The sequence below is a fragment of the Hevea brasiliensis genome, chromosome 18 (genome assembly GCF_030052815.1).
Source record: "Hevea brasiliensis isolate MT/VB/25A 57/8 chromosome 18, ASM3005281v1, whole genome shotgun sequence".
NCBI classification, from domain to species: domain Eukaryota; kingdom Viridiplantae; phylum Streptophyta; class Magnoliopsida; order Malpighiales; family Euphorbiaceae; genus Hevea; species Hevea brasiliensis.
Window position 1 is genome coordinate 18,215,715 of NC_079510.1, and position 144,179 is coordinate 18,359,893.

Below are 144,179 nucleotides of genomic sequence, written 5' to 3' on the forward strand. Positions count from 1 at the left end.
AGAGATGATGGTCTACTACTACACCAGGGCAGAATGTGTATTCCTAATGATGTCGATTTGAGGCAAATCATTTTGAAGGAAACACATGAGTCTCCTTTTTCCATGCACCTTGGTGGCACAAAAATGTATAGAGGGCTAAAGGAGCAATACTGGTGGATGGGTATGAAAAGAGATGTGGCAGAGTTTGTATCCAAATGCCTAACTTGTCAGCAAGTGAAGGCAGAGCATCAAGTACCCGCTGGGTTGTTACATCCACTACCAGTACCAGAATGGAAATGGGAGAGAATAACGATGGATTTTGTGATGGGACTTACGAGGACACAGAAGAGTCATGATGCAGTATGGGTCATTGTTGACAGACTGACCAAGTCTGCTCATTTTCTGCCAGTTTGGATGGACTACAGTTTAGAAAGATTGGCCAAGTTGTACATTGATGAGATTGTGAGACTGCATGGAGTGCTAGTATCCATTGTATCAGACAGGGATCCTAGGTTCACTTCTAGATTCTGGGGTAGTCTTCAGAGAGCCCTAGGAACTAGATTAAACTTCAGTACTGCATTCCAGCCACAGATAAATGGCCAGTCTAAGAGGGTAATTCAGATCTTGGAGGATATGCTACGGGCTTGTGTGATTGAATTTGAGGACAATTGGGATACACACTTGCCTTTGATTGAGTTTGCTTACAACAACAGCTACCAATCAAGCATTGGGATGCCTCCATATGAAGCTTTGTATGGTAGAAAGTGTAGAACCCCGTTGTGTTGGGATGACGTGGGTGAAAGAAAGATGATTGGACCTGAAATTGTTCAGCAAACTGAAGAGAAAACCAGGGTGATCAGAGATCGACTTAAGACTGCATCAGACCGTCAGAAGTCTTACATTGTTTTGAAAAGAAGGGATATTGAGTATACAGTGGGTGAGAAAGTTTTCCTCAAGGTTTCCCCTTGGAAGAGAATTATGAGATTCGGCAGAAAGGGTAAACTGATTCCTTGTTTTATCGGACCATATGAGGTTCTGGAAAGAGTGGGTTCTTTGGCTTATCGTTTGGCACTACCTCTAGAGTTGGAGAAGATACATAATGTCTTCTATGTGTCTATGTTGAGGAGGTATCGATCAGACCCATCTCATGTACTACCAGTAGAGGAAATTGAAGTAAATCCAGACCTCACATATGAAGAAGAACCCATAGAGATTCTAGCTTATGACGTGAAGCAGCTACGGAACAAGCAAATACCGTTGGTAAAACTACTGTGGAACCATCATTTGGGCCAGGAGGCTACTTGGGAACGAAAGGAGAACATGAGGAGACAGCACCCACAGCTGTTCAGAGATTGATACCAGGTAAAATTTTGAGACGAAATTTATTTTAAGGGGAGGAGAATTGTAACACCCCTATTTGTATAGCCTGGTATATTTCACTGTTCCGATGATCGGTGTTGGTCCGGATAATTAAGGGGATTAGAACCACATTTAAGACAACTAGAGAAGCCATAAACACAAATAATTAGTAATTGCCAATTAGTTAAGTATAAATAAGAAAAACAGAACATAAGAAGTTAAACGAGCCGAGAGTCACAACGATGAGTGACCTTCTTGAGAACGACTGCGAAGTCTATTTAAACTCAAATTTCGAACCGTAAAATGTGACGCCGCGATCCTTAGGACCCTTACGAACACAGTGGAAAAGAGAAAATCATGAAAAAGAACTGTTAAGCCAGTCAAATAATTAGGTTAGGGAGCCAGAAGAAATATTGAATTAATTGCAAACCGGGATGAACCGGCAAGGGGCAATTTGGTCAATTGACCGAGACGACTCGCCTAATCACAAATAAAATCGGAGAAAAGAAAATTTCAGAATTGAGAATTAAATTAAAGAACTAATAGAAAAATAAATAGAAAAAAAAGAAAATGAAAAAGTTAAAAAGGTGATGACATCATGCAAGACATCATGCATGATGCCATAAAAATAATAATTAATATATTTAATTAATTGGAATTTATGGTCTTCCATAAGATAAAAAGAAAAGAAAAGAAAAGAAAAGAAAAGAAAAAGATAAAAAGTCTTCTTCCTTATCAAGTTGCCGCCCCACTCTCCTTCCCATCCCCATGAAAAGTCCTCCATTAAAGCTTGCTCTCAAGCTCACAATCCTTCATTAAACCTCAATAGCTCCCATAGAAACCTCATTAGAACTTGTTTTAGCCATTTAAGAAGAAGCTTGGTCATCAAAGAAAGAAGAAAAGAAGAGGAAATTTTGAGAATTCAAATTCAAGCGAGGTAAGCACATCAATTTGAAAGTTTGGGATTTAGTAGTTGTGTTTATAGTTTGATTAACTTGTAAATAAACATAAAATGAAAAGAAAAATTTGTAGAGGTACTAAGCTGAAATTCGGCCAGCATGAAGGGGAGGGTGATTTGCATGATTTGAATGGTTTGAATGGGTATAGGAACTTTAATTAGTTGAATGGTTAGGATTAAAGGCTTTGAAAGTAGCTAAATGCATGAGTTTGTGAATTAGGGTTTTGAACATTAGGGTTTAGAGACCAAAGATGTGAGGAAGTGGTAAATGATGTCTTTGACCAAATGTGAAGTGAAAAATGGTCAGTTGTGACCTAATGAAGAGTGTTAGAGGTGTTTGAATCAAAGCCAAATTCGGATGGAGTATGGTAATGCTGCTGGGAGTATGGTAATGCTGCATGACCAAATTTCCTTTGAGGGACGAAAAATGAAATTTTACAAGTCCAATTGGTACGAGACCAATTGGGAATGAAAATAGACACTAAATGACACAATTTTCATTTAGGAAGCATGCCCAAAAAGTGACCAAAACCTAATGAATAAATTAACCAAAATTAGAAAATTGCAGGCTGCCCTGTATAAACTGACCAAATAAACAGTGTTTGTTCATTTGGTCATAACTTGAGCTAGGAAGGTCTAAATGACCTGAAATTTTACCAGTGGTTAGATGAGATATAGACCTAAAACTTTCATGAAGAACACAAACCCAAATTATGCCATTAACCAAGTCATTTGGCCACCCCAATTTGGTGACCTAAATCTGCCTGAACAAAAAATTGCCCAGAAAATCTGGGTTATGTCTAATCCGGCAGCCATGGTTCAAATGGCTATAACTTGAGCTACAAAACTCTAATTGGAGTAATTCAAAAAGAAGAATAAACTTAAGACAATAGGGAACATTTTCCATGAAGAAAGTTTTGCCAAATTCTAACAGTAAAGTGACCAATGGAACAGTGCAACCTTAGACACCAAAACTGAAAATTTATCAAATTTGCCTAAAAGACTTAGAATTTGAATAAACAACAAAAACCAACAAATTTAGTGACCATAATGTGGTATGTGGGTGAAGTTGGAATTCCCATACCTATTAAGCCTTAGAAAGTCAATAATTTGACTTGAATAGTGTAGTAAATAGTAACTCGAAACACAAAAATTCAAGAACGTCGAGTTTAGCACATTAGAGCTAGGTAAAAGTGAAGTTAAATTTATTTTTGGATTTATGCTAAGTTATGGTACTGAAACACTGTAAAATTGTGTGTTTCAGTTGGAAAGAACACCGAAACTCTGGCAAAATTTTTATAAAATTTGTGAAAAAATAAAATGGACCAAAAATATTAACTAGTTTTAATTTCAATTAAATGTTTTAAATACCTATTAGAAAATGCTCACCACTTATCAAAAATAAGAAAATTGTTTTAAAATCCCTTGTAGGGTACTTAATGAGTTATCGGCAGGTGAAGTTCAGTAGTTCATTAGGTATTCTACGGGATCATGTTATGCCTTACAGAGGGGTAAGGTGCGACATTAATTTATATTAATTATAGTAATATTAAAAATTGAAATTGATAAGGGGTTTGGAGACGGAAATGTAGTCGCTAAAAGCTATTAGTGACGTGTTAGTATGTAGCAGTGGCATACTAATTGTCACTAAAAAGTCATTAACGACAAATTGTCACTAAAGATATTTTTAATTGTATTTTGTAAATAGCATAAAAATGGAGGGTGCTATGTGTCGAATGCACTAATTAAATATAATATTCTACTTAACTAAATAATTTATAGTAAGAGCAAGCAGAGATCGATCCCATAGAGAATGTTTAACTAATTAGCAATATGAATCTAAATGCTCACCTACAGCAATAAGAAAGAAAACAAGGAGAGGAGGGGGGGGGGTGTTTGATTTGATTAATTTTAAAGAAACTAAACTAAGCAAATTAAACTAAAAGTTAAAAGTATGCAAATCGCCAAAGATCAAAGTGATAAAAATGCAACTAAATACGAAAAACACTATAAGGAAATGGCTCAGTAGAGATACATGTATCCACTGTGGAAATTAACTATCAATCATAAACAATGATGCATAAATTCATTCACTAAATCAAATTGGTTCTACAAACCAAACAAGCGTTAATTTCTCTATCTTTCCTTGTTTATTAGATTAATCAAAGCAAACATCTAATTATCTCTTAACTAGTGGAACAACCTTAGTCAAGCGTAAGATTTAGCTCAGTGGTGGCTTTAACACACTAAAGAGACGTCACCAATTCTAGATAACAATTACACAATAAGAGGTACAATCATTTAACCTAGACTTTGAGTCTCTAAGCAATATAATGAATTCATACAATATTACCTTTGCTACTTATGTTAGGCAAATCAAGCAATTACGGACTTAATCATTCTAACTAGCATTAGGTCAACATGCATAATCAAGTAGTAGCGGCCCTAATCAATCATAAATGACATCTTTTCATGAATTACAAAAGATGCATAAATATTCAAGTGAAGAAAATACTAATTTATTTAATAGCTTAAAATAGTCTCATGATAAATATTCCATGATTTCAACAATCCTCTTTACTGAACAAGGACACACCCACTCATGATTAAAAAAAAAGAAAACACAATAAAAATAATAAGAACAAAGAAGAACATGTTGCCCTTTAATTGAGAGTGATGTACCACCAAGAAGCTTTAAGGACGTAAGCACAAGCCAAGAAGGAATGAAGCAAAGTTGTGCCACCAAGGGAAGAACACATTCATGCCAAACTAGCAGTACTTTCTCATGAACAATACACTTTAAATACACCAAAAACACTCTAAAAGATGATAGAAGATGATTGAGAAGTGATGCACCAAAGCAAGGCCTTGAAGAAGAGTTCCAAGCTGAGGAGATGAAATGGGTGTAGGCCAAAGAGCAAGGGAAGAAACAACACATCCAACCTCTTATATGCATGTATTTATAGTGTTTGAGGTGCAACAAGGCTGCCCAGATAAGTAAATACATCCATGTTGGTGGTGCCTAAAGTGTGCACCACTTTTCCCCTTTCCTAGGTAGGATTTACTTACAATTCTTTCTCTTTAGTGTTGACCAATCTTGAATAGGAATATCTCATATTAAATCTACCTATTCTGATCTCCCATACTCATTAGGAAAGAATTCTTTCTCATTAGGAAGAATAGAATCTCACATTAATTGCATATCTCCCATAATCTTGGAAAACTCAAATCTTAGTCTTCCAAAAAGAACAATAAATTCAAGCAACCAAACACTTCCATAAGATGCCACATATGCTTTGCAAAGTCAGCCTGCATGCCATCCATGTGGCTTCGATGTCATATGCCACATCATCAGTGGTCCCCACCAAAAATTGCATTTCTTTAATTTTACTCATTTTTGCTTCAAATCATTTCGATTCATTTTGAACACCTACAAAATATAAATTAAACATAATAAATACTAAAATAACTCTATAACAAGAATAATATACTAAATGTAAGCATGCAAATATATGACATTTTATGCACTTATCAAAGGGTATTTTGTTTATCCCAATGTTCCCACCCCTTCCCACTTTTATATATTATATAGATATGAGTTTGTCTCCTTAGTTACAGTCCATTAGGAAAAAATCTAAGGTTCTCTCTCCTATATTAAAGTCATGCTTTCTTCACCATTAGGGTCTTATTTTCTCCCCCTTAGTGGAATTTTGTTTAGACTTATTTCTTCGCATATTTGATGAGCTCTATGGTAATTTAAAGTACAACATGGATCATTGAATTCTTTTGGTTACATAGTTTAAATATTTAAGTTTGAGTAATGATTCTGTCAATGGAATCGGCAGTGTAGCCTATTCCTCCATTGATGTTTGGTGATTTAAACTATTCTACGAGTCACAAAAGTAGTAAGTTTAGACAATATTGCAAAAGGTTTCTTTAGTTATCCAAAGTTAAAATAAAAAAAAAAAAGACTAATTACTATAACTTTTATGAACAAATATTTTTCTCTTCCTAGATCATTTATGAACAAATATTTTTAGTTGTTTAAATTTGTATTTTTTTCCTCTTGCGAAAAGGTTATGATGTAAGTTTATTAATGAATTACCAAATTTCTATCTAAAAAATTATTTTTATATCTTCGATTATTTTTTGTTTATAATATAATTAGAATTAAATTTTAAATATTTATTATTGCTTGTCTTTTGATAGAACCCAATTCGTTCCTTTATATAACTAGTATCTTCCCGCATGTTGCGTGGTAACAATTTGAATATTTTATTTTTAATTTTTATTTAACCTAAATTTGCAAATTTCAATTGATTAAATTATTTATTTTGGCAAAAAATTTAGTTATTATATTAATTTATATACCACTAACTATTGATTTAGTAGTTTTTGGTTTAAACCAAAATAATTGGCCATATTAAAATAAAGATAGGAGAAAATTTGAAAACAAAGATTCTGAAAAGATAGTATTGTAATTTTTAGCTCAAAAGATAATTAGTAAAACATCTCTTAACATACCCGCAAGAATTAAATAATATGAATGCATGACGTAAAAAAAATGATTAAATATTGAATATCTCTAAAATAAAAATATATAATTTACTAACATATATAGACACCTATTTTTTAGCCCCTTGAATGCATTCATTGAAGAGTCAATAAGAAGCCCTATGATGAAAATACCACTGGATGATGAAGAATCTTGAAGCATTTTGGGGACTTGTGGAATGGTTAGAAAATTAATAGAATAAATCAATTTGTCATTTTGGGAAATTAATTGCATTGTTTTTTAAAATAAAAGGTTTTAAAGAGCTATAAGCTTATATTATTTAATTAGGCTTAATTTAATATTTTCCAAGATTATAAATGGACATAGAAAATATTTAATTTAGTTAAATTAAATAATAAAGTCCATTGAACTTTTAAAACTCAGCTCTAAATGAACGTGGGATTGAAAATTTTGAGCTTTATTGAAATAACTTTTTGTTAATTAATAAAATAAAAAAATTAAAAAAAAATAAAAAATAAAAAAATTTTTGGCCAAAATTACCTTTTATATTATTATTATTATTATTATTATTATTATTATTATTATTTAGAAAAAAATAAAAAAACTAAAAAAAATAAAAGATAAAAATTCATTTTTGCCGAGATTAGCATTAAAAAAAAAAGGATTAGCAACCGGCTAAATCGGTTGCTAATCCAATAAAATCAGTTACTAATTGATTTAGTAATCAATTCAATTAGTTGCAAGAGCCTGATCGCAAATAGCAATCGATAATCAAATCGGTTGCAAATAGCAACTGATAACTAAATCGGTTGCTAAATTAATTAAATATAAAAAAAATAAAACTTTTGGTAAAAAGCTATCGTTTGTTACTAGCAACCGTTTAGCAATCAAAATCAGTTACTAATAGCAATCAAAACATAATCAGTAGCAAAAAATTGATATATTTAATTTTATAATTTTGCAACCATTTTGCACATCAATTGCTATTTACAACTAATTTAGTAATAAAAAAGCTGGTTGCTAATTTTAAAAAAATTATAAAAAAAATTAAATTTTCAAATAAGAAATAAAAAAATTTAAATAAATAAAATTTTCAAAAATTACTAAAATAATAAATTATTAATGAAAATTAGTACTAAAAATCAATATAAAAATATTGTAAAAAATTATTAATAATAAATATTATAAAAAAATATTAACAAAAAATTAAACATAAAGAGTATTTATAAGACAAATTACTAAAAAAAATCACCATATATATTATAATAAAAAAAATTTACTAAAAATTAATACTACAAATAATTTACTAATAAAAAATATATTTGTATAAAAATTTTTATTTTATGTCAAAGAAAAATAAATAAAATAAAAAAGATGAGAAAGAAAAAGATGAAGAAGAAAATAGATAAGGAAAAAAATAATGAAGAAAATATATGAGAAAAAAAAATGAAGAAGAAAATATGTTAGAAAAGAAAAGATGATGAATAAAATAGATGAGAATGAAAAAGATGACAAAGAAAATAAATAAGAGAAGAAAGAGAGAAAAAATGAGCAGTGGGAAAAGAAAATAAGTAGTATTTTATATAAGCAAATTAGCAACCAATTTTAACAACTGATTGTCAGTTGTTAATTTCTTTTAAAAATTGGATAGAAATTTTTGGAGTGAAAATATTACAACCGATTCACAATTAGCTATAAAATCAATTACTAATAGCAACCGATTTCAATTGGTTGTAGAAATTAGTTGATATTAGCAATCAATTTGCACATTAACTGCAATTCAAAATTAAAAAAAAATGGACATGAATTTTTGGGGGTAAAAAATCGATTGCTAATAGTAATTAATTATTAGCAATCGATTTTAATCGATTTTAAAAATTAGTTACTATTTGCAATTGTTTCGCAAATTGGTTATAAAAAAAAAAACAAAACAAAAAATTAGATGAGAATTTTTGGAGAAAAAATCGATTCTAAAATTAGTTAAAAAAATCGATTGTTGTTAACAACTGATTCGCAAATCTGCTGCAAATTAAAAAAAAGAAAATAAAAAATTAGGTGGAAATTTTTTGGGGAGTAAAATTAGTTGTAAAATCAGTTACAAAAATCGGTTGCTGTTAGCGACCAATTTGTAAATCAGTTGCAAATCAAAAAGGAAGAAAAAAATTAAGCATGAATTTTTTAGAGAAAAAAAAATAGCAATTGATTTACAATTGGTTACAAAAATTAATTGTTTTTAGCAACCAACAAGGAATCGATTGCAAATAATAATCGATTTTAGTAACCGATTGTAAATCGGTTGCTAACTCTGGAGCCAATTAAAATAATTCTTTAATTTAGCAATCGATTCCTTAAATCGATTGTTGTTAGTAACCAATTTTAAAATCAATTGCTATTAGCAATAAATTTTAGTAACTGATTTCTTAATCGGTTGCTAATTGCGTATTTAAGATTTTTCTAATATTGATTAGCAATTGATTTAGCAAGCAATTATAAATTGGCTGCTACTAGCAACTAATTTTAGCTAGCAATTATAAATCGATTGTATTAGCAATCAATTTAGCAACCGATTCTTGAATCGATTGCTAATTTTTTTTTAAAATAACTATTTTGCTAAAAAAAATTGAAATCACAAATTGGTTACAAAATTAATTTCTAATAGCAATCAATTTCAGTCAGTTGCAATAATCAGTTGTAAAACTGATTGTTTTTTTTTTTTTGTAGTGTAGAGAGATAGGTTCCTTTTTTATTCTTTTATATTTTTTAAATTCATTTTAATTATTTTTATCTTTTAAAATTATGAACCTTACTAGATTATGTTAGTTTTATTCTATCACCTTCTCTATTATAAATATATAATTATGACTAGGGTTTAGGGGGGGATTCGAGGTGTCTGAAAATTAAAAAAATATTTGTTTTTTCTACTATATTTAAGTATGGAGAGAGCTACTTCATAGTAGTTTTCTTTTCATTCCAATTGAATTAGATCAATCTCCTTACACATCCACACAATTACATCTAGATTCACGTATTTTTAGGTTAATTTAATTTATCATTGTATTATTTTATTTTATTGAGTTTTTGATATTCCATAGCTTTCTAAAGAGTCAAGGGGGACTTCCAAATCCAAGGGATCCATTCCAATAAAAGATATTTTCTGAATGGACACTTATAACTCCATAGCTACAATTCTCGCCTATTTTCATTTTTCTACATTTTTAGAATACAAACATTATTTTTAGGTTTTAAAATATTTTTAATGAGTTTATTGGATCATTTCCACATGGAATAGCCTTTTGAATCACTTAAAAAAAATTGTTTTGTAGGTTTAGATATTAATTTTTGAAGTTATGACCTGATTATGGACAACTTTTATGTAACTTGAAATTGTAAAATTTATTCAAGGGTCAAATCTTGTTTATTTTCTGTCATTCTTTTTTCTGGTGATTGTTTAAGATGTCTAATTTATTTTCTTATTTTTATATTTTCAAAATCCTTGGTGGATTACTATGAATAATTTTTTCAAAATTATTGTGCAATTCTATTTAGATTTTGGTTTTGGTAAATTCAATTAATTTTCCTTATTTGAACTTGAATAGAATAATTATTTTCTTTTTACCATGTTTTATTAGGTAGCTTCTGGTAAATGTTTATGATTTTTCATAACATTTTATATTTTTCCTTGACTTTAAAAAGTTGCTGCCCAATTTTAAGATTTCTACATGCAGGTTAGTTTTAGTCAATTTTACATATTTCTTTTTGGTATCAAATTTGAGTGTTTTCATTTTTCCATGTTAAAATTTGGTATGTTTAGGACTTTAGGTATTATTTCTAGATTTTTTCTGATACGTCTTTTATTTTTTTTTATGGATTTTACAATATGTATGTACAAATTTGGAACTTTCCATATCTAACTTATTTTGGTTACAATTAAACTTTTTTGTTTTTTAATTATTTTTTACATTTTTATTAATTAATTGGTGATAATTATGCATATCAGATATTGAAAAATTGGGATTAAATTATTGGCTTGAGTTAGAAGATTTAAATGGTTAAAATTAATTCTAATCCTACTTTAGTTTAATTTAGATAATTAGGTTAATCTTATCTTTGATTTTCTTTATTTATTTTATGTTTATTTTAATTTAATTAATTTTTGTATTTTTTTATTTTAACTTAAATACTTACTTTTTTATATTTTTAAGTTATTTTCACATGTAAATTAATTAAATAAGCTAAAACCCACTAAAGAAGCCCAAAACTGAAATTGCAAAGGAGGAAGCACCATAAAAATTAAGCAGTTTTGCAATCGATTATTGTAACTGACTGAAATCGATTGCTATTAGCAACCAATTTTGTAATTGATTTGTGATTTTAAGTTTTTTAGTAAAATGGTTAATTTAAAAAAAAAAAATTTAACAACCGTTTCAAGAATCGGTTGCTAAATCGGTTATTATTAGCAACTAACTTATAATTAATTGCTAAAATCTGTCGCTAATAGCAACTGCTTTATAATTAGTTGTTAAATTGATTACTAATCGATATTAGAAAAGCTTTATATATACGATTAGTAACCGATTAAGAAATCGATTGCTAAAATCTATTACTAATAGCAATCGATTTTAAAATTGATTGCTAATGGCAATCGAATTAGGGAATTGGTTGCTTAATTAAAGAATTATTTTAATTTGCTCTAGAATTAGCAACCGATTTGCAATCGATTGAAAAAATTAGCAACCAATTTATAATCAATTGCTAAAATCAGTTGTTATTTGTAACTGATTCCTTGCTGGTTACTAATAGCAACTGATTTTTGCAACCAACTATAAAATCGGTTCCTAAATTTTTCCCTCCCAAAATTCCAGCCTACTTTTTTTTTTCTTTTTTCGATTTGCAACTAATTTGTAAAACTAATTTTTGCAACCGATTTTGCAATTAATTTTTTTCTCCAAAAATTTTTATCTAATTTTTTATTTTTTAGTTTTGATTTGCAACCAATTTGCTAATCGATTACTAACAGCAACAGATTTTTAATTTTACAACTAAATTTGTAATCAATTTTTTCCCTCCAAAAATTCCCACTCAACTTTTTTTTTTTATTTGCAACCGACTTGTGAATTGGTTGCTGTAGCAACCTGTGACACCCCTTACCCGTCTACAGTGTAGCCGAGCAAGTTATGCCACTCAGTGTGTCGGAACACCAATTCATGTTTCAACTTCAATTAATCCCTTTTTATTCATTTATTTATAATTTTTGATAAATCTAAATTTTTCGCAAATTTTATAGAAAATCCGGCAGAGTGCCGGCTATAAATTGAAAATGCTTCTTACGAACTGTTTAAAAACACTTCCAATATAATTATAATCTCAATCTCAGTCAACCACCAACATTTTTCAACAATTTCTCAAATCAATTCTATCTCAAAATTCACATTCATCTCATATCACACATAATTCAATGAGAAATACTCATATTTATTTCTGAACACAGCTCATAGGTAATTACAGCAAAAATATGATTACATGAGTTTATAATATACATAAAAAAAGTTTACAAATACAAAAGACTTAGGTAGCCCAATGTCCTACCAATGCACTGCAATTTGTGAGGTGACTTTGAACTCTGAGTGCAGATCTGAAAACTCACCCTGTATGAGGTCTGCTGGACTCCCCAGCTATGTCTCCAGTACCTGCGCGTGGCAAAAGCGACGCGCTAAACAATTCTACTTAGTGGTGACAATATAAAATAAAATAAAATAAAATAATAACATGTATGCAGAATGTATGTTTACATTTTTGGGTAGACTTAATTTCAAATATTTATTGGAATATTATTCAATTAAAGTTTGGTAAGATTTATTAATATTGCCCTAGTAACCTATACTAGTTGACTGGACTGGATAAACGGGTAAACTGGTATTGGGTACTAAGTACCTCAGACCGTCACACCATCGGTCACACTGTGTCTCCTTGGCAGGCAATGTAATGCCTAATAAGTGTAATAATTATCGGGATTAAACCCGAGTATAACAACACAATATCATAGCCAAAGGCTATTATGTCACGTAATGGCATGGAAAGCCATGAAATACAGAATGGCATGAAGCCATATGCGATCGCTAATGTAACCCTATTGGCATGCCAACCTATCCAAACCAATCACATTAGGCCTACTAGGGCATTTAACACTTTTCATTTATGTAATTCTTTGAAATTGAATTTTTATGATTACTATTCATTTCATTGGTCAACTAAAATGTTGACTTTTGCATTGGCAATAGGTAAATTTGTTTAAATATCATCAACATACCACATTTTCCATTTTAAACTTGTTGGTATTTGTTGCCAATACCATCTCTAAGCTTAATGTGAATTGGACAGAATTTTCAGTTTTCAAGCTTTGGGTTTACTATTCCATTAGTTACTGTTGCAGTGAAAATTTGGAAAAATGATCAACATGAAAGTTGTTCCTTATTTTCTCTAGTTGAATTTCTTTTTTTGAATCACTCCAATTGGAGTTTTGTAGCTCAAGTTATGGTCCAAAAACCACAACTGGCCGGATTGAAATTTTTCTGGACTGACCATATCTATAGTGCAGTGAACAGTGAATTCAAATCACTTGTTGGATAGGTTCTGGTCATAATTTAGGTTATGTTTCTTCATGAAAGTTGTTGGTCTATATCTTAGATTGTTGTGGGCAAAATTTCAGGTCAATTGGACTATTCTACACTGAGTTATGGCCAAATGACCAAATACTATTCATTTGGTCATTCTGCAGAAACAGACTGCAGGTCACCCGTATTGGGACAAGTTTTTGGTCCATTTGGTTTGGTCTTATGGGCATGGTTTCTTCACCAAAGTTGTGCCATTATGTGTCTAGTTTCATGTCCAATTGGCCAAACACTAATTGAACCTCTATAATTCAAGTTATGGCTACCCAAACCTGCTGGACTCATGTCCAATTCTGCAGGTCACCTAGGGCAGCCACACTAAACCTAAATCCTATCACTCAGCACACTTCATTTTTGGTTTAAATAGAACTAAATGGTCACTAATTGACCATTAATACCCATTTTCATCATCACATGGTCAAAGTCCCATTTCTCCACAACAAACCCTAACTCAAACATTACCATTCATGCATTTTCATTGCATTTCTTCAATCCACTTACAAAATGCACATTAAGGGCAGCCATAATAACTTTTTAACTTCATTAAATCATCACAAACAAACCCTAACCATGGCTGCCAAAAATATAGGGTTTACATACAATTGGTATTCAATAATTTTTCTTTGTAATTTACACTCATTTATACTTACTCAACATAAATTTGAAGAGAAATATAAGTTTAAGTCACTAACCTCTTTTAGCTCAAATCCAAGCCAACCAAAACTTTAATTTTTCTTCAAAATTTTGCTGCCCAAAGCTTCCTCAAGGTGTGGGGTGAATTTTTTGTGAAGACAACTAGGGCTTTTATGGTGTGGAAGCTAAGGAAAATCAAGCTTGAAAAAGCTTGTCCATGGAGGTTAGGGAAGGAATGGTTTACGGCAAGAAAATGAAGAAGGGATAGAATTCTGATTTTTCTTCCATTTCCAGCCCATTAAGTCTATTTTAAATAAAGTTATGCCATGTGTTCGTATGGGATAGGTTGAGAGAACTTTAATGACATCATTATGATGTCATAATGTCATTTTCTTTCCTTTTCTTACTATTTCTTGTCTAATTAATTTCAATTAAATTTTTAACAACATTTATTCATATTTTATATTATATAAATTATTTATTTAACTTTACAAGTTGGTCAAAAATCATCTCTGAAGACGAAATGACCAAAATGCCCTCCGTTTGGCTTAATGGGCCAAAATTGTCTGTACCGATTGAAAAATTTTTCTAAGTATTTTCTTGGCATTCTAATGCCATAAGAACCTCAATAACCCTTCTCTGAAGTCCCATAAATTATTTTATAATTTTTCCCCTGGGTTTAGAGCTCCTAGTTGCGAGAACCGCAACTTCTCACTAGGTTACCCATCGCTAGGGCACCGACTCATTTAACTTGGTTGTATTTTATTTCTAAAATTTTTGCCAAATTTTTCTTATTAATATTTGAGTTAATTATGGTTCCTCACTTTAGTTTAAATATTTTTTCGGACGTTCTAGCTGTCCGGACTGACACTGGTCACTAGAACAGTAAACTGTACGGACTAGCTAAAGTGAGGATGTTACAACTCTTCCCCTCTAATTTAAATTTCATCCTCGAAATTTACCTGATGCAAACAGTTGAGGAAACTGTTGCCTCATCGTCTCTTCACTTTCCCAAGTTACCTCCTCGGTGTTGTGGTGCCTCCAAAGCACTTTCACCAGTGGAATCTGCTTATTCCTCAACTCTTTCACTTCCCGAGCTAGGATCCGTATGGGTTCTTCTTCATATGTCAAATCCGGTTGTACTTCAATTTCTTCCATGGAGATGACATGTGAAGGATCTGAGCGGTATCTTCTTAGCATAGATACGTGGAACACATTGTGGATCTTGTCCAACTCTGGTGGTAAAGCTAGCCTATAGGCCACTGGACCCACACGTTCAATGACTTCATATGGGCCAATGAACCTAGGGCTTAACTTACCTTTTCTTTCAAATCTCAGTACCTTCTTCCACGGTGAGACTTTGAGAAACACTTTATCGCTAACCGAATATTCTATTTCTTTTCTCTTCAAGTCGGCATAGTTTTACCTTCTCCTCAGTCTGTTTCATCAGGTTTGACCCTACTAGTTTATCTTCGCCCAATTCAGTCCAGCACACTGGAGTTCTACATTTCCTCCCATACAATGCTTCATACGGGGCCATTTGGATACTAGCTTGGTAGCTATTATTGTATGCAAATTCTGCCAGTGGGAGGTATCTATCCCAACTTCCCTCCAACTCAATGACACAACTCCTCAGCATATCCTCAAGGACCTGACATATAATTCATATTATTATTATTATTATCATTTTAGTTCAATATTTGTATTAATTCAATTGGTTTCAATTGTTTACCTGGATTACTCTTTCTGATTGCCCATCCATTTGAGGATGGAAAGCCGTGCTGAAGTGGAGTTGTGTACCCAAGGATTCATGTAACTTCTTCCAAAATCTCGATGTAAACCTTGGGTCTCGATCAGATATGATGGAAAGTGGAATTCCATGCAGTCTAACTATCTCACTGATATACACCGCTAACTTCTCCAAAGGAGTAGTCACCCTAATCGGCAGAAAGTGTGTTGACTTCGTCAATCTATCTACTATCACCCATACTGCATCATGTTTCTTCTGGGTGAGAGGTAGACCACTTACAAAATCCATGGTGACCCGATCCCATTTCTATTCAGGTATGCGTATAGGCTGTAGCAAACCTGATGGAACTTGATGTTCTGCCTTAACTTGCTGACATGTCAAGCATTTAGTCACATAGTCAGCTATTTCCTTCTTCATACTAGGCCACCAATACTGAAGCTTCAGATCATGATACATTTTTGTACTTCCTGGGTGCATAGCATACACACTGGCATGTGCCTCTTTCAGAATACTGGCTTTCAATTCCCCATTATCTGGTACACATACTCTTCCTTTGTAGTACAGACACCCATCTGCTTTCACCTCATAGTCAGTTGCTTTTCCCTCTGAGATTTTGCTCATAATAGCCATTAACTTTTCATCTGCCTTTTGCCCATCTAAAATCTGCTGTAACAGGTTTGGCCTCACTTGCAACTCAGCCAAAATAGCTCCATCTCGAACCAAAGATAGACGGGCATTCAATGATCTCAAAGCTGTGATGGATTTTCTGCTCAAAGCATCAGTAACTACATTTGCCTTCCCAGGATGATAGTCAATTACACAATTATAGTCCTTCAAGAACTCAATCCATCGTCTCTGTCTAAGGTTGAGCTCCTTCTGAGTTGGCAAATATTTTAGACTTTTGTGGTCTGTGTAAATGTAGCACTTTTCACCATATAAGTAGTGCCTCCATATCTTCAGTGCGAAGTTAATTGCTGCAAGCTCTAGATCATGGGTAGGGTAATTCTATTCATGTGGCCTTAGCTGCCTGGAAACATAAGCGACCACCTTCCTCTCTTGCATCAATACACACCCTAACCCATTATGAGAGGCATCACTGTAGACTACAAAGTCCTTTCCTGACACTGGCTGTGTTAACACTGGTGCCTCTGTCAACATAGCCTTCAACTTCTCAAAACTAGTTTGACACTTGTCATTTCAGTCAAATATGACATTCTTGTGTAACAGCTTGGTCATTAGAGCAGCTATTAAGGAAAATCCCTTTACAAATCTTCTGTAATACCCAGCTAGCCCCAAGAAACTTCTGACCTTAGTTGTATTCTTGGGAGGCTTCCATTCCATCACTGCTTCTATTTTCTTGGGATCCACTCTAATCCCATCAGCTGACACTATGTGTCCAAGGAATGCAATCTCATTCAACCAGAAGTCACACTTGGACAACTTAGCATACAACTTCTTTTCTCTCAAGGTTTGCAAAACAATTCTCAAATGCTCATCATGTTCTTCTCTGGTCTTGGAATACACCAAAATATCATCAATAAAGACCACTACAAACCGATCTAGGTATGGATGGAAGATACGGTTCATAAGGTCCATGAATGCCGCTGGTGCATTTGTTAGGCCAAAGGGCATCACTAGGAACTCATAATGCCCATATCGGGTCCTGAATGCAGTCTTTGGCACATCTGCAACCTTCACCCTCAACTGATGATACCCTGATCTAAGATCAATCTTAGAAAACACTCCTGTTCCCTTCAACTAATTAAACAAATCATCAATTCTAGGCAACGGATACTTATTCTTCATTGTCACTTTATTCAACTGCCGGAAATCAATGCATAACCTCAAAGTCCCATCCTTCTTTTTCACAAACAGCACTAGAGCTCCCCATGGTGACACACTGGGGCGTATGAACCCCTTATCCAGCAACTCCTGTAACTGGATTTTCAGTTCCTTCAATTCTGTGGGTGCCATCCTATAAGGAGCAATAGAGATTGGTGCTATACCCGACAGTGTCTCAATAGCAAATTTAACTTCCCTTTCTGGTGGCAAACCAGGCAATTCTTTAGGGAACGCATCTAGGAAGTCTTTTACTGTGGGTATGTCACACAGATCTGGCTTGGCCTGCCTAGTATCCACCACATGTGCTAGGTAGGCTTCACAGCCTTTTCTCATCAGTTTTCTTGCAATTGTCACTGAGATGACATTGGACAGGAAATCTGTCCTTTCCCCCACAACTGTGATCTCATTACCCCCAAGAGTTTTCAAAGAAATCCTATTTAGTTTACAATCAACCATTGCCTGATGACGTGACAACCAGTCCATTCCCAAAATCACGTCAAACTCATGGAAAGGCAACTCAATCAAGTCTGCCAAGAATTCATACCCTTGAATCCTTAACGGGCAACCCTTGTACACTTTGTTCACCACTACAGTGTGGCCCAATGGATTAGTGACTAGAATGTCTTGGTCACTCTCTCCTACTAATATCCCCCTCTCTATGGGTAGGTTGATGCAGATGTATGAATGAGTGGATCCTGGATCCACCAATGCATGCACAGATGTATTGTAAAGGGAGAACGTACGCCTGATGACGTCCAGGGCATCTTGCTCCTCCTGAGCTCTCATGGCATAGGCTCTGGCAGGTGGTCTGCCCTCAGGCCTCTCTGTTGGCTCAGATGCAGGCCTCAGTGATGGTCCCACTGCGTCAGATTTGCTAGATTTCCTACCCCTTTGTGGTGCAGGAGTAGGTCTATCTGCTTGTGTTAGAGCAGCTGTAATAGTTCTGCATGGACAGTTTCTCAGCTGATGCTCTGTCGACCCACACCTTAAGCAGGCACCAGTCACTCTCCAACACTCCCCCTTATGCCATTTCAGACAATGTGGACATGCAGAAGATGCTGGGGCTGGTCCCCTGAACCCCATCCCTGGAGAGCTGCCCACTGATGGTGTGGACTGACCTCTCCTAGGGGTAAAGCGTGGCACAGGTCCTGGGGTGACCACGGCCTTGTGGTTGACCTGAACTCTATGTAGGTGGACCTTTGAACTTCTTCCCAGGAGCAGGAGATGAACTAGATTGACCCGGGCCCCTCTTTTGCTGTCTCTCTCTTCTGGTCTGCTCACTTATTCTAACCTTTTCAACTTTTATTACAGCTTCCACTAACTTGGTGAAGTCTGTGATTCCCAAGGCAGTAATCATGATCTTTATGTTGTCATTTAATCCCTCTTCAAATCTCTTACACCTTTCGGCCTCATTAGAGACTATCTCCCTTCTGTAGCGGCTTAATCTGACAAATTCCTTTTCATACTCTGCCACTGTCAGCTGTCTCTGCCTCAGGTTAATGAACTCTCTTCTTCTCTCTTCCAGGTATACACTAGCCACATATTTCTTCTTGAATTCTGAGAGGAAGAAGTCCCAAGTTATTACTTCTGGTTGCACTTTACTAGACACCGTATCCCACCATTCATATGCATCGTCTTGTAACAGAGATATGGCAGCTTCTAGGTTTTGTTCAGGAGTGCAGTGGAGTTGTTTTAAAACCCTTCCTGTTCTATTCAACCAATTTTCAGCTGCAACAGAATCATCTTCTCTCTTGCCAAAGAAATCCACTGCTCCAAATTTTCTTAGTCTTTCTAGATGTGATTTTGGTTGTGGAGGTGGTGGTGGTGGTGGCATTACCCAAGCCATTTGTTTGAAGAATTCGGTCATTTGCTGGAACACGGCCTATGGAGGTTGAGCAGGCTCTGATGGAGCTAGCGGAATAGGTTCTCCCCTACCCCTAGTCTCAGCTGGTGCAGGTGGAGCATGACTCTCCACTTCCTCCTCAACTGCTCTCTGTGATGTAGGGTCCATATCCTATTCAAAACAACAAAGACAAATAGATCTGCATTAGTGTCACCTCAACTCTTACAAATGCAATGCATAGTATAGACTCGATCTAGGCCCAGAAACGCCTAAACCGTGCTCTGATACCACTAAATGTGACACCCCTTACCCGTCTACAGTGTAGCCGAGCAAGTTATGCCACTCAGTGTGTCGGAACACCAATTCATGTTTCAATTTCAATTAATCCCTTTTTATTCATTTATTTATAATTTTTGATAAATCTAAATTTTTACAAATTTTATAGAAAATCGTGAGTCTGGCTATAAATTGGAAAACAGTTCTTCTGAACCTATTTAAAAACACTTCCAATATAATTATAATATCAATCTCAGTTAACCACCAACATTTTTCAACAATTTCTCAAATCAATTCAGTATCTCAAAATTCACATTCATCTCATATCACACCTAATTCAATGAGAAATACTCATATTTATTTCTGAACATAGCTCAAAGGTAATTACAGAAAAAATATGATTACATGAGTTTATAAAATACATAACAAAAGTTTACAAATACAAAAGACTTAGGTAGCCCAATGTCCTACCAATGCACTGCAATTTGTGAGGTGACTTTGAACTCTGAGTGCAGATTTGAAAACTCACCCTGTATGAGGTCTACTGGACTCCCCAGCTATGTCTCCAGTATCTGCGCATGGCAAAAGCGACGCGCTAAGCAATTCTGCTTAGTGGTGAAAATATAAAATAAAATAAAATAAAATAATAACATGTATGCAGAATGTATGTTTACATTTTTGGGTAGACTTAATTTCAAATATTTATTGGAATATTATTCAATTAAAGTTTGGTAAGATTTATTAATATTGCCCGAGTAACTTATACTAGTTGACTGGACTGGATAAACAAGTAAACTGGTACTGGGTACCAAGTACCTCAGACCGTCATACCATCGATCTCATTGTGTCTCCCAGTGTGCAACAGAATAATTAATAAGCTGTAATAATTATCGGGGATTAAACCCGAGTATAACAACTCAATATCATAGCCAAAGGCTATTATGTCACAGAATGGCATAGAAAGCCATGAAATACAGAATGGCATGAAGCCATATGTAGTACTGCTAACAGAACTCTATTAGCATGCCAACCTATCCAAACCAATCACATTAGGCCTGCTAGGGCATTTAACACTTTTCATTTATGTAATTCTTTGAAATTGAATTTTTATGATTACTATTCATTTCATTGGTCAACTAAAATGTTGACTTTTGCATTGGCAATAGGTAAATTTGTTTAAATATCATCAACATACCATATTTTGCATTTTAAACTTGTTGGTATTGGTTACCAATACCATCTCTAAGCTTAATGTGAATTGGACAGAATTTTTAGTTTTCAAGCTTTGGGTTTACTGTTCCTTTAGTTACTGTTGCAGTGGAAATTTGAAAAAATGATCAACATGAAAGTTGTTTCTTATTTTGTCTAGTTGAATTTATTTTTTTGAATCACTCCATTTGGAGTTTTGTAGCTCAAGTTATGGTCCAAAAACAACAACTGGCCGGATTGAAATTTTTCTGGACTGACCATATCTATAGTGTAGTGGACAGTGAATTCAACTCACTTGTTGGATAGGTTCTGGTCATAATTTGGGTTAGGTTTCTTCATGAAAGTTTTTGGTCTATATCTCAGCTTGTTGTGGGTAAAATTTCAGGTCAATTGGACTATTCTACACTGAGTTATGGCCAAATGACCAAATACTGTTCATTTGGTCATTCTGCAGAAACAGACTACAGGTCACCCGGATTGGGGCAAGTTTTTGGTCCACTTGGTTTGGTCTTATGGGCATGGTTTCTTCACCAAAGTTGTGCCATTATGTGTCTAGTTTCATGTCCAATTGGCCAAACACCAATTGAACCTCTACATTCAAGTTATGGCTGCCCAAACTTGCTGGACTCATGTCCAATTCTGCAGGTCACCTAGGGCAACCTCTTCATTCAAGTTATGGCTGCCCAAACTTGCTGGACTCATGTCCAATTCTGCAGGTCACCTAGGGCAGCCACACTAAACCTAAATCCCATCACTCAGCACATTCATTTTTGGTTTAAATAGAACTAAATGGTCACTAATTGACCAATAATACCCATTTTCATCATCACATGGTCAAAGTCCCATTTCTCCACCCCAAACCCTAACTCAAACATTACCATTCATGCATTTTCATTGCATTTCTTCAATCCACTTACAAAATGCACATTAAGGGCAGCCATAATAACCTTTTAACTTCATTAAATCATCACAAACAAACCCTAACCATGGCTGCCAAAAATATAGGGTTTACATACAATTGGTATTCAACAATTTTTCTTTGTAATTTACACTCATTTATACTTACTCAACATAAATTTGAAGAGAAACATAAGTTTAAGTCACTAACCTCTTTTAGCTCAAATCCAAGCCAACCAAAACTTTAATTTTTCTTCAAAATTTTGCTGCCCAAAGCTTCTTCAAGGTGTGGGGTGAATTTTTTGTGAAGACAACTAGGGCTTTTATGGTGTGGAAGCTAGGGAAAATCAAGCTTGAAAAAGCTTGTCCATGGAGGTTAAAGAAGGAATGGTTTACGGCAAGGAAATGAAGAAGGGATAGAATTCTGATTTTTCTTCCATTTCCAGCCCATTAAGTATATTTTAAATAAAGTTATGCCATGTGTTCATATGGGATAGGTTGAGAGAACTTTAATGACATCATTATGATGTCATAATGTCATTTTCTTTCCTTTTCTTACCATTTCTTGTCTAATTAATTTCAATTAAATTTTTAATAACATTTATTCATATTTTATGTTATATAAATTATTTATTTAACTGGAAAAGTTGGTCAAAAATCTTCTCTGAAGACGAAATGACCAAAATGCCCTCCGTTTGGCTTAGCGGGCCAAAATTGTCTGTACCGATTGAAAAATTTTTCTAAGTATTTTCTTGGCATTCTAATGCCATAAGAACCTCAATAACCCTTCTCTGGAGTCCCAGAAATTATTTTATAATTTTTACCCCCGGTCTAGGGCTCCTAGTTGCGAGAACCGTAACTTTTCACTAGGTTACCCATCACTAGGGCACCGGCTCATTTAACTTGGTTGTATTTTATTTCTAAAATTTTTGCCAAATTTTTCTTATTAATATTTGAGTTAATTATGGTTCATCACTTTAGTTTAAATATTTTTCCGAATATTCTAGCTGTCCAGACCGACACTAGTCACTGGAACAGTAAACTGTACGGACTAGCTAAAGTGAGGATGTTACACAACCAATTTTTGAAACAGATTAAAATCGATTGCTAAAAGTAATCGATTTTTTTCCCTCAAAAATTCCTACCCAATTTTTGTTTTTTATTTTGATTTGCAATTGTAACTGATTTCTGCTATCAATTGAAAGTGATTGCTATTAGTAACTGATTTTACAACTAATTATAAATCAGTTGTAAAATCGGTTACTAATAGCAACTGATTTCAATTATAAATCAGTTGTAAAATTTTTCTCCAAAAAATTTCTGCTCAATTTTTAAAAGAAATCAGCAATCGTTAATCGATTGCCAAAATCAATTGTTAATTTGCTTATATAAACTATTACTAATTTTCTTTCCTCACTACTTATTTTTTCTTTCTTTCTTCTATTTTCTCTCATTTTCTTTATCTTTTTTTTTTATTTGTATCTATTTTATTAATCATCTTTTCTTTTCTAACATATTTTCTTCATCATTTTTTCTTTCCTTGATCATTTTTTTTCTCCTCTATTTCCTTCTTTATTTTTTTTTCTCATATATTTTCTTCATCGTCTTTTTCTTTCTCATATATTTTCTGTTTCGTTACCTTTTTCTTTCCATGTATTTTTTTTTTCATCATCTTTTTCTTTATCATATATTTTCTTTATCATTTTCTTTCTCATCTATTTTTTTTATCATCTTTTGCTTTCTTATCTTTTTTCTTCTACATTTTCTTTTTCTTTCTCATCTTTTTTTATTGAATTTATTTTTCTTTGGTATAAAATAAAAAGTTTTGTAAAAATATATTTTTTTAGTAAATTATTTTTAGTGTTAATATATATATATATATATATATATATATATATATATATATATATATATATATATGGTAATTTTTTTTTGGTAATTTGCCTTTTGCATATGTTTTTATATTTAATTTTGTTAATATTTTTAGTTATTATTAGTAGTTTTTTCATAATATTTTTATGTTAATTTTTAGTACTAATTTTCTGTGACGCCCCTTACCCGTCTACAATGTAGCAGAGCAAGGTATGCCACATTCGGCGCTGGAGCACCCTATATTATCTTGTCATGTTCATTGTTAATTTTAAACCCCTTCTATTCATATTATCCATGTGTGAAATTTTTTTTTACAATTTATTTTATTGGAGACTTGGACAGAGTTTTCTCCGTTTTATTTGCATATGGCGGGTTTCACTATTCACCTATTAAAATAACTTATATCTATTTCACATTTTCATATGTCATCTCACGTCGTCTTTACTCATACAATCTTAAAGGAATCATATACATATTTCATTCATATAAAGATTCATTTACACAATAATTTACAATTTATTTAGAATCCAAAATGATATACAACATTCACTTATATACAGTAAACAAAATACAAAATCTAATTACATGGGCCCTACCAAAACAAAATACAGAGCTGACTCTCAGTTAATGGCAGATCTGGTCAAAACTCTATTAGAGCACTACTACTGCGGCTACTGCTGGTGGTCTCCAGTACTTACGCGATGAAAAACCAACGCGCTAAGCAAATTGCTTAGTGGTGCATAATTTAAAATAAAAGTAACAAAATAATCTAACATAATTAATCTATGTATAATTGCATAAATTTTGGGTCATTTATATATTTATTAGACTTTGGGAATAATTAGATTTATCAGTATCTTTTATATTTATTCCTCTCATATTCTGTCTAATTAAATTCATATCAATGCCCAATTAACCTATAACAGATTATAAAGGCTGGATACCCGGGAGTATACTAGTTAGACATCCGTATGTCTATCAAGTATGCATCAATCATGTCAGGCACAAGGCCAGCGGGCAGGCATAAAGCTAGAAATGATAATAGGCACTATGGCCAATGGGAAGGTATAAAGCCAGTAGAACAATCATCTCATACATATGTTGTCTGTCAATGATCATTCATGTGAGCAGTACTGCAATCTGTAGTCTCTATTTGGTATCCAAGCTATACACATAAGTCTGGGTATACTTTGGATAAATTAATATTATTAATTACTTTATAAATTTTATGTCAATTTGTAGTGGGAAGTAGGTCCCACATACATTTTCATGTAATTTATGCATTTGGTAATTCAAGTAGGTAATTTACATTTTATTTATTAAACAATTTCTTGAACCTTTCTTTAGGTCCAGATTTGGTGTACTGTCTTTACCTAGCAAATTGGTCAAGATGTGGCTACTATTTGGCCACACTTCCTTCATGGAAGTTGTCCCTCTATGTCTTATCTTTGTTTTTCTTTTAGAATCATGTCATTTGGAGTTTTAGAACTCAAGTTATGGTCAAATAACCATAACTGGTTCATTGTCTCTTTCTGGGTCCAAAATTAGGCAGGTTATGAAGTCAATCTTTGTCTAAATAATTAGACATGTTACAACCATTTTTAGGCCTAATATTCTTCATAGAAGTTGTTACCCTATATCTTAGGATCACTCAGATTTTTGAATTACAATTTATCAAGTTTTGTAGAATTAATTATAACAAACTAACTGGCCTGGACTCAGGTACCCTGTGTCTACAGGATTCCAGGTTCAGGTTAGTGGCTTTGACTCCCATTTTAGGGTTCTTACACTTACAATCTGAGGAAAGTTTCTAAACCAAAATTAGGGCTTCTAGCTGCGAAGGCCGCAACTTCCCACTGGGTTACCCATCGTTAGGGCATTGGCTCATTTAACTTGGTTGTATTTTATTTCTAAAATTTTTCCTAAATTTTTCTTATTAGTATTTGAGTTATTTATAACTCCTCCCTCTAGTCTAAATATTTTTTCCAGATATTCTAGCTATCCGAACCGACACCAGTCATCGGAACAGTAGAACGTACGAAATTGCTACAGTGAGGGTGTTACAACTCTTTCCCTCTAATTTAAATTTCATCCTCGAAATTTACCCGACTTGAGTAATCGAGAAGCTGCTACCTCCTTGCTTTTTCACTTCCTTGTGTTGCCTCATCAATGTCTGGGTTCAGCTCCTCTCTAGCTTCCATGGCATATACCCGTGGTGCCACCCTGATTTCGGGCCTTTCGACTATCTCAGAAACAACCTTCTGTGAAATATCAGTCATCTCAGCTCTACTAGGTCTTCTACCCCTTTGTATTATGGGGACAGATCTATTAGCTCATGATGAAACTTCTAAATCACTCCTCTGAGAGAAATCTCTTATGAAGTGATCCGTAGCCCCACACTTGAAACACTCTCCAGCCAACAGTCGACACTCTCCTCTGTGTCTCTTGCCACAGTGCATACATTCTGGCACTAGGGTTGATCCCCTCGTTACTGTGCCCGGGGAGCTAGCTATAGATATCCCAATTTGGCCTCTCTGGCCCTATGTCTGATCTTGTGAACTAGAACCCTTATGCTTCTTACTATCAGTCGGTATGCTTGATTACCCTGGTCCAAATTCCCTCTTACGCTACCTATCTTTCCTATTCTGTTCACTTCTCTGACCCTTTCCACTTTCAGTGCGGCTTCAACTAATTTTGTGAAGTCCGTAATCCCCAAGGTAGTGATCATTATTTTGATGTTGTCATTTAGCCCCTCTTCAAACCTTTTGCACCTCTCTGCTTCTATGGGGACTATCTCTCTTCTGTAATGGCTTAATCTGATAAACTCCTTCTCATACTCTGCTATTGATAGCTGCCTCTGCCTCAAACTAATAAACTCTCTTCTTCTGTCTTCTAGGTACACACTTTCCACATGCTTCTTCTTAAACTCAGTGAGGAAGAAATCCCAAGTTAACAACTCTAGCTAGACCTCACTAGATATTGTGTCCCACCACTGATAGGCATCGTCTTGGAGCAGGGACACAACACCTTCTAAGTTCTACTCTGGGGTGCAATGCAGTTGCTTCAATACCCTTATGGTGCGGTCTAGCCAATTCTCAACCACCATTGAGCCATCTTCTTTCTTACCCATGAAGTCTACAGCCCCAAATTTTCTGAGCTTTTCTAAATGTGACTTCTACTGTGGAGGTGGCGGCGGTGGCATAACTCCAGCCATTTGTCTGAAAAACTTGGCCATTTGCTGAAAAATGGCCTATGGAGGCTGTATAGGCACTTGTGGCGCTGGTGGAGCAGGTTCTCCCTTGCCTCTAGTCTCAGCTACAAGTAGAGCATGACTCTCTGCTTCCTCATCTACTGCTCTCTGTGACGTAGGGTCCATATCCGAATCAAAATAAGAAAAACAAACAGATCTGCATTAGTGTCACCTCGACTTTTACAAATGCAATGCATGGTATGGACTCTATCTAGACCCAGAAATGCACTAAACCGTGCTCTAATGCCACTAAATGTGACACCCCTCACCCATCTACAGTGTAGCCGAGCAAGGCATATCACATTCAGTGTCGGAACACCCTGTCTTATCTTATCTCAATTTATTACTTCTTAATTATCACATTCAATTTTCATTAAATTTTTATGGAGAAAGTGACGGAGTTTCCTCTCATTTCTTAATAATTTGACAATTTTCCACCTGTGTGAAAGAATTACAATTATCTTTATATATATTCTCAAATTCGTTTTCTCATTCAGAACATTAATAAGTTTCACTCATATAAATACATAAGAAATTCAAATCATTTTCAGACATACACAATTCAAATTTGAAATTTGAAACTATATTAATTTACATCATGTGCACATTTAATGTACAAAAATACATAATTTACATTACATATCCAAAATTTAATTACAATGATAAAAAATAAAATACAAGCTGGTGGACACTATCAAAATATACACTGCTGAGGAGGTGACACTCGAGACTCAAATGCAGATTAAAACTTCTAATCTCCCAGTCTATGGTTTATTGGGTCCTCTGGCCAAATATTCAGTACCTACGCATTGCAAAAGCGACGCGCTAAGTATAAAGCTTAGTGGTGCCAATAATACAAGAAAATATAATATGCAAATAAAAGTAAAAATTTCCTAGTTTATGAGTGTCGAATCCACTAGAAATTTAATAACTGAAATTACCAGTTGTGAAATATTTTCTACAGCAAGTGGTAAATCTAGGTCGAACCCTAGAGACTAAATTATTAAATTTCATGCACTTGTGTGTAATGGAAAACGAAAGAAACAAAGATTTGGGGGGGGGGGGGGGTTGTAGCACAAAATCAAAAAAAATCAGAAATTCAAAAACTAAATATGAAAATCTCAATTTAAACAAACTTCACTCCAAGGTAATTCGCATTCCAATGCATTGATTTGATCATAGAAAAAAGAAATACAGTTATCTCTTATTGAATACTTAATGTAGATTTACCAAACAGCGAGGTAAACCCCTGACTTCCCTATATTCATCAATTCGAGCCCAGCACTCTTACTGACTCTAATTATTAACTGAGTTGGTATTAAGCAATCCTCATCAAATTAATAACTGCTTTAAGAAAAGGAAGTAGTTAAGCTGAACAACAATTTATGAAGAATAAATCATTTAATCCACCCTATTGTTTCCTTAGGTTATTATCAAAAACTGAGATCATAATCAATAAAACCTAATTGCTACTCATGTTCAATCTTACACAACAATTACGGATTATGAAGATGAACTAGCAATTGATCAAATCAAACAATTAACTAATAGGCCTTTTTAGCAAATCATTCAACAGATAAAAAACAATTAAATCAGAAAATAATAGATATTCAAAAAGAAATAAATTAAATTAAGAACCTGGTCTCACAAATCACACATAAGAACTTGAATCCCTTGAACTGAATTAAAAACTTAGCCACTCATGTTCATGGCTTATAGAAAATTAAAGAAGAAATAAAGAAGAAATCTAGAATGTAAATGGAGAATGAAAGTCTGAATTGAGATGCTCTTAACTGCTTCCCAAAGATTTATTTATACTAAAAAAACCTGATCCCAAAGATACAAATCAAACTAAACTAGGAAATGTTTTGAAATTTAAGATGCAGATTTTCAACCTGCATTCACGTTTCTAGAATCAAGGCAGATTTTTAGTGACTTTCTTTCCGAATCTATCTCTGCCCTCTTCAAGAAAGTTGTAGCCCTATTTCTTAGCTTTCCAACGGGTACTCATGGACCTAAATCCGAGGTCTACAGCTCAAGTTATGGCCCAAAAACTGGGACTAGTTCAGTCAGATGGTCTAGCCCATTGTGACGACTTCATTACCATTTTTGACAATTAAAATGGCCTCATCTCTCGTCTAGCCCATCATAGAAGTTGTAGAGGTGGCTCTTCAAGTTCAATTGGCTTGGCCTTGCTTCATTTGGACATTTGAAACTCTAGATACAAAATAAATACTAAAACTGGTCGTGACCCATCGAGTTTAGGCTTTTGCAATAGATCCATAGCTAATTTTGTCAAACTTGGAGATTGATTTGGGCTTTGGTCCCTCTTTATCATTTGAAGTGATCTATCTTAGCTTTTCAATGGATTAAACAGCAATCAATCTGGAGACCCACAACTTTAGAAACACTTGAAAAATACAGCAAAGGTCAAATACTGAAAATTTCTATATCTAGTTTGACTAGAAATGGCTATGAATTTCAGTTCACTGATGATATTTGCAATATTTATTTTAGAAATAAATATATTGGTTCGGGTTATATGAATGATGGTCTTTATTATTTGGATAATAATGACAAACACAAATTGAATGCAAGTGATCTAAAAGAATGCAATGCCATGGTGAAAACCAACTCAAGTTCAAAATATATTTGGCACTTAAGGTTATGTCATATTGCAGAAGATAGGATTGCAAAACTGGAGAAAATGGGGATTCTATCCTCATTGGGCTCTGGGACTACTCCAACTTGTGAATCTTGCCTTCAGGGCAAAATGACTAGATCACCCTTTGTTGGACAGGGGCTAAGAGCTGAAAATATTTTGGAGCTAATACATAGTGATGTATGTGGTCCATTTAAAGAAATGGCTAGAGGGGGTTTTCATTATTTTATTACCTTTACTGATGATAAATCAAGGTTTGGGTATTTGTATTTGATGAAATACAAACTTGAATCTTTTGAAAAGTTCAAAGAATTTAAGTCTGAAGTAGAAAATCAAACAGGAAAGAATATTAAAGCTCTTCGATCAGATCGTGGAGGTGAATATTTGAGTACTGAATTTGATGAATACTTGAGAGAGCATGGCATTGTTTCTCAGCTGACTCCTCCAGGAACGCCACAGCTGAATGGTGTATCTGAAAGGAGAAATCGTACCCTATTGGATATGGTACGTAGTATGATGAGCTATACTGATATGCCAATCTTCTTTTGGGGATTTGCATTAGAATCAGCTTTGTATATTCTGAATAGGATTCCATCAAAATCAGTTTCTTCCACACCTTATGAGATATGGCATGGAAGAAAACCAAGTCTTAAGCATGTTAAGATTTGGGGTTGTCCAGCTTATATCAAAAAGCTGAACACTGATAAATTGGAGACCAGATCAGAAAAAGGTCGATTTGTTGGATATCCAAAAGATAGTTTTGGATATTATTTTTATTTGCCTACTTCACAAAAGGTTGTGATAAGTAGAGATACCACATCTCTTGAACAACAGTTTGTTCAAGAAGGAGGCAAAGGAAGGCAAATAGAGTTAGAATTGGAGAATTCTGACCAACCAACAGATCAGATGGATATAGATCCATCTAGTCAACCAATACCCGTTGATGAAACATCTACAGCTGTTCCTCGTAGAACAACCAGGGTATCTCATCCACCAGTGAGATATGGTTTTCTTCATGAAGAAGAACAAGAGTTGTCTACTCATGAAGAAGTAGATCATGGAGATGATCCACTTACCTATGAAGAAGCTATATCAGATATAGACTCTTCAAAATGGATTGATGCTATGAAATCCGAGATTGATTCCATGTATAAGAATCAAGTTTGGGATCTTGTTGACCACACCAAGGTATTATACCTATAGGGAACAAATGGGTTTTCAAGAAGAAAATTGGTTACGATGGAAAGGTAGAGACCTATAAGGCAAGGCTAGTAGCGAAAGGGTTTCGCCAAAGGCAAGGAATCGACTATGAGGAGACTTTCTACTTTGTTGCCATGCTTAAATCAATTAGGATTTTATTAGCAATAGCTGCGTACTATGATTATGAGATTTGGTAGATGGATGTCAAAACAGCTTTTCTCAATGGATACATTGAAGAAAACATTTTCATGGAACAACCTAAGGGATTTGAATCCAAGATGGTTCCAAGGTATGCAAGCTAAAGCGATCCATTTATGGGCTGAAACAAGCTTCGAGAAGTTGGAACATCCGTTTTGATGAAGCCATTAAATCCTTTGGTTTTATCAAAAATGAGGATGAGCCATGTGTATATAAGAAGGTTAGTGACAGTGCTATCACTTTCCTTGTCTTATATGTGGATGACATACTGTTGATGGGTAATGACACAGGTATGTTGACGACTATAAAGGTATGGTTGTCAAATACATTCTCCATGAAAAGACTTAGGGGAGGCAACCTATATTCTTGGGATTCGCATCTATAGAGATAGAGCGAAAAGAATAATTGGTTTATCCCAAAGTCTATACTTGGAAAAGGTGTTAAAGAGGTTTAACATGCTTGATTCCAAGGGAGGATTGTTACCAGTGAGACATGGTATCCATCTTTCTAAAGAGATGTCTCCAAAGACACCTGAAGAAAGAGATAAGATGGCTAGGATTCCATATGCTTCGGCTATTGGAAGTTTAATGTATGCAATGTTGTGTACTAGGCCGGATATCGCATATGCTGTTAGTTTGACTAGCAGGTATCAATCCAATCCAGGTTTGGAACACTGGATAGCTGTCAAGAATATCCTTAAGTACTTGAGAAGAACTAAGGATTTATTCTTGATTTATGGAGGTGGAGACTTGCAATTGGATGGTTATACTGATTCTGATTTCCAATCAGATATCGATGATAGAAAGTCTACCTCTGGATATGTGTTCATTTGTAATGGAGGTGCAGTCAGTTGGAAGAGTTCCAAACAGAGCACGACTGCAGATTCCACTACAGAAGCTGAGTATATTGCTGCGTGACAGAACTTACAGTAGTTCCTTCCATTGAGTCAGCAGTTCCACTACACTGTGACAATAATAGAGCAGTCATACAGGCTAAGGAATCAAGGTCTCACCAGAAATCCAAACACGTAGAAAGGCGCTACCACATTATCAGAGAAATAGTTGGGCGAGGCGATGTAGCCATGCAGAAAATAGCATCAGCTGAAAATCCAACTGATCCATTCACTAAGCCTATGTCACAGACTCAGTTAGACCGACATCTTGAGAAGATAGGTCTAAGATATTGTAATGAATGGCTCTAGTGCTAGTGGGAGATTGTTAGTAGTATGCCCTAGAGCATATCATTTAGTATGTATCTTGCACATATTTTTATTAATAAAAGGCATTTTCACTTTTCCGTTTACATAATATATTTATGTGTAATAGAAAAGGTCCATTGATATTTTGTTAAAAATATTATTCTTAAGTTGTTAAGAATATGAGTGACAATATTTCTAGCACGAAGTATCATAAATAGGTTCACAATCGAGGATACTTCATAATAAGGACATGACTTATCCAGAAAGATTGTATTCATGTTTGTTCCCAAGTTATTTATATGAGATATAAATAAGATGGAATGGTGAGTCTCATGCCATATAACAAACATGATAGGCACTTATAAATGATAAGTAGGCCGAACCAGTGACACTTATGACAAGCACATGGAGTTTATTTTTGTCAATGTTTTGTCATAAATCATATCAGTGCATATAATCTTTAGACCTGAGATAGCACAGTTATCTTGTATATAGGTAGTTTGAGTTTGATACTGCTTTCATACTTGTACTGTGTATGGGTATATGGGCATGTGTTGGCTCCTACTAGTTATATATGGAGGTAGGTGTTGATCAAGATGGAATCTGTTCCTCTAAGTAAATAGAGATAAAATCCTATGTTCATTTAATTGTTTTTGATGTTTCAAGTTCCTGGCCAGGACAGATAGATTTATTCGTAAAAGAGTTTACGATGAGAAAATCTTTTAATCAAGAACTGGAATTAAAAGAGGACATAATATTCATAGCAAATGGAGTTTGACATAAACCATGACTCGGCTTGAGTTGGGATTTTGTATGTGAGAGATTCTAGTGCATGGTAACATATGATTATAGGTTCATTTAAGGTAAACCTTATTACTAATTGGGTGGCCATGGCATGCTATGCTAGGTGTTAACCATGGTCTATGAGGTTCATAAAATGATTTAGAGAAATCATTTATGGTAAGAAAGAGTTCTGATGATATTAAGAGTTGATATCATGTCTCATTGCCAATTAGTGATGAGCCTAGTAAGTCACACACATACACAAGTTATCACCTAATTAAATATGATGTAATTAATTAATTAAAGAGTTTAAATTGATTAATTAAATAGGTTTGGTTTGCAATTAGATTGCAAAGTCCCTAGCATGACTTGAAACCAAATATAGATTATTGGATGTATAATATAAGTTAAATTTATATTTAAAGTGTTTAAATATGAATTTAATTAATGAGAAATTAATTAATAGAGATTAATTAATTAATTTATATTTGATATAAATTAATTAGAAGAAGAAAATAATTATTTTGGGTTAAGAACTCAAAATTAAGACACAGGGGCATTTTGGTCATTTTGCAGTGTGACACGTGGCACCATGAGATGGTGACACATGGCATAACATATAAGCTTGCCAAATGTTTTTTTAATCATGTAAGATGATTAAAATCAAGATTAAATATAGGTTTGACACTTGGCACAATGTGATTAGGTCACTTAAACCTAGAGCTAATCAAAGGGTGACATGTGGCAAGGGTTTAATGTGTTAACCTAGCTATTTAAGTGTTGTTATGAGAAAATAAAACACAACCAGCAGCCACACTCCTTTGTCACGCCACTTTGAGGGTTTTTATCTCTTCTTCTTCATCTCTTATCAATTCAAAGAGATTAGCCATCAATCTCTTGAATTAAGAACACTAGAAATTGTTTCTAGTGTCCTGTTTACATCTTTAATCTCTTAAAAGGCAGAACTTGATTTTCTAATTAATAGGAAAAGCTTTAGAAGCTATTCAAGAGCTGCCATAGGTGTTCTTGGTGTGGACAAGCTAGAGGGACAACATCTGGTGTCCTGAAGACGAATCTCAAAGGCGCAGACACGCGATTGCATCAAGAGGTTAGTGTAATCGTTCTTGATTTAATCTAGGGTTCTAAAATTAATCTAATTAATTTTAAAATCTTAAATGGCAAATACAGATCCAAAAACATATTAAAAGAGTTTTAATATGTTGTTTATCATTGAAATCAAATAGATAAAAATAAATCTTGCATGATGCATGTGACCCTAGGTGAAAATTTTTGAATTCAATGGTATAAACTTGTGTTTTTCACGCTTCCGTTCCTTCAAATTAAACATAAAAAAACACACTAAAAATGCTAAATGTGATGAGAGTAAAATTAATAAATTATGCACTTATCAAATTCCCCCACACTTATTCCATGTTTGTCCTCATGCATGACTTAAACTCTCAATCAACTCCACTTAGAAGTTCAACCTTTTATTTCTCCCAATTTATGCATCTACATATTATAAAGTGCCCTGATAGATTAAATAAAGTTCTTAAATATGCATGACACTAGTTTAAAGCACACATAACTAATCATTTCACCATTAAATCAATCCTAAATAATTTATGTAGAAAAAAAAATTGCTCTATGGTATGGAGAAGAGGGAAAATCCATCATTAAAGTTACTATTACCTTGCCTAAAATCTCAAAAATTCAATCTAAAATAGAAAAGTCATTTTAAGGAAAAAGCACTTCTCTTCGAGAGTTAATATAGAATCATGAATCAAGATTTTTTTTTTATTTTTTTTATTCAAAAAAAAAATTGCAGCAACACACTTTCTCCTCCCCCACACTTAAAACTTACATTGTTGCAATGCTCTCACTTTACGTGGTCTATACATTCGACTACTTCGGTGACCTAAAGTCAGTCCGAGCAAGTCAGGATGTCTGAAACTACACTCCAGTGATAGTAAATAGACATATAATGATGAAAGAAATAAAAAGAAAATACAAAAAAAAAAAGAAAAATAAAAGAGAGAAAGTGAAACTAAGTTAAACGAGCTGATACCGAAGCGATGGGTGACCACACCGAAAAGTTACGGCGCAAGCAATAGCTGACCCCGGGACCGCGAGGAACCCTCGAAATTAAGTTTCGAGACATAATTAAAGACTTATTGAAGTATAATTGATATTAGAAATGTCCAAGAAAATTAATGAATTAGCACAAAGAAAAAATGAAAAAATCGATAAATCGACAAAAATCGGTGTTACCGAAAAATTGGGAATACAACCCGAAGAGGGGCATTTTGGTCATTTGACACCTAGAGTTGGCTTTTAACTTAAATGTCCATTTAAAATAAGTAGAGTTGAATTTTGAAAATGCCATGAAAAATTGAAATTGGAATGAAGTGGAATTAGAGAGAAATTAAAGGGTGGACTTATAATTAATCAAAGTTAATTATTTAAATAATTAAATTCACATAAGTGGAGCACTAAAGGATATTTAAATACTCAAATGGCCATGTGTATTAGCCATTCAGCATCTTCTTCTTCATTTCCATTGTCACACCCTACTCCTCGTAAGATGTAACATGCTCCCGTAGTACACCTAATGAATTACCGTACTTCGCCTACCGGTAACCCATTAAATATACTACAAGGGATTTTAAAATAATTTTCGTTCATTTTTAAATTGGTGGGTAAAATTTTCTCTGATATTAAAAACCTTTATTTAAAGTCCAAACATAAATCAAATTTTTAGATAATTAAAATCTCTGCAATTTTTACAAAAATTTTGACAGAGTGCCGTTTGTATTTTGAGAAAAAAGTTCTTCAAAACCTGAAAATAAAAATACTCCTAATATTTTTCTCAATCACAACTCCATTATTCAATCTCATTTCACAAATCAACACAAGAACTCAATACACAGTTTAAATTAAATCAAACATTGAAACCTCTCATTAAGGTAACAAAAATAATATTTACATTCATGGGATCATAAAAAATTTAGTAGTGCAAAACTTTATAAATACATAAAATCTCAAGATAACCTTATAATAATTTGTATTTCATTACAATCCAAAAATATATTACAAAAGAGTTGGTACAACTGCTCAAAGTAAATTTCATACATACAATTATAGAATTACATCAAAATCTAAAGTACAAGGGTATACCTATGTATACCCAAAGATAGTCTCACTATGCCTTTTAGTAATCTCGCTCAGTTGCTTTATATTTTCTTTCACCTGCAACAGCATACAAAGCTATCGCTGAGTGGTGAACTTAGTGGTGCACAAACTAATAATTTAAAACTTAATACAAGCTATGCATGATAATTCATAACAAATAAAAATTTAAAATTTTTAAATTCTTCAAAATTCATAACATTCAAAAATCAATATTTTCGTTCATGCAAATTATTCATTTGAATAACATTTTGATCAATTAATAACTATTTATTTACATTTCTTTTAAATTCTGAAACAATACAAAAATATTTTGAATCACTAACAAATTATTTATTTCAATCACAATTTATCAAATTATGCATAATTTAAAGGGTGTTGCCAAAAATTCACACAGTTGAACCCATGACCCAAAATTCAAATAGATGACGTGTTGTACACCACGACATTTCACACTCTCCCAATAACCGAGGCTGTAACACCCCTATTTGCATAGCCTGGTATATTTTACTGTTTCGGCGATTGGAGTCGGTCCGGACAATTAAGGGGATTAGAACCATACTTAAGACAACTAGATAAATCATAAACACAAATAATTAGTAATTGTCAATTAGTTAAGTATAAATAAGAAAAACAGAACATAAGAAGTTAAACGAGCCGAGAGTCACAGCGATGGGTGACCTTCTCGGGAATGACTGCGAAGTCGATTTAAACTCAAATTTTGAACCATAAAATATGATGCCGCGGTCCTTAGGACCATTACAAACACAGTGAAAAAGAGAAAATCATGAAAAAGAATTGTTAAGCCAGTCAAATAATTAGGTCAGGAAGCCGAAAGAAATATTGGATTATTTGCAAACCGGGTTGAACCAGCGAGGGGCAATTTGGTCAGTTGACCTCGAGAGTTGACTCCTGACCTAACTTTCAAATAAAATCGGAGAAAAGAAAATTTCAAAATCGAGAATTAAATTGAAGAACTAATAGAAAAAAAAAGAAAGAAAATGAAAAAGTGAAGAGAGGTGACATCATGCATGACATCATGCATGATGCCATAAATAGTATAATTAATAAATTCAATTAATTAGTTATTTTGGTCTTCTTAAGAAAAAATACATAAAAGAAAAGAAAAGAAAAAAAAAAATTCATTTGGTCATCTTCCTTATCCCTTGCCGCCCTCACTCTCCCTCACTTCTCCAATGTTAGACCTCCATTAAAGCTTGCACTCAAGCTTACATTTCTTCATTAAACCTTGATAGCTTCCATAAACACCTCATTAGAGCTTGTTATCTCAACCTAAGAAGAAGATTGAAGGAGGAAAGAAGAACAAAAGATAGAGATTTGGAGGAGTTGAAGTTCTAAGAAAGGTTAGTAAGCAAACTTGATAATTTTAGTTTGATTCTTACATTTCTAACTTATTGAGCTTAGAAATAAACTTAAAATGGAATGAAAAATATGTGTGGAGGACCAAACTAAAATTTTGGCCAGCATGATGGGGAGTGTGATTTGCATGGTTTGATGGATTTGAATGAGTATATGAACCTCAATTAGTTGAGTGATTATAGTTAAAAGCATTGAATTGGTTAAATGCAATAATTAGTGTGAATTAGGGTTTTGGACATTAGGGTTTAGAGAAAAAAATATGAGAAACTTGTAAATGATGTCTTTGACCTAGTTTGAAGTGGGAAATGGTCAATTGTGACCAAATGGAATGTGTTAGGAGTGTTTGAATCAAAAGCAAATTCGAATTGAGTGTGGTCATGCTACTAGTAGCATGATCAAGTTACCTTTGAGGGACCAAAAATGAAAATTTACAAGTCCAATTAGTATGAGACTAATTGAGAATCAAAATAGACACTAAATGACATAATTTTCATTTAGAAAGCATGCTCAAAAAGTGACCAAAACCTAGTGAACAAATTGACCAAACTTGGAAAATCTCAGTCTGCCCTGTGTAAACTGACCAAATGAACAGTGTTTGTTCATTTGGCCATAACTTGAGCTAAGCAGATCTAAATGACCTGAAATTTTACCAGTGGACAGATGAGATATAGACCTAAAACTTTCATGCGGAACACAAACCCAAATTATTCCATTAACCAAGTCATTTGGCCACCCCAAATTGGTGACCTAAAACTGCCAGAACCAAAATTGCCCAGAAAATCTGGGTTGAGTCCAATCCGGCAGCCATGGTTCAAATGGCTATAACTTGAGCTACAAAACTCCAATTGGAGTGATTCAAAAAGGAGAATAAACTAAAGACAATAGTGAACATTTTCTATGAAGAAAGTTTTGCCAAATTCCAACAGTAAAATGACCAATGGAACAGTGCAACTCAAGACACCAAAACTGAAAATTTGCAAATTTACCTAAAAGACTTAGAATTTGAGTAAACAACCAAAACCAACAAATTTAGTGACCAAAATGTGATATGTGGGTGAAGTTGAAATTCCCATACCTATTAAGCCTTAGAAAGTCAACAAATTGACTTGAATAGTACCATGAATAGTAACTCCAAAATGAAAATTTCTAAGAATATTAGTTTAAGCATATTTGGTCTAGAATGAAGTATTTATGAATTAATTATTGGATTTATTGTGAAATAAGATACTGAAACACTATAAATTTTGTGTTTCAGGTGAAAAAGACCCGAAAGGTATAAGGGACTGAGTCAAGGCCTAAAGGCGACTCACGTCAGGTTTGTGCACAATAAACTTAAAATTCTTTGTTTCTACTTGAAAATTCTTGAAATAAATGTTGTGAATAATTTTGATTGTTATGGCTTTGAAAATATTATTTGAAAAATATTATGTTGCCTACTTTATAAATGAAATGTTTGAAATGAAATATGATTTGTGAATTGTATAAAATATTTGAATAACTTGATTTAAATTGTTTTTAATTCACACTTGGCATGACAATATTAATATGTTCCTCCTCCACTTGTGGGGTGAGTTTGATATTTGATCACTTTCCTCCCTCTCTGGCTTTCCAGTCTGAATGGCGAGTTTGGATGAGTACTCATTTGCTAGCTAGCCACCTCCCTCATTGATTTCGATTAGTGGGGTGAGTATGCCTCATCGTGATGTACACACGACATGTTCGAAAAAATTTTGTGTCATGGCCGAAGTTGTGTTATTGTTTGGCAACACTATGTTTATTAAATTGTTTGATCAAGTTGTGCTATATTAAGCTTTGTAAGTTATGATTTGTTATAAATGTGGTTTGAGAAAAAAATTATGAAATGCGATTATGAGATTTTTGAATGATGATTTGTTCATAAATGTTTTATATTATGCATTTTATGCTTTATTGTGCACCACTGAGTATTTATATACTCAGTGATAGCTTTAACTTGCTGTCGCAGATAGAGAAAAGGACATAGCAGCAGAGCGAGCTACTATAGTTAGAGAGGAACACAATTAAAGAATTTTTGTACGGGTATTTATCTATACCCTGGTAGTTTAGTTTGATGTAAATATGATAGGATGCATATATATCTTCGTAATTTGAGCAGTTATACAGATAAAATTGTAATAATATTATTTTTGAGATTTTGCATCTGTAAATTAACTTATGATTGTAAATTAATGATTTAAAATGCAATGTGCATGAGTTATGAAATGTTTTGAGATATTAATTCTTGATTTGAAATTTGAATTTTGAATTGAAGTGTTGCTATTGCTGTTGATTTGAAGTTTGGTGGTTGCAAATGGAGTTGTGATTGAGAAATATATTGGGAGTGTTTCTATTTTCAGGTTTTGAAGAACTGTTTTCTCAAAATATAGACGGCACTCTGTCAAAATTTTTATAAAATTTATGAAAAAATAAAATGGGACAAAAATCTTAACTAGTTTTCAAACTCAATTAAATGTTTTTAATTCCTACCAAAATGCTCACCACTTCCAAAATGAAAGAAAATGGTTTTAAAATCTCTTGTAGTATATTTAATGGGTTACCGGTAGGCGAAGTACGGTAAATCATTAGATGTACTACGGGATCATGTTACATCTTACTGAGGGGTGGGGTGTGACATGTTTAGTGGTATCAGAGCAAGGTTTTAAAATAAATTTTGAACTGTGAATTTGAAATATTTTATCGGTAAATACAACTGCTCAAATGTTTGATATATATATTACATATTTACATCATGAATATGCACTAACGGAGGTCAACCTCCTTGTGTTTGTTATCAGAGAGTAGAAAATTTCTAAAAAATGGAATGGAAGAGGGAGACCATTCCGTAGAGCAATCTATCGAGGCTGAGGCTTGAGGAGAAGCCCCAGCACTCCAGAATGTGAGTGGGTCATCCACTTTAGCCCCTCCTCAAGCACCGCAGTTCCCTGCTCAGTTTGCACAATAGATGGCTGCATTCTTTCAACAAATGGCGGGAAATGTGCCACCTCAAGCACAGACACAAGCACCTGCAGCACAACCACAGCCTTCGGCTCAGCAATATGAGAAATTAATGAAATTTGGGGCTACAAAATTCAAAGGAACAATGGATCCACTGGAAGTAGAACAGTGGTTAGAGAGGATGGAACGGGTTTTCAGAAAACTACAGTTTGTTGAAGAGTTGAAGTTCGAATATTCAATATCACTTCTGCAAGGGGATGCATATGAGTGGTGGAAGACCATCCCCTACAGCCTGGTAGAGCCACCAATCCTCACATGGGCAGACTTTTTAAGGGAATTTCGGCAAAAGTGGATCCCTGATACTTATGTAGACATGAAGCTGCAAGAGTTTTTAAGTTTGAAGCAAGGGGATAGAACTGTAGCAGAGTATGAGCGGGACTTTTCAAAGCCAAGCCATTATGCTGGAAGCTTAGTCACCAACCCCAGAGACCGGTGTAAAAGGTTTGAGGCTGGGTTGAGGCCTAGCTTGAGAATGCAAGTGGTAGGTTCCGACACCAGAATTTTTCTAAATTGATTTCACAAGCCTTGGAACTGGAAATGATAGAATCAGAATGGGCAGTGAAAAAGAGTACACAAGAGAAAGAGAAAACTGAAAAGGTTACTGGTCAAGCTACTGAGAGTGGCTCTGGGAAAAGAAAACATTTTGGAGGATCTAGCTCGCGTGAATCGGGTAGAGGTATATCTTCTAGACAGAAACCATCCCAATCCGATCAGCAAACTCAACAGAGATGCAAAAATACGCTATCGGATCGACTTTGTGAGACTTGTAGTAAACCACATAGTGGAGTATGTTATAGAGCTATAGGAGCATGTTTCAATTGTGGAGGGACTGGTCATTTTTCTAAGGATTGTATAAGTCTACGCCGTTATGGATCATTTACCACGGCAGAAGGATCAGCCCAAGTTGCTACCCTGAAGAGTTTACCAACAGTTGGTAGAGGCAGAGGCAGAGGTAGGGGTAGTACATCTGGAAATCAGAGTACTGTGAATCAACCAGGACAAGGTGATGCTCCAGTGAGAGTATACACTATGCGACAGAGGAACGAGGATGAGACTTCTGACATGGTTGCTGGTATTTTCTCGATTCTTAACTGAGATATGTATATGTATAAAAAAAAAAAATTTGATATGTTAGTGACTAGTCTTTTTAAAATTAATTTTGGAAGAGTTTGTCAGTGAAAAGTATTTGCTAGCACACAAGAATTTGTAAAATTAATTAGTAAGCCTAATTATGTAAGGAAAGAGAACCTAAAAGTAAGTTAGAGTAATATAGCTACCTTAGATGCGGGTAAGGGTATTATTGCTGATAGATGTCAATGGATATCATAATCAAAATAAGTTCAAGATATTAGTGAATTTAAAAGAAATAAGATATATGGAAGTTTATTCTATTGGGATGTATTGTAGTAACTATGCAATATTCTTGATGTTTGTGCTGTAAGCTACAGATTACAGTACTGACTTGGGATTTATTGTGTAGAGCTACGTACTACTCAATAGTACACAAGAATAAGAATAGTTGCAAATGGCATTTGTTTTGGTACAGTTATGATAAGATAAAGTTTTCTTATTGGAAAGGAGTTTGAAAATCCTAACTTGGGATTTAAAGCTCTAAAGTTAGAATATTGAAAGGTTATAGTTCAGTACAAAAGAAAATAATGACTACACATTAGTGCAAAATAAGCTATAGAATATTGATAGATAAAAATAAATAGAACAGTAAGAAATGAGAAAAATACTAGATGAGGAATTGCCACCAAGGCAAGCAATTTACTTAAGGTGCGTAATGATATTCCGAACTATTTTATCAAGAAAGAAATAAGTTAAACCAAAACAAACAAGATAGTGCAAAATGGCACATAGACCTTAGTCATAAATGGAGATGGTAAGATAATGGTTATGGACCTATGGCCAAGAAAGAAAAGACTACAAAAGAAAATAATTGCTAAAACAACAGCAAGAAAAGACTAAAATATTCTAAACTAAACTAAAGGTTATATCAAATAATTAAGAGATTTGATAAGAAAAAAGTAAAACTAAGTTCTCACCCATAGGATCACACGAGGTCCTAGAAAAGTGGATCCACTAGCACACAGATTTGCTTACCTCTAAAATTGAAATGAATTTGAATCTAACTTATGACAGAAGCTTATAAGAAACTTGGCACACAAGGTGAACAATCGATGAGTAAATAGTATTGGTTAAAGTGCTAAGGAACCATTATTCCGGCCAGGAAGCTACTTAGAAGCGTGAATAGGACATGAAGAGATAGCACCCACAACTATTCAGAGACTGATATCAGGTAAAATTTCGAGGACGAAATTTTTTAAGGGGGGGAGAATTGTAACACCCCTATTTGCATAGCCTGGTATATTTTACTGTTCCGATGACCGGAGTCGATCCGGACAATTAAGGGGATTAGAACCACAATTAAGACAACTAGATAAACCATAAACAAAAATAATTAGTAATTGTCTATTAGTTAAGTATAAATAAGAAAAATAGAACATAAGAAGTTAAACGAGCCGAGAGTCACAGCGATGGGTGACCTTCTCGGGAATTACTGCGAAGTCAATTTAAACTCAAATTTCGAACCATAAAATGTGACACCGTGGTCCTTAGGACCATTACAAACATAGTGGAAAAGAGAAAATCATGAAAAAGAATTGTTAAGCTAGTCAAATAATTAGGTTAGAGAGCCAGAAGAAATATTGGATTATTTGTAAACCGGGTTGAACCGGCGAGGGGCAATTTGGTCAATTGACCCCGAGAGTTGACTCCTGACCTAACTGTCAAATAAAATCAGAGAAAAGAAAATTCCGGAATCGAGAATTAAATTGAAGAACTAATAGAAAAAAAAAGAAAGAAAATGAAAAAGTGAAGAGAGGTGACATCATGCATGATGCCATAAATAGTATAATTAATAAATTCAATTAATTAGATATTTTGGTCTTCCAAAGAAAAAATACATAAAAGAAAAGAAAAGAAAAAAAAAATTCATTTGGTCTTCTTCCTTATCCCCTGCCGCCCTCACTCTCCCTCACTACTCCATTATTAGACCTCCATTAAAGCTTGCACTCAAGCTTACATTTCTTCATTAAACCTTGATAGCTTCCATAAACACCTCATTAGAGCTTGTTATCTCAACCTAAGAAGAAGATTGAAGGAGGAAAGAAGAACAAAAGATAGAGATTTGGAGGAGTTGAAGTTCTAAGAAAGGTTAGTAAGCAAACTTGACAATTTTAGTTTGATTCTTACATTTCTAACTTATTGAACTTAGAAATAAACTTAAAATGGAATGAAAAATATGTGTGGAGGACCAAACTGAAATTTTGGCCAGCATGATGGGGAGTGTGATTTGCATGGTTTGATGGATTTGAATGAGTATATGAACCTCAATTAGTTGAGTGATTATAGTTAAAAGCATTGAATTGGTTAAATGCAACAATTAGTGTGAATTAGGGTTTTGGACATTGGGGTTTAGAGACAAAAATATGAGAAACTTGTAAATGATGTCTTTGACCTAGTTTGAAGTGGGAAATGGTCAATTGTGACCAAATGGAATGTGTTAGGAGTGTTTGAATCAAAAGCAAATTCGGATTGAGTGTGGTCATGCTGCTGGCAGCATGACCAAGTTAACTTTGAGGGACCAAAAATGAAAATTTACAAGTCCAATTGGTATGAGACCAATTGGGAATGAAAATAGACACTAAATGACACAATTTTCATTGAGGAAGCATGCCCAAAAAGTGATCAAAACCTAGTGAACAAATTCACCAAACTTGAAAAATCTCAGTCTGTCCTGTACAAACTGACCAAATGAACAGTATTTGTTCATTTGGCCATAACTTGAGCTACGCATGTCTAAATGACCTGAAATTTTACCAGTAGACAGATGAGATATAGAACTAAAACTTTCATGAGGAACACAAATCCAAATTATGCCATTAACTAAGTCATTTGGCCACCCCAAGTTGGTGACCTAAAACTGCCAGAACCAAAATTGCCCAGAAAATCTGGGTTAAGTCTAATCCGGTAGCCATGGTTCAAATGGCTATAACTTGAGCTACAAAACTCCAATTGGAGTGATTCAAAAAGGAAAATAAACTAAAGACAATAGTGAACATTTTCTATGAAGAAAGTTTTACCAAATTCCAACAGTAAAATGACCAATGGAACAGTGCAACTCAAGACACCAAAACTGAAAATTTGCAAATTTACCTAAAAGACTTAGAATTTGAGTAAACAACCAAAACCAACAAATTTAGTGACCAAAATGTGGTATGTGGGTGAAGTTGAAATTCCCATACCTATTAAGCCTTAGAAAGTCAACAAATTAACTTTAATAGTACCATGAATAGTAACTCCAAAATGAAAATTTCCAAGAATATTAGTTTAAGCATATTTGGGCTAGAATGAAGTATTTATGAATTAATTATTGGATTTATTGCGAAATAAGATACTGAAACACTATAAATTTTGTGTTTCAGGTGAAAAAGACCCGAAAGGTATAAGGGACTGAGTCAAGGCCTAAAGGTGACTCACGTCAGGTTTGTGCACAATAAACTTAAAATTCTTTGTTTCTACTTGACAATTCTTAAAATAAATGTTGTGAATAATTTTGATTGTTATGGCTTTGAAAATATTATTTGAAAAATAGTGTGTTGCCTACTTTATAAATGAAAAGTTTAGAATGAAATATGATTTGTGAATTGTATAAAATATTTGAATAACTTGATTTAAATTGTTTTTAATTCACACTTGGCATGACAATATTAATATGTTCCTCCTCCACTTGTGGGGTGAGTTTGATATTTGATCACTTTCCTCTCTCTCTAGCTTTCCAGTCTGAGGGGCGAGTTTGGATGAGTACTCATTTGCTAGCTAGCCACCTCCCTCATTGATTTCGATTAGTGGGGTGAGTATGCCTTGTCGTGATGTACACACGACATGTTCAGAAAAATTTTGTGTCATGGCCAAAGTTGTGTTATTGTTTGGCAACACTATATTTATTAAATTGTTTGATCAAGTTGTACTATATTAAGCTTTGTAAGTTATGATTTGTTATAAATGTGGTTTGAGAAAAAAATTGTGAAATGCGATTATGAGATTTTTGAATGATGATTTGTTCATAAATGTTTTATATTATGCATTTTATGTTTTATTGTGCACCACTGAGTATTTATATACTCAGCGATAGCTTTAACTTGCTGTCGTAGATAGAGAAAAGGACATAGCAGCAGAGCGAGCTGTTACAGTTAGAGAGGAACACAATTGAAGAATTTTTGTACAGGTATTTGTCTATACCCTGGTAGTTTAGTTTGATGTAAATATGATAGGATGCATATATATCTCTGTAATTTGAGCAGTTATATAGATAAAATTGTAATAATATTATTTTTGAGATTTTGCATCTGTAAATTAACTTATGATTGTAAATTAATGATTTAAAATGCAATGTGCATGAGTTATGAAATGTTTTGAGATATTAATTCTTGATTTGAAATTTGAATTTTGAATTGAAGTGTTGCTATTGCTGTTGATTTGAAGTTTGGTGATTGCAAATGGAGTTGTGATTGAGAAATATATTGGGAGTGTTTCTATTTTTAGGTTTTGAAGAACTGTTTTCTCAAAATATCGACGGCACTTTGCCGAAATTTTTATAAAATTTACGGAAAAATAAAAAGGGACAAAAATCTTAACTAGTTTTCAAACTCAATTAAATGTTTTTAATTCCTACCAAAATGCTCACCACTTCCAAAATGAAAGAAAATGGTTTTAAAATCCCTTATAGTATACTTAATGGGTTATCGGTAGGCGAAGTACGGTAAATCATTAGATGTACTACGGGATCATGTTACATCTTACTGAGGGGTGGGGTGTGACAGAGGCTAAAAGGGAGAAACAAAGACTAGCTAGTATATATGAGTACTCATTCAAACTCTTCCCCAACTGGCAAGCCAGAGAGGAAGAAACTCGCCCCATCTAGTGGAGGAGATATCTCACTAGACAAGCTAATGAGAATTCACAACAAATTTTGCCATGTCATTTGTGGTTTCAAATCATATTCAAAATAATTTCTATTTACAAAGTGTTTACAAATCATCAACATATTTAATCATCATAAATTCATGCTCAAGGTTGGCAACACATCAAATTTAAAATTTACAATCCTCAAAACCATGCAATAAATCCTTAAATGCATAAGAAAATTTACATTTAATTTATACAATTTCATTCAACAAATTAAAATCCTCAACACAACAAAATTATAAATCATAAAATAAACTTGTTCAAATCAATTTAGAAGTGAAAAGTAACAAAATAGTTAGTTGTGCACAAACCTTAAGTGAGTCACCTCTTGGCCTTGACTCGATTCCTCAGGTTTCTTCTCGGTGTTCTTTTCAACTGAAACATGCAGTTTCACAGTGTTTCAGTATCATAACTCATCGTAAATCCAAAAATAAATTCAAATTCACTTATACCTAGCTTTAATATGCTAAACTTGGCGTTCTTTAAATTTTATATTTCGAGATTACTATTCACTATACTATTCAAGTCAATTTGTTGACTTTCTAAGGCTTAATAGGTATGGGAATTCCAACTTCACCCACATACTACATTTTGATCACTAAATTTGTTGGTTTTGGTTGTTTACTCAAATTCTAAGTCTTTTAGGCAAATTTGCAATTTTTCAGTTTTGGTGTCTTAAGTTACACTGTTCCATTGATCATTTTTCTGTTAGAATTTGGCAGAACTTCCTTCATAAAAAATGTTCCCTATTGTCTTAACTAAATTCTCCTTTTTGAATCACTCCATTTGGAGTTTTGTAAATCAAGTTATGGCCATTTGAACCATGGCTGCCAGATTGGATTTAACCCAGATTTTTGGGCAAATTCTGGTTCTGGCAATTTTAGGTCACCAACTTTGGGTGGCCAAATGACTTGGTTAATGGCATAATTTGGGTTTGTATTCTTCATAAAAGTTTTAGGTCTATATCTAAACTATCCACTGGTAAAATTTCAGGTCATTTAGACCTGCTTAGCTCAAGTTATGTCCAAATGAACAAACACTATTTATTTGGTCAGTTTGTGCAGGTCAGACTGAGAATTTTCGGATTTGGTCAATTTGTTCACTAGGTTTTGGTCACTTTTTGGGCATGATTCCTAAATGAAAATTGTGTCATTTTGTGTCTATTTTCATTCCCAATTGGTCTCATACCAATTGGACTTGTAAATTTTCAGTTTTAGTCCCTCAAAGGGACCTTGGTCCTACTGCCTGCAGCTTGACCATACTCAATTCGAATTTAACCTCAATTCAAACACTTCCAACACACTTCATTTGGTCACAAATGACCGTTTCTCACTTCAAACTAGGTTAAATACATCATTTCACCATTTCTCCAAATTTTTGCCTCGAAACCCTAGGTTTCCAAAACCCTAGTTCACTAATTCATTGCATTTAACTAATTCAAGGCATTTAATCATAATAATTCAACACCAATAAGCTCACATACACCTTTAAATTCACCAAGTTCATGCATACATATATCAAACCCTAGTTGACCAAAATTTAGGTTTGGTGGTCCAACAATTAATTTCATTTCATTTTAAGTTTATTTCTAAGTTAGTTAAGCTATAAACACAACAAATAAACTATAAATTCCAAATTTAGCTACTAATCTTAAATGAAGCTTTTCAATCTTCAATTCCCTCAACTTTTTCTTCTTTCTTTCTCCTTTAACCTTCTTTCCAAGATTTGCTTATAATTTTTTCTTCATGAAAATTAAAGGATTTATGGTGGAATTTAGTGTTTAGAAAGCTTAAAAATAAGCTTTCATGGAGGAAAATTTGAGAGAGAGAACTCGAGAGAGAAAGAGACGGCAATGGAAGATGAAGTCCCCTTTTTTTTTCTTTATTTCTTTTCTTTTATGAGTTAGTAAGACCACAAATTTAAATTAAATAAATTTTAATTATAATAATTAGGACATCATGCATGATGTCATGCATGATGTCATCTCTTTTCACCTTTTTCATTTTTTTTTTTTTTCATTTATTTTTCCATTAGTTCTTTAATTTAATTCTCGACTCCGAAATTTTCTTTTCTCTGATTTTATTTGACAGTTAGGTCAGGAGTCAGCTCTCGGGGTCAATTGACCAAATTGCCCCTCGCCGGTTCGACCCGGTTTGCAAATAATTCAATATTTCTTCCGGATCCCTAACCTAATTATTTGACTGGCCTAACAATTCTTTTTTTGAGATTTTCTCATTTCCATTGTGTTCGTAATAGTCCTAAGGACCACGGCGTCGCATTTTCTGGTTCGAAATTTGAGTTACGATTGACCTTGCAGTCATTTCCCGAGAAGGTCACCCATCGCTGTGACTTTTGGCTCATTTAACCTTTTATGTTCTGTTTTTCTTATTTTTACTTTTCTATCTGGTAATCACTATTTATTTTCAATCAGGGCTTTTCTAGGTGTCTTTGTAACACCCTCCCGGTAACCACTCCGTACATCCTACTGTTCCGGTGACCAGTGTCGGTCCGGACAGCTAGAATGTCCGGAAAAATATTTAAACAAAAGTCAGGAACCATAATTAACTCAAATATTAACAAGAAAAATTTAGTAAAATTTTTAGAAATAAAATACAATCAAGTTAAACGAGCCGGTGCCCTAGCGATGGGTAACCGGAGGGAAGTTGCGGTTCTCGCAACGAGGAGCCCTAGACCCGGGGGAAAAATTATAAAATAATTTTTGGGACTCCAGAGAAGGGTAATTGAGGTTCCCATAGCATTAGAATGCCAAGAAAATACCTAGAAAAATTTTTCAATTGGGTCACAGTGTGGTAGTGAACAAGGTATACAAGGGTTGCCCTTTAAGGATTCAGGGGTATGAATTCTTGGCAGACTTGATTGAGTTACCCTTCCATGAGTTTGACGTGATTTTGGGAATGGACTGGTTGTCACGTCATCAGGCAATAGTTGATTGCAAATTGAAGAGAATTTCTTTGAAAACCCCTGAGGGTAATGAGATCACAGTTGTAGGGGAAAGGACAGATTTCCTGTCCAATGTCATCTCAGCCACTGTTGCAAGAAGAATAATGAGAAAAGGCTGTGAAGCCTACCTAGCACATGTGGTGGATACTAGGCAGGCTAAGCCAAACTTGAGTGACATACCCACAGTGAGAGACTTCCCAGTATTTCTGAAGAGTTGCCTGTTTGCCACCAGAAAGGGAATTCGTATTTTCTATTGAGACAACTGCATGCAAAGACCCATTTCCATTGCTCCTTATAGGATGGCACCTACTGAATTGAGGGAGTTGAAAACTCAGTTGCAAGAGTTGCTAGATAAGGGGTTCATACGCCCCAGTGTGTCACCATGGGGAGCTCCAGTGCTGTTTGTGAAAAAGAAGGATGGAACTTTGAGGCTTTGTATTGATTCTGGCGATTGAATAAAGTGACTGTGAAGAACAAATATCCGTTGCCTAGAATTGATGATCTGTTTGATCAGTTGAAGGGAGCAGGAGTATTTTCTAAGATTGATCTCAGATTAGGGTATCATCAGCTAAGGGTGAAGGATGTAGATGTGCCAAAGACTGCATTCAGGACCCGATATGGGCATTATGAGTTCCTAGTGATGCCCTTTGGCTTAACAAATGCACCAGCGGCATTCATGGACCTTATGAACCGTATCTTCCATCCACACTTAGATCGGTTCGTAGTGGTCTTTATTGATGATATTTTGGTGTATTCCAAGACCAGGGAAGAACATGATGAGCATTTGAGGATTGTTCTGCAAACCCTGAGAGAAAAGAAACTGTATGCTAAGTTGTCCAAGTGTGACTTTTGGTTGAATGAGATTGCATTCCTTGGACACATAGTGTCAGCTAATGGGATTAGGGTGGATCCCAAGAAAATAGAAGCAGTGATGGAATGGAAGCCTCCCAGGAATACAACTGAGGTCAGAAGCTTCTTGGGGCTAGCTGGGCATTACAGAAGATTTGTGAAGGGATTTTCCCTAATAGCTGCTCCAATGACCAAGTTGTTACACAAGAATGTCAGATTTGACTGGTATGACAAGTGCCAGACCAGTTTTGAGAGGTTAAAGGCTATGTTGACAGAGGCACCAGTGTTAACACAGCCAGTGTCAGGAAAGGACTTTGTGGTCTACAGTGATGCCTCACATAATGGGCTAGGGTGTGTATTGATGCAAGAGGGGAAGGTGGTCGCCTATGCTTCCAGGCAGTTAAGGCCACATGAACAGAACTACCCTACCCATGATCTAGAGCTTGCAGCAATTATCTTTGCACTGAAGATATGGAGGCATTACTTGTATGGTGAAAAGTGCTACATTTACACAGACCACAAGAGTCTAAAATATTTGCCAACCCAGAAGGAGCTCAACCTTAGACAGAGGCGATGGATTGAGTTCCTAAAGGATTATGATTGTGTAATTGACTACCATCCTGGGAAGGCAAATGTAGTTGTGGATGCTTTGAGCAGAAAATCCATGACAGCTTTGAGATCATTGAATACCCGTCTAACTTTGATTCGAGATGGAGCTATCTCGGCTGAGTTGCAAGTGAGGCCAAACCTGCTACAGCAGATTTTAGATGGGTAGAAGGTAGATGAGAAGTTAATGGCTATTATGAGCAAGGTCTCAGAGGGAAAAGCAACTGATTATGTGATGAAAGCAGATGGGTGTCTGTATTACAAAGGAAGACTGTGTATACCAGATGATGGGGAATTAAAGGCCAATATTCTAAAAGAGGCACACACTAGTGTATATGCTATGCACCCAGGAAGTACAAAGATGTATCATGATCTGAAACTTCAGTATTGGTGGCCTGGTATGAAGAAAGAAATAGGTGACTATGTGACTAAATGCTTGACATGTCAGCAAGTCAAGGCAGAACATCAAGTTCCATCAGGTTTGCTACAGCCTATACGCATACCTGAATGGAAATGGGATCGGGTCACCATGGATTTTGTAAGTGGTCTACCTCTCACCCGGAAGAAACATGATGCAAGTGTGGGTGATAGTTGATAGATTGACAAAGTCAAGACACTTTCTCGCGATTAGGGTGACTACTCCTTTGGAGAAGTTAGCGTAATTGTATATCGTGAGATAGTTAGGCGCATGGAATCCCACTTTCCATCATATCGATCGAGACCCAAGGTTTACATCGAGATTTTGGAAGAAGTTGCATGAATCCTTGGGTACACAACTCCATTTCAGATGACTTTCCATCCTCGACGGATGGGCAATCGTAAAGAGTAATCCGTAAACAATTGAAACCAATGAAATTGATACAAATATTGAATTGAAATGATAACAATAACGTGAAATACTTGTCGAGTCCTTGAGGATATCTTTGAGGAGTTGTGTCATTGAGTTTGAGGGAAGCTGGGATAGATACCTCCCACTGGCAGAATTTGCATACAACAATAGCTACCAAGCTAGCATTCAAATGGCCCCATATGAAGCACTGTATGGAAGAAAATGTAGAACTCCAGTGTGCTGGACTGAATTGGGCGAAGACAAATTGGTAGGGCCAGACCTGGTGAAACAGGCTGAGGAGAAGGTGAAATCAATCAAAGCCAACTTGAAGGTTGCCTCAGACAGACAGAAATCCTATGCCGACCTGAAGAGAAAAGAAATAAAATATGGGGTTGGCGACAAAGTGTTCCTCAAGGTGTCACCATGGAAGAAGGTATTGAGGTTTGGAAGGAAAGGTAAGTTAAGCCCTAGGTTCATTGGCCCATATGAAGTCATTGAACGTGTGGGTCCAGTGGCCTATAGGCTAGCTTTACCACCAGAGCTGGACAAGATCCACAATGTGTTTCACGTGTCTATGCTCAGAAGATATCGCTCAGATCCTTCACATGTCATCTCCAGAGAAGAAATTGAAATACGGCCGGATTTGACATATGAAGAAGAACCTCTACGGATCTTGGCTCGGGAAGTGAAAGAGTTGAGAAACAAGCAAATTCCATTAGTGAAAGTGCTTTGGAGGCACCACAACACCGAGGAGGCAACTTGGGAAAGTGAAGAGACGATGAGGCAACAGTTTCCTCAACTGTTTGCATCAGGTAAATTTCGAGGACGAAATTTAAATTAGAGGGGAAGAGTTGTAACACCCTCCCGGTAACCACTCCGTACATCCTACTGCTCGGTGACGATTAATGGTCAGGACAGCTAGAATGTCCGGAAAAATATTTAAACAAAAGTCAGGAACCATAATTAACTCAAATATTAACAAGAAAAATTTAATAAAAATTTTAGAAATAAAATACAATCAAGTTAAATGAGCTAGGTGCCTAGCGATGGGTAGCAGGAGGGAAGTTGCGGTTCTACAACGAGGAGCCCTAGACAGGGGAAAAATTATAAAATAATTTTGGGACTCCAGAAGGGTAATTGAGGTTCCCATGGCATTAGAATGCCAAGAAAATACCTAGAAAAATTTTTCAATCAGTGACCAATTTTGACCCGTTAAGCCAAGCGGAGGGCATTTTGGTCATTTCGCCTTCAAAGGTGAATTTTGGCCGACTTGTCCAGTTAAGTAAATAATTATTATGACTCAAAATATGAATTAATATTGCTAAAAATTAAATTGAAATGTGGTAGAAAAGAAAAGAAAAAAAATGAAATAAAAAGCAAATTATGACAAATTATGATGTCATTTAAAAATTTCCTCCAATCACAATAAAATAACCAATTAGTTAACCAATAAAAGAGACTAAAAATGGGCTAAAGGAATTAAAAACCAGCTGCTCTTCTTCTCCTTCTTCTCCACCAAAACGTGAACCCTTCCCTTCCACCCTCCATTGGAGCTCAACCAAGCAAGCTTGATTTCCTACCTTGTCTCACCATAAAATCCTAACCTAGCTTCACTAAAACTTGCCCTAGCACCTTGCTAAAGCCTTTGGCAGCCAAGAAAAGCCAAGAAAGTGAAGGAATTTCTTGGGAAAATTCTGCCCAAACAAGGTTAGTGCATATATACATCTAAAGCTTTTTAAATTCTATGTTAGAGACTTGGAATAAGTAGGAATTTGTGACTAAAATGAATGAAATCTATGTCTATCCATGCCCTAGGTTTCGGCAGCCCTATTGAATAAAAAGGAATGAGTGTTTTGATGGACTTAAAGTGGACTAGAGATCAAGATTAAACCATGTATTCATGTGATTATGGAATGAGATAGTTAATTAAAGCATGTTGTAAAAATTCATATGGAAATTAGGGTTTGGAAAGGTGAAAGTGTGACTTGGCTTAGCAAATTGTTAGGCCACATTGTAATGGTCAATTTGTGACCATTTTAGATGTGTTGACCATAAATGGGACTGAAAAACACTATGGCAAGGTGAGGTTGCAGGCTGCCCTATGGACAGCAGCATAGGGACTGAAATTTCAGTCCCTTTGCACTGCCATAACTTGGGCAGTGGTAGTCCAATTGGTGTTTGGCCTATTGGACATGAAACTAGGCTTATAATGGCACATTTTTGCTGAAGAAACCATGCCCAAAAGACCAAAGCAAAAGGGTCAAAACTCAGCCACAATCCGGATGCCCTGCACTGAATTCTGCAGAATTTGCCAAATGAACAGTAACTGTTCATTTGGCCATACATCACTGTAGATTTGGTCAATTGGCCTGACATATTTACAGCAACAAGTTAAGAAATAGACAAACAACTTTCATGAAGGAACCTACCCCAAATTATGGCCAGAACCCATTCAACCAAGTGACTCAAGTTACTGTTCATGCACTGTAGATATGGTAAATTTTTGCAGAATGCATATCCGGACAGCTTGGGTTTTTGAGCCATATCTGGAGCTACAAAACTCCAAATGGAGTGATTCAAAAAAGGAAATTCAATTAGACAAAATAAGGAACAACTTTCATGTTTTACATTTCCTCAAATTCCAACAGTAACAGTGTTCAATGGAACAGTGAAGTTGACTCACCAAAATTGAAAAATCTGTTTGTGTTGAGTTACACTTTGGAATGGCAAAAACACTTAATGCCAACAAGTTTTAAACACCAAATGTGGTATGTTGGGAGTGCCAAAGTTGATGTACACATTTTTATTCTAAAAGTCAACATTTTTGTTGACCCATGATGAATAGTAACACCAAAAAAATTGAAATTCACAAATTGACAAATTTAAGAGTTTCAAATGCCCTAGTATACCTAACAAGATTGGTTTGGATAGTTTGGCATGCCAGTAGGGTTCAGTTAGGAGTACTGCACATGGCAAAAATTTCATTCTGTGATTTCATGGCTTTTAGCCATTCTGACTTTGTATTGAGACTTGGCCTTGTGCCGGATATTATTCTGACTTGTTAGCGCTCATTGCACACCGGGAGATACGTATGTGACCGATGGTGTGACGGCCCGAGGTACTAGGTACCCAGTGCCAGTTTACCCGTTATCCAGTCCAGTCATCTAGTGTAGGTTACTTGGGGCAACCAAATGAATAAAAGTGAACAACGTAAATGAAACAATGAATATATCAATACCAAACAAAGAAAGCATACACATTCTATACACATTTATTTTCTTGCTATTTTCTTTTATTATATTATTGCACCACTAAGCATTATTGCTTAGCGCGTTGTTTTTGCCACGCGTAGGTACTGGAGATCCCGATCGCGAGCCCAGTAGACCACAGACTGGGTGAGTCCATCCGATTCTGCTTTCGTCCGTGTCACCTCACTGCAGTGCATTGGTAGGACACTAGATGTCATTTTGTCATTTTGTAATTAACTTTTTAATTTCTCATATGTATTTGGGATTTATGTAATGTATTTTGAGGTTCATGTAAATAATAAAGATTTATGGTCATGTATGGTATTAAATTGAGTATTTAATGGTTGTTTATATATGAGAACCCTGAGAAAGGGATGTTTGAGAAATGAAAAGGTTGTTGAGACCTGAAATTGACAAATTATTGAGAAATATTGATGAGATTTTGATATTGGAGTTTGGAAATGATTGAATGTAAATATTGGAAGTGTTTTTAACAGGTTCCGAAGAACGGTTTTCTCCATTTTTAGCCGGTACTCCGCCGGATTTTCTTAAAAATTTTCGGAACCTTAAATGAATGATACTTTTGATAAATGGTTTAAATAAATTGTATTTCATAAATTATATGCAAAAGCATTGTCTAAATTAATTGAGGAATATTAGAGTGTGCCGGTACACCAGGTGGCATTACTTACTCGGGTATACTGTACATGGGTAAGGGGTGTCACAGTCTTAAACACAGTTCTAATCCTCTTAATTGTCCGGAACGATACCGGTCACCGGAACAATAACATATACCAGGCTATGCAAATAGGGGTGTTACAATTCTCCCCCCCTTAAAATTGTAACACCCCTCACTCGTCTACAGAATAGCCGAGCAAGGCGTGCTACACGGCGTGCCGGAACACCTAGTCTGTGATTATTTCATTTCTTGAACTCAATTTGATTTTAAGAAGTCTTTTATGTAATACATATCATGCTGATACTATTGTCATACTTTGATAAAATCAGTGTTTCAAGACTGGTAATAAAAATTTAGCAAGGTGCCGTCTATATTTAGGACAAACTGTCCTTCCAAACCTGTTGAAAACAGTTTAATATGATGATATCAAAATCTCAAATATTTCAGTCTCTATTTCTCAGTAAAGTCAATAGACTTTTACAGTCATTAAACAGTTCCATAATACAGTCCATAATAATTTAAATATATACAGAAAATCTCCATGTTATTTAATAGGTACAAAATATTACAAACTTTAGAGCTTTCATAACATTACAAAATATAGGGCCGAATTTCAAATATACAACAAAAGTACAAAATACAAGATATCCTAAGTCCTACCATGTATGCAATGCAGTGCAGATGACTCTGGACTCCTGTGCAGATTTGATGTCTCACCCGGTCGTAGGTCTACTGGGCTCCCCAGCTGTGTCTCCAATACCTACGCGTTACAAAAGCAACGCGCTAAGCAATTTTGCTTAGTGGTGCCAAATATAAAGAAATATACACTAAAATAAAGTAAATAAAATGTTTACGAATTTTTGGTGGTGCTGTATGTCAGTAGACTGGATTTATGTATTTGAATTTAATAGTACTTGAATTACTGCCCGTGTAGCCTATATCTTGACGGCATCGATAAACGGATATACTGGCACTGAGTACCTAGTACCTCGGGCCATCACACCATTGGTCACAAAGTGTCTCCCGGTGTGCAAATAGTGTGGCTAAGAAGCCATATGGTCAATCTGGCGATAAGCCAAGAATAAATACACAATATGTATAACCGTAGGCTATTAAAGTCACAGTGCGGCATAATAAGTCGTAAAAACACAGTATGGCATGAAGCCATTTACAGAACAGCTGTCAGAATCCTATTGGCATGCCAACCTATCCATACTAGTCAACTAGGCAAACTAGGGCACATTATTAATTAATTGTTTAATTCTTCAATTTTTAGAGTTCACTAACTATTATATAATTCACAAGTCAATGCATATGTTGACCTTTTTAGGTAATATAGACAAGTTGTTTCTAGCATCAATATGTCACAATTTATATCTCAATATACTGCCAATATAGTGCAATTTACCATTTTTACAAGTTGGCATTCATTGCCAAAATGCTTCAAGCATCATTGTATGTAAAATGTCAAATTCTTAATTTTTGTGTGCTAGATTGGTCTAGCTTAAAGTCCTATTTCTCTTGGTTTTTAGCTTCTAGTCAAAGAAGAAAAATTGTAGCTCTATGTCTTATTGCATGCAGGGCAAAATTTCAGGTCATTCTGAGTTGTATAGACCAAGATATGGTCGATTTACTAAAGCTGGACAGATTGCACCTTTAGTGCAAAATTTGGTCAATTTTAGGTTAGTTTTGGTTCGGCAGTTTTTGTATCCAAACTTGTGCAAAGCCATTTGACTTGGTTCTGCCTGTTTCTAGGCTTTGGTGTCTTCATAAGAATTGTAGATCTATGTCTAAACTAACCATGGTAAAAATTTCAGGTCAATTGGACATGTTTTGAGTGAGTTATGGTCATCCCAAGGACTACTGTTCATATGGTCAAAAATCTGGGTTGCAAGGTTGCTAATCCGGATTTGGTCATTTTTAAGGTCAGTTTCTAGGTAGAATTTTGGCAACATTTCTACATGAAAGTTGGCCTATTTGGTGTCTAGTTTCACCCCCCATTGGCCTCATACCAATTGGGTTCATAGTTTGGCACTTATGGCCTAATTTAGGTATTGCCTTCAATACACAACCTGCACAAAGCAAATACACTTCCAATTTGATATTCCTTCTCCTCCTCATTACTTCAATATTCAATCAACAACACTTCCATATATATATTGTACACAATTCCAGCAACAATTTTGGGCAGAATATTTAAGTGCTCAATGCACACAATTCACCATTAAGTTCAACATTCACTTCCACCAAAATTCAACATATCTCAATGTCAATATTACACATACACTTCAACATAATCATACTTCAACATCACTTACACTTGCTGCCCACAATTTAACATTAGCATATTTCATTAATAACTACATGTTCACACACAAATTCATGCTATTAGGGGCTGCCAAACATGGCAGTTTGGTCAAGGCATCAAGGTTCCATTTTACACCCTTAATTCAAACACTACATGCACATACTTAGATACAAACTTACTACAACTTTCATTTGAATTAATCAACCTTCATTTCCATTCATTAGAAGTAAAAATAACTCAAGCTCAACAAAGGTTCATGGCTGCCAAAAATGGACAAGTCCATTTCTCACTATTTCTTTCATTTCTCTTCACCAAACTACTCATTTCAACCTAAACACAACTTTTACTAAAGCTAGGGAGAAGATTTGGACACTTACCACTTTTGAAGCTTATCAAAACTTCACCAAATCTTGCTTTTCTTGTTTCCAATATCTTCCCCAAGGTAAGTATGCAAGCTTTAATGAAGGAAAGAAGTGGAAAGGATGACTAGAACATGCTTGCATGGAGGTAGAGCAAGGTGCGGCAATGGAGTTCTTCCATGGTGGAAATTCGGCTGGTTTGTGGAAGGTTGAAGATGAAGTGGTTTCTGCCCACTAATGGCTTAGATAAATGTCCCAAGGCTTGAGTTAGTGGAGCACTAACTCTAAATTAATTGTTTAATTAGTTAAACTTTCATTATTTGCACCTTTAGCTCAATTCTTTCACTATTTACATAATGTATCACCATTTAATTTTTCATGATATTTATAAAGTGTAATATCATTTATTTTTAATGGAGATTGAGGTCAAAAGGCAACACTAGGTGTCAAATGTCCAAAATACCCCACTTCGGGTTATATTCCCGATTTTTCGGTAACACCGATTTTTATCTGTTTCTCGATTTTTCATTTTTCTTTGTACTAATTTATTAATTTTTCTTTGATATTTCTAGTGTCAATTACATTTCAATAAACCTTTATTTATGTCTCAAAATTAGATTCAGAGGCTTCCCTGCGGTCCTGGGGTTGGCAACGGCCTTCCCAGTGCGGTCACCCATCGCTGCGGTGCCAGCTCATTTAACTTAGCTTCATTTTTTCTCTTTCATTTTTGTTTGATTTTTCTTGTACTTTCTTTTTATTTATTTCATCATTATATGTCTGTTCACCATCACCGAAGTATAGTTCCAGACATCTTGACTTGCCTGGACTGTTATTTGGCCACTGGAGCAATAGAACGTACAGAATACGTATAGTGTGGATGTTATAAAAATAATTTCGACCTTGAAATTTTACCTGGTATCAGTCTCTGAACAGTTGTGGGTGCTATCTCCTCATGTCCTATTCACGCTCCCAAGTAGCTTCCTGGCCTGAATGATGGTTCCTTAGCACTTTAACCAATACTATTTACTCATCGATTGCTCACCTCGTGTGCCAAGTTTCTTATGAGCTTCTGTCATAAGTTAGATTCAAATTCATTTCAATTTTAGAGGTAAGCAAATTTGTGTGCTAGTGGATCCACTCTTTCTAGGACCTCGTACGATCCTATGGTTGAGAACTTAGTTTTATTCTTTTCTTATCAAATCTCTTGATCATTTGATGCAACCTTCAATTTAGTTTATAATATTTTAGTCTTTTCTTGCTATTGTTTTAGCAATTATTTTCCTTCGTAGTCTTTTTTTTTTTTTTTTAAATGACCTTGTTGGTCATATATGAACTGCTTATCTCTTTTTTGGCCATAGGTCCATAACCATTATCTTACCATCTCCATTTATGACCAAGGATTATGTGCCATTTTGCACTATCTTATTTGTTTTTGTTTAACTTATTTCCTTCTTGATAAAATAGTTTGGGATATCGTTATGCGTCTTAAGTAGGTTGTTTGCCCTGGTGGCAATTCCTCATCTAGTGTTTTTCTCATTTCTTACTGTTCTATTTGTTTTTTTTTTTTCAAAGCTTAACTTTAATTATTTTATTCCTCAATCTTATCTTCTTCCTTAACTTGACTGTCGAGTCATGATTTAGCACCTCTTATCATCCCTAATAAATCCACTATACTTCAATATTACTTTGATTTGGTCCTCTGACCATTCTAGTCAACACTTTAACTAATATTCATAACGTTTCTTTATTACTTTTGCAGCAACTATTCTAATTTTTACTTCCACAACTCTTTTACCTATCGATATTCTATAGCTTATTTTTCGCTGGTTTGCGATCATTACCCTCTTTTTTTTTTTGAACCATAGACAATTAGTTAACCTTAAGAAGGGAGTCTACCGGACTCTCCTTTTTCCCATGCTATTCAAAAGTTTCGTACTAATCATAATCTAATCCTTACGATCCGCACAATAAAATTGTGCTCTTCCTAAAGAATACCTGAGCAACTAGTTCCTATCGAATTACTGTTATTGGTAGAACATCATTTCTTAACTGTTTTATAAGTTATAATTGTCATCCATAGCATCTTATCTCTTCCAGGGGAACAAAATCATATTTTGTGTCTTACTGCTACACAAATAGAATATTGTTCCTTACTAAACTTTGAGCAAAAGATCCATTGCAATACCAGAACAACTATAAACCCCATATTGGAGACTGGATGACTTAGCCATATAGCTATTATTTTTAAATTTTTACCATGCTAAAATCTCTAGTCCATAACAATTCTTGATGTACTGTAATTCATGCTAGGGTAACGGAGTCTTTAACTCTCACTACCTTGCAACCATGATCTTTTGATATTCTAATTATAGAGTTTTAAATCCCGAATTAGGATTTTCAAACTCAGTTCTAGTAATAAAACTCTATTCTGGTATATTTGTACCAGAGCGAAAGTCATTTATAACTATTCTTATCCTTATGTACTATTGGGTAGTACGTAGCTCTACACAATAAATCTCAAGTCGATCTTTATGTCTGCGACTTACAAAGACAAACATCAAGAATATTACATAGTTACTACGATACATCCCAATAGATCAAACTTCCCTATGTCTTATTTCTTTCAAATCCACTAGGTACATATAAATGAAATTTGCTTGAATCTAGGTACATATAAATTGGTGTAATAAATTAGATAAGAAATTGTAAGTGATAAATAGATAGTGAGATTGATAAATAGTGAACTATATAAATGAATTATATTAATGTACGAATGAGATAGTAATTCTCAATATTGGAGAAAGGAAATATACTTTGAGTACAATGAGACATAAGGATAATTGATGAGAATTGTGATCATATGAATGATCAAATGAATGTATAAATTATGGAATTTGTCATGAAATAATGAAGTCATAAAACACAATATATTAATATTTAATGATATTATGTGCCCTTGTATTGCCTAGTCATGTGTGTTAGATTGGATAGATTGGCATGCTAATAGGGTATTTTTTTAGCAGTACTGCGTAAGGCTTTATGCTTGTATTCATGGCTTTATGCCAGCACTCATAGCTTTATGCCCGCACTCATGGCTTTTATGCCCGATTATGTGTTATCATGGCTTTTTAGCCATATTGACTGCATACGTGGTTGACATTCCGCTTCCCATGGTATGACGGCTTGAGGCACCGCGGTGTCCAGTGCCAACGACCCGTTATCCAGTTTAGTCAGCTTGTCATAGGTTACCTGGGCAGTGCAAATTATTGAAATTATTTAAGCATATTAGCAATTAAAAACATTAGAAAGTATTGAATAAAATGTGAAAAAGAGATTAGCAATAGAAACATAACAAAAATACAATTTGCAGAATCATAGAAAGACCTCAAATAGAATAATCCTAGAATAAAATGTATATTGAATATTATTACTATAAGGCTATAAACTCAGTACGTCCAAAGAGGAACGAATTAGCATATAAGATAGTTAATACTAGAAGTGTCATTTTAAATCAAATTGATATTGGAATATTTAGAATGCTTGATTTTTTCTTTATTTGTATACATTATTTTCTTGTTATATTATTGCACCACTAAGCAGAAATGCTTAGCGCGATGGATTTGTTTCCTTCGTGCAGGTACTAAAGCTAAAATCCAGTGGACATTTGACTGGGATTTTTGGAGTCCAGATCTGCAGAAGTGTCAGAATTGCTCAAGGTTGTCACCTCCTCAGCAATGCATGTAGAAAGGGCTCACAAAAGTTATTTTATGTATTTATAATTAGTTCTTAATTGTAATGTAAATTATGGTATTGTAATTAATTTGTACATCATGTAAATTGTGAATTTATGAAATTAGCTTGTAAATCATGTAAATTATGAAGTTTGAAAATTTCGATACATAAATTGAGTATGAATGGATATGTATGAAAAATGAGTTGCAAGAATTGAATGTGTGATGAGATGATTATGAAAATAACTAATGAGATTTTATTGTGAAGATATTGTTGAAATTTTTAGTAGGTGAATAGTAAAATATGCCAAATGGTAATAGAAACAGGGAAAACTTCGCTGGTTTCTCCATAGAAAAATAATTGATATTAAAATATAACGAGAACAAAATTTGTAAATGAATAAAGTAAGATAAAATAGAGTGCTCCGGCACTGAGTGTGACGTGCCTTGCACTGTTACACTGTAGTCGAGTGAGGGGTGTTACATTTATTGGTATCAGAGCACGGTTTAGGCATTCCTAGGCATCGATAGATAGAATAAGATGTGTGCATAACATGTATTGCATTCATATGAGTCGAGATGACACTAATGCAGATCTATTTTCTTTGGTTATTTTAGGTTAAGGTATGGACTCAGAATCGCAGAGGGCAGTAGAGGAAGAAGTAGTAAGTCATTCCTGACTGAGAGTGATGTTGGAAATCGGGGAGATCCTACTCCACCAGTGCAAGAGGTGCCTGTACAACCCCAACAAGCCTTGTTCGAGCAGATGACTGAATTCTTTCGACAGATGACTAGGGTTATTCCACCACCGCCTTAGCGGAAATCAACTTTAGGAAAAATTAAGAAGTATGGAGCTGTAGATTTCAATGGTAGAAAGGAAAACAATTCTTCAGCAGTTGAGTATTGGTTAGAAAGGAGTGAAAGAGTCCTGCAGTAGCTCCATTGCACACCAGAATAGAGTTTGGAGTGTGCAGTTTCATTGCTACAAGAAGCTGCATATCGGTGGTGGGATGTCGTAACCAAGGTAGTGTCACCAGCCGAGGTGACTTGGGAATTATTTCTGATAGAGCTTAGGAAAAAATATATTAGTTGTGTTCATGAAGAGGAGCAGAAGAGGAGTGATGATCAGCAAAAGAGGAAATTTGGACAGTCTAGTAATAAGAGGCTGAGAGAATAGTTAGGTCAGACATTTGATCAAAGTAGGAGACCTAGACCCAGGCCTATACCCAGAAGAGGTCAACCAGAGATACTAGAAGTGAATACACCAAGACTAGTAAGAAAATGTGGCCATTGTAACAATTGGCATAAAGGTGAATATAGGAGATTGACTGGAGCCTGTTATAGATGTGGGGCCATGGACCATCATCTGAAAGATTGTCCTAAAAAGAATTTACCATGGACCCAGACAGAGGTCGTGGAAGGACTAGGTGTAACAGTAACACCACTTGCAAATGTCACCCAAGCCGGAGAGGAGCAAGATGCCCCAAATGTGAATTTGAGGTAAAGTATCCTTCCTTTATGATATGCCTAAATGTATAATGATAGATTCAAAAAGACTAAATAATACCATATATATAAAAGCAGCAGACAGAGGGAGCAATAGAAAGGTAAAGAAATTATCTTAGATACCTAAATCTAGTAAATTTCGAGGACGAAATTTTTTTTAGAGGGAAAGAATTGTAACACCCTCACTTTAGATAGTCCTTACATTCTACTGTTCTGATGACCAATGTCTAACCGGACAGCTAGAATGTCTGGAACTATATGTAAACTAGAGTGAGGAGTCATAAATAACCCAAATAATGGTAAGGAAAAATTTAGAAAAATTTAAGCTATGAAATACACCAAGGTTAAATGAGCCGGTGCCCCGGTGATGGGTGACCCTAACGAGAAGTTACTGTCTTCACAGCTAGTAGCCTTAAACCATAGGAAAATTCCGTGAAATAATTTTTAAGACTCCAGAGAAGAGTCATTGAGGTTTTGATGGCACTAGAATGCCAAGAAAATGCTTAGAAAAATTTTTAAATCGGTACTGACAATTTTAGTTTGTTTAGCAAAACGAAGGGCATTTTGGTCATTTCGTCTTCAGAGATGATTTTTAACCAACTTGTCCATTTAAGTAAGTGAATTATATAGCATAAAATATAAATAAATATTGCTAAAAATTAAATTGAAAATGAGTAGGAAAGAAAAGAAAAGAAAATGAATAAAAATTGGAATTATGATATAAGATGATGTCATTTAACATGCCTCCATCAATCACAATGCAATAAGCTTTCTTAAAACAATTAAAAGAGATAAAAATCAAAAAAAAAAAAAAAGATATTCCTTCTTCTTCTTCAGCTTGCTGAGACACTTCCATGAGCCTTCCACCATTGATGAATTTTTGAGCTTTATTTCCTTCCTTATCTCACCCCAAATCTACTAGTTGTCTTCACAAAAATTAATCCTAGCACCTTGAACAATCCCTAGGCAGCAAAAAGGAAGGGAAACCAAGAAATTTATCAAGCTTGGGGTTAGCTCTCAAAGAGGTTAGTGCTATATCCCTCAATTTTTCTCTTTAAATTTCAAGTTAGGTGTATCGATTTAGTTAGAAATACATGAAATTAAAAGAACATATCCATGTATGGACCAACTAAAATTTTTGTCAGCCTTAGTGATGGAAGTGTTGATGAGTTTTGAATGAATTTAAGTTGTAAATGGGTGGTATTGAACATGAGTATGAGACCTAAACATTATTAAGTATGTTGAATTGATGTATGTGCATGAATGGATATTTGAGAATTAGGGTTGTCGCAAGGGATTTTGCGGTCGCCTGGACGATCACTCACCGAAGTGGGAAAGAGCGAGGAGTCGCCATCTTAGTTTTGAGGAAAACTAAAGAAAACCATTTGGGAAGATAAATTAAATATGAAACCACTTCAAGACAGAGATTCTAGGTTCGGGGTCCGTAAATGGGTGGGGAAGGTGTTAGGCACCCCACCTCGTCCCTTAATAAGGGTAAGTAGATTTAATTTTGTATCAGTTAGGAGGGCTTAAATGGACATGTTAATCCTTTTGTCAAAAGGAGATTTTAATTTTTCACTAAATTCGGATCACCCAGATACATAAGTAAATGAGACAACCTTAGTGAATTGTCGTCGCATATCATTTTTGGTTTTGGGTTTATTTTGCGTGTAGATTAAAATTAGGTGTGAGAATCGGATAAGAACTCTCCTCCGATCTCTCTTAAATTCTGAGAGGAGATCGGATAAGAATCCTCCTCCGGTCTCTTTTAAACCATTAAAAATTTTTAGTTGAGACCGGATAAGAACTCTCCTCCGATCTCTTTTAAGCTATTTATTAAAATTTTGAGTGGAGACCGGATAAGAACTCTCCTCCGATCTCTTTTAAACCATTAAAAATTTTGAGTTGAGACCGGATAAGAACGCTCCTCCGATCTCTTTTAAGTTATTTATTAAAATTTTGAGTGGAGACCGGATAAGAACTCTCCTTCGATCTCTTTTAAACCATTAAAAATTTTGAGTTGAGACCGGATAAGAACTCTCCTCCGATCTCTTTTAATGTTTATTAAAATTTTGAGTTGAGACCGGATAAGAACTCTCCTCCGATCTCTATTTAACGTTTATTAAAATTTTGAGTTGAGACCGGATAAGAACTCTCTTCCGATCTCTTTTAAGTATTAACAGGAACCTTAATGGGATCCTTCCGATCTCCCAAATTTTAATTTCAGCTACATGTCATAAGGTCCTAAAGCTAAGGATTCTGACGTTCTAAGGTGCTGGGGGTAAGGTTCTAATTGATACTTTGTGACTAAATAAGAGAAGCTGGACTGAATTTTGCTGACTTCCCCTAAGGTCACTTTACCAGTACCTATTAATGTCCGATCTATTCTGTTTCGTTTACTCTGGTTTCATTCCACTTTATGGCATCTTGCCGAATTGCCGTTTACGTCAGCCTAATGGTTTGGCTATTTTCCTGACGTGTTATTCAGGCTCTCTCTCTTAAAAGAGACCCTTAAGTTGCAGTTATCTACGTTTTACCCAACCACTTACACGCTACTAGGAGATAGAAAACTTGCATTCAGAAATGATGAAGGTTAATAAAATGATGGACTGATCACCAAAGAAATAAACTCGAGAGTAACATTCTTTAAGATTCTTTGGCACTAAATAAACTTGGAGAAAATCACATACATAAAAAGAACAAAGAAAATGCGGAAAGTAAACGTAAACACTTAACAAAACGGCGATATGAGCTCTTACCTGCAAGGAGCCAAATCTATTGAAATAACTATGGGGTGACAGATAGTAATAAGACAGCGGACTGATTAGCTTGAGGGCTGATGTTCGTTGTGAAATGAAGGGTGCTTAGCTAAAATGCAATCAGATTAAGATAAAAACCGAGTGAAATGAAGTTGAGCTTGATAATGGGAATGAAGACAGAGATGATAAAGGGCTGAAAGTGAGAGTGTGACCAGATAATGAACAAACTGAAAATGTAGAGTTCCAGTATTCAGAATCCTTTTCAAGAAAACACTTCAGAAAACTAGTTTCAAAAGTCTTTCTAATCAAAACTTCAAAGTAGCAGAGTAACAAACTGAATCAAGTTTCAGAGTTCTTCCGCTATAATAACTACCTCTCTTTTTTTGCCCGTCCTTTGAACAGTTTTTCATGCAGGTATTTATAGGAATCGGGTGCTCCCCATGAAGGGTCAGGATTTATTTTGAGGGAGATGGAGGGTCAAGATTTCGAAGGACATGATCGGATGTTCAGGAATTAAAGAGAATCAAAATGAATGGTTGAGATCACTCTTCAGAATATTTGTCCTTTTCTTCTTTCAATCTGACTGTCCCAAATCTTCTTGTCCGGAACGATCTGAGGGCTAAGAGCAAAAGACGCTGGTATTGTCGTCTTCTCTCTTGATCCAAGGGTTCCGGGTTCGTCCTTACCAGTGAGATCAACGGTGGGGATTGGGATGTACAGGACTGTCATGACATACCCTGGCACCTGTCAACATTGCGGGCTATTCTTAGGCGTGCGGTGGAGATCTCGTCTGCAATGCTTTAACTACCTCGGCTCTGATTCTGACGACGGTTATTTGGGATTTGTCTTATTCTCTTTGTCTTTCGATCCCTGCCCCTTCTCGATCTTCTTGACATGTTCCTATTCCGATCTCTCATGCTGACCTCCCATCTTCCGATCTCTATTCTTCAGATCCCTTAATCAGCCCTGGTTCGGTCGAAGCATTAATTCCTCTCGATTCCCGAAGCGTCCGCTTCGTTTTCTGCTTAGCAATAAATGCCCGATTTTCCCTTATATATACCCCTGACAGAAGGAGACTTTCCTTCATTCGATTTTCCTTTCTTGCTTTTTCTTTCTTGTTTTAACTGTTCCGGTAGTAATTCCGGCTACGACTGTGGCTTTTGATCCTCTTCCGATGGATTTCTTTACCCACCGACTGAAAATTTACGATCCCGGTGATCGAATAATCGTGAAAACCTTAACTGATGATGGTGAGAGAACTGAATCGATTGACCGATCTGGGTTGCGGACTTCGATCGTGCCAATCTCGAGTCGCTCAACTGGAATAATCAGCGAATCGATTTCGGCTGAGCAGATTGTTAATGTTTGGCCAATCCCTGGCGACCGCTCTTCCGAGCTTATTCGGCTCCTTCCCACATTGGGTGTTCCGACAGCGGTTTCCCTCCACATTGGGTGTTCCGACAGCGGTTTCCCTCCACATTGGGTGTTCCGACAACGGGTTAAGCTCCGATTGGCGACACCCTGTGGATCAGTCACAATGTTGGCTATTGACATAGGCTTCTTTAGATAGGATGTTCCGCTGATCTTTAGAGGTCGGCCTTTTGATGTAATCAGATGTAATCCGATCTTGAGATCGCCCAAATGATGTAATCTGATTTTTGGAAATGTACTCCGATCTCTTGAGATCGCCCAAATGATGTAATCTGATTTTTGGAAATGTACTCCGATCTCTTGAGATCGCCCAAATGATGTAATCCGATCTTTTGGAAATAAAGATTTTATTTTGTCAATTATTATCTTATTAATTATTTTCCGAGCTCTAATAAGATTATCCGATCTGTAATTCGAAACACCTGAATCTACTGCTCTATAATTAAGCGATCTCTTTATGGAATCTTGGGAATATTCGTGGGACGTGTCAGAACAGCTGGCGAGTCCCGCTAACCGATGCGCTGCCTGGAACCTCGTGAGCATTAAATGCTCGGACGAGTATAAATAGGGGTGAGGGGTTAGCCATTTGCTCCTGTATGTCATTTTCAATCTCTCGCTCACAACCTCAAAGTTTTCTCGTTTACTCAAGTTCTTCCGACGCCGATCAGACTCCGGTAAGGGCTTTGATCTTCTTTTTAGTTTAAGTTCTTTATTTCCTTTGAAAATGAGCGGTGTCGAGGGTCAGAGAGCGGCGAGCCCTCCTTCCATTCAGTTCTTGTGGTCGTCTGATGAAGAAGAGGTAGTCGGGCCAAGCGTTCAACAAGAACCTCCTAGGGTCTCTGTTCCAGCTCGGGGGCGGATCGGACCATCAAGGCACGCACCTTCTTCAGGGAGGGAGAATCTCCCTATGGATGAGTTGCCATCGATCTTGCAAGAATCCGATCTGCAATCGTTTAGCCAGGAGTACAATATTCGCCTTGATTCGTACGAACTTATCCGGTGTCACGGCGATCACCGAGCCGATCACTCCTTTGAAGAGAATGACATGGTTATGGTATACGAGGAACAGTTAAAGGCCGATCTTCGGTTCCCTCTGGATGACTTCTTCAAGGAGGTCCTAAAACTTCACCGGGTGTGCATTGCTCAAGTTCACCCTAACTCGTGGCGGATCTTAGTAGCCTTCTTAGGCCTATGCCGAGCTAAGGGAATCAGACCTACGACTAAGGTGTTCGCCGAACTGCACAGGCTAACTCGCCGAAAGGACGACGAGCACTGGTTCTTTCAGGCTAAGTCTCATTGCGGGCTCTTCACCGATCTGCCCTCCTCCCTTAAAAATTGGAAGAACCGCTTCTTTATTATGAGGAGCAAAAATCCGACCTGCTTTGAGGACTTCCCCCGTAGCTGGTGGCACTAGGGGCCCTTGCTTCCGAAGTGCATTACCCTAAACCAGGAGGAAAGCTTAATAGTGATGGATCTGAAGAATCAAGCTGCCACTCAAAAGTATTCCTATTTAGATACGGTGACTGCCGAGCTGCACCATTGGACCATACAGTTGCTCACCGGACAAGATAGCGAACTTCCGCTCTCTGACCTCGGCACTGGTATTTTCTACATCTCAGATCTCAGGACCTTAGCGATCTCACTGACCTCTTCTTTGTGCAGGTATGGCGGGTGATGAGGGTTCCAGGAAGCGGAAGAAAGAAAGAGAGATCTCCCGGAAAGTAAAGGAGATGAAGCGTTCGGAAAAGCTTCGAACACCCGGTCATGAACCTAGGGAGGTACAAAAGGACCCGCCCCGACCTTGGGGGCGCCCGATCACTGAAGCTGTCCGATCTCCTCCTCAATAGGAAGAGCCGCTTCCACCTCCTCCAGTTGCTCCAAGCACAGAAAGGGGTCCTTCTCAATCTTCTGTGAGAGCCTCTTCTCGTGGCGCTCAAACGTTTATCGAGTCCCTGAAGAATAACTGGACTGTTCGGGAGAACCCCGGTTTTGCCAAAGTCTTGGGGTCTTCCATCTGCCTTCGGGAGGATCGGGACAGGCTATCCCCGGACAGCCTTGACGATATCTTGACTCGATCTATGAGCCTGAACGTGGAGTGTCTGGTGAACCAGACCATAGTTCGGGAAAAGGCTCATCGCCTGGGCAAGGAGGTCGAGAAGAAGAATCAGGAAATGACTTCCCTCCGATCCCAACTCGCATCCGCTCAAGATTACATATCTCAAGTTGAGGGGTGGGCGAAGTTCTATGAAGACAGGCTGGCCGAACAGAATCATGTTCTGGCTGAAAGGGATCGTGCTCTCGAGGAAGTCCGGGTGCTCCGGGCCAACGAAGCTTCTCAGGTTGCTCAACTTATCGAGGAGCTTAAGGAGAAAGACGAAGAGATGGTGACAGGGATAGCTGGTGCCTATGTGAATGCTCACAAGGACCTCTTGACCGAACTCCAGAAGCGTTACCCAGAAGAGGACTTCTCTTGGATGGCCGACTGCTCCGAGCGAGGTGAGGATAGTGAAGAGGAGGGAGAGAATGAGCGAAATGTAGATCAGGCTGGGGGTGATCCCCCAGCCGAATAACTTGTACAAATTTTGCAATGAAATGAAATAGAATGCCCTTTTGTTCGATGAATGGTTGTGATCGGAAAATTTCTAAACCCTTGTTTGTCTGAGTATATTGGAATAACTGGAAGCGATTATTATCCTAAGTGTGAGAGATCAGAAAACACAATATGCATGAGATTGGTAAAGAACCAACGTTAAACAGAACTTAATTGAAAATTTGGCTTGAACATCTAAGATCGGGATCTTCATTAAACCGAATTAGAAGCTTAGCTCGATTATTCCTAAACTTTTAAAAGGGAGGTCGACCATGAATACTGGCAGCAAGGATCTAGTGTTAATTCAATCTTGTCTGACAAGAGAGATCGGGAATATAGTTAACTGGTCAGGATATTTGACAATTGGCTTGAGAGATCGGTGAATGATTGAGAGACCGGTAAGGCTTAGCATTGACTCAATTCTCTATGAAGAGAGATCGGAACCGTGGTTAGATGGCAAGGAGAGACTTAGTGCTAGGGATCGGTTTCGAAGTTTATTGATTCTGGGGATCGGCCAAAATATGGTGTCGACAAGGGTTTGAGGCATGAAGTTAGGGTTTTGTTCATGTGTTGTGGAGTTGGAGTCCTAATGGTCAATTAGTGACCATTTGGCTATATTTGAGGAGGAATTGAAGTGATTTATGCCAATAGAATTGAGGTTAGTATGCTGCCTTAGGTGACCTGCAGGGTTGGATGTGAGTCCAGCAAGTTTGGGCAGCTGTAACTTGAGTGGTGTAAGTTCAATTGGTGCAAGGACAATTAGAAATAAAACTAGACACACAATGGCACAACTTTGATGAAGAAACTTTGCCTAGAAACAAATTTAGGATACTCTAAAAAATTGACCAAATCTGGGTAGCCAACCTGCTGGTCCTGGAAATTGACCAAATAAATAGTGTTTGTTCATTTGGCCATAACTCAGTATAGAAATATCCAAATGACCTGAATCTTATATTAATGGAAAGATTAGACTATTTAGAACAACTTTTATGAAGATCACAAACTCAAATTTTGAACCTAACCAATTCAAATTGCTAGTCCAATTTAGGACACAAAATCTGGCAGAATAAAATTTGCCCAAAAAATCTGAGTATGGACCAATTTGGCCAGTTATGGTAAATTGACTGTAACTTGAGCTGAAAAACTCCAAATGGAGTGATTCAAAAAGTAAATTAAAGAAGACACATAAAGGAACAACTTTGGTGAAGAAAATTTTGCCAAATTTCTACTGTAGCTTAGACCAATGGAACAGTAAACATAGGACACAAAAACTGAATTTTTGAAAATACTTCTAGAAGGCTTTGATTTGCAATTTGCAATCAATGCCAATAAACTTATAACCCAAAATGTGGTATAAATATGTATCAAACATTTGTGTACATATTATGAATTAAAAAGTCAACTTTTGAAGGGAAATGGTCAATTGAATAGTAACTACCAAAAACTTAAGTTGCTAATGGGGTTAATGGTACCCCACTTAAATGATTTAATGAAGGTTTAAATTATATAAATGTGTAGATGAGGTTTGTATTCTCATCAAAAATAGAACTTAGGGGATATTGTTAATTTAATTTGAAATGTGATTTATAAATGACTATAAATGAAATATTAAAGGTATAAAGGATGTGCAAATAATATTTGAGACTTAGGTTCCTTTTATGAATAAAAATGAAATTTTCTTGAATCTAGGTACATATAAATGAAATTTGCTTGAATCTAGGTGCATATAAATTGGTGTAATAAATTAGATAAGAAATTATAAGTGATAAATAGATAGGAGATTGATAAATAGTGAACTATATAAATGAATTACATTAATGTACGAATGAGATAGTAATTCTCATTATTGGAGAAAGGAAATATATTTTGAGTACAATGAGACATAAGGATAATTGATGAGAATTGTGATCATATGAATGATCGAATGAATGTATAAATTATGAAATTTGTCATGAAATAATGAAGTCATAAAACACAATATATTAACATTTAATGATATTATGTGCCCTTGTATTGCCTAGACATGTGTGTCAGAATGGATATATTGGCATGCTAATATGGTATTGTTTTAATAGTACTGCGTAAGGCTTTATGCCTGTATTTATGGCCTTATGCCCGCACTCATGGCTTTTATGCCCGATTATATGTTATCATGGCTTTTTAGCCATATTGACTGCTTATTGGTTAACGTTCCGCATCCCATGGTATGACGGCCAGAGGCACCGCTGTGTCCAGTGCCAACGACCCGTTATCCAGTTTAGTCAGCCTGTCATAGGTTACCTGGGCAGTGTAAATTATTGAAATTATTTAAGCATATTAGCAATTAAAAACATTAGAAAGTATTAAATAAAATGTGTAAAAGAGATTAGTAATAGAAACATAACAAAAATACAATTTGTAGAATCGTAGAGAGACCTCAAATAGAATACTCCTAGAATAAAATGTATATTGAATATTATTAGTGTAAGGCTATAAACTCAGTACTTCCAAAGAGGAACGAATTAGCATATAAGATAGTTAATACTAGAAGTGTCAATTTAAATCAAATTGATACTGGAATATTTAGAATGCTTGATTCTTTCTTTATTTGTATACATTATTTTCTTATTATATTATTGCACCACTAAGCAGAAATGCTTAGCACGATGGATTTGTTTTCTTCGCGCAGGTACTGAAGCTAAAACCCAGTGGACATTTGACTGGGATTTTTGGAGTCCAAATCTGCAGAAGTGTCAGAAGTGCTCATGGTTGTCACCTCTTCAGCAATGCATGTAGATTGGGGTCACAAAAGTTATTCTATGTATTTATAATTAGTTCTTAATTGTAATATAAATTATGGTATTGTAATTTATTTGTACATCATGTAAATTGTGAATGTATGAAATTAACTTGTAACTCATATAAATTATGAAGTTTGAATTTGATACATAAATTGAGTATGAATGGATATGTATGCAAATGAGTTGCAAGAATTGAATGTGTGATGAGATGATTATGAAAATAACTGATGAGATTTTATTGTGAAAATATTATTGAAATTTTAAACAGGTGAATAGTGAAATACGCCAAATGGTAATAGAAATAGAGGAAACTCCGCTGGTTTCTCCATAGAAAAATAATTGATATTAAAATATAACGAGAACAAAATTTGTAAAGGAATAAAGTAAGATAAAATAGAGTGCTCCGGCACTGAGTGTGATGTGCCTTGCACGGCTGCACTGTAGTCGGGTGAGGGGTGTTACAAATTCTCTTCGGTTCTTTTGTTCTATCTCTTTAGGCTATTTTTATATTCCTTTATTTCATTTTTATTATGTTTGTTAAACTCACTATGAGTGAGTAGTTTCTTTATTCTAGAATTAGAAGAGTAATGCTTGTAATCATTATTAAGGATGAATATTGAGTTTTATTTATTGGAATTGAGATTTGTTCTTTGATTCAATTTCTTGTATTCTTAATGCATGCTATGTGTTGGTACCCACCTAGTTATGATCTAAGATATTAATCGAAGAACTGAAAGGTGAAGATTAGTATTAGAAAATCAGGACTTTAAACCTAGAAAATCTGACCTAAAGATAGGTTGATGACCTTTGTAGAGTTCCATAATTAATCATAGATCTTAAAGGGTTTTTATTAGGACTAATCACCAATGAAAGTAGGGTTTAGCTCTAATCAAAACACACCTTAAGTGCCTTGAGAGAGGACCTAGGATATCTTAGGATTAATTTCCATCAAAGCAATGATCCTCAATCTAATGAATAGACAAGATTAAATCCATAATAAGGTTAAAGTGTGAAATCCTAATTCTGGAATTGTTTCAGATAGATTGTTTCACTTTTAGTTCATTACTCTTCTAGTCTTTAGCATTCAAAATAAATCAGATTCTTCCCCATTTTATTCGGTAGCCTAAACAGTCAAAGTTGCTATGTAGTTTGGTACTTACTAAATAAATTCCTCGTGGGACGATACTCTACTAACTACTTTATTACTTGTTAGTGATCCGTGCACTTGCGGGGTTGAAAAACCAACAAACAACTAACGAAACTATTTCATAGGTAATATTGGTGCTAAAAAATAGTGGCTAAGTTAGAGACGAAATAAAAAAAACTAGTGACGTAAGAAGTGGTCGGTATTTTTGACCACATACAAGTTGTCAATAAAGATAAAAAAGTAAATATAAAAAAAATTTAAAATCCCATTTAAAAATTTAGTGATGACAACATTCAGTTGGTAAAAATAAAATTTTAAAATCTCAGAAAATTAGTAATGAAACTGTAACACCCTTATACTAAGCAGTTCCATACATTTTACTGTTATGGCCATTTGGTATATAACAATTGAACTTGGCCATTTGGTATACAACAAATCAACACACTACCAATCCATTCATTCCTTTCATCAATTTACATCAATTCTCAACCAAAGTGTATGGAACAGTAGAATGTACGGAACTCCAAATTGAGTGACTCAAATTGGACAATAAAACTAAGACATAGAGGAACAATTTTCATTAAGATCACTTTCCCAAATTATGATTGGAACTAGGTTGAAATGGGGTTGCAAAGTCAAGGTTGCAAACTGTCCAAAACTAGAATTTATTGAAATTGCATAGCCAACTTAGGAAATTCATTAGGCACTCATTGAATAAATTTTAAAGATAATTGGGATGAGTATTGAGACATTTTAATTATGTGTTTCAGTAGAAAAGGAGACCTTGGGAGACAAGGAAAAGTAAATCGAGAGAAAGGAAATCCATTAAGGTTTATGCACAACTAACCCTTTTTCTATGTTTTAAAATTTTATTTTGATTTGAATGAATTTATATGAATGAAATTATGATTTTCCCTTGTATTTGTGAACTTTAATTTTATGAAATAGATTTGTGAATATGGAAAGACTGATGTTGGCCCTTTTTATATCATTGTAGCAAGGGGGTGGGCTAGTTTTGAATGATTTTAGAAGTGTTTGAGAAATGGTGTATTGCCAACCCTTTGTGGGTTTTATGATGATTTGAATGTGGTTATTGTTTTTGCAAATGTGATTATTGATTGAAAAATCTTTGGAAATTGTTTTCAAACCACAGTTAGTATGACAGTCCCTTACTGTGTTCCTCCTCCTTTTATGGGGTTGAGTTTGATTATGTGATCCTAGGTTTACCAGTTGAGGTTGAGTTCGGATGAGTACTCATATAGCTAGCTAGCCACCTCCCTCATTAATAATAATTAGTGAGGTTGTAGATTGTTTTATCATAGTGTACAACATGGCATTGATCAGAAATTTTGTGTTGTGACCCTAACTGTGTGATTGTTGCAACATAACTAATTTATGAATGATTTGACAAAATGTGATTGAAATGTACGATTTGTATGATTGTAAATTGTAAAATTGGTTTTATGACTTATGAAAAATATGGATATTCCAATTTCTTTGTTATACATTGACAAAGTATGTTTTATATTAAATTAAAAATTTTAGTTGTGTACCACTGAGTGTTATACTTAGCGAGGGTTGTTTCATGTTGTCACAGGTAAGAAGAAAAAAAAAAGCTACAGAGTGAGTAGTGTGGAGCAGTACTGGATATAGCTTCGGGTATTTATTAGGTATACCATTTTGTAGATTCATTTTGATGCAAATTAGCCTATATGTACATAAAACACAAATGAGCAATTGTACTAATGAAATTGTAATAATATTTTATTATCCTTTTGAGTTGTAAATTTGTATATGAACATCTATTTTGATTTGTATATGAGATAAACACATTTGCTTGGTGTTGGTTGAATGAAATGAGATGATTGAATTTGATTGAGTTCAAATTGGGTATGAGATATTTTTATAAATTGTTTTTCAACATGTTTGAAGAACTGTTTTATTGCATTTTTAGCCGACGCCACACAGAATTTCTATAAAAATTTTAAAAATGGTAATTTATTTCTAAATAAATTTTATGGCATATATCCAATCCAAAGACCCTTTAATAAATCTTTTATCATCATTTTACACTTAAAAATGAAATGAAAATATTTTAAAATCTCTTGTAGTATGTCTAATGGGTTATTGGTAGGTGAAGTTCAGTAATTTATTAAGTATACTACGGGATGATGTTATACCTTACAGAGGGGTAGGGTGAGACAGAAACATATCGGTCAGTAATTACCAACAATACTAAAAATGGTCACTAAATGTTAAAATAGTATATGTGAAAAGAAATTTTTAAAATTGAAAATATATAGCGACCAAATGTTTTGGTCAGTAATTGTGAAGATCAACCACAAAATAAAAATTTTTAAAACTCAAAAATAAATAGTGACGACACAATTGGTTGGTAATTAGCAACCATAGAAAAGTGGTCGGTATATCTTGAAACATTAACAATAAAAAAAAAATTTTAAATCCAAACACTATAGTTACCACAGCATGTGGTCGGTAATTACCAACCACAAATATGTGGTAAGTAAATGTAAAGATCAAATGTAAAATAACATTTTAAAAATCCAAAAATGTAGCAACCAATGTATGTGATTGGTAATTACCAACCACTATGTGATGGTCAGTAAATTCGAAGCATCAAATTTGAAATAAAACTTTTCAAATGCTAAAAAGATAACGACAAAAAATTGTGGTTGGTAATTACTAAGAACAAAAGCATGGTCGATAAATATAATCGAACAAATGTAAAATAAGATTGTTAAAATAAAAGAAATTATAGTGATGAACTTGTGGTTGGTAATCACCAACCACATGAGATATGGTTGGTAAATATAATAGAGCAAATGTAAAATTAAATTTTTAAAATCCAAAGAAACATAATGACGAAATTTATGGGTCAATAATTACCAACAAAAGGAACATGGTCGGAAAATGTAAAGCATCAAATGTAAAATAAAATTTTTAGATCCAAAAGAATATCTAGCGATGAAACGTGGTATTCGGTAATTACCAACCACATAAAGTTGGTTAGTAAATGTAAAAGTTCAAATGTAAAGAGCTATGAAATAAAATTAAATGTGTAATATATAGTAATTATGCAATTGAGTTGACAACTCTTTACTTAAGCGTAATAGTAAACACTACATACAACTTCGAGGCTCCAACTCTTTCGCCATCCCTCAGTCACTCCCTTCCCTCATTCAAAGCAACAAAGAGATTGCTTCAAAGAAAACCTTCAATTGCGTGGGATTTTGTGTTCATTCCTCTTCATAGTAGATCTGGCTCCTTCCTCTTCAAGTTTCTTGGTTTTGTTCATAGTAGACTTTTAAACTCACTTGGTTTCTCATTTACCCACTCGGTCCACTGGCGGTTCTTGGGTTTCTCATTTACCCTCTTGATTTTCTTTGCTTCATTATTCAATCTTTGTTATCTCCCAAATTCAATCTTAGGTCTGTATATTAGTTCTTTCCTTTTGGATGTGAAGGATTAATCACTTTGAACAATGCCATTAGTTTCACATTTTTTTTGAATTTGAATTTATATTATCTTTTTTTAAGCACAAACTTGTTTGGTTCTGAGATTTACTTTATTTATTTTTAATTACTTTGGGTTCTTTCCTTTTAGTTGTTTTTGTTTTGAAATTGAATATAAGAGAAAAAGTTTTGCTATGATTTTTTTGTTTTGATTTTTCTTATATCTTGAAGTCTCTCTAGACTCTTTCTAAAAATTATCTCTCTTTCTCTTTGTGTAGGTAAAAGTCTCTCTTTTGCTTGCTGGGTCATTGAAGGGTTCTTTGGTTGAGCTTTGAGCTTTTTTTTATTAGAGGAAAAGCTAAATTTTTGGTTAAAGGATTGTTGTTTGGTTTATGGGTTTCTTTCCAACCTTGTTGGAGTGAGAAATAGCAGTAAGTTTTGCCCTATGTATTTTTCTTTTTCAAATTATTAGTTAATCATACTTATAAGTGTCTTTGGTTTAGATTATTTTCAATTATGCTCTTGACAATGAAAAATTAGAACTTTGGTGAATCATCTTTTTATTGTACATGAAAAATAATGCTTTATACAATTTTTTAGGTAAATTGGTAGTTCACTTGTCTCAGTCTGCTTCATCCATTAGCTTGTAATGTTATATGAAAAATAGAATTGGCTTGGCTAGCTTAAATATAACCATAAAGATTTTTTGGTATCCTAAGTTTGGAATTTCAAGATGTGTATGGATTGGACAAGGAATGGCTAATTAGTTGAACTAAATTTTTGGTAAAGTGCCCATTAATCATTTTGTTGTAGTAATATGCTGGTGTAGTGTTATTCATCTTTAGATCTCATAACTCCTAATATTGATAGCCAAAATAGGAGCGAAATTAAAAATATTGTCTTATTTCCTTACATCATAAGAAGATAAATGAGTTTTAATTCATACTTATAAGAATTATTTGTGTAAACTGTGGGATTACTTTTTATTTTTCTTTTTAAAAAATCTTGGCACTATAAATGTGTGACAGAATAGCTTGCTTTTTGGTATTTCACTGTGACACCCTCACCCGTCTACAGTGTAGCCGAGTAAGGCATGTCACACTCTGTGCTGAAGCACTTTATCTTATCTTATTTCCTTTTCTAGTTCTCAATTTATTTATTAAAAACTTTTCAATGGAGGTTATGTTAGATACTAAAATTTTTATAAATTTGGGATTTCAAAAATTCTACAGAAAATTCGGCAGAGTGCCGGCTAAAAATTGAGAAAACAGTTCTTGAAAACTTGTTAAAAATGCTTCCAATATATATATATCATATCCGCAACTCCAATAAAAATCAACACAATTTCAACATATCTCAATATATATCTCAACCCATAATTTCATTCATCCCATTCTATCACATAATTATACTTAATTTCTTAAAGAAATACTCAAATTTTATTAATTTGCATAATTTACAATAATTACACAGGTTTAAAATTTACAATACAAAATGAGTACATAATTACAAAATGCAAAATTAATAACAAGCCTAATGGGTCCTACTAAAATACACTACAGATGTAGTGACACTGTACACAATGCAGATCTGATACTCACCTAATCTGAGGTCTGCTGGGTTCTCGCTCTGTGTCTCCAGTACCTATGCGTGGCAAAAGTAACGCGTTAAGCAATACAGCTTAGTGGTGCCAATATAAAGTAAAAATAAACTAAAATAAATAAATATGTAGAAATTATGGTAATATTTTATACTAAAAGATTTTTTTTTTAGTAAATATTAGTAATATTATTAATTTAGTACTTTTTATGTTCATTATTTGGTTATAAATTATTAAGACTTATTTTTGGTTGCCCAAGTAACCTATACCAGTGACTGCACTGGAGAAATGGGTAAACTGGCATTGGATACTAAGTATCTCGGGCCGTCACACCATCGGTCACAAAGTGTCTGCCAGGTGTGCAACAAAACGGCTAACAAGCCATAATAGTCATCGGACACAAGGCCAAATACATCAAGAGTATAAAAATAGCCAAAAGCCATAATGTCACAAAATGGCACTATATACCATAAATCACGAAATGGCACAAAGCCATATGCAGTACTGCTATCAGAACCCTATTGGCATGCCAACCTATCCAAACAAATCATACTAGGCATACTAGGGCATGTTACAAGGTTGCTTATTTAATTCTTTTCATTTGATATTTGGTGGTTACTATTCATCTTACTATTCATGTAAAAATGTTGACTTTTTCATAATTAATAGGTAGGAAAATTCAAATTGCACTAAAATACCACATTTTGGGTTTTTCATTTGTTGGCATTGGTTGCCAATTTCATTTCAAAGCTCATTAGTAGTTATTTCAAATTTTCAGATTTGGTCACTTAGGTTTACTGTTCCATTGGACCAATCTACAATGGGAATTTAGCTAAACTTTCTTTATCGATATTGTTCCTTAATATGTCTACTTTACCCTTTTTTGGATCACTCCATTTAGAGTTTTATAGCTCAAGTTATGGCATTTTTACCATAACTGGCCGGATTGGTCCATTCCTACATTTTCTGGGCAAAATTGGTTCTAGTAGTTTTGGTGTCCTAAATTTGGCTAGCAATTTGAATTGGTTATGGTCAGAATTTAGGTTTCTGTTCCTCATGAAAGTAGTTCTACATTGTCTAAGCTTTCCATGGGTTTAAAAATCAGGTCATTTGGATCTCTCTACACAAAGTTATGGCCATTTTCCAGGTCTAAAATTTTGGTTACCTGGATTTAAGCAATTTTTAGGTCAACTTAAGTTGGTTTTCTAGGCAGGGTCCCTTCATAAAAAAAGTGGCATTATGTCTCTAATTACCTCCAATTGGCCTTGCACCAATTGGAGTTACACAAATCAAGTTACAACTGCCCAAACACACTGGACTCAAGTCTAGAATTTCTGGCACAAGAAGAGCAGCACACTAATTCACAATCCAATGCCACTAACTTCATTTTAGGGTCAAACTTTATCAAATGGTCACTAATTGACCATTATAACACCAATTCACTATCAATTGAGCAAAACCCTACTTTTGCTCAAACCCTAATTCCTAATTTTTCCAATCTTGCACTACACACGCAATTTAAGATTTTAATTCAATTGTACACATAAAAAGGCATCTTTACACCATTTTAATTCACTTAAAAGTCTTCAAACCCTAGCAATTTCATGGCTGCCAAATTTCAAAGGGGGGTCTATCATGCATAATTTATTTAAATTCTAACATTTTCTCACTCAATTTGTAACACCCTTATGTTCGGTAGTGCGTTCTACTGTTCCTGTGACCAGTATTGTCCGGACAGCTAGGATGCCCAGAACTACACTTCGATATGAGTGAGGAGACATAAAATAATGAAATACAAGAAAAGAAAATACAAGAAAAATAAAGGAAAAATAATAGCAAAGAAATGTAATCGAGTTAAACGAGCCGAGAACCCTAGCGATGGGTGACTGCACCGGGAAGTCACGGCATGGACCGTTGACTAGCCCTGGACCGCGGGGAACCCTAAAAAATATTTTTAGGACTTAAATAGACACCTATTGAAGTATAAATACCATTAGAAATATCAAAGAAAAATTAATTAATTAGTACAAAGAAAAGTGAGAAATCGAAAAACAGACAAAACCCAGTGTTACCGAAAAATCAGGAATGCAACCCGAACAGGGGCATTGTGGTCATTTGACATCCCGAGTTGTCTTTTGACCTAAATTTCCATTAAAAATACATGATATTACACTTGGAAAATGTCATGAAAAATTAAATTGGTGGTACCTAATGTAAATAGCTAAAGTTAGGAGCTTAATATGGGAATAAGGAAAGTTAAGATTAAACTAATATTAAATTAAGCTTAGTGCTCCACTCACCAATCAAAGTAGACCACTAACTCACCATTTGGACAGATTTCATCTTCTTCCTCACCTTGCCAAAGAACCAGCCGAAATGCTCTCAAGGGAAACCACCATTGCCGTCCACCTTAGAGCTCCATGCATGTGAGATTCAAGTTCCTTTCTTAGCACTTTCCTTCATTAAAGATTATCCATACACCTTGGGCAGTAGATAGGCAATAAGAAGACCAAGTTTTGGAGAGGTTTTGAAGAGTTTCCAAAGTGGTAAGTTTGTGTTTTTGGTTATTGCTTCATTAAAGTTAGTAAGAATGTTATGGGTACTTGAATTATGTAAAGATTTTTTGAGGTTTGATGTTTAAAGGGAGAGGTGTATTTTTGGCAGCCATGGAAACTCCTTGAGGACAGTTTATTCTTGTTTGTAAATGGTAGATTAAAAGATTGATTAAATGTTTATGTGTGTAGGAATTAATTTGGGTGATATATACTTAGTATATGTGAATGTGTACTTGAATTTGAAAGCTTGGAAATTAATGGAGAGAGGTGTATGAATCGGCAGCTTGATTTGGTGAACCATAAAAATGTTATTTCATGTTTGGTTTATGGAATATTAATGTTGAATTGTGGTACTTGTTATGGCAGCTTGTGTATATGTATGATGGTGTGAGGTTGGACATGTAAATGAGCTAGGTTAGGTGATTGAATTTTTGTAATTTGAGCTTGAAAAATTCTGTACTATATGGTGTATATTGAGTGTGATTATAAGCTGCCAAAATGACCAACAATATGTTGTGAAATGTGTTTAGGTTATGGTACAAACCAGAATTGGCATGAATGTGTAGTTTGGTAAGTGTTAAAAGTGTCCTTTGATGAGTAATGAATAAAATGCAATAGGGCAGTTTATGTTATGGGCCTAGAACCTTAAGTGTGTGGCTCCAATTGGTATGAGACCAATTGGAGGTGAAACTAGGCACAAAAAGTGCCAACTTTCATGAAGGAAGCTTACCAAAATTCTGCTTGTATGGTAACTTGAAAAATGACCAAATTCGGATTAGTGCAATTAAGGCCTGAAAATTGACCATTTGGGCAGCAGTTAGTGTTTTGGCCATAACTCACTCAAAACAAGTCCAATTGACCTGAAATTTTTACTCTGAATAGTTAAGACCTATATCTACAAGTCTTATGAAGACACCAAAGCCCAGAAATGACCATAGGCAAGTCAAAAAGCTTGCACAAGTTCGGGTCCAAAAATTGGCCGAACCAAAATTGACCTAAAATGACTTAAAGTGACCAATTTTGGTACATTCTGACCAGCAATAGTAAAATGACCATAACTTAGTCTAGTAAACTCATAATGACCTGAATTTTGCCCGCGTGCAATAAGACTTAGATCTACAAGTTTGTAGTTTCGACCGAAACTCGAAAACCGAGGGAACTAGGTCGTCCGGCTAGGTCAAACTAGTATCCCAGAATCCAGCAAATTGCAATAAAATGTAATATGCATGGAAATGAATTGGGTAACATGTACCAAACCTAAAAGACTACAAATGTGACATATTGTAACATTAAAACCTAATTCACCTAGAACGCATCGAGGGTCGACATATTAGGTTGACTAAGCAAATAATAGAATTCAGTGAATTAATTATCAAGCATTATCGTTAGAGACAGTTTGAATGAGTACTGAAACACTTCAAATTGTGTTTCTCAGTTAGCAAAGACTCAGGGAAAGGGAAGGAAACACTGAGTCAAGGCCAGAAGACAGTTATCAGAGGTTTGTACACAATAGTTATTTCTTTTGAATTTTTCAATTGAAATAAATTATGATTATTTGTATGTTATTATTTTAAATTGTGTTTGTGCACAATAATTTTGACTTCTCATTTTCTACTTAAAAAGTTAATTGAACATTATAGTTTTAAATTGTGTCCATGCACAATACTTTTATATTCACTGCTTTTACTAGCAAATTTATTTGGAGAAATGAGTTATGAATAATTTTTGATTATTTTGGCTTTAAGAATCTTATTTGGAAATTATTATGTTGCCTACTTTGCAAATGGAAATTTTGAGATAAAATATGATTTGTGGTTTGTATGAAATATTTAAATATTGTGATTTAGAATTATTTTGATTCAAACTTGGCATGACACTGTTACTATGTTCCTCCTCCCTTTATGGGGTGAGTGTGATTATATTCCTCCCTCTTTGACTTATCAGTCTGGGGTAAGTGTGATTATTTTCCTCCCCCTCTGGTTTACCAACTCATTAGCTAGCTAGCCACCTCCCTCATTGATTTTGATTAGTGGGGTTGTAGATTGCTTTGTCGTGGTTTACAACAAGGCATTGATCGAAAATTTTGTGTCATGGCTTAAGTTGTGTATGAATTGGCAACACTGTGTTTATTAAATTATTTGACTCAAAATTTTTCTATAATGAGCTTTGATAATTTGTGAAATGTAATTGTGCAGCATTTAAATTGTGTTATTGATTTGCAAAACTGTATTATTCAGTTATTTGATCAAATGGTATTATTGATTGGCAAAACTGTATTATTCAATTATTTGATCAAATTTGTGTTATATGAACTTTGTAAATTGTGAAATGGAGTTTAAATTCTTATTGACATTTACTGTCTTTTGAATTTAACCATGTTTTGACTTATTGAGACTTATTGTGATATTGTGAAATGGAGTTCGAATTCTTTATGACATTCATTGTCTTGAATTTAACTATGGTTTAAGTATCCACTATTTATATGACTTATGATTTGTGATTTAAAGTTGTATTTAGTTAATGTTGTGCACCACTGAGACATTGTCTCAGCGATAGCTTTTCATTGCTGCCGCAGGTAGACAGACGGACAGGGCAGTAGACTAGGCTGCTAGTGCTTTAGTGAGAGATCATCGGGTATATTGAGTATACCATATTTTGCATTTTGTATTGTAATATATGTTCACTGTATGTATATAATGTTCTTGGTTTTGAGCAGTTGTAAATTTAAAATTGTACCTTAAAGTTGTAAAATAAATTATGAGTTATTTTGGCTTGTAAAATTTGTACTATATTCTTTTATCTCAGCTTTGAAAATACTGAAAAATTACTGTGGATTTGAGTTGAGAAACATATTGAGTTGATCAAATATTGGAGTTGAGATTGAGAAATATATTTGAAGTGCTTTTTACAGGTTTTTAAATAACTATTTTATTTGAAATACAGATGGCACTCCGCAAAAATTTTTACAGAAATCACTAATAATTCAAATGTGTTAGCTGTTTCACTTTAGTTCAAAAAGTTTTTAACACCAGTAAATAGTGCTCACCACTGTAAAAAGAAGTAAGAAAAGTTTTAAAATCCTTTGTAGTGTATTTAATGGGTTACCAGTAGACGAAGTTGGTAATTCATTAGGTATACTATAGGATCATGTTATGCCTTACAGAGGGGTAGGGTGTGACACAATTTATAGTTCTAACGAGGAATATAAAGAGAGAGAGAGAGAAATTGACACTAACCTTTATGTGTGCCAACCCAAAGCTTGCAAAACTTCTTTGTTTCTACTTCTTGTTGCTGCCTCAAGCTTGCTCAAGGTGCAAGGATCAATTTTAGTGAAGGAAGCAAGAGGTTTTATGGTGGAAAATCAAGGTATGGCAAGGTTTGATGGAAGAACGAAAATGGAGGAGTAAGAGAAAGGTGTCTCGTCCAAGGAAGAAGAAGAAGAAGAAGAAGAAAGGAGTAGATTTTTTTGTTTCAAATTTTGACTTCTTTTTCTCTTTTTAATGTATTATAAATGTGCTTGTTGAATTTTGATTGGCTAACGGGTTTTTAATTACATCATGCATACATAATTCTTATGTAATAATTGAGTTTAAATTTCTTTTTTTCCATCAATAGTTATTCACATTTTATGTCATATAACTCACTTACTTGAATGGACAAGTTGGTCAAAAATCATCTCTGAAAGCAAAATGACCAAAATACCCTTCGTTTAGCTTAACGAGCTAAAATTGTCTGTACTAACTTAGAAAATTTTCTTAGCATTTTCTTGGCATTCTATTGCTATCTAAGGCTCAATAACTCTTCACTAGAGTCCCAAAAATTATTTCACAGAGTTCCCCACAGGTTTAGGTTTACAGTGGCTTCCCGTAAGTCACCCATCATGTAGCTACGACTCATTTAACCTTAGTGCATTTCATTTCTAAAACTTTTCCTTAATTTTTCTTACCATAGTTAAGCTATTTATGACTTTTCACTCTAGTTTAAATATAGTTCCAGACATTCTAGCTGTCCAGACAGACATTAGTCACCGAAACAGTAAAATGTATGGACTATCTAAAGTGAGGGCGTTATAGCTCATCCCCTCTAACAAAAATTTCATCCTCAAAATTTACTTGATGTAAATAGTTGAGGGAACTATTGCCTTATCGTCTCTTCATTTTCCTAGGTTGCCTCCTCAGTGTTGTGGTGCCTCTAAAGCACTTTCACTAGTGGAATCTACTTGTTCCTTAATTCCTTCACCTCCCGAGCTAGGATCCCTATGGGTTCCTCTTCATATGTCAAATCTGGTTGGATTTCTATTTCTTCCATGGGGATGACATGTGAAGGGTCTGATCTGTACCTTCTCAGCATGGACACATGAAACACATTATGGATCTTGTCCAGCTCTGGCGGTAAAGCTAGCCTGTAGGCTACTGGATCCACACATTCAGTGATTTCATATGGGCCAATGAACCTAGGGCTTAACTTACCCTTTATTCTAAATCTCAATACCTTCTTCCATTGTGAGACTTTGAGAAACACCTTATCTCCAACTTCATATTCTATATCTTTTCTTTTCAAGTCAGCATAAGATTTCTGTCTATCTGAGGCAACCTTCAAGTTGGCTTTTATCAATCTCACTTTTTCTTCAGTCTGTTTCACCCAGTTCTTTTTAGTAGTATGCCCTAGAGCATATCATTTAGTATGTATCTTGTACATATTTTTATTAATAAAAGGCATTTACACTTTTCCATTTACATAATATATTTATGTGTAATAGAAAAGGTCCATTGATATTTTGTTAGAAATATTATTCTTAAGTTGTTAAGAATACGAGTGATAATATTTCTAGCACAAAGTATCATAAATAGGTTCACAATCGAGGATACTTCATAATAAGGACATGACTTATCCAGAAAGATTGTATTCATGTTTGTTACCAAGTTATTTATATGAGATATAAATAAGATGGAATGGTAAGTCTCATGCCATATAACAAACATGATAGGCACTTATAAATGATAAGTAGGTCGAACCAGTGACACTTATGACAAGCACATGGAGTTTACTCTTGTCAATGTTTTGTCATAAATCATATCAGTGCATATAATCTTTAGACCTGAGATAGCAGCTTATCTTGTTTATTGGTAGTTTGAGTTTGATACTGCTTTCATACTTGTACTGTGTATGGGTATATGGGCATGTGTTGGCTCCTACTAGTTATATATGGAGGTAGGTGTTGATCAAGATGGAATCTGTTCCTCTAAGTAAATAGAGATAAAATCCTATGTTCATTTAATTGTTCTTGATGTTTCAAGTTCTGGCAGACAGATAGCTTTATTCAGAAAAGAGTTTCTGATGAGAAAATCTTTTTAATCAAGAACTGGAATTAAAAGAGAACATAATATTCATAGCAAATGGAGTTTGACATAAACCATGACTCCAGCTTAAGTTGGGATTTTGTAACAGAGAGATTCTAGTGCATGGTAACATATAATTATAGGTTCATTTAAGGTAAACCTTATTACTAATTGGGTGGCCATGGCATGCTATGCTAGGTGTTAATCATGGTCTATGAGGTGCATAAAATGATTTAGAGAAATCATTTATGGTAAGAAAGAGTTCTGATGATATTAAGAGTTGATATCATGTCTCATTGCCAATTAGTGATGAGCCTAGTAAGTCACACACATACACAAGTTATCACCTAATTAAATATGATTTAATTAATTAATTAAAGAGTTTAATTGATTAATTAAATAGGTTTGGTTTGCAATTAAATTGCAAAGTCCCTAGCATGACTTGAAACCAAATCTAGATTATTGGATGTGTAGTATAAATTAAATTTATATTTAAAGTGTTTAAATATGAATTTAATTAATGAGAAATTAATTAATAGAGATTAATTAATTAATTTATATTTGATATAAATTAATTAGAAGAAGAAAAATAATTATTTTGGGTTAAGAACTCAAAATTAAGACGCAGGGGCATTTTGGTCATTTCACAGTGTGACACGTGGCACCATGAGATGGTGAGACATGGGATTACACATAAGCTTGCCAAATGTTTTTTTTTTAATCATGTAAGATGATTAAAATTAAGATTAAATATAGGTTTGACACTTGGCACAATGTGATTGGGTCACTTAAACCTAGAGCTAATCAAAGGGTGACATGTGGCAAGGGTTTAATGTGTTAACCTAGCTATTTAAGTGTTGTTATGAGAAAATAAAATACAACCAGCAGCCACTCCTCTCCTTTGTCACCCCACTTTGAGGCTTTTCATCTATTCTTCTTCATCTCTCATCAATTCAAAGAGATTAGCCATCAATCTCTTGAATTAAGAACGCTAGAAATTGTTTCTAGTGTCCTGTTTACATCTCTAATCTCTTAAAAGGCAGAACTTGAATTTCTAATTAATAGAAAAAGCTTTAAAAGCTGTTCAAGGGCTGCCATAGGTATTCTTGGTGTGGACAAGCTAGAGGGACAACATCTGGTATCCTGAAGACAAATCTCAAAGGCGCAGACACGCTGCAGTACATCAAGAGGTTAGTGTAATCGTTCTTGATTTAATCTAGGGTTCTAAAATTAATCTTATTAATTTTAAAATCTTAAATGGCAAATACAGATCCAAAAACATATTAAAAGAGTTTTAATATGTTGTTTATCATTGAAATCAAATAGATAAAAATAAATATTGCATGATGCATGTGACCCTATGTGACACCCCTTACCCGGCTACAGTATATCCGAGTAAGCTATGTCACACGGTGTACCGGAACACTCTATTTTATCTTAATTAATTTTCACCATACTTTTGAATATAACTTGTGAAATATAACTCATTTAAGTCATTTATTAAAATCATAATTTATTTGAGGTTCCGAAAATTTTAAAGAAAATCCGGCAGAGTACCGGCTAAAAATGGAGAAAACAGTTCTTCGGAACCTGTGAAAAACACTTCCAATATTTGTATTCAATCATCTCAACAACATTTCTCAATTTCAGTTCTCAATCATCTATCACATGTGATAATCAAGTATAATCACAAGTAAACATTCTCTTTTCCATTTACAAACACAATTCTCATTATTTACATGATCAGCAAAATACTTTACATAGATCCAAATACATATGAGAAGATAAAAATTTAGGTACAAAATATCAAAATGACACCTAGTGTCCTACCAATGCACTGCAGGTGACGAGGTGACACAGACACTGTGCAGAACTGCAGGATAGACTCACCCAGTCTGCGGTCTACTGGGCTGACCATCAGTATCTCCAGTACCTACGCGTGGCAAAAGCAACGCGCTAAGCAATAATGCTTAGTGGTGCAATAATAAAATAAAAGAAAATAGTAGAAAATAAATATGTAGTGAATGTATATGTTTTATTTGGTTTGAATTTGTATATCATTAACTTTGTCCACTTTTATTCATTTGGTTGCCCAAGTAACCTACACTAAACGACTGGACTGGATAAACGGGTAAACTGACACTGGGTATCAAGTACCTCGGGCCGTCACACCATCGGTCACATATGCATCTCCCGGTGTGCAACAGAACAGCTGACAAGCTGTGATAACATCAAGCACAAGGCCAAAGCTCAATACAAGGTCAGAATGGCTGAAAGCCATAAAATCACAGAATGGCATATTGCCATGTACAGTACTGCTAACTGAACCCTATTGGCATGCCAAACTATCCAAACCAATCTTGTTAGGTATACTAGGGCATTTGAAACCTTTAAATTCTCCAATTTGTGAATTTCAAGTTTTGGTGTCACTATTCACCTCTTTAGTAAACAAAAATGTTGACTTTTAGGTAGAAATTAGGTACATTGGTTTTGGCATTCCCAACATACCACATTTTGCATTTAAAACTTGTTGGAATTGGTCACCATTACCATTTCTAACTTAAAACCAAGAGGGCAGAAATTTCAGTTTTTGAAGCCTAAGTTTACTGTTCCATTAAGCACTGTGGCAGTGGGAATTTGAAGAAATGGCAAACATGAAAGTTGTTCCTTATTTTGTCTAGTTGAATTTCCTTTTTTGAATCACTCCATTTGGAGTTTTGTAGCTCCAGATATGGTCCAAAAACCACAGCTGGCCGGATTTCCATTCTGCAGAAATTACCATATCTACAATAACAAGAACAGTGACTGTGATTGCATTTTGGAATAGGTTCTGGCCATAATTTGGGATAGTTTTCTTCATGAAAGTTGTTTTTCTATGTCTTAACTTGTTTCTGTAAAAATTTCAGATCAATTGACCATATCTACAGTGAGTTATGGCCACTGTTTATTTGGTCATTTCTGCAGGTGCTGTTGCAGGATATCCGGATTGGGGCTAACTTTTGGTCCACTTGCTTTGGTCTTTTGGGCATGGTTTCTTCAGCAAAAATGTGCCATTACAAGCCTAGTTTCATGTCCAATTGGCTAAACATGAATTGAACCTACACAGCCAAAGTTATGGCTGTGTAAGTGGGCTGAAATCTCAGCCACTCTTGCTACTGTCCCTAGGTAGCATACTCATTCACTTTGCCATGCTATATTTCAGTCCAAATTATGGTCAACTTATCTAAAATGGTCACTAATTGACCATTAAAATGTTCTCTAACAATTTCCTAAGCCAAGCCAAATTTTCACTTCTCAAAACCCTAATTCCCATATGAGTTTTCACAACATGCTTTAATTAACTAACTAATCCATTATACTTATATTTACATACTTTAAACATAATCCCTAGTGCACTCCAAGTCCATCAAAACACTCAATCTTGTTCCTTACTTAAGGGCAGCCAAAATCCATGGGCTACATACACTTAACTTTTGTTCATTTAAGTCACAAGTTCATGTTGATTTCAAGTCCCTAACATAGAAAATAAGAGTTTTAGATAGATAGGTGCACTAACCTCTTGTAGGTAGATTTTTCCCAAGTTCAAAACTTCACTTTCTTTCCTTTTCTTGGCTGCCAAACACTTCCCAAGAGGTATAGACAATTTTTTGGTGAAAGGTGTCTAGGGTTTAAGGTGAAATAAAGAGGGAAATTGAGTTTTGATTGAAGTTGTCAATGGAGGTTTGGGCATGCAAGGGTTTCGGCTGCACTTGAGGAAAGAGGGATGGCTGCTGGTTTTTTTGATGATTTTGGTCTTCATTTATCTCTTTTATTAGTTAGTCAAATGGTTGCTTAATTGTGGTTGGTTATAGTTTTTAAATGACACCATCATGATGTCATAAATAAGCCTTTTTCCTCATTTTCTTTTCTTTTCTTCACTACTCATTTTCAATTTAATTTCTAGTAATGTTTATTCATATTTTATGTCACAATATTTATTTACTCAACTAGACAAGTCGGCCAAAAATCACCTCTGAAGGCGAAATGATCAAAATGCCCTCCGTTTGGCTTAACGGGTCAAAATTGTCTGTACCGATTGAAAAATTTTTCTAGGTATTTTCTTGGCATTCTAATGCCATGGGAACCTCAATAACCCTTCTCTGGAGTCCCAAAAATTATTTTATAATTTTTCCCCCGGGTCTAGGGCTCCTCGTTGCGAGAACCGCAACTTCCCTCTGGTTACCCATCGCTTGGGCACCGGCTCATTTGACTTGGTTGTATTTTATTTCTAAAATTTTTACTAAATGTTTCTTATTAATATTTGAGTTAATTATGGTCCCTCACTTTAGTTTAAATATTTTTCCGGACGTTCTAGCTGTCCGGACCGACACCGGTCACCGGAACAGTAGAATGTACGGAGTTGCTACCGGGAGGGTGTTACAACTCTTCCCCTCTAATTTAAATTTCGTCCTCGAAATTTACCTGATGCAAACAGTTGAGGGAACTGTTGCCTCATCGTTTCTTCATTTTCCCAAGTTGCCTCCTTGGTGTTGTGTTGCCTCCTTGGTGTTGTGGTGCCTCCACAGCATTTTCACCAGTGGAATCTGCTTATTCCTCAACTCTTTTACTTCTCGAGCTAGGATCCGTAGAGGTTCTTCTTCATAAGTCAAATCCGGTTGTATTTCAATTTCTTCCCTGGAAATGACATGTGAAGGATCTGAGCGGTATCTTCTAAGCATGGACACGTGGAATACATTGTGGATCTTATCCAGCTCTAGTGGTAAAGCTAGCCTGTAGGCTACTGGTCCCACACGTTCAATGACTTCATATGGGCCAATAAACCTAGGGCTCAACTTACCTTTTCTTCCAAACCTCAATACCTTCTTCCACGGTGACACCTTGAGGAACACTTTGTCGCCAACCACATATTCTATTTCTTTCTTTTCTCTTGGTCGAGATAAGATTTCTATCATGCGAGGCAACCTTCAGTTGGCTTTGATTAGTTTCACTTTCTCCTCGATCTGTTTCACAGTGCAGCCCTACCAGCTTGTCTTCGCCCAATTTAGTCCAAAGACTTTGAGTTCTACATTTCCTCCCATACAGTGCTTCATATGGGGCCATTTGAATGCTAGCTTGGTAGCTATTGTTGTATGCAAACTCCGCCAGTGGGAGATATCTATCCCAACTTCCCTCAAACTCAATGACACAACTCCTCAGCATATCCTCAAGGACCTGGATTACTCTTTCTGATTGCCCATCCGTCTGAGGATGGAAAGCTGTGCTGAAATGGAGTTGTGTACCCAAGGATTCATGCAACTTCTTCCAAAATCTTGATGTAAACCTTGGGTCTCGATCAGATATGATGGAAAGTGGAATTCCATGCAGTCTAACTATCTCACTGATATACAATTCGCTAACTTCTCCGGTGAGTAGTCGGTCTAATCGCGAGAAAGTGTCTTGACTCGTCAATCTATCTACTATCACCCATCTTGCATCATGTTTCTTACGGGTGAGAGGTAGACCACTTACAAAATCCATGGTGACCGATCCCATTTCCATTCGGTATGCGTATAGGTAGCAAACCTGATGGAACTTGATGTTCGCCTTGACTTGCGACATGTCAAGCATTTAGTCACATAGTCGGTATGTCCTTCTTCATACCAGGCCACCAATACGAAGCTTGAGATCATGATACATCTTTGTACTTCACAGGTGCATAGCATATACACCGGTGTGTACCTCTTTGAATATTGGCCTTGATTCCCCATCATCCGTACACACACGCCCTTTATGTCTGAGACACCCATCTGCTTTCACCTCATAGTCAGTTGCTTTTCCCTCTGAGATTTTGCTCATAATAGCCATTAGCTTCTCATCTACCTTCTGCCCATCTAAAATCTATTGTAGCAGGTTTGGCCTCACTTGCAACTCAGCCAAAATAGCTCTATCTCGAACCAAAGATAGACGGGCATTCAATGATCTCAAACCTGTCATGGATTTTCTGCTCAAAGCATCAGCAACTACATTTGCCTTCCCAGGATGGTAGTCAATTACACAATCATAGTCCTTCAGGAACTCAATCCATCGTCTCTGTCTAAGGTTGAGCTCCTTCTGGGTTGGCAAATATTTCAGGCTCTTGTGGTCTGTGTAAATGTAGCACTTTTCACCATACAAGTAATGCCTCGATATCTTCAGTGCGAAGATAATTGCTGCAAGCTCTAGATCATGGGTAGGGTAATTCTGTTCATGTGGCCTTAGCTGTCTGGAAGCATAAGTGACCACCTTCCCCTCTTGCATCAATACACACCCTAACCCATTATGAGAGGCATCACTGTAGACCACAAAGTCCTTTCACGACACTCGTGTGCTGGTGCCTCACAAGATAGCCTTCAACTTCTCAAAACTGGTCTGACACTTGTCATTCCAGTCAAATCTGACATTCTTGTGTAACAACTTGGTCATTGGAGCAGCTATTAGGGAAAATCCCTTCACAAATCTCCTGTAATACCTAGCTAGCCCCAAGAAGCTTCTGACCTCAGTTGTAATACCCAGCTAGCCCCAAAGTCAACATTTTTGTTGACCAATGAGGTGAATAGTGACACCAAAACTTGAAATTCAAAATTTGAAATTAGAAATGCATCTAGGGGGACTTTAAATTGCAATTGGCAATTAATACTAGCAAATGTAAAACTCAAAATGTGGGATCTTGGTGTAATTAGAATTAATATATCCATTAAGTATAAAAAAAGTCAACATTTTGGTTGACTAGTAAGGTGAATAGTAATCAAAATAATTAGCAAATTAAGATGAAGACCTAGAACCAATTCTAAGCTTAAATGCTTAGAATTGTATGACAAATGTGGACTATGCATCTTAGTCAAAATTGTTAAAAAGGGAATTAAGAGCATAAATTTGAAATCCATGAAATTTTCATGGATTACTTGAAACATGAAAAATAAGTCACCAAATTGATGTAAATAGATAGTTAAAGCTTATATGCCCATCACAAATGGAATTCATAAAATATTAGTAACTCAACTTTAAATATAAAATTTGTAATTACATAAGTAGACTCTTGAATGTATAAATGAGAAAGGAAAAAAATATTTTGAATACAATGGTACATGTGAACCATTGTTTAGAATTGTGATCAATATGAATAACATAATGAATGAATAAATGAACCATATTAATGTATGAATGAGACATTAGTTCTCATTATTGTAGAGAGGAGAAGTATTTTGAGTACAATGGTATAAAAGGATAATTGATGTGAATTGTAATCATATAAATGATCAAATGAATGTATGAATTATAGTTAAAATTTATCATGAAATAATGAAGTCATAAAATACAATATATTAACATTTAATGATATTATGTGCCCTTGTATTGCCTAGACATGTGTGTCAGATTGGATAGTTTGGCATGCCAATAGAGTATTGTTTTAGCAGTACTGCGACAGGCTTTATGCCTGTATTCATGGCTTTATGCCTGTATTCATGGCTTCATGCCCGCATCCATGGCTTTATGCTAACATTCATGGCTTTTATGCCCGATTATGTGATATCATGGCTTTTTAGCCATACTGACTGTTAGTAGTATGTCCTAGAGCATATCATTTAGTATATATCTTGTACATATTTTTATTAATAAAAGGCATTTTCACTTTTCCGTTTACATAATATATTTATGTGTAATAGAAAAGGTCCACTGATATTTTGTTAGAAATATTATTCTTAAGTTGTTAAGAATATGAGTGACAATATTTCTAGCACGAAGTATCATAAATAGGTTCACAATCGAGGATACTTCATAATAAGGACATGACTAATCCAGAAAGATTGTATTCATGTTTTTTCCCAAGTTATTTATATGAGATATAAATAAGATGGAATGGTGAGTCTCATGCCATATAACAAACATGATAGGCACTAATAAATGATAAGTAGGCCGAACCAGTGACACTTATGACAAGCACATGGAGTTTATTATTGTCAATGTTTCGTCATAAATCATATCAGTGCATATAATCTTTAGACCTGAGATAGCACAGTTATCTTGTATATAGGTGGTTTGAGTTTGATACTGCTTTCATACTTGTACTGTGTATGGGTATATGGGCATGTGTTGGCTCCCACTAGTTATATATGGAGGTAGGTGTTGATCAAGATGGAATCTGTTCCTCTAAGTAAATAGAGATAAAATTCTATGTTCATTTAATTGTTCTTGATGTTTCAAGTTCCTGGCCAGGACAGATAGATTTATTCAGAAAAGAGTTTCTGATGAGAAAATCTTTTTAATCAAGAACTGGAATTAAAAGAGAACATAATATTCATAGCAAATGGAGTTTGACATAAACCATGACTCCAGCTTGAGTTGGGATTTTGTAACAGAGAGATTCTAGTGCATGGTAACATATGATTATAGGTTCATTTAAGGTAAACCTTATTACTAATTGGGTGGCCATGGCATGCTATGCTAGGTGTTAATCATGGTTTATGAGGTTCATAAAATGATTTAGAGAAACCATTTATGGTAAGAAAGCGTTCTGATGATATTAAGAGTTGATATCATGTCTCATTGCCAATTAGTGATGAGCCTAGTAAGTCACACACATACACAAGTTATCACCTAATTAAATATGATTTAATTAATTAATTAAAGAGTTTAAATTGATTAATTAAATAGGTTTGATTTGCAATTAGATTGCAAAGTCCCTAGCATGACTTGAAACCAAATCTAGATTATTGGATGTATAATATAAGTTAAATTTATATTTAAAGTGTTTAAATATGAATTTAATTAATGAGAACTTAATTAATAGAGATTAATTAATTAATTTATATTTGATATAAATTAATTAGAAGAAGAAAATAAATATTTTGGGTTAAGAACTCAAAATTAAGACACAGGGGCATTTTGGTCATTTTGCAGTATGACACATGGCACCATGAGATGGTGACACATGGCATAACACATAAGCTTGCCAAATGTTTTTTAATCATGTAAGATGATTAAAATCAAGATTAAATATAGGTTTGACACTTGGCACAATGTGATTGGGTCACTTAAACCTAGAGCTAATCAAAGGGTGACATGTGGTAAGGGTTTAATGTGTTAACCTAGCTATTTAAGTGTTGTTATGAGAAAATAAAATACAACCAGCAGCCACACTCCTTTGTCACGCCATTTTGCAGCCCTCCCTCTATTCTTCCTCATCTCTCATCAATTCAAAGAGATTAGCCATCAATCTCTTGAATTAAGAACACTAGAAATTGTTTCTAGTGTCCTGTTTACATCTTTAATCTCTTAAAAGCGTAACTTGATTTTCTAATTAATAGAAAAAGCTTTAGAAGCTCTTCAAGGGCTGCCATAGGTGTTCTTGGTGTGGACAAGCTAGAGGACAACATCCGTGTCTCAAGACGAATCTCAAAGCGCAGACACTGCGATTGCATCAAGAGGTTAGTGTAATCGTTCTTGATTTAATCTAGGGTTCTAAAATTAATCTGATTAATTTTAAAATCTTAAATGGCAAATACAGATCCAAAAATATATTAAAAGAGTTTTAATATGTTGTTTATCATTGAAATCAAATAGATAAAAATAAATCTTGCATGATGCATGTGACCCTAGGTGAAAATTTTTGAATTCAATGGTATAAACTTGTGTTTTTCACGCTTCCGTTCCTTCACTGACTGCATACATGGTTGACGTTCTGCGTCCCATGGTATGACGGCCCGAGGCACCGCGGTGTCCAGTGCCAACGACCCGTTATCCAGTTTAGTCAGCCTGTCGTAGGTTACTTGGGCAGTGTAATTTATTGAAATAAATTAAGACTATTAGTAATTAAAAATATTAGAAATTAAATAAATGAGTTAATAAGACTTCAAAAGAATTAGTTACAATTATGAAATGATCTAAACCACATAAAAATTGTTAAGTAAAATGATAAAAGAGTTGCAAAAATAGGTATAACTTAACTAAATACTTTAAATGTGCCTTCTATTGCCATATGAATATAAATTGAGTATTTTTATTAATTCTGTATATTGTACATTATCACTGTGAATTTCGGAATTAAACGCTTCCAAAGCGAAACAAAAGAGAACAAAAGATAAGTAATATTAGACACATTGTATTAAATTAAATTGATTCTGAAATATTCAAATTATGCTTCTTTCTTTCTTTATTTGTATATTTTATTTTCTTGTTATATTATTGCACCACTAAGCAGCAATGCCTAGCGCGATGGATTTGTTTCCTCACACAGGTACTTTGACTAAGATTTTTGGAGTCCAGATCTGCAGAAGTGTCTAAAGTATTCAAGGTTGTCACCTCCTCAGCAATGCATGTAGATAGGGCTCATATAGATCATATTTTGTATTTTGTATAAAATGCTAGATATTGTATTATGATGATGTAAATTATGAAATTTTGTAATTATTTTGTAAATTAAGGAAATTTGAAAATTTTGCTTATGTAATTTGAGAATGTTTACATATGAATTGAGTATGAATGGAAATGATTATGAAATTGAAATGTATGGATGAGATTTGAAATATGAGATAATTATGATTAGCATGGATAAGATTTTATTTTAGAAATATTGTTGAATTGAATTTCAAACAGGTGAATATTGAAATACGCCAAACGATAATAAAATAGGGGAAACTCTACTAGTTTCTCCATCAAAAAAAAAAATAATTGATATTAAATTAAATGAATTCAAAATTATTAAAGAAATAAAGTAAGATGAGTTAGGGTGCTCCGGCACCGATTGTAGCACGCCTTGCTCGGCTACACTGTAGTCGGGTGAGGGGTGTTACACCCTAGGTGAAAATTTTTGAATTCCATGGTATAAACTTGTATTTTTCACGCTTCTGTTCCTTCAATTGGTATCAGAGCCACTATATTTGCCATTTAGATTGTTTATTATATGATTTAATTGTGTGATTTGATCATGAGATTATTGATCCATTTCTGGTTGGATCAAGAGGTGTGGCGGCATGCTTGATGAACTCCAACATGGTGCGCATGGCTTTGGAAAATCATGGTGCGCATGGTTGTTTTTTAAATTCTGCAATTGTTGCATGATGAAAGGTTCATCATATGGCTAATTAAAATGTTTAATTAGGATTTTTAATCACACAATTAAATTATGATTCAAATCAGAATTTTAAAAATTATTTGAATGTGATTCAAATCTGAATTTTAAAAGTTGTTTGAATGTGATTCAAATCTGAATTTTTAAAGTTGTTTGAATCATATTTAAATCTGATTTTTTAAAAATTGATTGAATAAAATTCAGATCTGATTTTTAAAAAATGTTTGAATGTGATTCAAATCTGATTTTTTTAAAAATGTTTGAATGTGATTCAAATCTGAATTTTTGAAGTTGTTTGAATGTGATTCAAATCTGAATTTTTAAATTTGTTTGAATGAGATTCAAATCTGAATTTTTAAATTTATTTGAATCATATTCAAATTTGGATTTTTAAGTTGAATATGAGATATTCAATTTAATTTAAGTATGTATTTTTTATTTAATTGTTAAATAGTGATATGCATGATGGATGATCATGGACTATAAAAGACCAATGTGATTGGATTTATTTCTTTTATGTTTCTTTGGGATTGTAAATTAATTAATTTATTTTAATTTATTTTGGGCATGTATTATTAAGTTTGTAATAATTTTTGGGTTGTAATTTCATTTATTTAAGTTCTTGTAAATTCGCCTTGGTATGCCAAGGATTACTATGTAATATTGGATTGCAAGAAGTTCAAGGAGGTCAAGAGCATTGGTGGGACTAGTGGGAGGAATTCAAGATCAAGTGTTGATTATGTACTCCTTTAGCAACTCTTGTAAAATGAATGAATGAAATGCACCTAGGAATACCCTGATTCAATTCTTGGTGGCTCAGAATTGAATCCCTTAGAAAGTCCATGATCATACCATATTTACTGCTTATCCATGAATGCATGAGATGTATGGGAATGTATGCAATTATATGATATATGCATGCTAAATGGATAATGTGCAAAGTGAGACCTTAATAGTAATTAGAATGGCCATAAAATCTTCCAAACAAATGATTAAGTTGGAAATGCTATAATTAAAGTAATTATAACATAGGCCCTCCATTGGGGCAATTATTTTAAGAAATTTTAAATAGTTGCATGAGATGCAATTAATTTAAGAGATTTTCTTAAGAATAATTGTTAAGCATGAGATGTTGTAAATATGTAAATGGTTTGGTGGCCAATATTGGATGTACCTGAGGACATTAAAATTATTTGCATAATTACTGGCTCAATGGGATCAACTTAACTAATGCAAGATAAGTCAATAATGGATGTACCTAAGATTTTGAGCATTAGGGGCTAGGTAAAGGATTGAACCTCACATGAGATGTGATGGGCAAGGAGTTGCTCACTTATAATTTATTGTAATTCCAATAATGGATGTACCTGAGGATGATCAATAGAATTATAAGAATTCAATCACCCACTAGAAATCCATCCAACTAGGATTTCCGTTTCCTACTTTGGAAGTGTAGGATTCGCTAAGTTAGTGGGAGGACCAATTTGATTAAAAGACTATAATCGTTTTGGTTAATTACATGATACATTTACTAATTAATCTAGTTATTTTCTGCAATAAATTTTCTGATAAAAATGAGCACAAAACAACCACCACCATCCCATATCCTTGCAAGCATACTTGATCACAATAGGTTGACAGGACCTAATCTGTCTGATTGGCTAAGAAATTTGAAACTTGTCCTGAACCTTGAACATATAGGATATGTTCTAGATTCAAATGTTCCTGGTCCCTTACCTCCAGAGGCCACACAAGAGGAACATGAAACTTTGGACAAGTGAAAGGAGCATGATATGAGAGCTAAATGTTACATGCTTGCTTCCATGAGTAATGAGTTACAGAAGCAACATGAGAACATGCAGAGTGCGAGTGAGATCCTCCTTCACCTACAAGTGTTGTATGGTGAGCACAGCAGGAATGCTAGGTATGAGATATCTAGACAGCTATTCCGTATGAGGATGTCTGAGGGACAGAATATTAGGGATCATGTCCATAAGATGATTCAGCTGATTGAGCAGTTGGAACATCTTGACTTCAACATGGATTTCCAACTACAGACGGATTTGATCCTTCAGTCCCTTCCTGAGTCTTTTGGGAATTTTGTGACAAATTTTCATATGACTAAACAGGAATGCACCTTAGCTGGTTTACTCAACATGCTGGATATTGCCCAAAAGAATATGCCAGGCAATAAAGGAAAAAAGGTAGCTTTGGTTACATCTTCTTCTACTGGAAAGTCCAACAAGAAGAAGGGCAATAAGAAAAAGAAACCTCAGATTCCTGGTCCTTCCAAGAAAATAGCTAAACAGAAAAGGAAGACTAAAGCTGATGGAGGCAAAGGAAAGTGTTTCCACTACTAAAAGGATGGGCACTGGACAAGGAATTGCCCATAGTATCTTGCTTCTCTGAAGGACAAGAAGGATACACCTTTGGAAGGTATGTCCATATCTTGTTATTTAGATTCTGATGATACTCATAGTTCATCTACAGCTTGGGTTTTAGATACTGGTGCCAGTTCTCACATTTCTAATGATATGCAGGAACTAGCAAATAGTAGCAGCTTGCGTTCTCAAGATATTAGAGTCTGGATTGGCAATGGCTCAACTATTGAAGCTTTAGTCATAGGATCTAAATCTTTTTACATGTTTGGACATGTTTTGTGTTTGGATAATATTTTATATGTACCTGATGCTTTTAAGAACATCATTTCTATATCTAGTTTGACTAGAAATGGCTATGAATTTCAGTTCACTAATGATGTTTGCAATAGTTATTTTGGAAATAAATATGTTGGTTCGGGTTATATGAATGATGGTCTTTATTATTTGGATAATAATGACAAACACAAATTTAATGCAAGTGATCTAAAAGAATGCAATGCCATGGTGAAAAACAACTCAAGTTCAAAATATATTTGGCACTTAAGGTTATGTCATGTTGCAGAATATAGGATTGCAAAACTGGAGAAAATGGGGATTCTATCCTCATTGGGCTCTGAGCCTACTCCAAATTGTGAATCTTTCCTTCAGGGCAAAATGACTAGATCACCCTTTGTTGGACAAGGGCTAAGAGCTGAAAATATTTTGGAGCTAATACATAGTGATGCATGTGGTCCATTTAAAGAAATGGCTGGAGGGGGTTTTCATTATTTTATTACCTTTACTGATGATAAATCAAGGTTTGGGTATTTGTATTTGATGAAATACAAACATGAATCTTTTGAAAAGTTTAAAGAATTTAAATCTGAAGTAGAAAATCAAACAGGAAAGAATATTAAAGCTCTTCGATCAGATCGTGGAGGTGAATATTTGAGTACTGAATTTGATGAATACTTGAGAGAGCATGGCATTGTTTCTCGGTGACTCCTCCGAGCATACAAGCGAATGGTGTATCGAAAGGAAAAATCGTACCCTATTAGATATGGTACGTAGTATGATGAGCTATCTTGATATGCCAATCTTCTTTTTGGGGATTTGCATTAGAATCACTTTGTATATTCTGAATAGGATTCCATCAAAATCGGTTTCTTCCACACTTTATGAGATATGGCATGGAAGAAAACCAAGTCTTAAGCATGTTAAGATTTAGGGTTGTCGACTTATATCAAAAAGTGAACACCGATAAATTGGAGACCAGTTAGAAAAGGTCGATTTGTTGGATATCCAAAAGATAGTTTTGGATATTATTTTTATTTGCCTACTTCACAAAAGGTTGTGATAAGTAGAGATGCCACATTTCTTGAACAACAGTTTGTTCAAGAAGGAGGCAAAGGAAGGCAAATAGAGTTAGAATTGGAGAATTCTGACCAACCAACAGATCAGATGGATATAGATCCATCTAGTCAAGCTATACCCGTTGATGAAACATCTACAGCTGTTCCTCGTAGAACAACTAGGGTATCTCACCCACCAGTGAGATATGGTTTTCTTCATGAAGAAGAACAAGAGTTGTCTACTCATGAAGAAGTAGATCATGGAGATGATCCACTTACCTATGAAGAAGCTATATCAGATATAGACTCTTCAAAATGGATTGAAGCTATGAAATCTGAGATTGATTCCATGTATAAGAATCAAGTTTGGGAACTTGTTGACCCACCTAAAGGTATTATACCTATAGGGAACAAATGGGTTTTCAAGAAGAAAATTGGTTCTGATGGAAAGGTAGAGACTTATAAGGCAAGGCTAGTAGCGAAAGGGTTTCGCCAAAGGCACGGAATCGACTATAAGGAGACTTTCTCGCCTGTTGCCATGCTTAAATCAATTAGGATTTTATTAGCAATAGCTGCATACTATGATTATGAGATTTGGCAGATGGATGTCAAAACAGCTTTTCTCAATGGATACATTGAAGCAAACATTTTCATGGAACAACCTAGGGGATTTGAATCCCAAGATGGTTCCAAAGTATGCAAGCTAAAGCGATCCATTTATGGGTTGAAACAAGCTTCGAGGAGTTGGAACATCCGTTTTGATGAAACCATTAAATCCTTTTGTTTTATAAAAAATGAGGATGAGCCATGTGTATATAAGAAGGTCAGTGACAGTGCTATCACTTTCCTTGTCTTATATGTGGATGACATACTGTTGATGGTTAATGACACAGGTATGTTGACGACTATAAAGGTATGGTTGTCAAATACATTCTCCATGAAAGACTTAGGGGAGGCAACCTATATTCTTGGGATTCGCATCTATAGAGATAGAGCGAAAAGAATAATTGGTTTATCCCAAAGTCTATACTTGGAAAAAGTGTTAAAGAGGTTTAACATGCTTGATTCCAAGAGAGGATTGTTACTAGTGAGACATGGTATCCACCTTTCTAAAGATATGTCTCCAAAGACACCTGAAGAAAGAGACAAGATGCTTCGGCTATTGGAAGTTTAATGTATGCAATATTGTGTACTAGGCTGGATATCGCATATGCTGTTAGTTTGACTTGCAGGTATCAATCCAATCCAGGTTTGGAACACTGGACAGCTGTCAAGAATATCCTTAAGTACTTGAGAAGAACTAAGGATTTATTCTTGATTTATGGAGGTTCAGACTTGCAATTTGATGGTTATACTGATTCTGATTTCCAATCAGATATCGGTGATAGAAAGTCTACCTCTGGATATGTGTTCATTTGTAATGGAGGTGCAGTCAGTTGGAAGAGTTCCAAACAGAGCACGACTGCAGATTCCACTATAGAGGCTGAGTATATTCTTTGCATCGAGATCTTTGCAAAGGAAGTCGTTTGGATAAAGAAGTTCGTGTGAGAACTTACGATAGTTCCTTCCATTGAGTCGCCAGTTCCATTACCTTTGTGACAATAATGGAGCGATCATCTGAGCTAAGGAACCAAGGTCTCACCAGAAATCCAAACACATAGAAAGGCGCTACCACATTATCAGAGAAATAGTTGGGCGAGGCGATGTAGCCATGCAGAAAATAGCATCAGCTAAAAATCCAGCTGATCCATTCACTAAGCCTATGTCACAGACTCAGTTAGACCGACATCTTGAGAAGATAGGTCTAAGATATTGTAATGAATGGCTCTAGTGCTAGTGGGAGATTGTTAGTAGTATGCCCTAAAGCATATCATTTAGTATGTGTCTTGTACATATTTTTATTAATAAAAGGCATTTCTACTTTTCTGTTTACATAATATATTTATGTGTAATAGAAAAGGTCCATTGATATTTTTTTAGAAATATTATTCTTAAGTTGTTAAGAATATGAGTGACAGTATTTCTAGCACAAAGTATCATAAATAGGTTCACAATCGAGGATACTTCACAATAAGGACATGACTTTTCTAGTAAGATTGTATTCATATTTGTTCCCAAGTTATTTATACGAGATATAAATAAGATGGAATGGTGAGTCTCATGCCATATAACAAACATGATAGGTACTTATACATGATAAGTAGGCCGAACCAGTGACACTTATGACAAGCACATGGAGTTTACTCTTGTCAATGTATTGTCATAAATCATATTAGTGCATATAATCTTTAGACCTGAGATAGCACAGTTATCTTGTATATAGGTGGTTTGAGTTTGATACTGCTTTCATACTTGTACTGTGTATGGGTATATGGGCATGTGTTGGCTCCTACTAGTTATATATGGAGGTAGGTGTTGATCAAGATGGAATCTGTTCCTCTAAGTAAATAGAGATAAAATCCTATGTACATTTAATTGTTCTTGATGTTTCAAGTTCCTGGCCAGGATAGATGGATTTATTCAGAAAAGAGTTTCTGATGAGAAAATCTTTTTAATCAAGAACTGGAATTAAAAGAGAACATAATATTCATAGCAAATGGAGTTTGACATAAACCATGACTCCATCTTGAGTTGGGATTTTGTAACAGAGAGATTCTAGTGCATGGTAACATATGATTATAGGTTCATTTAAGGTAAACCTTATTACTAATTGGGTGGCCATGGCATGCTATGCTAGGTGTTCATCATGGTTTATGAGGTGCATAAAATGATTTAGAGAAATCATTTATTGTAAGAAAGAGTTCTAATGATATTAAGAGTTGATATCATGTCTCATTGCCAATTAGTGATGAGCCTAGTAAGTCACACACATACACAAGTTATCACCTATTTAAATATGTTTTAATTAATTAATTAAAGAGTTTAATTGATTAATTAAATAGGTTTGGTTTGCAAATAAATTGCAAAGTCCCTAGCATGACTTGAAACCAAATCTAGATTATTGGATGTGTAGTATAAATTAAATTTATATTTAAAGTGTTTAAATATGAATTTAATTAATGAGAAATTAATTAATAGAGATTAATTAATTAATTTATATTTGATATAAATTAATTAGAAGAAGAAAAATAATTATTTTGGGTTAAGAACTCAAAATTAAGGCACAGGGGCATTTTGGTCATTTCACAGTGTGACACGTGGCACCATGAGATGGTGAGACATGGGATTACACATAAGCTTGCCAAATGTTTTTTTTTAATCATGTAAGATGATTAAAATCAAGATTAAATATAAGTTTGACACTTGGCATAATGTGATTGGGTCACTTAAACCTAGAGCTAATCAAAGGGTGACATGTGGCAAGGGTTTAATGTGTTAACCTAGCTATTTAAGTGTTGTTATGAGAAAATAAAATGCAACCAGCAGCCACTCCTCTCCTTTTTCACGCCACTTTGAGGCTTTTCATCTATTCTTCTTCATCTCTCATTAATTCAAAGAGATTAGCCATCAATCTCTTGAATTAAGAACGCTAGAAATTGTTTCTAGTATTTTGTTTACATCTCTAATCTCTTAAAAGGCAGAACTTGAATTTCTAATTAATAGAAAAAGCTTTAGAAGCTATTCAAGGGCTTCCATAGGTGTTCTTGGTGTGGACAAGCTAGAGGGACAACATCCGTGTCTCAAGACGAATCTCAAAGCGCGACATATTGCAGTACATCAAGAGGTTAGTGTAATCGTTCTTGATTTAATCTAGGGTTCTAAAATTAATCTTATTAATTTTAAAATCTTAAATGGAAAATACAGATCCAAAAACATATTAAAAGAGTTTTAATATGTTGTTTATCATTGAAATCAAATAGATAAAAATAAATCTTGCATGATGCATGTGACCCTAGGTGAAAATTTTTGAATTTAATGGTATAAACTTGTGTTTTTCACGCTTCCGTTCCTTCAGTTCTATCCAACATAGCAGTGTTATGCATTTCCTCCCATACAGTGCCTCATAAGTAGCCATTTGAATGCTAGCTTGGTAGCTATTATTGTAGGCAAATTATGCTAGTGGGATGTATCTGTCCCAACTTCCCTCAAACTCAATGACACAACTCCTTAGCATGTCCTCAAGGACCTTTCACATATTTCATGTTATTACTATCATTTCAATTTAATGTTTATAATAATTCAATGAGTTTTAGGTTTTACCTAAATTACTCATTCCGACTGTCCATCCATTTGAGGATGAAAAACCGTGCTAAAATGGAGTTGTGCGCCCAAGGCTTCTTGCAATTTCTTCCAAAATCTTGATGTGAACCTCGGGTCTGTATCAGATATGATGGAAAGTGGGATTTAAAGTAGTGTAACTATCTCACTGCTATACAACTCTGCTAGCTTCTCTAGTGAGTAGTCAGTTCTAACTGATAGAAAATGTGCTGATTTAGTCAATCTATCTACTATCACCCATACTGTATCATGCTTCTTCTGGGTGAGAGGTAGACCACTAACAAAATCCATGGTGACCCGATCCCATTTCCATTCAAGTATGCTTATGGGCTAGAATAAAATTGATGGAACTTAATGTTCTACCTTGACTTGCTGACATGTCAAGCATCTAGTCACATAGTCAGCTATGTCCTTCTTCATACCAGGCCACCAGTAGTGAGGTTTCAGATCATGGTACATTTTAGTACTTCCTGGGTGCATAGCATAAACACTTTAGTGTGCTTCTTTCAGAATACTGGTCTTCAATTCCCCATTATCTAGTACACACACTCTTCCTTTGCAATACAAACACCCATTCTCTTTCATTTCATATTCTGTCTCTTTGCCCTTTATGATTTTGCCCATAATAGCCATTAGTTTCTCATCTACTTTCTGCCCATCTTTAATCTGCTGTAGCAGGTTTGGCTTCACTTGCAACTCAATCAAAAGAGCTCTATCATGAGCTAAAGACCAACGGGCATGCAATGATCTCAATGCTGCAATGGACTTTCTGCTCAAGGCATTAGCAACTACATTTGCTTTCCCAGGATGGTAGTCAATCACATAGTCATAGTCCTTCAAGAACTCAATCCATCATCTCTGTCTAAGGTTGAGCTCCTTCTGGGTTGACAAGTATTTCAAACTTTTGTGGTCTGTGTAAATGTAGAACTTTTCACCATACAAGTAGTGCCTCTATATCTTCAGTGCAAATATGATCGCTGCTAACTCCAGATCATGGGTAGGGTAATTCTTTTCATGTGGCCTTAATTGCCTGGAAGCATAGGCGACCACTTTCCCCTCTTGCATCAACACACACCCTAGCCCATTATGTGAGGCATCACTATAGACCAAGAAGTCCTTTCCCGACACTGGCTGTGTTAACACTGGTGCCTCTGTCAATATAGCCTTCAACCTCTCAAAACTGGCTTGACACTTGTCATTCTAGTCAAATCTGACATTTTTATGTAACAACTTGGTCAGTGGAGTAGCTATCAAAGAAAACCCCTTCACAAACCTTCTATAATAACCAGCTAGCCCCAAGAAGCTTCTAACTTCAGTTGCATTCCTGAGAAACTTCCACTCCATCACTGCTTCAATTTTCTTGGGATCCACTCTAATCCCATCAGCTGAAACTATGTGTCCAAGAAAGGAGATCTCACTCAACCACAAGTCACACTTGGACAACTTAGCATATAACTTCTTCTCTCTCAATATCTGTAGAACAATCCGCAAGTGCTCATCATGTTCTTCTCTATTCTTAGAATACACCAGTATGTCATCAATAAAGACCACTACAAACCGATCTAATAATGAATGGAAGATACAGTTCATAAGGTCCATAAAATCTACTAGTGCATTTGTCAAACCAAACGGCATCACCAGAAATTCATAGTGCCCATACTGGCTCCTAAATATAGTCTTAGGCACATCTGTATCCTTTACCCTTAGCTGATAATACCTTGAACTGAGATCAATCTTCGAAAATACGCCTACTCCCTTCAATTGATCAAACAGATCATCAATTATGGGCAATGGGTACTTGTTATTCACAGTTACTTTGTTCAACTGTGGGTACTCTATACACAGTCTCAATGTCCCATCCTTTTTCTTCATAAACAGCACCAGAGCTCCCCATGGTGACACATTGGGGCGTATGAACCCCTTATCCAATAACTCCTGTAACTGGATTTTCAGCTCCTTCAATTCAATGGTGCCATCCTATAAGGAGCAATGGAGATTGGTGCTGTACCCGACATTATCTCAATAGCAAATTCTACTTCCCTTTTTGGTGGTAAACAAGGTAATTCTTCAGGGAAGACATCGGGAAAATCACTTACAGTAGGCATATCACATAGGTCAAGCTTAGCCTGCCTAATATTAACCACGTGTGGAAAATAGGCTTCACAGCCTTTTCTCATCAATTTCCTTGTGGCTGAAATAACGTTAGACAAAAAATCTGCCCTTTCCCCTACGACTGTTATCTCATCATTCTCTTCAACCTACAATCCACTATTGCCTGATGACGTGACAACCAATCCATTCTCAAGATCACGTCAAACTCATGGAAGGACAATTCAATTAGGTCTATTGAGAACTCATACCCCTGAATCCTCAATGGGCAACTTTTGCACACTCTATTTACCACCACACTGTGGCTTAGTGGGTTAGTGACTAGGATATCTTGGTCACTTACCTCTACTTAAATTCCCCTCTCCATAGGTAACTCAATGCTAATATATGAAAGTGTGGACCCTGGATTCACCAATGCATGCACACGTATGTCATAGAGAGAGAAAATACCCTTGATGACATTTGGAGCATCCTGCTCCTCCTGAGCTCTCATAGCATACGCCCTTGCTGGTGCCTTGGCCTTTGGCCTCTCAGCTGAATCTAATGCCGACCTCTGTGAAGTTCTAACTACCTTAGATTTACCTAGCCTTCTACCCCTTTGAGCTGCAGGGGTAGGTCTGTCTGCTTGTACTAGAGCAGCTGTAGCAGTCCTCCTTACACAATCTCTGATCTGGTGCTTAGTAGACCCACACTGGAAGCATCCCCAGTTACTCGCCAACATTCACTCTTGTGCCACTTATGGTAGTGTGGACACACTGAAGAGGCTGTTGGGGCTGGTCCCCTATACACCATCCCTAGAAAGTTCTCCCCGGCGTGAACTAGCTTCTCCCCAGCGTGAACTGAGATCTGGGCCTCTAGGACTGGCCCTGACCTTGTGGCTGACTAAAACTCTAAGCAGGAGGACCTCTGAACTTCTTATTAGGTGCAGAGGATGAATTAGTCTGACCTGAACCTCTCTTTTGCTGTCTATCTCTTCTACTCTGCTCATTAATTTTGACTTTTTCCACTTTCAGTGTAGCTTCAACTAATTTTGTGAAGTCTGTAATCCCCAAAGCTGTTATCATGAGCTTGATATTATCATTTAACCCTTCTTCGAACCTTCTGCACCTTTTACCTACAGTGGGTACTATCTCTCTTCCATATCTGCTCAATCTCACAAATTCCCACTCATATTCTGATACTGACAGTTGCCTCTACCTCAAGCTGATGAATTCCCTTCTTTTCTCTTCCAAGTACACACTACCAACATACTTCTTTCTGAATTCTTTAAGGAAGAAGTCCCATGTTATCTGATCTGGCTGCACCTCCCTAGATAATGTGTCCCACCACTGATATGCATCATCTCGAAGCAAGGACACGGCACCCTCCAGGTTCTGCTCTGGGGTGCAATGGAGTTGTTTTAATACCCTTCCTGTTCTATCTAGCCAATTTTCAGCTGTTACAGGATCATCTTCCTACTTTCCTAGGAAATCTATAGCCCCAAATTTCCTCAACTTCTCCAAATGGGACTTCTGGGATGATTGCTGAGGTGGTGGAAGGACCCTATTCATTTGTTTGAAAAATTTGGCCTTTTGCTAAAACAAGGCCTACTGAGGCTGTGCAAGTGCCTCTTGTACTAGTGGAGCAGGTTCTCCTCGGCCTCCAACTTCAGCCATGTGTGGAGCATGGCTCTCCACCTCTTCCTCTATCGCTCTCTGCGATGTTGGTTCCATATCCTAACCAAAACAATCAAAGACAAATAGATCTGCATTAGTGTCACTCCAACTCTTACAAATGCAATGCATGGTATGGACTCTATCTAGACCCAGAAATGCCTAAATCGATGCTCTGATACTACTAAATGTGACACCCTTCACCCGTCTATAGTGTAGCCAAGCAAGGCATGTCACACTCTGTGATGAAGCACTTTATCTTATCTTATTTCATTTCCCAGTTCTCAATTTACTTATTAAAAACTTTTCAATGGAGGTTATGTCAAATGCTAAAATTTTTATAAATTTGGGATTTCAAAAATTCTACAGAAAATTCGGCAGAGTGTCGGCTAAAAATTGAGAAAACAGTTCTTCAAAACCTGTTAAAAGCGCTTCAAATATATATATGTATATATATATATATATATATATATATATATATATATATATATATATATATATATATATTATATCCGCAACTCTAATAAAAATCAACACAATTTCAACATATCTCAATATTTCATCTCAACCCATAATTTTATTCATCCCATTCTATCACATAATTATACTCAATTTCATAAAGAAATACTCAAATTTTATTAATTTATATAATTTACAATAATTACATAGGTTTAAAATTTACAATACAAAATGAGTACATAATTACAAAATGCAAAATTACTAACAAGCCTAATGGGTCCTACCAAAATACACTATAGATGTAGTGACACTGTACACAATGCAGATCTGATCCTCACCCAGTATGAGGTCTGTTGGGTTCTCGCTCTGTGTCTCCAGTACCTACACGTGGTAAAAGCAACGCGCTAAGCAATACAGCTTAGTAGTGCCAATATAAGGTAAAAATAAATTAAAATAAATAAATACACAGAAATTATGGTAATATTTTATACAGACGTGATTTTGTTTTTAGTAAATATTAGTAATATTATTAATTTAGTACTTTTTATGTTCGTTATTTGGTTATAAATTATTAAGACTTATTTTTAGTTGCCCAAGGTTGTGACTGGACTGGATAAATGGGTAAACTGGCACTGGATACTAAGTACTTAGGGCCATCACACCATCGATCATAAAGCATCTTCCAGGTGTGCAACAGAACAGTTAATAAGCCGTAATAGTCATCATGCACAAGGCCAAGTACATCAAGAGTATAAAAAATGGCCAAAAGCTATAATGTCACAAAATGACACTATACACCATAAATCACGACATGACACGAAGCCATATGCAGTATTACTATTAGAACCCTATTGGCATGCTAACCTATCCAAACCAATCATACTAGGCATCCTAGGGCATGTTACAAGATTACTTATTTAATTCTTTGCATTTTATGTTTAGTGGTTACCATTCACCTTACTATTCATGCAAAAATGTTGACCTTTTTCATAATTAATAGGTAGGCAAATTCAAATTGAACTAAAATACCATATTTTGGGTTTTTCATTTGTTGGCATTGGTTGCCAATTTCATTTCAAAGCTCATTGGAAGTTATTTCGAATATTCAGATTTAGTCTCTTAGGTTTACTATTCCATTAGACTAATCTACAATGAGAATTTGGCTAAACTTTCTTCATCAAAGTTGTTCCTTAATGTGTCTACTTTAATTCCCTTTTGGATCACTCCATTTGGAGTTTTGTAACTCAAGTTATGGCATTTTTACCATAATTAGCCAGATTGGTCCATTCCCAGATTTTCTAGGCAAAATTAGTTCTAGCAGTTTTGGTGTCCTAAATTTAGCTAGCAATTTGAATTGGTTATGGTCAGAATTTGGTTTTCTGTTCCTCATTAAAGTTGTTTTACATTGTCTAAGCTTTTCATAGGTTTAAAAATCAGGTCATTTGGACATTTCTACACAAAGTTATGGCCATTTTCTAGGTCCAGAATTTTGGTTACCCGGATTTAGGCAATTTTAAGGTCAACTTAAGTTGGTTTTCTGGGCAGAGTCCCTTCATAAAAAATGTGGCATTATGTCCCTAATTTCACCTCCAATTGGCCTTGTACCGATTGGAGTTATACAAGTCAAATTACTATTTCGCTATTTTGCAACCACCGCATGTGCACGGATCGCTAACAAGTAATAAAGTGATAAGTAGAGTATCATTCCCATGAGGAATTTTGTTTAGCAAGTACAAATTTACACAGAAATTTTGACTATCTAGGCTATCGAAAACTTAGGGAATGAAGTTTGTTAACTCTAAATACTAGAATGGTAAACTTAAAGTGAAATGATCTATTTGAAACAATTCTGGAATTAAGATTTCACACTTGAATCTTAGTATGGATGTTATTTAGTTTATTTACTGAATTGAGGATCATTTTCCTTGATGGAAATTAGTCCTAAGTTATCCTAAATCCTCTCTCAAGGCATCTAGGGTGTATTCTAATTAACTCAAACCCTACTTTCGAGGTGATTAAATTAATTAAAATCCTTTAAGATTTTTGACCAATTTTGAAGTTCCACAAAGGTATCAGCCTATGTCTAGGTCAGAATTCCTAGGTTCAGATCTTGATTTTCTAATGTTAATCTTCACCTTTCAGTCCTTCGATTAACATCTACAATTATGGCTAAGTGGGTATCGGCACATAGCATGCATTAAGATCACAAGAAATTAAATCAAGAAACGAATCTCAAATCCAATAAATAAAACTTAGTGTTCATACATAATAATAATTACAAGCGCTACTCTCCCAAATCCAGAATAAGAAAACTACTCACTCATGGTGAGTCCAACAAACATCATGATAAAAGATAAAAACAGTAAAACAAATCATGCAGAAGAAATAAAAACAATAAAGATATGTCTAGGGAGGTGAAACAAAGGAACCGCAGAGAGTTTGCAGCTTTGATCTTATGGAGCTTCAGCTAGAAAACTTCTTTTGGTACTGATGTAGAGCTTGATAGTAGCAGCCTTCAGCAGCACTCCTGATGACCGTCCTCTCTTCTGATGTTTTCTTTTCTATTTATATTGATTGCTTTAGGATTAGGTCATTTTGAGTCCAAAAGGCTTTAGGAGTCTCATTTTTATCCGAAAGCAGGAGGGGAATTCAAGTTATAAAACTAGCTGTAGCATAGTACACGGCCCGTGTGTAACGATCGGGCTCCAACCACTAGAGGAATTGTCCGCTTTGGCCATAAGCCTCACGGTTTTATCCCATAAGTGGAATGGAGAACTTCCCAGGAGGTCACCCATCCTAGGATTTCTCTCAAACGAGCACGCTTAAACCTGTGTGTCACTACACTAGTCCTGTAATGTAGGGTCATGTACTTTGCTGGAGGAGAATTGCGAAATCTTGCATTGGCACAGAAAGTTAGATGGGTCTGTGCCAAGTACACGGGTCTAGTTACACTGGCCGTGTACTATTGTTCCCATAAGGTGTTTCAAGCCTGTCCCTGGCAAAGACTTACACAGGTCCCTGTAGATTACATGGGTCTACTTACACAACCCATGTACTTATGTTTCTCCATTGATTCTCTTGGCTTTCTTCTAGCAGAGAGTTACATGGGTCTAGGGCTTGGTTTACACGATCCGTGTACTTTGTATCAGCAGCAATTCTTTGTCTCTTGACTTCTCCAAACTTTCCTTTACACTCCTATGCTCTGGGGCTTCACCCAAACACCTGAAATGATGCAGAAAACATGGAATTAAGGGCTTGACAATAGAAATTACAAAAACTAATGAATTCAACTTCTATGCATGAAAATACTTACCTAAATGCTATGAAATAGTATACAAATGTGTTTAAAAATATCTATACAATTCAAGTGTATCAAATATCCCCAAACTCAAACTTTTGCTTATCCTCAAGCAAAGCAAAACTCTGTTTTAAAACACATTTCAGGGGATACTTAGGAATATAACCAAGAACTAAATAAGCACAGAATTGAACTCCTCCAACCTTCATTCCAATATCCCTCTTTCAAGGCATAAGGTTTCTAATAGTTGTTTGTTTGGAATCTTCACCTCCTTTCATGGTCTTTCGACTAATTATTCCTCTATACAATACTATTAATAAGCCACAAATAACCTGTTTTATCGGGACATATTTGAGAAACACTAACTCCCCCATATTTGTCTCTTTGTGAGTAATTGTGATGAAGTAATTCAATTCCAACCCTATAGGCATATCTCAATTTCCTATCTCCACTAATATAGCATGCACTTTTCAAAAGATCAAAAGGTCTTTAAAAAGGGTTGTAATGGGGCTAAGGGAATAATGACTTGGCTGCCAATGAAAGGTTTTTAGGGGATGCAAATATGAGGATAGCATGTATGCATAAAATACTGACTTTGTATGCAGAGGAAGGGCTTTTGGCTTTTTATAGTGCCAAGCATGCTTCCATGATACTTATCTTGGGATTTCTTTTCTTTTCTTTTTTTTTATGTCCCTTTTGTCCTTTCCCCCAAACTCTTTGCTTTTGCTAGTTTGGAAAGGCAAATTTTTCTTTGATTTCAATTGCATACTTGCACTCTTTCTTGAATTCTATATCCTTTCTTCATTTTCCTTATGCATATTGCTTCCTCAAAAGGATACGATAGGTGTTTAGGCTAGAGGCTAGGTAAATAACAAGGGTAATCAATAAGTTCTAAGGGATAAACATAGGCTTCAAGTTGGCTACAAGGGATATACATTTTAATTAGGGATAGCTAAGGCTTAGTGAGGCTATATCAAAGAATGCCTTAATCATTTCTTCATCAAGCATATGCTAGGATTTTGCCTTGATAGGTCCAAGAGAAATTTTCTAGACCTAGTGGGGCATTTTTATAGGTTTGCTTGTATTTCAAAAATTATTCTCCTAATTTTACAAGTTCAGTGTGATAAATTAATTGTCACACCTTATCCCTCTGTAAAGCATAACATGATCCCATAGAATACCTAATGAACAACCGAACTTCACCTACTGATAACTCATTAAGTACCCTACAAGGGATTTTAAAATAATTTTCTTACTTTTGTTAAGTGGTGAGCATTTTCTAGTTGGTATCAAAACATTTAATTAAAGTTGAAAGCTAGTTGAAAATTTTGGCCCATTTTATTTTTCCGCAAATTTTATAAAAATTTTGACAGAGTTTCGTCTGTATGTTGAGAAAATAGTTCTTCAAATACCTGAAAAAAAAAATACTTCCAATAATTTTTCTCAACAACTTCTTCAAATTCATAATCATCTCAATCAATTTCAACACATTTATCAACTTCCAAAATTCAAATCCACCATTTCCAATATCCAACAATCATCAAAATACCATTAATGAATTTCATTCAATTTAAAATAAAATACTTCCATTCATATTTCATTAATGACCAAATAATTTATATACATCATTACAAAAATTTGCATTAAGAGAAATTCAAACTAAAATTTATTACAAACTTTATACAAGCTGCTCAAGACTAATTTTTACATGTCCATACAATTACATGCAATACATACATCAAAATAAATATTTACAGTCAAGGTATAAATTATACCCGATAACTTCAAAGCAGATAGTTCCTTTCTCCTCAGCAGCTCACTTTGCTGCTCTTCTAGTCGCTATATCTGCGACAGCAATAACAGCCATCGCTGAGTACCAGGACTCAGTGGTGCACAATATACTAAAATAATCTTTATGCAGAATTTAAATCACATTTATGCAAAAATTGGTCTGAACATGAGAATTAAATTCAAAACATGAAATATGAGATTTTAATACAAACAAGTTCATTTCGAAGTGCCAAAACACATTTCATAAAACCCACAGTTATATCATGCCATTCGAAATATAATCTCAATAGCCAGAGGCTAAGGAAAAGTCACATCACAAGGCTAGCCAACTCAAATATATGGATATCCATTCAATTTCTTCTTCTACTAGCACACACCTCAACACTTCAACCAAAGAAGGAATCAAAATTCGAAACTGATTACCCCAACTAGTTATGCTAGTGAGGTGTTCAAATATATGGTCATGACACTGTGGTTTCAAAACTTATCTTAACAATTTACTAAACATTGCCAATTCAAATATACACAAATAACTTTCAACAATTCAAAGCAAAAGTAAAATACATATTTCATTCACTTTGTCAATGAATTTTAAAGCATCTTGATGTTGTGCACAAACCTTAAGCGAGTCGCCTCTCGGCTTTGACTCGATTCCTCGAGTTCTTTCCCGGTGTTCTTTTCCACTGAAACACACAGTTTCACAGTGTTTCAGTATCATAACTTAGCATAAATCTAAAAATCAATTTACATTCACTTTTACCTAGCTCTAATGTGCTAAACTTGACGTTCTTTAAATTTTGTATTTCGGGGTTACTATTCACTATACTATTCAAGTCAATTTGTTGACTTTCTAAGGCTTAATAGGTATGGGAATTCCAACTTCACCCACATACCACATTTTGGTCACTAAATTTGTTGGTTTTGGTTGTTTACTCAAATTCTAAGTCTTTTAGGGAAATTTGCAAATTTTCAATTTTGGTATCTTAGGTTGCACTGTTCCATTGGTCATTTTATTGTTAGAATTTGGCAAAACTTTCTGCATAGAAAATGTTCCCCATTGTCTTAAGTTTATTCTCCTTTTTGAATCACTCCAATTGGAGTTTTGTAGCTCAAGTTATAGCCATTTGAACCATAGCTGCCGAATTGGACTTAACCCAGATTTCTGGGCAAATTTTGGTTCAGGCAGTTTTTGGTCACCAACTTTGGGTGGCCAAATGACTTGGTTAATGGCATAATTTGTTACACCCTACTCCCCTGTAAGATGCAACATGATCCCGTAGTACACCTAATGAATTACCGTACTTCGCCTACCGATAACCCATTAGATATACTACAAGGGATTTTAAAACAATTTTCGTGAAATTTAAATCATCGATTAAAATCTGGTGTTATAAATTTTTTTTTTTTCAAAATTTCGGCAAAGTGCCTGCTATATTTTGAGAAAATAGTTCTTCAATCCTGCAAAAGAAAATGCTCCCAATATGTTTTCTTAAATACAACTTCAATAACTTCATTTCAATTCACAATTCAATTCTCAATAAGCAATCAATTCATTTTCAAACTACTCTCATCATAAAGAAACATTTCATTGATTACAAGACTCAAAATTTATAATACAAAACTATTCAAGTAAATGAAATCTCAACTTTATATTTACAATAATTTACATTTAATTACATACTAAAATATTTTACAAGAGTTTTTATACAACTGCTCAAATAATTTACATACATATTATTACATGCATACATCAAAACCTATGTACATGGGTATACCTATAATATACCTGGAGCTGATCTGCAAATGTCTTCAAAGAAACTTACTCACTAATATATGCTCTTCTTACCTGCGACAGCATACAAAGCTATCACTGAGTGGTGAACTCAGTGGTGTACAACTATAATTTAAAACATAGTACATATACATTGACAAAATTTACAGTAAATAATTTGGAAATCTAAATACTCATCAAATTCCAAAACTCAAAATATTCATTGCCAATAATGTAAATCATTTGTATAAATGACTTTGATCACAAAATTCAATTTGTCAAATCATGACTAACCATTTAAGGTAGTTCCAACAAAATCAATTATACACAAATCATAACTGAAATCATAATTCTTTACTGTTCAAAAATATTCTGTGTCTCAAAAATCATGTTGTATCTCAAAACCATGTCAGATCTCAAAACCATGTCAGATCTCAAAAATCATTCTTTATCTCACTAACTATGCAAGACTAATCCGAAAGGGCCATATTCGATGTGATTCTAACTCCCTATGGTCGGGGAGGTCGAATCATCATGCACAGTACCATCATAATAATGAATCTTCCGCAAGGGCCATAACGATAAAATAAACTTAGATCTAACCTCAAATCAGAGGAAAATCTAAGCCTGTGCACGTACCATGGTAATCAAAACACAACTAACTCCATTGTCTTCTCAACAAATGAGAGAGACGGGTAATAACCTAGTCAAACATCTATAGTGAGATATAAAACAATATCACAATCCTTTTAGTGAGCATAAATCACAATATAATTCGATTCAAATTCAATTCCAATATCCAATAATTTTTATGCTCATCACAATTCAAATCATAAATTTGCATTTTTTCATGAAAATTACCATAACAATTCAAAACATGTTCTAACACAATTTTCCAAAACATAATTTATTCAATCCATAACAATGCTTAATACTTGTGGAAATACCATTTCACAAAGCTAAATTCATACATACTATAACAATTTCAATAATCATTGAATAAAATCCAATGCTTGCTGAACATAATACATAAGAAAAATATGTCATTTAATCATATGAAATATTCAAACAAAATCAGTTAAAAACTAGTTGTGCACAAACCTCTGATAACTGTCTCTTGGTCTTGACTCAGTGTTTCCTTCTCTTTTCTCGAGTCTTTGCTAACTGAGAAACACAATTTGAAGTGTTTCAATACTTAATTAAACTGTCTCTAACGATAATGTTTGATAAATAATTCATTGAATGCTATTATTTGCTTAATCAACTTAATATATCGACTCTCGATGCGTTTCAGGTAAATTAGGTTTTAACATTACTAATATGTCACATTCGATAGTCTTTTAGGATTGGTACATGTTACCAAGTTCATTTCCGTGTATACTGCATTTTCTTGCAATTTGCTGGATTCCGGGATATTAGTTTGACCTAGCCGGACGACCTAGTTCCTTGGTTTTCGGGTTTCGGTCAAAACTACAAACTTGTAGATCTATGTCTTATGCAACGCGGGGCAAAATTTTAGGTTATTCTGAGTTATGTAGACCAAGTTATGGTCATTTTACTATTGCTTGTCAAATTGCACCAAAATTGGTCATTTTAGGTCACTTTAGGTCATTTTAGGTTCGGCCAGTTTTTGGACCCGAACTTGTGCAAGCTGTTTGACTTGCTTATGGTCATTTCTGGGCTTTGGTGTCTTCATAAGACTTGTAGATATGGGTATTCACTATTCATGGTTAAAATTTCAGATCAATTGGACCTGTTTTGAGTGAGTTATGGCCTAAACACTAACTGCTGCCCAAATGGTCAATTTTCAAGCCTTATTTGCACTTAATCCGGATTTGGTCATTTTTCTAGCTATCTTGCAAGCAGAATTTTGGCAAGCTTCCTTCATGAAAGTTGGCACATTTTGTGCCTAGTTTCACCTCCAATTGGTCTCATACCAATTGGAGCCACACACTTAAAGTTATAGGCCTAAAACTCAAACTGCCTTATTGAAATTCTTGCATACACATCAAGCATCACTTTTAACACTCACCAAACTTAACCTTCAAACCAATTCTGGTTGTACCACAATGTAAACATAATTTATAACATATTATAGGTCATTTTGGCAGCTTAAAATTACATTCAATGTGCACCAACAAGTGCAGAATTTGTCCAACTCAATTTACAACAATTCAATCACCAATTTATGCCCATTTACATGCCCAACTTCACACTATCATACATGCACTCAAACTGCCATAACTCCTATCATAAATTAACATCATTATTCCATAAACCAAGCATGAATTCCAGCATTCCTCAAGAATTAGCAAACTGCCACAATGGTACACTTACATTCCATTACTTTCCAAGCTTTATATTTCATTTTACATTTACATACACTAAGTATACATCACCCAAACAATTTCCTACATAATATACATTTAATCAATCATTTAATTCACCATTTACAAGCACAAATAAACTGCCTTCAAGGTGCTTCCATGGCTGCCAAAAGTACACACTCCCATTCAAATCAAAACTCAAAAATTTCTTCATAATTCAAACACCCATAACATGCTTACAAACTTTAATTAAACAATAATAAAAAATACAAACTTACCTATTGATGAGGCTTGTTAAATCTTCACCAAAATCCCTTGAATTTAGTATCTATCTCTTTCTTGTGATGTGGGGATAAAAATTAATTAAGACAAGTAAAAAAAATCAGCTTGAAAATGGGTGGAGTGAGCCATGCATTTGGGTGGCCATGGGAGGGTTTGAAAGCTTTCATGCGGCAATGGAACTTTTAAATTGAAGAAGATGAATTGCAGATTGGTTAGTGGATTTACACCTGCCCATTGAGTATTTAATTTAATCCGTAGTGGTCCACTCACCTTAATTAAACTATAATATATGTTTTAATTGATAATTACACCATTTACTCTCCATTTTTGCTATTTACATTAGGTACCCCTAAATTAATTTTTCATTATATTTTTCAAGTGTAATATTATTTATTTTTAATGGACATTTAGGTCAAAAGACAACTCGGGATGTCAAATGACCACAATGCCCCTATTCGGGTTGCATTTCTGATTTTTTGGTAACGCCGAGTTTTGTCCATTTTTCGATTTCTCACTTTTCTTTGTACTACTTATTTAATTTTTCTTTGACATTTCTAATGATATTTATACTTCCATAAGGGGATATTTAAGTCCTAAAAATATTTTCCAGGGTTTCCTCGCGGCCAAGGGCTAGTCAACGGTTCACGCCGCGACTTCCCAGTGAGGTCACCCATCGCTAGGATTCTCGGCTCGCTTAACTTGGTTACAATTCCTTGCTATTATTTTTCCTTTGTTTTTCTTGTATTTTATTTTCTTGTATTTCATTATTTTATGTCTCCTCACTCATATCGAAGTGTAGTTCTAGGCATTCTAGCTATCCGGACAACACTGGTCACTGAAACAGTAGAACGCACTACCGAACTTAGGGGTGTTACATAATTTGGGTTTGTGTTCTTTATGAAAGTTTTAGGTCTATATCTGATCTGTCCACTGGTAAAATTTTAGGTCACTTAGACCTGCCTAGCTCAAGTTATGGCCACATGAACAAATACTGTTCATTTGGTCAGTTTGTACAGGTCAGACTGAGAATTTTCGGATTTGGTCAATTTGTTCACTAGGTTTTTGTCACTTTTTGGGCATACTACTTAAATGAAAATTGTGTCATTTTGTGTCTATTTTCATTCCCAATTGGTCTCATACCAATTGGACTTGTAAATTTTCAATTTCGGTCCCTCAAAGGGACCTTGGTCCTGCTGCCAGCAGCATGACCACATTAAATCCGAATTTAAACTCAACTCCAACACTTCCAACACACTTCATTTGGTCACAAATGACCAATTCTCACCCCAAACTAGGTCAAACAAATCATTTCACCATTTCTCCAAATTTTGTCTCCCAAACCCTAGGTCCAAAACCCTAACTTCCATGTTTAGTTCATTTGTTGAATTATAAATGCATATTTAGTTCTCATTCACTTATTCTCACTTAACTACTTTCTAATTTGCATCAAATCACCCATTTCAAACATAAACCCTAGCTGGTTGAATTCATATATAGTCCTCAATAATTGTTTTCTTTTCATTTAAAGTTAATTTCTAACTTATATCAATTACTTAAACAAGAATGCAATAGATAATTTGAAGAATTTGTCACTAACCTCTTATGAAGTTTCCCAAAGCTTCAATTTCCCTTTATTTTCCTTCAAATTTCCTTCTCAATAGGCTTGCCAAGATCCAAGAACAAGTTTTATTTAGGAAAATTGTGGGATTTATGGGGTTGATTCAAGCTTTAAAAGCTTGAAATTAAGTAGCTATGGAGGATTTAGTGAGAAAAGAGAGAGAGATGAGAAGCTACGGAAAAAAGGAAGAAGAAGAAGATAAAATTTGGCTTTTCAATTTTGTTTTTATTCTTTAATTTGACTTAGTCAATTAGTTAATTAAATTAAAATTAATTACGAAGTCATAGTTGCATCATCATCATGATGTAATCAATTGCTTTAAGTTTCTTTTTTCATTTTTTTTTTATTTTTCTTTAGTTCTTTTAATTTAATTCTTGATATGAAATTTTCTTTTCTCCAATTTTATTTGACAGTTAGGTCAGGAGTCAGCTTTCGGGGTCAATTGACTAAATTGCCCCTCGCCGGTTCAACCCGGTTTGCAAATAAATAAATATTTCTTCCGGCTTCCTGACCTAATTATTTGACTGGCTTAACAACCTTTTTCCGTGATTTTCTCTTTTCCACTGTGTTCGTAATAGTCCTAAGGACCGCAGCGTCACATTTTATGATTCGAAATTTGAGTTTAAATCGACTTCGTAGTCCTTCCCGAGAAGGTCACCCATCGCTGTAACTCTCGGCTCGTTTAAGTTCTTATGTTTTGTTTTTATTATTTATACTTAACTAGTTGACAATTACTAATTATTTGTGTTTATGGCTTCTCTAGTTGTCTTAACTATGGTTCTAAACCCCTTAATTGTCCGGACCGACACCGAAACAGTGAAATATACCAGGCTATATAAATAGGGGTGTTACAATTCTCCCCCCCTTAAAATAAATTTCGTCTCGGCATTTTACCTGGTATCAATCTCTGAACAGCTGTGGGTGCTGTCTCCTCATGTCCTCCTCTCGTTCCCAAGTAGCTTCTTGGCCCGAATGATGGTTCCACAGCACTTTTACTAATGGGATCTGCTTGATCCATAGCTGCTTCACCTCATAAGCCAGAATCTCTATGGGTTCTTCTTCATATGTGAGGTCTGGATTCACTTTAATTTCTTCGACTGGTAGTACATGAGATGGGTCTGATCGATACCTCCTCAACATAGACACATGGAAGACATTATGTATCTTCTCTAACTCTGGAGGTAGTGCCAAACGATATGCCAAGGGACCCACTCTTTCTAGAACCTCATATGGCCCGATAAAACGAGGACTTAGTTTCCCCCTTCTGTCGAATCTCATAATTCTCTTCCACGGAGAAACCTTGAGGAATACTTTCTCACCCACTGCATACTCAATATCCCTTCTCTTTAGATCAATGTAGGACTTCTGACGGTCTGATGCAGTCTTAAGTCGATCTCTGATCACTCTGATTTTCTCCTCAGTTTGCTGAACAATTTTGGGCCCAATCATCTTTCTTTCACCCACGTCATCCCAACACAACGGGGTTCTACATTTTTTGCCATACAAAGCTTCATATGGAGGCATCCCAATGCTTGATTGGTAGCTATTATTGTAAGCAAACTCAATCAAAGGCAAGTGTGTGTCCCAACTGCCCTCAAACTCAATCACACAAGCCCGTAGCATGTCCTCCAATATCTGAATTACCCTCTCAGATTGGCCATCTGTCTGTGAGTGGAATGCAGTATTGAAGTTCAATCTAGTTCCTAGGGCTCTCTGAAGACTACCCCAGAATCTAGAAGTGAACCTAGGATCTCTGTCTGATATAATGGATACTGGCACTCCATATAGTCTCACAATCTCATCTATGTACAACTTGGCCAATCTTTCTAAACTGTAGTCCATCCGGACTGGCAGAAAATGAGCAGACTTGATCAATCTATCAATAATGACCCAAACTGCATCATGACTCTTCTGTGTCCTTGGAAGTCCCATTACAAAATCCATCGTTATTCTCTCCCATTTCCATTCTGGTACTGGTAGTGGATGTAACAACCCAACGGGTACTTGATGCTCTGCCTTCACTTGCTGACAAGTTAGGCATTTGGAAACAAACTCTGCCACATCTCTTTTCATACCCATCCACTAGTAATGCTCCTTTAGCCCTTTATACATTTTTGTGCCACTAGGGTGCATGGCAAAAGGAGACTCATGTGCTTCCTTCAAAATGATCTACCTCAAATCAACATCATTAGGAACACACATTCTGCCCTGGTGTAGCAGTAGACCATCATCTCTGATTAAGAATTATGGTTTCTTGCCCTGCCGGACTTCTTCTAATAGCTTCTGATACTTCTGATCATTATGAGTAGCCATTCTGATCTGATCACTCAATACTGGCTGTACATGCCATGCAACTGTTGTCTGCCCCTCATCATTAATCTCTAAGCTGGCATGCAATGATCTTAACTCATATACCATAGACAAAGGAGTAACCCATAGACTTGCCATAGTCTTGCGACTTAAGGCGTCAGCCATAACATTAGCATTCCCTGGCTGATAGTCTATCAGACAATCATAGTCTTTTATCAACTCTAACCATCTCCTCTGTCTCAAATTCAACTCCTTCTGAGTGCCCAAATACTTCAAACTCTTATGATCTGTGTAGATGTAACACTTCTCTCCATACAAATAATGTCTCCAGATCTTAAGAGTAAACACAATAGCTGTAAGCTCTAAGTCATGTGTCGGATAGTTCCTCTCATGCAGTTTTAGCTGGCGTGATACATAGGCAATGACATTTCAATCTTGCATCAACACACAGCCTAACCCATTGTGAGAAGCATCACTATAAACTGTGTATTCTTTACCCGGAGTAGGTAAAGTCAGGACTGGAGCTTCAGTCAAACATTTCTTCAATTCATCAAAACTCTGTTGGCATTTATCCGTCCACTGAAATTTCACATCTTTCCTAAGCAGCTTGGTCAGTGGAGATGCCAATATGGAGAATCCCTTCACAAATCGACGGTAGTATCCAGCTAAACCCAGAAAACTATGAATCTCTGTGACATTTCTGGGTGGCCTCCAATTAAGGATAGCTTCTATCTTACTTGGATCTACCTTGATGCCCTCTTCTAATACTACATGCCCTAAGAAAGATATTTCCTTCAGCCAAAATTCACACTTCGACAATTTGGCATATAGCTGTTTCTCCCTCAAAGTCTGCAGTACAATCCGCAGATGTCGATCATGCTCTTCTGCATTCCTCGAATAGACCAATATATCATCAATGAATACCACAACAAACTGGTCGAGGTATGGTCTGAAGATAGTGTTCATCAGATCCATAAAAGTAGCCGAAGCATTAGTTAACTCGAATGGCATGACCAAGAACTCATAATGACTATAGCAGGTTCTGAAGGCAGTTTTAGAAATATTCTGCTCTTGTACTTTCAGTTGATAATAACCTGATCTCAGGTCAATTTTGGAGAACACAGCTGCACCCCTCAACTGGTCAAACAAGTCATCAATGCGGGGTAATGGATATCTATTCTTTATTGTCACCTTATTCAACTGCCGATAGTCAATACATAAGCGGAGAGTGCCGTCTTTCTTCTTAACAAACGACACTGGCGCTCCCCAAGTTGACACACTGGGGCGGATAAAGCCCTTGTCAAGCAGCTCTTGCAACTGCACTTTCAACTCTTTCAATTCTGCAGGTGCCATTCTATATGGTGCTATAGAGATTGGGTCCACACCAGGCATAACATCAATCTCAAACTGCACATCTCTTTCTGGAGGTAATCCTGGCAATTCATCAGGAAACACATCTGGAAAGTCACATATAGTAGGGATGTCCCTCAGTCTTTGGTGTCTATCAAATGTGCCAAGTATGCTTCACACCCCTTTCTGATCATCCTTCTAGCTAGTGTAGCCGAAATGATGTTTGATGGAAGTAAATGCCTCTCCCCATGTATTACCACATCACCGTACAAAGGGAGACCAAAAGTGACTCTTTCGCCTACTGATCAATCATGGCATGATGCCTGGCTAACCAATCCATGCCCAAGATGATATCATACTCTCTGAAGTGCATTTCAATCAAATCTGACAGAAAAACATGTCCTTGGATCACCAAAGGGCAGTCCCTATAAATTCTATTAACCTGAACCTCCTGTCCTAACGAACTAGTTACTAGCACTTCAAAACCCATTTGGACACATGGAATAGCAAGTGAACTGACTATGCTAGTACTAACATATGAATGGGTTGAACTCGGATCAAATAACACAAATACTTCTTGATCAGAGATAGAGAATGTACCAGCTACCACATCAGAAGTCTCAGCCACTTCTTGCTGTCTCATTGTGTAGACTCTGGCTGAAGCACTTAGTTGTGCTGACTGACCAACAGTGCCCTGACTACCAGAAGTAGTGCCTCTACCTCTGCCTCTTCCTCTGCCAACAGGTTGTGAACTTCTGGAAGCAGGACTCTGAATAGATCCTTCTGCAGTCTTTTGCTAAATGGCCCTTGCCTCCACAGTTAAAACAGTCTCCAGTGGCCCAATAGCATTCCCCCCCATGAATCTTGCCATAAGTCTCACAGGGGCGGGCAGGATATGAACCCTCGCCGATCGGCCGACTGCACCTAGGGTCTCTGTCCAGAGAATCGGCCCCTTCCAAATCTTCCACCTCGACCTCTGCTAGGTCCACCAAATTTCTTTCTCTTCCCATAAGTACCACCAGAACTCTGTTCAACTAATTTTTCCCCCTTGTATTTCTCTGATTTTTCAACTTTTTCTGATTTTTCTTTTGTAGGTGTCACTTCTGATTCAATCCTCTCCAACTCAAGTGCTTGAGACATGAGTTCTGAAAAATTGCTGTGTTTGAATCCCACAACTTGCATCCTCAAACTGGGCTTCAAACCAGTCTCAAATCTCTTGCACCTTTCCTTGCTAGTAAAAAGGAGACTCCCAGTATAATGGCTTAAGCAGGAGAACTCCCTCTCATATTCTGCCACTGATTTACTCCCTTGCTTCAGACTCAGAAATTCTTGCAACTTCTGATCCACATATACATCTAGGACATATTTCTGTCTAAATTCTCTGATGAAGTCATCCCAGGTCAGTACTGGTGGTTCAGCTAAGCTGTGGGGGATGGTCTTCCACCAATCATGCGCATCCCCTTACAGTAGTGACACAGAATATTCAAACTTCAGTTCATCTTGGCAGTGTAGCTTCTTAAATACTCTATCCATCCTTTCAAGCCATTGCTCTGCCTCTAAAGGGTCCACTGTACCCTTAAATTCAGTAGCTTCATACTTTAATAACTTGTCATACTGTCTGGCTGGAGGCAGTGGTTGTGCCACAGGTGTCTGAGATGGAGCTTGAGCAGGCATACCCCCAGCCATTTGTTGAAACATCATAGCCATCTACTGTACAAACTGTGCAGGAAACTGCGGTATTTGTGGGGCTGGTGCTACTGACCCACTGACATTCTATAGGGCTGGGGCTTCCCCTTGTGCCTCAACTTCAACAGATTGCTCGACTGAGCGATCCCCTTCTTCCAATTCAGTCTGAAGTTAGGGTATCTCCTAAACAAGTAACACATGGAGATTTCCCTCCGTTAGTTCATATTCATCATGTAATGCACTGTATGTAACAAATATGGACATTGAGCTATTGTACTTAACAAGGAAAGACACAAAATCATAGGTTAAAACATACTTCAAAAATTTACTCTGATACCACTAAAACATGTCACACCTTACCCCTCTGTAAGGCATAATATGATCCCGTAGAATAACTAATGAACTACCGAACTTCATCTACTGATAAGTCATTAAGTACCCTACAAGGGATTTTAAAAAAATTTTCATACTTTTGTTAAGTGGTGAAAATTTTCTAGTTGGCATCAAAACATTTAATTAAAGATGAAAGCTAGTTGAAAATTTTGGCCTATTTTATTTTTTCGCAAATTTTATAAAAATTTTTGCAGAGTTCCGTCTGTATTTTGAGAAAACAGTTCTTCAAATGCCTGAAAAAAAAAACACTTCCAATAATTTTTCTCAACAACTTCTTCAAATTCACAATCATCTCAATCAATTTCAACACATTTATCAACTTCCAAAATTCAAATCCACCATTTTCAATATCCAACAATCATCAAAATACCATTAATGAATTTCATTCAATTTAAAATAAAATACTTCCATTCATATTTCATTAATGACAAAATAATTTATATACATCATTACAAAAATTTACATTAAGAGAAATTCAAACTAAAATTTATTATAAACTTTATACAAGCTGCTCAAGACCAATTTTTACATGTCCATACAATTACGTGCAATACATACATCAAAATAAATATTTACAGTTAGGGTATAAATTATACCCGATAACTTCAAAGTAGAGAGTTCCTTTGTCCTCAGCATCTCACTCTGCTACTCTTCTAGTCTTTATATCTGCGACAGCAATAACAGCCATCGCTGAGTACTAGGACTCAGTGGTGCACAACATACTAAAATAATCTTTATGCAGAATTTAAATCACATTTATGCAAAAATTGGTCTGAACATGAGAATTAAATTCAAAACATGAAATATGAGATTTTAATCCAAACAAGTTCATTTCGAAGTGCCAAAACACATTTCATAAAACCCACAATTATATCATGCCATTCGAAACAAATATAATATCAATAGCCAGAGGCTAAGGATAAGTCACACCACAAGGCTAACTAGCTCAAATATATGGATATCCATTCAATTTCTTTTTCTACTGGCACACACCTCAACACTTCAGCCAGAGAAGGAATCAAAATTTGAAACTGATTACCCCCACTAGTCATGCTAGTGAGGTGTTCAAATATATGGTCATGACACTGTGGTTTCAAAACTTATCTTAACAATTTACTAAACATTACTAATTCAAATATACACAAATAACTTTCAACAATTCAAAGCAAAAGTAAAATACATATTTCATTCACTTTGTCAATGAATTTTAAAGCATGTTGATGTTGTGCACAAACCTTAAGTGAGTCGCCTCTCGGCCTTGACTCGATTCCTCGAGTTCTTTCCCAGTGTTCTTTTCCACTGAAACACACAGTTTCACAGTGTTTCTGTATCATAACTTAGTATAAATCCAAAAATAAATTTAAATTTACTTTTACCTAGCTCTAATGTGCTAAACTTGACGTTCTTTAAATTTTGTGTTTCGAGGTTACTACTCACTACACTATTCAAGTCAATTTGTTGACTTTCTAAGGCTTAATAGGTATGGGAATTCCAACTTCACCCACATACCACATTTTGGTCACTAAATTTATTGGTTTTGGTTGTTTACTCAAATTCTAAGTCGTTTAGGCAAATTTGCAAATTTTCAGTTTTGGTGTCTTAGGTTGCACTTTTCCATTGGTCATTTTACTATTAGAATTTGGCAAAACTTTCTGCATAGAAAATGTTCCCCATTGTCTTAAGTTTATTCTCCTTTTTGAATCACTCCAATTGGAGTTTTGTAGCTCAAGTTATAGCCATTTGAACCTTGGCTGCCGGATTGGACTTAACCCAGATTTCTGGGCAAATTTTGGTTCTGGCAGTTTTAGGTCACCAACTTTGGGTGGACAAATGACTTGGTTAATGGCATAATTTGGGTTTGTGTTCTTTATAAAAGTTTTAGGTCTATATCTGATCTGTCCACTGGTAAAATTTTAGGTCATTTAGACCTGCCTAGCTCAAGTTATGGCCAAATGAACAAACACTGTTCATTTGGTCATCTAGCATGTGTCGATCGAGAATTTCCGGATTTGGTCAATTTGTTCACTAGGTTTTAGTCACTTTTTGGGCATGCTTCCTAAATGAAAATTGTGTCATTTTGTGTCTATTTTCATTCCCAATTGGTCTCATACCAATTAGACTTGTAAATTTTAAGTTTTGGACCCTCAAAAGGACCTTGGTCCTACTGCCAGCAGCATGACCACATTGAATCCGAATTTAAACTCAACTCCAACACTACCAACACACTTCATTTGGTCATCAATGACCATTTCTCACCTCAAACTAGGTCAAACACATCATTTCACAATTTCTCCAAATTTTGTCTCCCAAACCCTTGGTCCAAAACCCTAACTTCCATGTTTAGTTCATTTGTTGAATTATAAATGCATATTTAGTTCTCATTCACTTATTCTCACTTAACTACTTTCTAATTTGCATCAAATCACGCATTTCAAACATAAACCCTAGCTGGTTGAATTCATATATATTCCCTCAATAATTGTTTTCTTTTCATTTAAGGTTAATTTCTAACTTACATGAATTACTTAAATAAGAGTTCAATAGATAATTTGAAGAATTTGTCATTAACCTCTTGTGAAGTTTCCCAAAGCTTCAATTTCCCTTTATTGTCCTTCAAATTTCCTTCTCAATAGGCTTGCCAAGATCCAAGAATAAGTTTTATTTAGGAAAATTGTGGGATTTATGGGGTTGATTCAAGCTTTAAAAGCTTGAAATTAAGTAGCTATGGAGGATTTAGTGAGAAAAGGGAGAGAGATGAGAAGCTACGGAAAAAAGGAAGAAGAAGAAGATAAAATTTGGCTTTTGAATTTTTTTTTTATTCTTTAATTTGACTTAGTCAATTAGTTAATTAAATTAAAATTAATTATGAAGTCATAGTTGCATCATCATGATGATGTCATTAATTGCTTTAACTTTCTTTTTTCATTTTTTTTTTATTTTTCTTTAGTTCTTTTAATTTAATTCTCGATTACAAATTTTTTTTTCTCTTATTTTATTTGACAGTTAGATCAGGAGTCAACTCTCAGGGTCAATTGACCAAATTGCCCCTCACCGGTTCAACCCGGTTTGTAAATAATTCAATATTTCTTTCGGCTCCCTGACCTAATTATTTGATTGGCTTAACAACCTTTTTCCGTGATTTTCTCTTTTCCACTGTGTTCATAATAGTCCTAAGGACCGTAGCGTCACATTTTACGGTTCGAAATTTGAGTTTAAATCGACTTTGCAGTCCTTCCCGAAAAGGTCACCAATCGCTGTGACTCTCGGCTCGTTTAACTTCTTATATTCTGTTTTTCTTATTTATACTTAACTAGTTGACAATTACTAATTATTTGTGTTTATGGCTTCTCTAGTTGTCTTAAGTGTGGTTCTAATCCTCTTAGTTGTCCGGACCGACACCGGTCACCGGAACAGTGAAATATACCAGGCTATACAAATAGGGGTGTTACATTAATAGTTATGTAAAGGTTTAACTAGTTTAGTTTCATTAAAGAGCTTAGTTTTTTCACAAATAATGTATTAGAAACCCTTTTTGCCTATCTAGATACGTTCATTCCTCTATCCCGTGGAGTCCAATTATTAGTTTACTAGAATTTGGTTATAGTGCTAAGTTTCACAATTTTTCAAAAATTTTCAAAAATTTTGATACACAAGAATAATGTAGCTGAATTTAAACAATGTAATGATGTGTAAATGTAATGAAATGCAATGCACTTGTATCCCTCCTCAAATTCAAATCAGACATTGTCCTCAATGTTAAAATAATATTCAAAAGCAGAGAAGATGTACAAAGATTAAAAGGAACCATATTATTTATTAAGCATTGAAAATTTTTGGACATAAAGCAAATAAAAGAGACCTATGATTGTAGTTTAGGACTAAGGCATTTAAGATATTACAATAAAGATCCTATCCTATAGTCCTGTAACATCCTCACTTTAGCTAGTCCGTACAATCTACTGTTCTATTGACCAATGTCGGTCCGGACAGCTAGAATGTTTGAAATTAAAAATAGACTAGAGTGAGGAGTTATAAAGAAACTAATTAATGCTCATAAAAATCAAGAAAAAAATTTTAGAAACCAAATACACTAAGGTTAAACAAGCTGAAACCCCAGGGATGAGTATGAAGGAACGGAAGCGTGAAAAACACAAGTTTATACCATTGAATTCAAAAATTTTCACCTAGGGCCACATGCATCATGCAAGATTTATTTTTATCTATTTGATTTCAATGATAAAAAACATATTAAAACTCTTTTAATATGTTTTTGGATCTGTATTTGCCATTTAAGATTTTAAAATTAATCAGATTAATTTTAGAACCCTAGATTAAATTAAGAACGATTACACTAACCTCTTGATGTACTGCAGCGTGTCTGCGCCTTTGAGATTCGTCTTCAGGACACCAGATGTTGTCCCTCTAGCTTGTCCACACCAAGAACACCTATGGCAGACCTTGAACAGCTTCTAAAGCTTTTTCTATTAATTAGAAATTCAAGTTTTGCCTTTTAAGAGATTAGAGATGTAAACAGGACACTAGAAACAATTTCTAGCGTTCTTAATTCAAGAGATTGATGGCTAATCTCTTTGAATTGATGAGAGATGAAGAAGAATAGATGAAAACCCTCAAAGTGGCGTGACAAAGGAGAGGAGTGGCTGCTGGTTATTTTTTCTTTTCATAACCTCACTTAAATAGCTAGGTTAACACATTAAACCCTTGCCACATGTCACCCTTTGATTAGCTCTAGGTTTAAGTGACCCAATCACATTATGCCAAGTGTCAAACTTATAATTAATCTTGATTTTAATCATCTTACATGATTAAAAAACATTTGGCAAGCTTATGTGTCATCCCATGTGTCACCATCTCATGGTGCCACGTGTCACACTGTGAAATGACCAAAATGCCCCTGTGTCTTAATTTTGAGTTCTTAACCCAAAATAATTATTTTCTTCTTCTAATTAATTTATATCAAATATAAATTAATTAATTAATCTCTATTAATTAATTTCTCATCAATTAAATTCATATTTAAACACTTTAAATATAAATTTAATTTATACTACACATACAATAATCTAAATTTGGTTTTAAGTCATGCTATGGACTTTGAAATTTAATTGCAAACCAAACCTATTTAATTAATTAATTAAACTCTTTAATTAATTAATTAAATCATATTTAAATAGGTGATAACTTGTGTATGTGTGTGACTTACTAGGCTCATCACTAATTGGCAATGAGACATGATATCAACTCTTAATATCATCAGAACTCTTTCTTACCATAAATGATTTCTCTAAATCATTTTATGAACCTCATAGACCATGGTTAACACCTAGCATAGCATGCCATGGCCACCCAATTAGTAATAAGGTTTACCTTAAATGAACCTATAATCATATGTTACCATGCACTAGAATCTCTCTGTTACAAAATCCCAACTCAAGCTGGAGTCATGGGTTATGTCAAACTCCATTTGCTATGAATATTATGTTCTCTTTTAATACCAGTTCTTGATTAAAAAGATTTTCTCATCAGAAACTTTTTTCTGAATAAATCTATCTGTCCTGGCCAGGAACTTGAAACATCAAGAACAATTAAATGAACATAGGATTTTATCTCTATTTACTTTGAGGAACAGATTCCATCTTGATCAACACCTACCTCCATATATAACTAGTAGGAGCCAACACATGCCCATATACCCATACATAGTACAAGTATGAAAGCAGTATCAAACTCAAACTACCTATATACAAGATAACTGTACTATCTCAGGTCTAAAGATTATATGCACTGATATGATTTATGACAAAACATTGACAAGAGTAAACTCCATGTGCTTGTCATAAGTGTCACTGGTTCGGCCTACTTATCATTTATAAGTGCCTATCATGTTTGTTATATGGCATGAGACTCACCATTCCATCTTATTTATATCTCATATAAATAACTTGGTAACAAATATGAATACAATCTTTCTGGATAAGTCATGTCCTTATTATGAAGTATCCTCGATTGTGAACCTATTTATGATACTTTGTGCTAGAAATATTGTCACTCATATTCTTAACAACCTAAGAATAATATTTCTAACAAAATATCAATGGACCTTTTCTATTACACATAAATATATTATGTAAACGGAAAAGTGGAAATGCCTTTTATTAATAAAAATATGTACAAGATACATACTAAATGATATGCTCTAGGGCATACTACTAACAATCTCCCACAAGCACTAGAGCCATTTATTACAATATCTTATACCTATCTTCTCAAGATGTCGGTCTAACTGAGTCTGTGACATAGGCTTAGTGAATGGATCAGCTGGATTTTCAGCTGATGCTATTTTCTGCATGGCTACATCACCTCGCCCAACTATTTCTCTGATAATGTGGTAGCGCCTTTCTATGTGTTTGGATTTACGGTGAGACCTTGGTTCCTTAGCTCAGATGATCGCTCCATTATTGTCACGATGTAGTGGAACCGCTGATCAATGGAAGGAACTACTGTAAGTTCATCACGAACTTCTTTATCCAAACAACTTCCTTTGCAGATCTAATGCAAAGAATATACTCACCTACGTAGTGGAATCTGCAGTCGTGCTCTGTTTGGAACTCTTCCAACTGACTGCACCTCCATTACAAATGAACACATATCAAGAGATAGACTTTCTATCATCGATATCTGATTGGAAATTAGAATCAGTATAACTATCCAATTGCAAGTCTCCACCTCCATAAATCAAGAATAAATCCTTAGTTCTTCTCAAGTAGTTAACGATATTCTTGATGACTATCCAAATGTTCCAAACCTGGATTGGATTGATACCTGCTAGTCAAACTAACAGCATATGCGATATCCGGCCTAGTACACAACATTGCATACATTAAACTTCCAATAGCCGAAGCATATGGAATCCTTGCCATCTTATCTCTTTCTTCAGGTGTCTTTGGAGACATCTCTTTAGAAAGATGGATACCATGTCTCACTGGTAACAATCCTCTCTTGGAATCAAGCATGTTAAACCTCTTTAACACCTTTTCCAAGTATAGACTTTGGGATAAACCAATTATTCTTTTCGCTCCATCTCTATAGATGCGAATCCCAAGAATATAGGTTGTCTCCCCTAAGTCTTTCATGGAGAAAGTATTTGACAACCATACCTTTATAGTTGTTAACATACCTATGTCATTACCCAACAACAGTCTGTCATGCACATATAAGACAAGGAAAGTTATAGCACTGTCACTAACCTTCTTATATACACATGGCTCATCCTCATTTTTGATAAAACCAAAGGATTTAATGGCTTCATCAAAACGGATGTTCCAATTCCTCGAAGCTTGTTTCAACCCATAAAAGGATCGCTTTATCTTGCATACCTTGGAACCATCTTGGGATTCAAATCCCCTAGGTTGTTCCATGAAAATGTTTTCTTCAATGTATCCATTGAGAAAAGCTGTTTTGACATCCATCTGCCAAATCTCATAATCATAGTATGCAGCTATTGCTAGTAAAATCCCAATTGATTTAAGCATGGCTACAGGCGAGAAAGTCTCCTCATAGTCGATTCCTTGCCTTTGGCGAAACCATTTCGCTACTAGCCTTGCCTTATAGGTCTCTACCTTTCCATCAGAACCAATTTTCTTCTTGAAAACCCATTTGTTCCCTATAGGTATAATACCTTCAGGTGGGTCAACAAGATCGCAAACTTAATTCTTATACATAGAATCAATCTCGGATTTCATAGCATCAATCCATTTTGAAGAGTTTATATCTGATATAGCTTCTTCATAGGTAAGTGGATCATCTCCATGATCTACTTCTTCATGAGTAGACAACTCTTGTTCTTCTTCATGAAGAAAACCATATCTCACTAGTGGGTGAGATACCCTGGTTGTTCTACGAGGAACAGCTGTAGATGTTTCATCAACGGGTATAGGTTGACTAGATGGATCTATATCCATCTGATCTGTTGGTTGGTCAGAATTCTCCAATTCTAACTCTATTTGCCTTCCTTTGCCTCCTTCTTGAACAAGCTATTGTTCAAGAAATGTGGCATCTCTACTTATCACAACCTTTTGTGAAGTAGGCAAATAAAAATAATATCCAAAACTATCTTTTGGATATCCAACAAATCGACCTTTTTCTGATCTGGTCTCCAATTTATCAGTGTTCAGCTTTTTGATATAAGCTAGACAACCCCAAATCTTAACATGCTTAAGACTTGGTTTTCTTCCATGCCATATCTCATAAGGTGTGGAAGAAACTGATTTTGATGGAATCCTATTCAGAATATACAAAGCTGATTCTAATGCAAATCCCCAAAAGAAGATTGGCATATCAGTATAGCTCATCATACTACGTACCATATCCAATAGGGTATAATTTCTCCTTTCAGATACACCATTCAATTGTGGCGTTCCTAGAGGAGTCAGCTGAGAAACAATGCCATGCTCTCTCAAGTATTCATCAAATTCAGTACTCAAATATTCACCTCCATGATCTGATCGAAGAGCTTTAATACTCTTTCCTGTTTGATTTTCTACTTCAGATTTAAATTCTTTGAACTTTTCAAAAGATTCATGTTTGTATTTCATCAAATACAAATACCCAAACCTTGATTTATCATCAGTAAAGGTAATAAAATAATGAAAGCCCCCTCTAGCCATTTCTTTAAATGGACCACATACATCACTATGTATTAGTTCCAAAATATTTTCAGCTCTTAGCCCTTGTCCAACAAAGGGTGATCTAGTCATTTTGCCCTGAAGGCAAGATTCACAAGTTGGAGTAGGCTCAGAGCCCAATGAGGATAGAATCCCCATTTTCTCCAATTTTGCAATCCTATCTTCTGTAACATGATATAACCTTAAGTGCCAAATATATTTTGAACTTGAGTTAGTTTTCACCATGGCATTGTATTCTTTTAGATCACTTGCATTCAATTTGTGTTTGTCATTATTATCCAAATAATAAAGACCATCATTCATATAACCCGAACCAACATATTTATTTCCAAAATAAATATTGCAAACATCATTTGTGAACTGAAATTCATAGCCATTTCTAGTCAAACTAGATATAAAAATGATGTTCTTAAAAGCATCAGGTACATATAAAATATTATCCAAACACAAAACATGTCCAAACATGTAAAAAGATTTAGATCCTATGGCTAAAGCTTCAACAGTTGAGCCATTGCCAATCCGCACTCTAAAATCTTGAGAACGCAAGCTGCTACTATTTGCTAGTTCCTGCATATCATTAGAAATGTGAGAATTGGCACCAGTATCTAAAACCCAAGCTGTAGATGAACTATGAGTATCATCAGAATCTAAATAACAAGATATGGACATACCTTCCGAAGGTGTATCCTTCTTGTCCTTCAGAGAAGCAAGATACTCTGGGCAGTTCCTTTTCCAGTGCCCATCCTTTTGGCAGTGGAAACACTTTCCTTTGCCTCCATCAGCTTTAATCTTCCTTTTCTGTTTAGCTATTTTCTTGGAAGGACCAAGAATCTGAGGTTTCTTTTTCTTATTGCCCTTCTTCTTGTTGGAGTTTCCAGCAGAAGAATATGCAACCAAAGCTACCTCTTTTCCTTTATTGCCTGACATATTCTTTTGGGCAATAACCAGCATGTTGAGTAAACCAGCTAAGGTGCATTCCTATTTAGTCATATGGAAATTTGTCACAAAATTCCCAAAAGACTCAGGAAGGGACTGAAGGATCAAATCCGTTTGTAGTTGGAAATCCATGTTGAAGTCAAGATGTTCCAACAGCTCAATCAACCGAATCATCTTGTGGACATGATCCCCAACATTCTGTCCCTCAGACATCCTCATACGGAATAACTGTCTAGATATCTCATACCTAGCATTCCTGCTGTGCTCACCATACAACTCTTGTAGGTGAAGGAGGATCTCACTCGCACTCTGCATGTTCTCATGTTGCTTCTGTAACTCATTACTCATGGAAGCAAGCATGTAACACTTAGCTCTCATATCATGCTCCTTCCACTTGTCCAAAGTTTCATGTTCCTCTTGTGTGGCCTCTGGAGGTAAGGGACCAGGAACATTTGAACCTAGAACATATCCTATATGTTCAAGGTTCAGGACAAGTTTCAAATTTCTTAGCCAATCAGACAGATTAGGTCCTGTCAACCTATTGTAATCAAGTATGCTTGCAAGGTTATTGGATGGTGCTGGTTGTTTTGTGCTCATTTTTATCAGAAAATTAACTGCAGAAAATAACCAGATTAATTAGTAAATGTATCATGTAATTAACCAAAATGATTATGGTCTTTTAATCAAATTGGTCCTCCCACTAACTTAGCGAATCCTACACTTCCAAAGTAGAAAACGGAAATCCTAGTTGGATGGATTTCTAGTGGGTGATTGAATTCTTATAATTCTATTGATCATCCTTAGGTACATCCATTATTGGAATTACAATAAACTATAAGTGAGCAACTCCTTGCGCATCACATCTCATGTGAGGTTCAATCCTTTACCTAGCCCCTAATGCTCAAAATCTCAGGTACATCCATTATTGACTTATCTTGCATTAGTTAAGTTGATCCCATTGAGCCAATAATTATGCAAATAATTTTAATGTCCTTAGGTACATCCAATATTGGCCACTAAACCATTTACATATTTTACAACATCTCATGCTTAACAATTATTCTTAAGAAAATCTCTTAAATTAATTGCATCTTATGCAAGTATTTAAAATTTTTTAAAATAATTGCCCTAATGGAGGGCCTATGTTATAATTACTTTAATTATAGCATTTCCAACTTAATCATTTGTTTGGAAGATTTTATGGTCATTCTGATTACTATTAAGGTCTCACTTTGCACATTATCCATTTAGCATGCATATATCATATAATTGCATACATTCCCATACATCTCATGCATTCATGGATAAGCAGTAAATATGGTATGATCATGGACTTTCTAAGGGATTCAATTCTGAGCCACCTAGAATTGAATCAGGGCATTCCTAGGTGCATTTCATTCATTCATTCATTTTACAAGAGTTGCTGAAGGAGTACATAATCAACACTTGATCTTGAATTCCTCCCACTGGTCCCATCAATGCTTTTGACCTCCTTGAACTTCTTGCAATCCAATATTACATGGTAATCCTTGGCATACCAAGGCGAATTTACAAGAACATAAATAAATGAAATTACAACCCAAAATTTATTACAAACTTAATAATACATGCCCAAAATAAATTAAAATAAATTAATTAATTTACAATCCCAAAGAAACATAAAAGAAATAAATCCAATCACATTGGTTTTTTATAGTCCATGATCATCCATCATGCATATCACTTTTTAACAATTAAATAAAACATACATACTTAAATTAAATTGAATATCTCATATTCAACTTAAAAATCCAAATTTGAATATGATTCAAATAAATTTAAAAATTCATATTTGAATCTCATTCAAACAAATTTAAAAATTCAGATTTGAATCACATTCAAACAACTTTAAAAATTCAGATTTGAATCACATTCAAACATTTTTTAAAAAATCAGATTTGAATTTTATTCAATCAATTTTAAAAAAATCAGATTTAAATATGATTCAAACAACTTTAAAAATTCAGATTTGAATCACATTCAAACAACTTTTAAAATTCAGATTTGAATCACATTCAAACAATTTTTAAAATTCTGATTTGAATCATAATTTAATTGTGTGATAAAAATTATAATTAAACAATTTAATTAGACATAAAATGGATCTTAGATCATACAACAATTGCACATTCACCATCCATTTACCTTTGCACACCATTGTGATGCATCAACCATGCGCACCATGGTGTTCATCATTTATGCCGCCATCTTGACTTTGCAACCAGCAATAAACTTTTGATCTCATGATCAAACACACAATTAAATCATATAAAAATCAATCTAAATGGAAAATATAGTGGCTCTGATACCAATTGAAGGAACAGAAGCGTGAAAAACACAAGTTTATACCATTGAATTCAAAAATTTTCACCTAGGGCCACATGCATCATGCAAGATTTATTTTTATCTATTTGATTTAAATGATAAACAACATATTAAAACTCTTTTAATATGTTTTTGGATCTGTATTTGCCATTTAAGATTTTAAAATTAATCAGATTAATTTTAGAACCCTAGATTAAATCAAGAACGATTACACTAACCTCTTGATGTACTGCAGCGTGTCTGCGCCTTTGAGATTCGTCTTCAGGACACCAGATGTTGTCCTTCTAGCTTGTCCACACCAAGAACACCTATGGCAGCCCTTGAACAGCTTCTAAAGCTTTTTCTATTAATTAGAAATTCAAGTTCTGCCTTTTAAGAGATTAGAGATGTAAACAGGACACTAGAAACAATTTCTAGCGTTCTTAATTCAAGAGATTGATGGCTAATCTCTTTGAATTGATGAGAGATGAAGAAGAATAGATGAAAACCCTCAAAGTGGCGTGACAAAGGAGAGGAGTGGCTGCTGGTTATTTTTTCTTTTCATAACCACACTTAAATAGCTAGGTTAACACATTAAACCCTTGGCACATGTCACCCTTTGATTAGCTCCAGGTTTAAGTGACCCAATCACATTGTGCCAAGTGTCAAACCTATAATTAATCTTGATTTTAATCATCTTACATGATTAAAAAACATTTGGCAAGCTTATGTGTCATCCCATGTGTTACCATCTCATGGTGCCACGTGTCACACTGTGAAATGACCAAAATGCCCCTGTGTCTTAATTTTGAGTTCTTAACCCAAAATAATTATTTTCTTCTTCTAATTAATTTATATCAAATATAAATTAATTAATTAATCTCTATTAATTAATTTCTCATCAATTAAATTCATATTTAAACACTTTAAATATAAATTTAATTTATACTACACATCCAATAATCTAAATTTGGTTTTAAGTCATGCTAGGGACTTTGCAATTTAATTGCAAACCAAACCTATTTAATTAATTAATTAAACTCTTTAATTAATTAATTAATTAAACTCTTTAATTAATTAATTAAATCATATTTAAATAGGTGATAACTTGTGTATGTGTGTGACTTACTAGGCTCATTACTAATTGGCAATGAGACATGATATCAACTCTTAATATCATCAGAACTCTTTCTTACCATAAATGATTTCTCTAAATCATTTTATGAACCTCATAGACCATGGTTAACACCTAGCATAGCATGCCATGGCCACCCAATTAGTAATAAGGTTTACCTTAAATGAACCTTTAATCATATGTTACCATGCACTAGAATCTCTCTGTTACAAAATCCCAACTCAAGCTGGAGTCATGGGTTATGTCAAAATCCATTTGCTATGAATATTATGTTCTCTTTTAATTCCAGTTCTTGATTAAAAAGATTTTCTCATCAGAAACTCTTTTCTGAATAAATCTATCTGTCCTGGCCAGGAACTTGAAACATCAAGAACAATTAAATGAACATAGGATTTTATCTCTATTTACTTAGAGGAACAGATTCCATCTTGATCAACACCTACCTCCATATATAACTAGTAGGAGCCAACACATGCCCATATACCCATACATAGTACAAGTATGAAAGTATTATCAAACTCAAACTACCTATATACAAGATAACTGTACTATCTCAGGTCTAACGATTATATGCACTGATATGATTTATGACAAAACATTGACAAGAGTAAACTCCATGTGCTTGTCATAAGTGTTACTGGTTCGGCCTATTTATCATTTATAAGTGCCTATCATGTTTGTTATATGGCATGAGACTCACCATTCCATCTTATTTATATCTCATATAAATAACTTGGTAACAAATATGAATACAATCTTTCTGGATAAGTCATGTCCTTATTATGAAGTATCCTCGATTGTGAACCTATTTATGATACTTTGTGCTAGAAATATTGTCACTCATATTCTTAACAACTTAAGAATAATATTTCTAACAAAATATCAATGGACCTTTTCTATTACACATAAATATATTATGTAAACGGAAAAGTGGAAATGCCTTTTATTAATAAAAATATGTATAAGATACATACTAAATGATATGCTCTAGGGCATACTACTAACAGAGTAACCCAAAGGGGAAGTGACGGTGAAGGCCGTTAGCAATCCTAGACCCAGGGGAAAAATTATAAAATAATTATTGGGACTCCAGAGAAGGGTCATTGAGGTTCTTATGGCATTAGATTGCCAAGAAAATGCTTAGAAAAATTTTTCAATTGGTACAGACAATTTTGGATCGTTAAGCCAAACAGAGGACATTTTGGTCATTTCGTCTTCAGAGATGATTTTTGGCCAACTTGTCTAGTTAAATAAATAATTTATATAACATAAAATAAGACTAAATGTTGTTAAAAATTTAATTGAAAATAATTAGACAAGAAATGGAGAGAAAATGAAAGAAAATGGAATTATGACATCATCATGATGTCATTAAAAATATCTCAACCAATTCAATCTTGACACATGGCATAAGGTTACTTAAAAGAGACAAATTGGGCTAAAAAATGAAAAAAAAATCAGAATTCTCTTTCTCTTCTTCTTCCTTACCGTGACCTTCCCTCCATAGCCACCCATTTTCAAGCTTTTGAAAGCTTGACTTCACTAACTTCTACCCAACAAAACCCTAACCTAGCAACACAAAAAAGTATCCTTACATCTTGGCAAGTCTTTTGGGAGTAAAAAGAAAAGGAAAAGAGGAACCCTAGCAAGTGGGAAACTTCACTCCATTAGAGGTTTGTGAACTAACTTTGAATTTCACTTTAAATTCATGTTTAAGGACCATGAATGAGTGTAAATGACAAAGAAAATTAATGAAATACCATTGGTATGTTAACCCTAAATTTCGGTAGCCTTGGTTGGGGTGTGATTGTGATGAGTTTAATGGAGCTAACATGCTAGTATGGCTACCCTTAAATTGCATCTCTTAAGTGGAATGTTGAAATGCAATGATATTGCATGGTATGTGATGTTTGAGTTAGGGATTCGGGATGGAAATTGAGACTTTGATCATATGATGATGAAAGTAGGTTTTAATGGTCAATTAGTAACCATTTGGTTCTGTTTAAATAAAAAATGAAGTGAATTGTGTAGTGGGATTGGAGTTTGGTGTGGCTGCCCTTGGTGACCTGCATGAATGAGCATGAGTCCAGCAGGTTTGGGCAGCAATAACTAGAATTGTAGAGTTTTAATTGGTGCAAGGCCAATTGTACATGAAACTAGACACACAATGGCACAACTTTGGTGAAGAAACTATGCCCAGAAAACCAAACCAAGATGACCAAAAGATTGCCCTAATCTGGGTGACCTGCATTCTGCCTGGGCAAAATGACCAAATGAACAGTGTTTGTTCATTTTTCATAACTTAGTGTAGAAAGGTCCAATTGACCTAAAATTTTACCAGCAACAAGCTGAGATATAAACCAACAACTTTCATGAAGAAACCTAACCCAAATTATGACATAACATATTCAAAAAGTAACCTAAAGTCACTGTTCCTAACACTGTAGATTTGATCAGTCCAGAAATTCTGGAAAAATTTCAATCCGGCCAGTTGTGGTTTTTGGGCCATAACTTGAGCTACAAAACTCAAAATAGAGTGATTCAAAAAAGGAAATGCAACTAGACAAAATATGAAACAACTTTTATGTTGATCATTTTGCCAAATTCCCACTGCAAATATGACTAATGGAATAGGAAAAAAAAATTATGAAAACTAAAAATTCTGTCCAATTAACATTAAGTTTAGAAATGGTATTGGCAATCAATACCAACAAATTTAAAATGCAAAATGTGGTATGTTGGGAGTATTAGAACCAATGTACCTATTGCCTATACAAAAGTCAACATTTTTGTTAACTAATGAATGGAATAGTAACACTAAAACTTAAATTTTCAAAAATTGTGAAACTTAAAAGTGTAAAATGCCTTAGTATACTTAGCAAGATTGGTTTGGATAGGTTGGCATGCCAATAGGGTTCTGTTAGCAGTACTGCATCTGGCTTCACGCCATTCTGTGTTTCATGGCTTTCCATGCCAGTCTGTGATATAATAGCCTTTGGCTATGTTATTTGAGTTGTTACATTCAGGTTTTATCCCTGATAATTATTACAGCTTATTAGCTGTTCTGTTGCACACCGGGAGACACAATGTGACCGATGGTGTGATGGTCTGATGTACTTAGCACCCAGTGCCAGTTTACCCGTTTATCCATCCAGTCAACTAGTATGGTTTACTCGGGCAATGATAATAAACCTTACTAAATTTTAATCGAATAATATTGCAAATAATATCATAAATTAAGTCTACCCAAAAAAATGTAAACATACATTTTGCATACTTATTTTTATTTTATTTTATTTTATATTGTCACCACTAAGCAGAATTATTTAGCGCGTCGCTTTTGCTATGCGCAGGTACTGAAGACCTAGCTGGGGAGCCCTGCAAACATCAGACGCGCAGGTAAGGGGTGTCACATTTAGTGGTATCAGAGTATCGGTTTAGGCGTTTCTGGGCCTAGATAGAGTGCATACCATTGCATTGCATTTATAAGTGTTAAGGTGACACTGATGCAGATTTGTTTGTT